The sequence below is a fragment of the Coptis chinensis genome, chromosome 4, assembly GCF_015680905.1.
Source record: "Coptis chinensis isolate HL-2020 chromosome 4, ASM1568090v1, whole genome shotgun sequence".
NCBI classification, from domain to species: domain Eukaryota; kingdom Viridiplantae; phylum Streptophyta; class Magnoliopsida; order Ranunculales; family Ranunculaceae; genus Coptis; species Coptis chinensis.
In genome coordinates, this window is record NC_141459.1 from 14,194,358 (window position 1) to 14,338,536 (window position 144,179).

General features: G+C 37.9%; 8 protein-coding genes, 1 long non-coding RNA gene and 4 pseudogenes across 14 annotated transcripts; 3 read left to right on the forward strand and 10 right to left on the reverse strand.

Moving 5' to 3' along the window:
- The first annotated feature begins 6,314 nt into the window (after window positions 1-6,314).
- On the forward strand, window positions 6,315-7,538 carry LOC147502059 (uncharacterized). Its single transcript, XM_086604438.1, has one exon. It carries the CDS (start codon window positions 6,315-6,317, stop codon window positions 7,536-7,538), a length of 1,224 nt encoding a protein of 407 aa, XP_086460564.1.
- Window positions 7,539-13,040: 5,502 nt separating this feature from the next.
- On the forward strand, window positions 13,041-13,679 carry LOC147502060 (uncharacterized). Its single transcript, XM_086607025.1, has 2 exons — window positions 13,041-13,277; window positions 13,400-13,679. The coding sequence occupies exons 1-2, from the start codon at window positions 13,056-13,058 to the stop codon at window positions 13,517-13,519; spliced, it is 342 nt and encodes a 113-aa protein (XP_086463151.1). The 5' UTR covers window positions 13,041-13,055; the 3' UTR covers window positions 13,520-13,679.
- Window positions 13,680-20,802: 7,123 nt separating this feature from the next.
- On the reverse strand, window positions 20,803-21,282 carry LOC147502061 (uncharacterized). The gene has a single exon (XM_086604439.1). The coding sequence runs from the start codon at window positions 21,280-21,282 to the stop codon at window positions 20,803-20,805; it is 480 nt and encodes a 159-aa protein (XP_086460565.1).
- A 14-nt stretch (window positions 21,283-21,296) lies between these two features.
- LOC147502062 (uncharacterized) lies at window positions 21,297-23,234 on the reverse strand. The gene is made up of 3 exons (XM_086604440.1): window positions 23,141-23,234; window positions 22,099-23,056; window positions 21,297-22,007 (listed from the first exon to the last, which is right to left on the reverse strand). Exons 1-3 carry the CDS (start codon window positions 23,218-23,220, stop codon window positions 21,297-21,299), a joined length of 1,749 nt encoding a protein of 582 aa, XP_086460566.1. The 5' UTR covers window positions 23,221-23,234.
- Window positions 23,235-24,162: 928 nt separating this feature from the next.
- Window positions 24,163-24,611, reverse strand: LOC147502063 (uncharacterized). Its single transcript, XR_015221773.1, has 3 exons — window positions 24,571-24,611; window positions 24,288-24,356; window positions 24,163-24,189 (listed from the first exon to the last, which is right to left on the reverse strand). It is a non-coding gene; the product is annotated as an uncharacterized LOC147502063 (long non-coding RNA).
- A 2,444-nt stretch (window positions 24,612-27,055) lies between these two features.
- On the reverse strand, window positions 27,056-31,708 carry LOC147502064 (uncharacterized). Its single transcript, XM_086603851.1, has 15 exons — window positions 31,638-31,708; window positions 31,324-31,445; window positions 30,963-31,022; window positions 30,775-30,894; window positions 30,557-30,676; window positions 30,050-30,191; window positions 29,600-29,770; window positions 29,364-29,519; window positions 29,148-29,254; window positions 28,962-29,052; window positions 28,520-28,661; window positions 28,253-28,409; window positions 27,932-28,048; window positions 27,629-27,755; window positions 27,056-27,486 (listed from the first exon to the last, which is right to left on the reverse strand). Exons 1-15 carry the CDS (start codon window positions 31,677-31,679, stop codon window positions 27,244-27,246), a joined length of 1,917 nt encoding a protein of 638 aa, XP_086459977.1. The 5' UTR covers window positions 31,680-31,708; the 3' UTR covers window positions 27,056-27,243.
- Window positions 31,709-33,189: 1,481 nt separating this feature from the next.
- On the reverse strand, window positions 33,190-35,650 carry LOC147502065 (L-type lectin-domain containing receptor kinase IX.1 pseudogene; annotated as a pseudogene). The gene has a single exon (XR_015221564.1). The product of XR_015221564.1 is annotated as an L-type lectin-domain containing receptor kinase IX.1 pseudogene (transcript).
- A 1,993-nt stretch (window positions 35,651-37,643) lies between these two features.
- Window positions 37,644-39,972, reverse strand: LOC147502066 (L-type lectin-domain containing receptor kinase IX.1 pseudogene; annotated as a pseudogene). Its single transcript, XR_015221566.1, has one exon. The product of XR_015221566.1 is annotated as an L-type lectin-domain containing receptor kinase IX.1 pseudogene (transcript).
- A 1,418-nt stretch (window positions 39,973-41,390) lies between these two features.
- On the reverse strand, window positions 41,391-43,998 carry LOC147502067 (L-type lectin-domain containing receptor kinase IX.1 pseudogene; annotated as a pseudogene). Its single transcript, XR_015221565.1, has one exon. The product of XR_015221565.1 is annotated as an L-type lectin-domain containing receptor kinase IX.1 pseudogene (transcript).
- Window positions 43,999-71,805: 27,807 nt separating this feature from the next.
- Window positions 71,806-74,638, reverse strand: LOC147502068 (L-type lectin-domain containing receptor kinase IX.1 pseudogene; annotated as a pseudogene). The gene has a single exon (XR_015221570.1). The product of XR_015221570.1 is annotated as an L-type lectin-domain containing receptor kinase IX.1 pseudogene (transcript).
- A 46,782-nt stretch (window positions 74,639-121,420) lies between these two features.
- On the forward strand, window positions 121,421-122,515 carry LOC147502069 (uncharacterized). Its single transcript, XM_086604441.1, has 2 exons — window positions 121,421-121,481; window positions 121,974-122,515. Exons 1-2 carry the CDS (start codon window positions 121,421-121,423, stop codon window positions 122,513-122,515), a joined length of 603 nt encoding a protein of 200 aa, XP_086460567.1.
- Window positions 122,516-131,769: 9,254 nt separating this feature from the next.
- LOC147502070 (L-type lectin-domain containing receptor kinase IX.1-like) lies at window positions 131,770-134,206 on the reverse strand. The gene is given in 2 exon segments (XM_086607026.1): window positions 131,770-132,031; window positions 132,034-134,206. Coding segments are annotated over 2 exon segments (2,067 nt in total). The 5' UTR covers window positions 133,979-134,206; the 3' UTR covers window positions 131,770-131,909.
- A 962-nt stretch (window positions 134,207-135,168) lies between these two features.
- LOC147502071 (uncharacterized) lies at window positions 135,169-138,904 on the reverse strand. 2 transcript variants are annotated; one of them, XM_086607027.1, is made up of 6 exons: window positions 138,452-138,904; window positions 138,250-138,318; window positions 137,959-138,094; window positions 136,736-136,873; window positions 136,515-136,636; window positions 135,169-135,512 (listed from the first exon to the last, which is right to left on the reverse strand). In XM_086607027.1, exons 2-6 carry the CDS (start codon window positions 138,291-138,293, stop codon window positions 135,350-135,352), a joined length of 603 nt encoding a protein of 200 aa, XP_086463153.1. In that variant the 5' UTR covers window positions 138,294-138,318; window positions 138,452-138,904; the 3' UTR covers window positions 135,169-135,349. The 2 variants fall into 2 exon arrangements, with proteins under 2 accessions (XP_086463153.1, XP_086463154.1); XM_086607028.1 differs by having other exon boundaries at window positions 138,434-138,534.
- Window positions 138,905-144,179: the final 5,275 nt, after the last annotated feature.

Sequence of the window (144,179 nt, forward strand, 5' to 3'; positions counted from 1 at the left end):
GCTCAAACCCGCACAAATACATTCACAACCAAAAATTTCTCAATAATGCAGTAATTAATTAAATAGATAAAAACGTATTTTTAAAATACGGGCGTTACATAGTTCCTCCACCGAGGCGCCTTAACTTTCCACGACTAATACAACATCCTTAAGTTCAATAACTAAGGCGGGTAGTTCCTCCATCGAGGCCTTTAACTTCCCCTAACCACACAACAAACTATATGCGATAATAAAAGGCATTTAGTTTCCACCACGCTGTTTTAGGTTCTAACTAAACTATAACCACCAAGCATATACAATCATCTATCATTAACCAACATATTACCATAATTATATTAATTAAGGCTTTCTTTGTGTCCCTAAAATCATGTCGTCATTATCTATGTCTTACCTAGTTTCCCGGCTACCACAATCGCTACCCGGCCGAACATGTACATCAACATGCCTCCCCTTACATAATGTACCACTCCATGCATAACTACCGGCGGGATGCCGCGACACGAGGTAAAGCCTTACGGAAGCCATTATGTAAATCGCCGATATTCGGCATAAAGTATCGCGTCTCGTTCCAATATTTGAGAACGGAATAATCAAGTCACTATTGGCTCGATTGCCCAACACATGGGTCAATCAACATCTTATATATACACCTACACAAGGGCCAATCATATCACATCGCCAATACGGGGCAAATCACATGAGTTGTGGTAGTCGGGTTCTAGGATTTTCGTTCGTAATTTATTCGGGTGTCATACATTTATGACTCATAATCATTCCACTATATCGCGTGCATGGTCAATTACCTTATTGCACTACACAATATTTAGAAATATCTCAATTATATCTCATAACCACTTTCATTCTTTCACGTGCAATATATTATTGCACTACCACAATCCCGTAGGAAATAACCACAAATACTCTACTAGCATCTCACAGATAAAATAATGGAGTGTCTATACATTTATTTCTCCAAAACTATTGCATTTAATATATATATACCAACATATGATATAATGTTACAATATCAACGTCAAATCTTAATTAGATAATGACCACCAAATTTATACAAGCTTCCACAGCATTTTAGCATTTGATTTGTCCATACAATTTACAACATAAAATGTAGCACAATTAAACAGTCTACAGTCCACAATCAAAGCCCAATATATATATATATATATATATATATATATATGTTTTACACACAACTCACGTCAAATCTTAATTAGATATTGACAAACAACGTTATATAATTTTTGATAATATTTTATTATTGCAATAGTCCATAAAATCAAATATGTGAAAAACTAGAAAAAGTCAACGGTCAAAGTCAAAGTCAAAGTCAACACGTCATGGTCAAAGTCAACACATCATGGTCGAAGTCAAACTGTCATTGTCAAAGTCAAACTGTCGTTCCATGTTCAACAGGTTCAGGGTCATAGCCATGGTTCATGGCTAAGGTCAAAGGTGCATGGCTCATGGGCTCATGACCAAGGTAATAGTTCGGACCCAACCGGCCAAGCCCAAACCTTAGAACCCGAATGTTTAAAACCAACTTATTTATTCCACCTGACCCAAATGGGGACATAAGGACCAGCCCACATAAATTAGAAACCGGCCCAAAGAAAACTAATTAAATTGGTCCAAAACACAAATGGGTTCGCCCAACGAATTGGTAAAAAAGGCCAATCAAAACAAAATAGAATCGGGCCCAACAACAAATGAAACTGGCCCATAGACTAAGCCAAATTGGTCTGGCCCAAACAAAACAAGCTAGGGCCCAAGAACTTAAACCGACCCAGGCCCAAGCCCAAGCCCAAGCCGTCATCTTCTCCAACTGCCACCACCAAAACCGGCCACCACTCCTCCACACACCACCCATTTTTAACCAGGCGGTTTTAATCCCTGCAAAAACCCTTACCTCTTTAATTAAGGCAAAAACCTCAAATCCTAAAATCCACACTTCACCAAAACTAGATCTAAAAATCATTCCTGCCGCCATTAACGCTTATACAACCTCCGACAGCCCCCACCCAATCCAGTAAATCGTTGGGTTTTGATCCCCATTAACAACTAAAGCTTTAGGGCATACTAAAAAAAATCCCAATCACAACTCACTGCTCACCAATGGCGTTCGGCACCATTGCGCGCCTTCTCAAGCTTTCTCCAAACTTCAATGACCCAAACATAAATCCCAAACAATCCGATTTCTATCCTCTTCCTCTATCTGGCGAAAAGACGTTATGATGGGTAATCATCTTGAAATTAGACATATCATCAGCATGCGTGTGTGTTGGGGGATGTATGTCTCGAGGATAATTAGGTGCTCATATGTATTACAAGCTTACATACATTTCATGTGGTGGCGGCGTCCATGTAATACGGACAAGTTATATGCCATAGGTCCCCAACGCAACAACATCCTAACCAACAATACACCATCGATTTTGAACCTGGCAGTTTAACCACCGATCCCCCAACCCGACGGTACCAACAACTCACCCTCAACCCCAAAACGCGAAAACGCATTTTGAATAACTAGATCTACATTGGATAATGAATAACTAGATCTACATAAATCCTTAGTCGATTGATTTCTCGATCTTTATCATTGGATCCGGACAAGTTCTCCGGAGACAGCTCGGTTCTTAAAACAATAATCAATATGGTAATGGCAGTTAACCTGAAATAATATACAATACTAAAATTGAACCATAACACACCCAAAACAGAATCACAATCCAGTATGTCAACAGAAAAAACTCGACAGTAACAAGAATTTTATAAAAATAAAAAAATCTATAAAACATCTACTCACAATAATGAACAGCTCGACGAAATTCCTCCGAATTCGAGTCGTTGCGCTCCACGCTCTAGCAAACGAGTTTCTAGCTCTGCCTCCATTTTTATTATTTTTTTTTCTCCAAGAACCCTATTCTCTAGAACAATGTGATTATATACTTGGGTTTGAAACCCAAGCCCAACACAGACTCGGGCCCAGAAACCAGGCCCACATATCCAAATCCAATCAAGCCGATTTTTAAATAAATAATTTAATTAATTAATAAATAGAAAAAATATGTATTTTAAATACGGGCATTACAAATGGAGTTTTATTTTTCAGATAATGAAGAGGAGCTGGAAAAAGAAGGGGGAAATCAGAATCAAAGGGGTAGGCATGGACATGAGGCAGATGAGGAAGAGCTAGTAATCCAACCAGCACCGTTGGCTATCGATGACTCAACTGTGGATAGAAATGATGTCCAAGGAACACAAAGGACACAGAGGGAACAAAGATATGCTGGGGTGAGCAAGACATGTTCAGAACAGAGGTTGGAGGAAGAGCAAAGCATGGGGAACTCTTACAGTGGGGGTCTGGATACTCCTCCAGGGTTCGCGGCGGCTGTCCCATCACAGCTGCCTTGGTATCAATGACGATCCACGCCTGGAACTGCCGGGGGATAGGTACTACCACGGCGGTTCAACAACTAAAAGACCTGATGGGTAGGCACAATGTAGATATAGTGTGTTTGGCAGAAACTAAAGCTAGTAAATAGGGTATTGGTAGGCTAAGTAAGAAGCTCAAGCTTAGTGGACATTTTGCGGTTCCTGCACAAGGTCTAAGTGGAGGTCTGGCAATTCTATGGAAAGAAGGAGTGGACATGGAGATTCTGGGGGCATCTCGCAATCAAGTCACAGGTAAAATTTCAAATTATTTTAGTCCTGCTGACTGGTTATTTTCTTTTGTATATGGGGAACCAGCTGCCCACAATAGGAAAAAGGTTTGGGATGAGTTGAGGGGACTAGCCCCTCTGATTCCTGGTCCTTGGTTTTGTTTGGTGACTTTAATGCCATAACTCAGTTGAATGAGAAGGTGGGGGGAGGAGAAGTATCTTTACTAAGAGTATGCATGAGTTCAACAGCTCTTAATCAATGATCTTGGCTTGGTGGACTTGGGATTTAAGGGACCCAAGTTCACCTGGAGCAATAATCGAAGACCAGGAGCCCATGTTCTTGAAGGCTGGATAAAGCTCTGGCCTCTCCTGAGTGGCTAACTTTGTTCCTTCATGCCCTTGTCCAGACTGTGGCTAATGCCTCCTCTGACCATATTTCTCTTATTATTAAGATGGTTAACAAGGAAGAGTATAATCCTAGACCTTTCAATTTTTTTAATATGTGGCTCACTAATGATATGTGTAGACCTGTGATAGAGAAAGCTTGGGATGCTATAACTCATGACCTACCTGATAGCAACTTGATACATAAGCTTAACAAGACTAGGGTGGATCTGTCTGTGTGGAATAAAGTTGTGTTTGGTAACATCTTCTCGAATATCAAGGCTACTCAAAAGGAACTGGACAAGGTCTTGGCTAAGACTTTCTCTATTGAGAATTATAATAAAGCTAAAGAGTTGAAAGAGACTCTGCTGGACTAGTATGATAAGGAGGAGGATTTTTGGAAACAAAAGTCCTCCACTGACTGGATTAAGAATGGGGGGAAAACTACCAAATTCTACCATCTTTCAACAATATATAGAAGGAGGAAAAATAAAATTGAGAAAATAAAAAATGAAGATGGGATTTGGCAGGAAGGGAGAACTGCTGTGGGAAACTCTCTCAACCACTATTTTTCTGAGATTTTTCATTCTGATCAACCTGAAAGGGATGATCAGATTATGAATCTGTTCCACAGAATAGTGAGTGAGAGAGAGAATGAGATTCTCATCAGTACCCCTAGTAAGGAAGACATTTGGAAGGTGGTGAATAAAATGGGCAGCCTTAAAGCCCCTGGTCCTGATGGTTTTCAAGGTGTTTTTTATAAAAAGTGTTGGGGCATTGTTGGTCCAGTTGTGGTGGCTTTTGTGCAAGACTTCTTTACCAATGGGCATCTTAATCCTAGTTTCAACGAGACCTACATTGCCTTGATACCTAAGATGGCGAATCCTGATCATGCCTCCAAATTTCGTCCTATCAGCCTATGCAACTTTGGGTACAAGATTGTATCAAAAGTTCTTGCCAATAGGCTGAAAGGGCTGTTGAACAGGATTGTGTCTCCTTTCCAAGGGGCCTTCATCAAAGGAAGGAGCATTGGGGACAATGTAGGTCTTGCCTGTGAGGTGTTCCATAATATGAAAAACATGAAACATAAGGGAGAGGGATGGTGTACCCTTAAACTAGACATGGCTAAGGCCTACAATAGGGTGGAATGGACCTTTGTAGATAACATCTTTGAACAACTTGGGTTTACAAACAAGTGGAGAAGCATGATTCACCAGTGCTTATCCACTGTTTCATTCCAAGTTATGCTTAATGGCTCTCCTTTGGAGAAGGTGATTCCTGAGAGAGGGCTGAGACAAGGGGACCCCCTATCCCCATATATCTTCATCTTGATCTCGGAGGCCCTCTCTAGGATGATTGCTAGAGCTGAGGTCAACAATGAGCTTCATGGTGTTCGGATAAGGAGAAATTCTCCGGCCCTAACACACTTGCTCTATGCTGATGACTTAATCTTATTCATTATGGCTAATCTTGCTGAAAGTGGACACCTCAAAAAGATCCTTGAGGATTACTGTCATGCCTCTGGGCAGAAGATTAACTTTGAAAAATCCAGTGTTTTCTTTAGCAGAAATGTCAATTATAGACAAAAGATTAAGCTTAAACGCTTCTGGAAAATGAGGAACTTTGACCCAAAAGAGAAATACCTTAGTGTTCCCATTATGCTTTATAGGAAAAAAGCTGAGGACTTTGACTTTCTTGTGGATAGAATACATAGGAAAGTCAAAGGTTGGAAAGCCAGAGTGTTGTCTCAAGCTGGGAGAACTACACTCATCCAAGCTGTTATCCAAGCCACCCCCCTATATGTTATGTCTACTTACTTGTTGCCTGTCTCAACATGTAACAAGATAGACAAAGCTTGTAGGGATTTCTGGTGGAATGGAACAGAACTATCAAAAAGTGTTCACACCATAGGGTGGGATCAGATTTGTAAGAGCAAACTTGAAAGGGGCCTGGGGCTCAGGAAAACAAGAGATATGAATGTGGCTATGTTAGCCAAACTACCCTGGAAAGCAGCCACAGACATTCACTCTCTGTGGACTAGAACTATGTTCAGTATTTATGGAAAGAAATAGATAGGAGATGTGGAGAAACCTCCTGACCAAGCCTCCAACTTCTGGAAGGGCATACATCAAACCTTTAATTCCATAAGTGGGGCAGATATGGAGAATAGGACAGGGATCTACCACTTCCATTCTGAAGGATCCATAGCTAAAGTGTCTTGATAAGCCTGTGACTCTAGAAGAATTGGGAGTAATGGATGATTCTCTGTCCAATTTGCATGTGTCTGACCTCTTTTTGTCAGATAATAGTGGCTGGGACTCAGCCAAACTTAATAAGCACTTCCACCCTTTCATATGCCAGCTGATTCAAGAGATTGTTGTCAGATCTGAGGGGGCAACAGCTGATAAAATGATATGGGCTATGGAAAGGTTTGGGAAACTCACTGTTAAGTCTGTCTATGATTTTTTGAGGAGAAAAAAAAACTCTGAGGTGGGGCAAAGTTCTGGTATGAACTGCATAGCTCTTAAACAAATATGGAAAACCCCTTTGCCTGCCTATATCCAGATGTTTGTCTGGAAAGTTTATATGAATGTGCTCCCTCTAGGAGACAGGCTGGCTGAAAAGAATATGAAAGGGGACTTCACATGTCCTTTTTGTTATAAAGAGCTTGAGACAGCTGAGCACTTATTCTTCAACTGTGACTGGACTAGAGCATTATGGTTTAGCTCACAAGTGGGATTGAGAATCAATCACTTCCAGCAACATCAAAACTTGAGGGAAAGAATTGATATGTTCCTGTCCTGGTGCCATAGTAAAAACAGTGAGATAGCCTTGGCTGGGACACACATCATGTACCTGATCCAACATATTTGGAAAGCTAGAAATGAGGCCAAATTTGATAACAGGAAGGCAAATAGGGATCGCATCATCAGACTGAGCAAAGGATTGGCAGACAAGTGCTTCGAGGCTTTCAGAGAAGCTCCTCTAAACCCTCGAGAACCTTCTCTCTCTGAATATGATTTGAATAATATGTTTCCTATTATACCAAATGATTGTATTATGATGAGATTTGATGCATCTTTCTGCAGGAACACGGGATGGGCAGGGGCTGGAGCAATCGCCAGTAACAGTGAAGGGGGTATAGTTGGAGCTGCAGTCAGGAGATTCAAGGCTAGGGAGTCAGGGGAAGCAGAGATGGTTGTAGCTGAAGTGGCAGCTCTGTTGGCTAAACAACTGGGACATAGCAATTACGTTTTGGAAGGTGACAATCGGGAAGTGATCAAAGCGCTTCAAGGAGATGACTGCCCTTGGTTCCTAGAGACGCTGAAGACTTCTATCTCATATAACATTTTGGGTTTGAATTCATGTACTTTTGTTTGGAGAATTACGACTTTTAATGGGGATGCAGACACCCTAGCAAAATGGGATAACCATCAGCTGGGTGGGTCTGATCTTCTGAAGTGTATGCTTGATTAGAATTGTGTTCCAGTTCACCTTTAGGTGGTTTTATCTAATCCAAGTAGGCTTATATCGAAAAAAAAAAAAAACAAGTGGCAACATGTGAAGCAAGTGGCATGAGGTGAGAGCATGTGCAACAGGTGGTATGGAGCAAGCTAGGTGTATATATGACAAATATTGAAGTTGTACGGTGCTGAGAGATTAGTCGAATGTGGTAGGTCGTGTGTTACCAATGATAGCAATGATGGACTTAGCATGTGATACTGTCATGTAGTATGAGGATACTAGAAGTCGTAGGTCTAATGTTTGGAGTCATTATGAGTTGGTAGAGTCGATATGATCGAGCTGAAGTTTCTGGTGAGTGCAATGTAGGAGGTCCCTTACCGGAGCTTTCTTGAGCGCAATGGTATTTGCGATGAATCCAAAATTAGAACTTAAATCAATGTGTTTCCTGTTGCAAAAGGCCTACAACTTCGCATCATTAGTAAGTAATTAACTATTTTTTTAGGGTCCCTACGAAATGAAAACGTCAAGTCACAAAGATACCAACCATCGACGTGCGTGTTGTATTTGCTTGGCAACCAGCGCAGATAGGCATTAGGAAGGATACTGGATTCAAATATTCAAACACAAAATCCTTTGACCTACTAAATTGAACGAGTTTGTTGAAAGTAAGGTGAATACATGAACTTTTTCTGTGGACGGCTTCACAAAGAGAGGCCTGTCTATTAATAATGCATGCTGAGAAAAGAGCTCACGAATAGGGGAATTCACACTTCGAAGTTCTAACAACTTTCTTTTTTGGTGATGATGTTCTCACTTACCAATCAAAATTCCGCCTACTTAATTTGCTTGACTATATATCTCGATTCAGTCGATTGTAATATCAAATGTTATGAGTTTAGCTCTATAGAAGCATAAAAGGATGACCGGCATATTAATGAAAACAATTGGCATTTGACACATTTAATTGTGAAGGGAGCTGAGTATTCGAGAGCATAAGTAAAATGGAAGGGACATAACTCGGTGAAGATTTCATCTTTGGTGTGTAGACTTGGAAATTCTTGTATGGGACAAAATGACAAATAGCAGTTGCAATCAGTCATCAAGACTTTCGTGATCTAATCTTACTATTCTAAAGAGAATGATTTTGTGAACAATGTCACGTCATTTTCCGATTATACTCCTAAATGGGTTCATTATTACGATCCCGGTCAAAAGAGTATTATGTAATACATAGGTGAGGGAGGGGTAAAACTGTCAATTTCTACAGTGAAATTTAGACGTTTCTCCCTCATTTTAGCACATTGCCTTCAATTTTATAATAAATTGTGATAATGCCACTGACCGAATTTTAACTTTTTGTTCTGCCCGGCTGACGTAGCCACGTGCCAGGAAGCTATTGAGCACCAAGATGAACCCATTTTTGGTGCAATTGTCAAATACTTAGTTTGTTTCTGGCCAAATAAAAAACTGCCATATGTTAATTGTGGTCATTGATAACGGAACTAAGAGTTTTACTTAGTTCCTCGTGATAGTGACCAAAATTTAACTTTGTCAGTCTATATAGTTGTCAGCTCAACTACATACCACTAGCTCACCATAAAACAATTATTATTTAATTGTTTTGATATAAAAAATTATTATGGAAGGAAATAAAATGGTGCCCCCTCCTATCCCCCCGTGGGAGCATTTTGCAAATTATGACTAAACATTTTTTAACTTATTTTTGTTGATAAAACCACAAATTCACTAATCAATATAAATGGAAAATAGAAACTTCCAAAACCAAAACGTACAAATTTTAGTAATACGTTTTTTAAGACCATTGAATTTGAATTTGTATTATCGACATAAGAGCATCTATAGGTGGTAGTATAACCTGCATTTTTATTCATATTTGAAGAAAAAGTTTGAAATTTCTCGGAATTCCATCTCTAGGTGGCCTCAAATCCGGTCACATCACCTGCTTGTTCGCATTCTTGTTCGCAAATTTGACAATTTGGATGCGGATGCGGAGTGACATTGGTAATGTCGCGTGCCATTGCAAATGTCACCCCAATTTTTTTTTTTTACTTTGACCAGCACCACGCGCCAGTGGTACTGTCGCGCGACACTCCTAATATCGTGTGATTTTTTTTTTTTTTTTTCTTGCGCGCCACTCCTAATGTCGCGTGGGTTGTTTTGGAATTGTACATGGGCGACACTCCAATTGTCGCGCGACAGTGGTAATGTCGTGTGAGTTGTTTTTTGGTAATCGAATTTGCGACCACCTAGAGTTGGTCGAAATTTGCGACCAGCTTCTTCAAAAAATTTCTTCAAATTTGAAGAGTATGCTACCACCATCTAGAGATGCTCTAAGTTCACTAATTAAAATTTTAAATATACAGTTAAGGTGTGTGTGATTGATAATGATGTTTTGACACGAAGAGTGTCTTTAAAAAAAAACACAATAAAATTCCATACACTATACTCAATTTCCACCATTTGTTTCATTTTATCCCTCGCAACAATACTACCAAATTTCATCCATTATATATAAGTGATACTACAAGAAAAATATCATAATAATTAAGTATTGAAAATTGAAAATGGAGGCATATGACTAGTCTCAAACTTTGACTCTAAATTAGGGTTGGTCAGTTGGACTAAGACCAATATTAACAAAAGTTGTATAAACTTTGACTCTAAATTAGGGTTGGTCAGTTGGACTAAGACCAATATTAACAAAAGTTGTATATGGTTGATCGGGGAATTTTTGGGTTTGGTTTGACCATTCATTGATTTGGTTTGACCTATTTAACATTTTTTTACTTGAATTAATTTTAATTGATACATAATCAAATTACAATGAGAGAGGCGACAACCGCGCTAGAATATGCACCCACGATACCATGCTTAATGGTTTAAACAATTTTATCACTTATATTATAAGAAAAAAATAATGAACTTATTATTTATAGGGATAATCAATTAATTAATACAAAACAAAAAACAATAAATATGTCCAAAAACATGTAACACTTGGTTATGCAAGTAGTGTTCTTAAAAGTAGTCTCGGCGGCAGTCTATACGATATGATGCCCAACCGACTTACCTAGGCCTAAATCGATTCAAAAAGTGGTGGACCGATTAGGCTGATATAGTCATGCTCGATAGACAAATCTGCCTCTAGGCTGGCTATTATTATTATTTAATTTATTATTATAATTATTCTAAAAAATGATTAAATGTCGAAAATAAAAGAGCCCATGAAGGCTTAAGATTTGAATCCAATATAAATTTTATGCCTATATAAGAAAGAGAATGAGTTTTTATATGAAGTCACTCTTTGGACACATTATTCAATTAGAACAGATCACTTGCTTTCTTCCATTGTTACGTTTTTTTTAACAAATATATATTTGGAAAAAAAAAAAAAAAGGCCTAGCACCTAGCCTGCTAGCACTCTCTCATCGCCTAACTACCACATAGTGGTTTCCAAAACATTATCTACATCCAATCACTCTTTGGAAATGGGAATGGGTAAAAAGGATTGGGCATGACATTCAAAATGTGATAAACACGAGACGCATATAATACTTATTATTATTATATATTTATGTGATTTTTAAAAATATATTACAAAGTAATCAACAATTAGAAGTAAGTTATTTACATTTTAAACTTATTTATTATCACTATTATTAGTATTATTATATTGGTTATACCTAGTTTATAACTTAATATTTTATTATTGAAAAATATTTTAGTCATGATTTGGAGAAATTTGCAAAATGGCCGTAGGACAAATTTGGGGCTTGAGAGGTGCCCAAATGCATACATTTTGTTTCCTTCAAAGCTTTACGGCGGCCTGGTGTTATAGAAAAGGTAACTTACAACAATACAATGGAGCTCATTTTTTATGCAATATTTGCATCCTTAGTTTGCTTATGTACTAATCAGAAAGCATCACGTGCACATTCAACAAAACAAAGTGCAAAAGCAAAAACCGATATTGTTCTATTATTATTCTTCTTCTTCTACCTCCACCTTAAAACCCAACCATCATTTACCACCACCCATTTCCTCATTCTATCTCCAATCATCAAATCAAACCCATTTATTAAATTACATCATCAATTTTAACATACCAAAAGCCCCAAATAACGGTTAGTCCAACTTGATGGCAACCCAATTATCCATTGGTTTTATGAAATTAAGATTTTTCTTATTATCTTGTCAATTTGAATATGGGTGTGTTTGAAGCTTCAAATTTTTCTTATATTCGATTTAGAGATGGGTGTGTCTCGAACAACTTATATTTTTTCGTACCGGCGAAAAAAGAAGAGGTGGTGGTGGTGGGAGGCAGTGGAGGTGGAAAGCAAAGGCAAAATAGAGTCTATAAATTCAAAACTCAAATTTTTTCGATTAAAATTCTGGAAATGAAATAGTGGGTTGTTTTTTCTTGTTGGCAAACAGAGCTGACGGAAAAGAAAAAAGAAAAAAATAAGAAGAGGTGGTGGTGGACTAGTTGGTAGTGGTGGTGGGAGAGGTGGATATGTTGGAGTTATCCCTCACATGAGGAGAGAAAGAAGTTCAGTTCTCGTGGAAAAGGCTGAGCGCGCACGCGCTCAGTTTGGTTTTGCCCAAGGCGCGACCTGCGTTCATGCCGTGAACAACTTACAGTACTTTGAGGGCGCCACGCTCGACATTTGCCTTGCCGAGAGTGCGCCCGCACCCATGCCTATTTTTAGCATAATTCTATTTTTGTGAAACTACGAGTTTGCAATATATGTTAGGGTTTTTGACAAAACCTAACACACGAACCAAGACAACATAAGAGAGAGAAAACCCAATTTTGAAAACAATCAAGATTGAGAGATAATCTTTATAGAGAAACAAGCCTATAAAGAGAGAGGAATGATCTAGTAAGGTGAGAGACTGAAATGAGTGATTTTAATCTTTTTTTCCACTTTATAAAAAGATTAGCTCTTGTGGAAATAGGTACCATTGACCAAACCACGGTATATCTTTGTGTTGTGGTATGTTTGTTTTTATCCTTATATTATTATATGTTGTTAATAGTTGTTTAAAGAGTTTGACATGTTAGCTAGGTGGTAGTTGATATTTAGATTGTTGTGTGATTGTTGTTGGTCCTACTACAAATTATCTGTGTAGTGGGGCATAAAAATACTAGTTTCCTAACTTAGTTTTGAGTTGTTAGGCATACGAGTGTCATGTTTTGGTTGTGCCCGAAGCAAACTAGGCATTTCAATTGTGGCAAAAACGAATAAGGGGTTGACGAAGTTAAATTTGTCTTTTACTCACTGTCCAGAATCCAGAGAAACGAATTTAATTATTTGTTCCATTATCAATGACCACGCGGCAGTTTTTAATTTGGCAAGAAACAAACTGAGCATTTGCGAAAATTGCAGCAAAAATTTTTCGTAAAGAGCCGACACCAAAGGAAGTCCAAGTGGGAACGTCACATCACAACACCTGTGATTGTGATGCCAACCAAAACGTGTCACTCTTATCGTTTACTTAAAAGAGATGAGATCAAACATACTGATCAAGAGATTATTAATCAAATCAAAGAACAGCATGAGCGATTTGAACAAAGTGAGTTCACCATCACCCACCACCAACAGTAGGAATGAAGAAAATACACAAGAATCGTCTTCTTTGCTTTCTCGAATAAGAAAAGAGTGTTTATATTATGCCACCTCTTTGCAAGAAGGTTTTCGTCATGTAAAAGCCTCTTTTGTTGGCCAGGTACTGTACTAGCACTACAGTACTACTACAGCCTTACTTTTGCTTAATTACATACTTTCTTTGCATTTTATGTCTTGTTGGAAGATTGATTGTTTAAGTTTTGTTTTGAAAAATTGGAGCAGGCAAAGAAAGTAACAGCAAAAAATGAGAAAGAAGCTAGTGAAGCAGATCTACAAACTGCCAAGATGCAAGTTGAAGCTACAGAAGCTGCTGAAGAAACAAAAAAGAGACTGGAGATGTAAATTAGATATTATACTAATATAATTAACGTTTTGCAAACTGTAGCAGTGTAGCTCTGTGCTCATCATATTTCTAGTTAAATCACCTTTTCATGCAATCATACTTGATATATGTTGATTACACAATTGTTGAACATAAATAAATAAATTGTGACTTGATGTATGGCTCAGAGCATCTCTAGATACAAATTTGGCTGCAAATTCAAGTTTGCAGATACAGTGCTATACTCAACCTGCCGTGTGTTATTTCAACTGGATTTTTTTTTTCAACGCTATGCGCGCCACTGCAACTAGTGCTTTAACTGTGCATCACTTCAACTGGTGCGTGTGTAGGGCTCGGGCTCTCAGAACATATGCGATCAGGGATTGCTACCACTAGAGTTCGCACTATTTTGTTCACAAATTTTGTCAAACTTGTTCACAGATTTTGCCAAATTGGCACCACCACCTAGATGCTCTAATGTCGATTAATCGTTTTAGCTCGGCTCCAAGCAACTTGGATTGGGATCGGGCTCGGCTTGTTTAAGCTCGATTCGGCTCGTTGAGCCAAGTTTGAGCCTATATTGAAGTTTGTTTAATGAACGAGCGAGCCTTAGCGTAATCATAGTGAAGCTCGGCACCCGTACTGGACTGGATGCCACTGGGCACCAGCACTGAACATTCAAATTTTTTTGCTCCCTTTGAACCAGATTTTGCAAAATAATGTGTTCTTTACATTGTTTATTTTGTTCGGTGGATTATATTTTCTGGTGCAATCACAATGTCACAGCCCGAATTTCTAAATAATTAAAAAGTGAATATTTGAAATATAAATATTTGAAATATCTCTATGTTCAATTGTCTAAAAATCCAGGCTATGACGGGGTGGATACAACATATGCAAAAACCGAAAACCCACGTTATAAAAAATCAACTTAACAACAATAATCTCCAAAATTTCTCAACCATCACTTTATTAAAAGACTATCTTCCGTCCAAAAACCATCAAAACAAACTCTATAAGAATAAAAGGTCTTCAACATCGTATTCTCATTTCATGATGAATATGAAACTACGTTATTACATACTTCCAAAAAGATCGGACCTAATAAAATAAACTCCGGACCGCCTTAAAAACATCCAAATCAAACGCCGTGGTTTCACTACCTTCCACCTATGTTCCCAAGAACACACCCACATTGCCAAAACAAATCAAACATGGGTCAGCAAAATAGAATTTGCTGGTATGAGTAGACTAACCACATATAAATAATGTCATACTTTAATTATCCAAACAATCACTTTATATTTTTCCATAACTTAATCATTCTCAGCTTGGAAGACAGGTAGTTCCGTCATTTCAATCGGCATAGTTTCTTTCCAAGCAAGACTTCCATTTTATTAACTCATTATAATAACTCATCTTAATAATTTAGTAATTGAATTAAATCTTTTTCGATATCCACTTATGTATAAGGGTAGGACAACGTCTCTGCACAAAATATTATTAAGTCCTACCCTCCTGTAAACGGAAGTTAGAAATTCTAAATAAACATATGTAAATATCCTATCAGTATGCAAATGCAAGTCCAAACACACCCGTACAATCAAGGAATACAATTAACCCGCAAAATACCTTAGTTCCTCTATAGGGCATTCAAAACAATCTAGTCATTCATGACACAGTCAATGAATACCCAATTATAACGCTAACGGGCCATTTATAACACATTTAATAAATGCCCACCTATCACATGACATCTTCAGTCATAAGTCTAATTTCCAAAACTTGATGCATTGAGAGATCTAAAAGGGTGCGGTAAATTTGTTTACTCATTATTGAATTTTATTGCATATATTATTTCAGAGAACGAAGGAGTATCTTGTTTCATATATTTTTGGTTTACGTGTTATTAATATAGATAAATGTCTAAGTGTCATAGCGTCGTATATTATAAAATGTTGAAATATCACATAGTAGTTAATACACATACACCTGTATATATATAGAAAGGTCTTAGCCTAAAGCCAAACACGCTAACAGCCCTAGACTTATTCTAATAGACCGAATCATAATCCGAGTTAAAAGTCAAACTGGGTTAATTGGTCAAAGTCAACCCTAGTCAATAGTCAAAGTCAACCAGCCAGGTCAACAACAGTCAACCAGACCTAAACTCCTTTAACCCAAAAGCCCAAATACTAAGGCCCAAAGTCTAACACCTAAGTCCAAAAATGAAAAAGAAAGAAAAACCCACAAGCCCACATACTAGCTCGGCCCAAGCCCAACAAAACCCAAAACCTCATTGTTCATCTTCCTCTTCCTCACATCACCTCTCCTCCACCTCCAGCCACCACCGGCCATCTAACAAGACTCGTGGTTTGGCCCAAACAACAATAGGAATGGTTCGGCCCAATCTCAAGCCCAACCAAGGGTCGTCTCCCTCACCAGCGCCATCAACTCTCTCCACCGATCAGCCACCACCGGATTAGCCACTCGCCAGCCCTCCCCACCTAACCGAAAATACTCCCCTTCAAAATCCCTATAACATTAACAAAAGGAAGAACCTCAATTCTTGAACTCGAAATCCTTCAACCAAACCTGGATCTGGAATTTCTCGCCACCATTAATGCTCCTCCGGAGCTTCAACAACACACCCAATTTCAACCCAACAGCACCCAATCAAACATTAACAATCACAATTAAACTAATAGTATAACATCACAACAAAATTTCAACAAAACAATTCATTCAACCAAAACAAAACAGGACGATTTGTTCTTTTGGCGAAAATGCGTAGCCAATACATAAATCGACCAAATTGGTTTACAGCAACCATGATCGATTTATTATCCTCGTTTTATCCACTTCTGTATATGGACAAGTTTCCGGAGACAGACGGTTCTTCAAAGTTGTATACGTAGTTAACACTAAATAGTATTTAGTATAAATCAGAATCATACAACAGTATGTGAATAGTAAAAATCATATTTGTTCTATCCTCATGTAATCTACAGTAAACGAGAACTAAAAACGTAAAATATATACTCACTGTTTGTAAACCGAATAGCTAGATTTCCGAAAACAGAAAAACCCTGAAAGACCGAAGTCGGCTGTCACGCGAACAAGACGGTCTTCCGTTTTATTTTATTTTATTTTATTTTCTGGGTAAAACTCTCTGTGTTTTTAAAAACTCCATGAACTCCTTTTTGTTTTCAAACTCCTATAAAAACAAGGAATGGAAGTTTATCTCTTAACACTACTGAGTTTTCTATCCTTAATAATATATATCCTATATTTTGTTTTATCTATTATTATTATTAAAAAATAAAAGATAAAACACGGGGTGTTATGCACAACTTCGAAAATTGTTCTGTTATAGGATTAGTTATTCGCAATTTCACAAAATGAGCGTGTTAGCTACTTTCTGCACACACACACATATATATCCATTAAGCATTATTTCTTATCTATTTAAGTTTTTCGATTAGAATATTCTTGAGATGTTTTGTCGATAAAATATCGGCGTTGTAATTGTTTGATGTGTACTAGGGGTGGGAATTTGGCCCTAACGATCCTAACCCGGCCCTGACCGACCCGACCCTAAGCCCTATAAAGCCCTCACAACTAAAGCCCTCACAGAGTTTAGGGCCGGGCCGGGCCGGCCCTAATGCCTTCTAGGGCAGGGCTAGGGCTAAGATTCTAAAACATAGGCCCGACCCTAATTCAGCCCTCATTAGCCCAACCCTAACCAAGCCCTAACCGGCTCTGTTTCACACTTTCACTATAAATACACATACCATAATTGTCCAACTCTTTGTTAAATATTTTCAATTAAAATAACATTGTCCTTTGTAATTTATCACTTACACCCAAGGGTACTTCCAATAACTTGTCTTATATAACAAAAACTTGTCAACTTAACAGCCATGAAGAGCAATGAGCACTAGCCTAATAAAAAATAAGATTTTATTCCTTTGATCACCAAGTCAAAGTCCATAATTTATTATTCTCAATTTATTTTCTTACTTATTTCTTATAAATTATATTTTTATTCACATCCAAGCCAAGTCTAAAACTAAAGATTTCCTTCCACACCATTAAAGCAAAATACAGAGCAGACATTTGTAACATAGAAACCAAAAAACAACCTTTGTCAGAAAAATAACATTTGTAATCTCAAACCTTTCTCCATCACTTGTTCAAAAGCCAATATTTTCATTTCCATATACAAAGCTTGAATCACTTTTAAATTAGAAGAAAGGTAATATTATATTTGTTTGAATCTATTATAGAAACTAGTGAATGCCCGTGCCAGTCGGCACTCTAGACACATTGCTTTTGAACAACACCCCAAGAGAAACCATCTCTATGGTAGCATTGGATCGATGATATAACCATTTCCAACAGTTTTATACTTCATAACCATTTCATACGCATACTCAAGTGAGTTTAATTATTGCAATTCTATGTATTTCATTTCTCACAAACCAACTCATTACACATACCCTTATACATTCATTAATTCAGTACATATCAAAATGAGAATGATGAAAATAAAGGAAGAGAGTCTTCAATTAAGAGCATCATCATTTTTTTTTTTAAAAAATAAAAAAATTCAGCAGAGTCTCCTTTGTATTTTCAACATTTCAAAAACCTAAATCCTGTCATAACCTGAAAATCAAACAATACAATTCTCATAGATCAACCATACCAAAATATATAACTTCATATTTATACATAACACAAATTACTTCTAAAACTAAAAGACAACTCATTAAATATTAAAGAAGACTTTGCATAATTTTTCACCTGGGGCTAATTCTAGTAATGAAATAGAAAAATAAAATAAAATAAATACTCCACGCCCACTTATCGAGTTCCTCATTTCTCTCATTCTCCCCTCTATGCATACTTTTCACACCATTCTGCTACCATATGGATAAATCGCCATGGAGCAAAAAGACTACAATCATGTTGCTGAAAAATTATGGCAATTTAACTTTGTACCTGCAAACAAACCACATACACATGATTTTTTTAGACTTGATACATTTAGCATATTGTTTACAAAAGAGATGGTTCTCAAAATAAAATAATCTCTATTCTTATTTTTAAGTATCCACGCTATCATAAAAAAAACCACCTATCATAAAAACTTACATAGCATATATATGGATACAACATATTCTTTAATTTATAAACCAATAAAAGTAACATTCTTTAATTTCTCACTCACCTTTTCTCATTGGTATCGATGTTCTTAGAGAAGAACTTCTGGGTATACGACATTTGTGGTACAATTTCTTGCATTAGGTGGAAGAAAAACGGATATTCTTTTTGAAGAAGTACATCTGGACATGGCCACATAGAGTTGCCCATGACTGAAAACTGGTGTCCTCAAATCAATGCCAACATATTTCACTGACTGACCTTGCGACTTATTAATTGTCATGGCATAAGCTAGTCGAACAGGGAATTGTCGTCTTGATAGTTTGAAAGGCAACTCTGAATTTGAGGGAGCGGAGATATTCTTGGGATGAGTACGGATTTCCGGCTTTCTCTTGGTCAAAATTTTGGCTTGAAGGACTTTACTCGCACATTGAAGCACCATAAGTCGCGGTCCCATTGCAAAGGCCATCTTTAGGTGCTATGTTCTGAAAGCAACATTATAGGGCATCCAGGTTTTAACTTGAGATTGAAAGGTGGTAAGCTAGAAGGGTCGAGGGAGTTGAGAAACTTCGGTGGGATAGTGAGCCCCACTTGGATTATCAATATCATCTTCGATAATTTTATCTGCTGACCAAATACTCGGCTTCACCGGGGAACAAATTGATTGCAACCTCATTAATTGCACTCACATCATCATTACGGGCAGCAAGAATAAATACGATCGGTTAAGAAATTTGAGAGCGGTGTGTCCATAACATCCAATTGGGGATAGAGAGAATATGAGTTCTTGGATATTGGTACACTTGCAGATTCCATTCGCAATTTATGCGCATTCTTTGGGATTGAACCAATCTAAATGAATCAAAGCAAAAATGAATTCATTAGTTTCTAAAATAGTTCGTTTATATATGGAACTAATAGAGAAAACCATTATAATTAGAAGACATTAATAACACACCTCCAACAAAAATCGGGCGAATTCGACATTCTCGGACTCCGCCATTTCAAGCCGCATGTTACGTACCAAGTGCAAAACTTCTAAATAACTCCAAAGGAAAGAGCCGTAGTGATGCACCAACAAATTGCTCTCTCGGCCTAACGGTATAGCGGTAGTGTTTTGTCGAAAATCACCACCAAGAAGCTGTAGTGATACCACCAAATATCTTCTTGTTTCCGCAAATATCTTGAAGTGTTCTATCTACAACCTCAACCACGGTATCTATGTTGCATGGGCACCTCGTCCCCAAACAATTAGTTTTGTTTCTTTAAATAGGTCGGCAAAGGTCGGAATGTTTAGCAAAGCCATAAAAAGTGGTATCCATCACATCAATTGGAATCTTAAATGTAGAATGGCGGTCGTCCACCGGACAATAACAAAGATGCAATTCGATGATGCCACCATGTTAACAATAAGGCCCATCTTTGCGGCAGCCTTTGCAATTGTATTATACAAAAAGTTTTTCTGTACCCATTTGCTCCATTCAAAAGAAAAGTTTGCCCTTGTCACCATATCTTGAATCGAGTCTGGCGCGGTGTAAGCATGAAGTTGTTCGTCATTAAGGCGACTCACATCAACTGCGACCTCTTCTCCTATGCCTTCATCTTTGAAGTTGGCGTTGCTCCCAAATGAGCCTATTGCCAACAATTTTGCTCAATCCTCCTTTTTGCTTTGGCATGGAAATCTTCCAATGTCTTCCCAGATTCTAAAAGGATTTGTTCCACCAAATATAAGCCGTAATCTGTTATTTGCTCATCGGTTGGATGCGGGATGCCATGTTTTGTTGAAGCCGGTGTCCAAGATCATCACATATACTTCGATGCAAATTTGCTCCAAAGTAGATCCGGTAAGTAACGGATGACACTCTAAAAGAATTACACAAAACAACCTCCGCAGGTTGATATCCGGTTTTCATTATCGCCGCCTCTTCTAGGCATTGTATCCACTCATCATCGACTTCCAACAGCCCGCGGGCAATACATGCTTCTTTGTATGTGTTGTACGGTATCACCAACTTTATAAAGATATGCAAAGGAGGTAGGCCCTTTTACAAAAGATGAAAGTAGCAAAGCGTAGATAAAACCTCTCCCGGCATTAGGGCTTGCAAAATACATCCTACCAATGGAAGGTCCACGAGTCCTAGGAGTCCACTCTTGAGAGTCTTTGTGGAAAACATAGTGTCGTGGAAATTCTTGATAGGTATATGCTTTCGTGCATCCGGATCTTCATCACAACGTTTAAAGAAAGTCGGTGTTGAAGTTTGGTCTCGGCTCGGGCAAGAATTGCATCCATAGGATCTTTGCTATTGAAAACAACCCTATGCATACCTTCCAAATGAAGCGCCAATCGTTGGACACTTGGAAACTCTTTATGCATTGGATTCGAAATAGATGCCATGCTTACGTTGGTCCAATGTACCTTGCATCGATATATTCTTTGAATCTCATCATTTGTTCCCTTCGCCACCATCGTTGCTTTGTCATAGCCTTTGTAGATGTACTTGTTAATATATTTAACAGCTTGACACGATGCACAAACTTCAACATTGATATGGCAGTCAAACATTTCAGACAGATATGCATTATAGGGAACAACATCTCCATTATCAACTTTAACCATTTTATTCTTCCTCTTCACAAAATATTTCTTGCCGATTCATCCGCCCGGTAAATGGAGTACCCTTTTTTATCCATAATTGTTTCCTCCACAAACTCTTTTGGATAGCCTTTGGTGCATCGACCATTTTCCATACATGAAGCACTCGGATCTCGATCACCACAGGGGCCATGAACCATGCACTTCTTCACTGTTTCAAACAATGCAGGGTGGGTGTCGGGGTCTGGGAATTCAGCACATACAAATTTATCCACTTGCTCACTGTTTCGAATCTTATCATCATGCGCGAGAAATAAAAGGCAATGCATGTGTGGAAGACCGCGCTTCTGAAATTCAATGGTATAAACATATGCAACCACCCGACCGAAGATATCATTCTTCAAGATTTCTTTCATAATTGCTTTTCGTTTCAGCTCGAATACCCGTGCAACTATTTCAGGCCGAAGTGTTGAAGTTTGGTGTTCCTTGAGCGCATCTTTAATTTCCTGCCAATTAGGGTTTGCAGTCACCGTAAGAAAAATATCTGGGTGCTTATAGTGTCGGGTGATAGCCATTGAATCCTGAAAAATCTCGTACATGTGCCTTGGACTTCCAACATGCGAGGAAGGCAAAATGAACCGTTGGCCAATTTGATCAGGACTTAATCCCTCAAGTGCAACATCTGTCAAATACTTGTACACATCCGAACGGATGGTGTCTTGATTTAGTCTAATATATCGCAGACGGTTCTGTTCATATGCAGCCCAAGCATCAACCAAAAATTCATGCAACAATTTACACCCCAAATAAGATGGATGAGTACTCGTGGGTCGTTCAAACAAAGCGGTAGGCGTAATACAATAATTGGGTGAGTCTTGCATTGCTTGGAGCATTTCTCTTGACGTCCCACAACTTTAAATCAGGTGACCAACCCAAATCCCCATAAGGAAACAGAAGAACATAATGCAAAGGCAAATAAGCGGGATGACATTCGCTTATCCGTTCCAACTCATGCCCTCCTCTCAAGCGAAGTACAATATCACGCATGACATCAACCTTACTCCCATCTCCAGGCAATATCACTGCGATCTCATCAGTTGTCGGAAGATTGTACCTTCGTCTATCCGAACGCGGATCATAGTGTAGATGGACCGGAACATTGTTATTCTCAGAAGCATTTTCAATTAAAACCTCAAATGCTTGCTTATAGATATCACAAAACTTGTGGGTCTGCAGAAGAGTTTCTTGTATAGTTTTCAACACTTCCCTTGACAAATTCGGGTTGCGATTGTGGCGGTGATCCAAAGCAGCTAGGGGATCATAAATATAAAGTTGCGAAAACTTAGGTTCCATCCCCGGATCAGGCAACAATGAACCGATTTGGTGCCGCAACTCCCCATGGACAGTGAATGAGGTTGGACCACGCCCATGTAACACACGATCGTTAAATTTGCAACCAAGACTGGTAAAGGCATTACACACATTGTATTGCCGAATCTGCTCACGGAATAATCTTGCACGTTTATTAGATCCTTCGAATAAAGATTTAAGTGCCGGAGGCAGTGGAGAAAGAAGCGGTAGCTTAACTTTTCCTTGTAAACAGCAAGTTCCAAATAAAGGTCGGTTGCGCCTTGATTTCGATAACTGTTCATCTTTCCAATGAAGGGCCGAACAAAATGGACAAAGAACATCCATCTTTCCCAAAAAGTGACGGCGATTTGGAACTGGAAGCGCATGACCTCTATTAGAATTAAGAATTTCTTCTTCACTTTCGTCAAATCTAGTCATATCATGATCACTGCAAAAATAGACCTATGATATATCACGTTTTACGATATGTTGAAACCTAACATAAGAGTGAGAATTTAAGCGCTTAACTTACATAGTGTTATCCTCACAACTTTGCATTGTTACATCTTTTGTGACTGGAGGCTGGCTTTCTCTGTAAGAGATATCATACATTGATGAAGATGACCCAACTTAGATGACGTTGACCTTGTCTTCTTAAAGGAATCGCAATGTAATCGGACATAACATCTTTTTTCTCTCGTCTCGATTTTGTTGTGCTATAGTCATTTGATCGTGATTTAGAGGCACTTGCATTTCCCTTTCTCTTGAAGGCGTTGTGCAACAGATCTCCGATTAGGAGGTGCAATAGATCTTTGACTGGGAGGCACAACAGATAACATATTGGGAACCGCAATAAAACTTCGATTAGGAGGCATAACATATAGCCTAGTGAGAACTGCAGTGGATCTTCGATTAGGAGGCACAACAGATAGCCTATTGGGAGCTGCAGTAAATTTTCGATTAGGAGGCACAACAGATAGTCTATTGGGAGCTGCATTAGATCTTCGATTATGAGGCACAACCGATGGAGAAGGAGTAGATCTTCGATTATGAGGCACAACAGATGGAGAAGGAGTAGATCTTCGATTATGAGGCACAACAGATGGAGAAGGAGTAGATCTTCGATTATGAGGCACAACCGATGGAGAAGGAGTATATCTTCGATTATGAGGCACATCAGATGGAGAAGGAGTAGATCTTCGATTAGGAGGCACATATACTAAATTGGGGGGCGTAGCATATCTTCGATGGGGAGGCACATATATCGGATTGGGAGGCGTAACAGGATGTCGTGTTGTGGAATTGACTGTGTGAATTAACGACTCCTTTCCCCTCTCTTTCATTTCTCCAGTTTGTGGTAATGAAGTCGCGACCTAAGATACACCCGTTAATATGTTGATATAGTTGTACTCGTAAATAACAAACAATCAATATAATGATAGATATGTAATCGGACAAATATATATGTGTGAACAAATATATGTGTGTGATAGACAAAGTGAAATCACATATAATAGTATTTCATCTTTGTTGCAATTAAGCTCTTGCACGCCTTTGAATTCGCTCTTTCACCATGATTGCCTAGGAAGGAAATTATGCAGAAAGTTAAATGGTATAATAATTGAAATGATGGTTTAATAAGGGGAGTTCTGAAAACAAAAGCGGGTGAAATATTATACCTGAAATATTGGTTTAGGAGATTTCTAACCAACTTATGTGAAACTCAAGAGAAGCTCATGAATATCCTCCTGAACAAAAAATCAAATTAAGTTCAAACAATGTTGTAATAGACTGATTGTTAGACAATATTCAAATGACATTTCGATTCCCGTAAATAACAAACAATCAATATAATGATAGATATGTAACTGGACAAAAGCGGGTGAAATATTATACCTGGAATATTTTTGTGATGAATGAATTAGAAACAAAATTGAGTCGAAAGGGATTATGACTACTTACGTTAAAACCACACTAACCGGAGGTGTTTTTGGCACTTTTTGGTAGATTTCTTGATCATCTTGATGATATCATCGTGCCATTAAAAGAGAAAAAATATATTATGCTTTGCAATTTCCAAAGAGCAAATGCAAGTGCCAAAGAGTCGAACAGAGTGGTAGGACAATAAACCCTCAAATTCACCCAAAATTGGTCTTGCTGCGAGATTGACAATTGAAATTGAATTCTCTCAAAAATCCTAGTAGGCTCTCCAAGTGTTTACAATGCCAACCAATATGAGGCACTAAAGGAATAAAAGAAGTGTGAATAAATTTAGACTGCAACCATCTAAAATGCTAAAGATTTTATTTCTATACTGACAACCTAAGCACCACAAAATGACATGAAAATTAGATAAAATTAAATGGAAAACAATAAGAATATATTATGTATTGATACTTTTATTTAGAACTAAACAAATATAGCTGGGGAAGACAATAATGATATCAAGAATTAACATAACTTAACTTTGTCAACCATTTGTTTTGAATATGATCCCACGGCCTTGCCCAATGCATCAACACTGTTCGCTATTGGTCCATGGTGACTACGCACAAATTAGAATAACAACATTCAAAACAACAAATGCCTATGTACCTACTACCTATCTCATACGACTTACACGTACTTATTTGTACGCCTATGTACCTACTACCTATCTCATACAACTTACACGTACTTATTTGTACGAAGACAATAATTTTGTTCAAGGGCATGGAATGAGTTCCTAATATCACATATATATAGCAGCATTAAAACGCAATGAACAAAACCACGTACATCAGTATACTTCAAAACACTAACTCCTAAGTAACCCATGAACCCTAAAACAAATCAAAATCAGCTCAAAATGCCCTAATTGAAAAGCTCCATTAGATACATTCACATAATTATATGCAAATTATTCAAAAGCCCAATCATAGCAAAGAAAAGCTCCATTAGATACATTCACATTAATAGCATACCCTACCAATATTGAAGAATCTTATCAAAACTACAATCATGCGTACCCTACAAATTTATACGAAGAAACAATAGTAATACCCTACCAATATTATCTCAAGGAACCAAATCAATTAGAATACCCTACCACTATTATCTTAAGAGTACCCACAATGATTAACTCCGCCCCACTACAATCAATTGTCTCCCATTCAAACACAACAGTCAACAGTGCTACGAAGACTTATGAAGGGTAGATCAAAACAACAAATGAAGGGGATTGAACCATCAAATTTCCCCAAGTTTGCCTCCTTAAGTAGGCTCTGTGTTTCTCAGTGGAACTTGGAGTGTTAAAAAAATCGAATTGGAGAAAAAAATCATTGAATTGGGTATGTACCTCGAGTAGATTTGTAAGTAGCGGTCTCTAAACAAAACTCTAACAATAACCACCGGAGTCGGGGCTTTTTGGGCTCGAACCGCGAGTAGATTTGTTGAAGGTAAAACCATCAAATTTCCCCAAGTTTGCCTCCTTAAGTAGGCTCTGTGTTTCTCAAGTGGAACTTGGAGTGTTAAAAGAATCGACCTCGAGTAGATTTGTTGAAGGTAAAGTAGCGGTCTCTAAACAAAACTCTAACAATAACCACCGAAAGTCGGGGCTTTTTTGGGCTCGAACCCATGAGTAGATTTGTTGAAGGTAAAGTAACGGTCTTAAACAAAACTCTAACAATAACCCGCGACACGGAATGAAGAAAAACCCAACAACACCAAGTGAGTTTACAGCTGACCGATTCGATGGTGCTATAAACCGATCTTGACCGTCCTTTGTTTATTATTTTTGTCTGTGAAGCCAAATAAAACCTTAGCTTATTATATAGATAATTTATGATATTACAAATAGTTTAACAACTTCCATGACCCTTAACCAAAACTATTATGTTTCTTCTTTATATATATTATTTCTTCCTTTAAAATGATAATATAATTATTTGTCTATGTATTTCAATTTAAAATATAATTTTAGTGAGGTTTGAGTACAAGGAAGAACAAATTCGAACTCTCGATGTACTTGAGTTCATTAGATTGTGGATGTGCATTTTAAATTTTGGACTTATCTGGGATTATTACTTAGATTGGTTGGACTTTGAGTTTGTAGATTATTATACATTTTTGTAATATAAATGAGTTTTAAAACTGATGTAGTAAAAAAAAAAAAATATATATATATATATAGGCCCGGCCCTAAAGCCTTTAAAGAGGGCTTAGGGTAGGATAAGGGTTTGAGGTTTAGACTTGTGACCCGGCCCGACCCAACCCTATGTTGATTTTAGGGCCGGGTTAGCCCGGCCCTAATATTTGAAGAGCTTTAAATGTTTAGGGCCGGGCTAGCCCGACCCGGCCCATTGCCCACCCCTAAATGTGTACCATAATCGATTTTTCGGGTACATTATAAAAAGAAAAAAAATAAAGGAAAAGAACCTCGAGTTATAGACATCAGCTTCACACAGTAGCATGAAATAGAGGACTTCACTGACCGGGACAAAATGCTTGCTTGCCCAGCTAGACACTAACGGCATAACTTAATTACTGCAATCGAGATTAGTTCGGACTTAGTTGAAGTGCGGAACTACATTTTGAAATCAGCCTTTGGTACATGGATGATGGATACTAATCTTATACATACATTTTGTTTGATTTTTAACCGGAACTTGGGGGCCCTTCTAGGCGGATATAGTCGTACATTATTTCCTGCCAAGAAGTTTGTGCTCGGGGTTGAGTTAGATATATGGTATTCTTTCCTTCCCCAAGTTGAGCTCCCGGTATATCTGCATTGAACAACCAGTATAGCCCATGGATCCCGTGCCTTGCAATCGAGTTGTCTTTACCTATAAGCCCTGAAGAGAAGAGAGGGGGGTTTGCTTTTGGGTCGTTGACTCGAACCTGGAACAATGACACACTGAAATCAGATTTATAATGCAAGTGAAATTCGAGGGCTACTTATGACTAGACCTATAGCCTACACAATTTTTGTGTAATTTCCAAACAATGCGAGGGAAGCAAACAGCAATTTTGATAAACATACTTGCAATTCAGCCACAGTTGCGGATGCAAGTGCTACTCGCAATTTGTATGTTTGGTTCTGTTCGACCTTGTCAAGATTGAAAACAATCTGCCAAGTAGTTGCTTGAAATGCTTTACCTTCTTTCCTCCTGCATTATAAGTTAATAGTCACAATTTAAATAAATGAAGTGCACGCTTCCTTCATCTTGATCAAGCAATCAACTGCACCAAAAGAAGCGAAACAAACATTGCAGGATATAGAAGTGACCGTGTTGAAAGACCAGTACCGTTGATGCAAAACATTGCAGGAATGACTTGTACATACCTGTTTACCTGCGCAAAGAACCAGTCTTTACGATAGTCGCTAACACCCACCGTGTAGACAAGATCATTATCAGGATATAATTCCGCATATCTCTCCCACAGTCCGTATTGCCTAAACCTTCATATCAGCATAAGTGCAAGGTTATGGTTCAGTGAGAATAATAATACTTGAGAAAAACCATTCCATGCCATTTGCAACAAGATTAAGTACAGTAATGTGGTTTGTAATTCACAAAAAAAATTATTTATAAATCTGAAAGTACAGTACAGAACAAATCTGTTTTTTGTACATATTATGGGATTACACGAGAACTTTGATTACCTGTCTGGGTGATCGACAAAAAGTTTGTTGATGTATTTGGGATTAGGATCAGGAACATAGAATTCTGCTGCAGAGCGATCTGGAATGCCTATTTCCCACAATGTAGGACCATTTCTTGGAGGTTCATAAGCAATATCACCTAAATCAATATCACATCCTGCTTGTACATGCATGTAGAAATTAGTGTAAGAACTAACTAAGCAAATAATGGAATTACCAACAAGTTATGCCATGGCACAGACTTTTTGGATACAGATTAAGACGAACCTGGGGTGATACTAATATTAACGTCATACTTATAGTCTCCAATAAAACCAGGTACCCATGCATAAAGAATATAATCTCCTGGTCGAACATCACTAATGGCGAAATTCCCATCAGAGTCGGCTCTCATCCAAAACTGGTAACCCTGAAAGTAATATCGATCATACGTCAGGGTTAAAGTTGTTTAGAACCTACTTCGGACGGATTGTTTTCCAAAACGGGGATCAAGTGATCACAGGTCTCGAATGTGGAAAGTCCTTTTCAGATCAGCAACAATGGAAAGCAGCGATGTATATGTTCTCAATGCAAAATGGTAAGCTTTTCGTTGACATGGTTGGTGTGAAAATGGACTGTCTACTTTTGGACGATGCAACATCACTGATCCATGTTTTTCATTTTAAGATAGATATTGCAGTGGGCTACACAAATGGTTACTAATGCGCACCTTGGATTCTCTTTGCCACGATCCAGCATCTCCAGGCAGAGCCAATCCAACATAAGCAGAATCCGCCGATATGTAATCTTCTTCAATGTACCTAAACCCATAAAATGTTTTTCAAAACTTCTTGAGAACTTTGAAGTTAGAATATAATGAAATTTAAAATCACATATGGAACGAGAGTGATCGTACTTGTCTTTGACTAATAATGTACCACTAACTGAACCTCTTTGATCTGAAGAAGGAAAATCTTCTGAAGCTGGGAAAGTATATGGCCAACTCTCTACTTCTATTAACATCTGCAGAAACGATTAGAAGTGAGTTTTGTTCACATTGGCAGCAGAATGTAGAGGACTATAGTGCCACATGCCATATAACAGATCGTTAGTAGTTGAGAATATAGCAAACCTGCGCTTTTGCATCCTCCCAAAGTGAAAGTGGATCGTCGCCATCCATTGCCGAGTTGAGATATATAAAAACAGGCCCAAACACTTTTTTCCAAGGTTCTTTGTCTTGGATTTTAGGTACTAAATCTTCTCCTGAATAATGGGCACTCACAAACATCTGAACAACATCATATACTTCATCACACTACTAAAACTGCAGGAACCATATCGAGGAAGAAACGATAGATGTTTACTTACAGCAAGTGTAGTTGGACCAACATGGGAAGTGAGATTCTGCTTGACAGGGCCACCAGTTCTGAATTCATCACTTGGTGTGATCTTCCAAAATCCAACTGGTGGATCAGAGCATATCCATCCATGGACCCTATTGTCTTTGTTCTCGCAAGAGTACTGGTATTTATCATCCACCTGTTCAACGTAATAGCTAGAAACTAGGAATTGCATATGGTAAAGAAAAGGATAAGAACTATGAAATACATCAGGTCTCATTGCTTAAGCCACTGAACTTATAATGGTTTTTTAGATGTGCAGACGTAGGATGATTTCTCATGTATATTGAGACCATTTGGAATACAACGGTTCAGGCATTCATAAATGAGCCTCAATTATATTCCATCTGGTCTGCTTGACCAAGTATGAAATAAAAAGTTGTAAACAATTTGGGTAGATATGCCAGAAAAAGAGTACCTCTCCTTTAAGGTCAGGATTGATGGGATTAGTCAAGAGAACAGCTTCAGGGTACGCAAGTGGTTCACCACGCCCTGGTAAACGGTCGTCTGGCATGGGCATTATTCTCTGCCTGTTATCTGCCATGGCCATGTAATGGAACCTATCCATTTTAAACAATACTGCAATTTCATCATACAAGTTTCCAAGATTGGGGCCCTTAAATCAAAGAGTAAAACATTCCCGACTTTAGAACACTTTGTTCCTTATCTTGCCAATTTTCGATGAAGAGAATACAATATTCCTATTTTGCCCAATTTTGTTTGCAATGAAATGGCTGAACCCGAGACCATTCATCGTGCTTATGAACGATCCGTTTTAACACTGTTCAAGCGTCAAGCATGTTTTTGGGAACCCACACAAGCTCGTACATCTTGTGGAAATGCTTTTAAGTGTTAAAATGGCTCGAGTAAGGTTACTACTACCCTGCACCAATAGAGTAAGGTAATAAGGCAGGTAAAGACGTACTTGTCTTTTCGAAGCTTGAAAGCAATTCTTGTTTCATCCATGTGAAAACCAGGCCAGTCTTGCAAGTGATCGTAAATGGCATACGAGTAGAAGCCAGAGGTACCACGCAGCATTATAAACCTGCATTTCGACCAATGTTATACAGACAATTAGTAGACCCCTTAATAGTTTTGAGTTCATTGCAATAACATGAGAAGGCTTCAGACATGTGGAAGGACCTTTTGTCTATGTTTAAGGGTACTTGTTTGCCCTTTAAAGAGGGATCCCATAATCTTGTGAATGAAATCTCCACCTGATCCTCATTTTCCTCTATAACCTTAAACGCCGTACCTTTTATCCTGCATGAATGTCGAGTAGTTCTAATTCTCATCTGATAATCCAAATGAAGTAGTTGTTAAAGCCTTACACATCAAATCTCCCTGTCGTTCCAGTACTTTCAGGATCGCTCCAGACAAGGTCCCAGTAACTACAGTGTATAAAAAGTAAGATTAATCAAAAACTTTAAAATTGTCAAAATTTCATGCTATTGTAGCGTTATATTTCACGATATAAGTCTGAGCTTGGTTATGTTCTTGAGATACTTCCACTGAAATTGGGGGGAATCCCTGACCTCTTATCAACATGCACTCCACCTTCATCCTCTCTAATTTACACGAATACCTATCTATTGAAGTCCTGTGTTACTGTAACATTGCAAATGTTCTGTTGGAGAACATTTTTTCTTTGTTGGAGGACAAATTCTAATTAGAGATTAAGAAACTACGTACCCTCTATTAACTTCCTCATTACGAACTTCTAGTAGATTATCAATGCCATTGAATCGTATACCAGTAACAATTCCATCTGGATTCGATAATGTTACTTGGACAAGACCATTATCCAACATCACCTGCAAAAAATTGTACTACATGAAACGCATATCAAATGCAGCATTTAAACAATTGAGCATTATCAAATGCATTTTAAACATATTGGATTAGTCTTTCGTAAAGTGCACGTGATTAAAATTTCAAGAGGTAAAATTGAAAAAAAAAAAAAAAAAAAAAAAATCAGCAATGGAGAAACAGAGAAACAAAAATACATGTCCATCTTGTGTTTGCAGCGTAACCCCCACAGGCGCCATCCCTTTTACGCCTTCTATGTCTATATTCTGCTTGTTTGAGATGATAAATTTGAAAATATAAATAGGCCATGTCTGATGTCTCACCTACTTAATCAAATCCGAAATGAATAGGTCTATGAAAAATTCTGACTGCACGCTTCTTTCCTTGCAGTGGAGATCAAGCATCTCTTTAGACTTTATGTTTCTCATCCCTTTTTCTGTATAAAATAATAAAGTTTATACATTCTGCGTGAACAGTTGTAACAATCGGAGAGGATTGTTTCATGACTTTAAAGCCAAAGAATTCCTAACGTAGCCGCAATTCATCCTCCACTACTGCGCTGTGAACCAATATTTCCGTGTAAGGTTCGTTAGGCTGCCCATGATTTTGATTACCGACTACCGAGCAAACTTAAATTATTTTACGTTATCTAAATCCTTGTTCTGTTCTGCTCAGTAGGTCTTTAGGGTATTAGCCTATAGGGACTCTTCAATTCTCAATTTTGCTCCACAGTTTTCCTTCAGTACAACAATATCGGCCACAAATGAAGTTATACTTTGTCAAAAATAGGAGTGATTTTTTTCTCCCAGCGTTGGTTTCTCCAAGTACTCCGAGGGAATTATCAGCCACACACACATTTTTTTTTTCTACAAAAAAAGGGTAGGTACACTCGCACAAAATCCTCAAAATTTCCAATTTTACTAGTTTGTCCCTCAGTCATAATTACAAAGGAAATTAAAAAGAAACAGAAACAAAACAAAAAATAGGAATCAAAATATGAAAAAACACGATGGATGTATTAAGAACAAACTAACAAGAAAATGATATTATTGTTATTAATACGTTTTTTCGGGAAGAAAATAAAAAAGAAATACACACATTTGTTGGTTTATTCTACTTTATATATATTTTTTTATTTCTTTTTTATTTATTTTATTTATTTTTTTTTATTTCCTTTATGAAGGACAAACTAGTAAATTAGAAATTTTGAAGATTTTGTGATGGTTGTAATTTTCCACTTTTTTGTGGAAAAGATGAGACGTGTATACGGCTTACAATTCTCTTGGAGCGATTGGAGGAACCAACGCTGGGAGCAAAAAATCACTCGAAAAATAGCAAAATTTACAAAAGTTTGACAAGAAATTTCGTTGAGCATTAATTATCAAAATGCCTAAAAATGCACGATATTGCGTAGAGCATTTCGGTGTTTGACTCGTAGGAAATTCTGAAATATCAAAATTGTTGAAATTATATTTGCATCCGCGGTTGGCGCGCTCTCTCTGTCTCTCTGGCAGTCTGGCCTAAAAAAAATCTTGATCGAAACTCTAACCCTAGAAATCTTCGGTCAGAACAAACGAGTAAGAATGTTTCCTATCTCCTCTTTCATTCCATTTTTTTTGTTATATTTTGCCTTTCGATATTTATTTTGCGAATATGCTATTTATTAGTGTCTAGAGAAGTAGAGATTGTCATCCAAGGGAGTGCATGCTAAAAAACATAAGAAAGAACACGAAAAAATTACATGGACAATTTTCATCATTCATATGTAACGATAATGAAACAATACCATTGACAAAACAACAAAAAATTAGATGAACAAAATGAGCATAAGATGAATAAATATACAAATTCACTCTATTTTTTTCTCTCTCCACAATAATAACAAAAACATTTTTACATTTTCAAACTAACTCGACGTTGGGAGGCTCCTTGTGTATATTCAATAGGGACCTCGTAGACGAAGCTCTAGATGAGGTCGTAGATGTGGCGCGGCTGCAATTAGGACACCAACAACGTGTTTTGTCTTTGACGCATTGATTCACTTCCTCAGTTGTATATGAGAGATCACAGATGTTCAATGGTGACGCAAAGTACATAGGCACAGGCATGTTCCCTGGGAGACTTGGTAATGTCGCTTCGAGATTTAGGACTTGAATAGCTTGCCTTATTGAAGGCCTTACTTTGTGATCAGGGTGAGCACACCATAGTCCAACAATCATTAACCGCTCCATTTGTTTGTCGTTAAAGTCTTTGTTCAGTCTTTCATCAACTGCGTCTAGAAGTCTTCCTCTCCCGTAAAGCCCCCACACATATTCCACTAATCTCTTCTTGGATTCTTCAGCTTTAGGTTCAACGGGCATTCTTCCACATGCAATTTCTAAGGCCACAACTCCAAAGCTAAAAACATCCGATTCTTTGCTAGACTTACCAGTCATGACGCATTCGGGTGCCAAGTAGCCCATAGTCCCAGCCAACATAGTTGTCTGGGAGCCTAGCTCGTGATCGACAAATCTAGCAAGACCAAAATCTCCAAGTTTTGCATTGAAAGCCGAATCTAACATTACATTGCTCGATTTGATATCTCTATGTACCACACACTGCTCCCACTCTTCATGTAAGTAGAGCAAAGCAGAGGCCAGGCCAAGAGCTATCTTGTACCTTACTGGCCATTCAAGCGAGCTTTTCTTTCCAAAGAGGTGAGTATCAAGACTCCCGTTAGGCATGCACTCATAAACCAAAAGGAACTCGCCATATTCATGACACCATCCAATCAATTTGACCAGATTTCGGTGACGCAAACGACTTATTACTGTGACTTCTGAGACGTATTCTTTCTTACCCTGGGTAGATCCTCTAGAGATCTTCTTAACGGCTATAGTCTCATTGTCAGTGTTGTCATTCAGAACACCTTTATAAACTCCACCAAATCCTCCTTGGCCCAGCTTCCCATCCTCGGTAAAATCATGAGTTGCATGAACCAATTCCTTGTAGGTGAACCTCCGAGGTCCTGTTCCTTTGACAAATTTATCTTCAATGGATATATCTATCGCCATCACATCTTTCTCCCCTTCCTTCCCTCCTTTCCTCCTTTTCCTTACTCTTCTCAAGAAGAAAATTACATAGCCCAATACAGCTATTAGAAATGCACCAATAGTGACGGGTACAACCACCAACGTCGTAGTACTCTTCTTCTGGGGATTGATTTGGACAGTCTCACTTATATTTGAGACGAAATTCCAGGATACAATTTTGTGGAGTTCAGTTGAACTACCTGTTGAAGCTGAAAACCCGACCACCACCATTTCAGGAAGAACTGTTGTTAAGTCCAAATTGTATGATAGGTTCGGAACACCGTTGTATACTTGTTGGTCATATGTCAAGTATACAAAAAGGTTTTTTAACGTGGAATTATAACCTATCCAAGCTGAACCCGTTCGACCATCTCTCATACTAGTGTCCCAACTGACATTGGTAACTGAAACTATGGAATTTACATCAATACCCACGTGATTGTCATCAGGATCCCAATCGTTCTTGAAAGTGTCAAATTCAACTGCAACAATCTTGGTGGAAGATGAGTTGTTGGTGGTTAAGTTGAAGAGGCCCAACCATTCTCCAGTTGAATTGTCAGGCAACACAGATCCAACTGGCGCAATGAAGAAGGCCAAACCATCACCAAAATACAGTGCGTCTACTCCTTGTATGATGAACTCGAAATGGGTGATAAAGTCTGGCACAATGCGGGTAGTGGGATCATAGAGTTGGATAGGTCTTGCATAGATTGCACGGCCCGAACTTTCTTTTAAGTTGCCATCAGCTTGGTTTCTGGTAAGTTGTAGGACTTTATCGCCTGAAGTGAAGGCATCTCCAGAGAAGGTGATATTAGGGCTGTTAGGAGGAAAAGATGTAAAGTTGAAGATTGTGGAAGGGGTGGCTATAGAAAAAGGAATAATAGAGATGAAGACTATGAAATGGAAAATAGATTGTATGGCTGGAAACTCAAGAGCCATTTTACTGGAGCTGAGGGGACATATGCTATTGTGTTATGCTTCCTAGGTTTGATTGTTGAATTTTGGGATATAGAGTTGGAAGAGGGGGTGCATGTGAAGACAGATGGATTCAGAGGAGAGATTTGTTTTGTAGTTGTTGATAGTTTCAAATCATCCCTAGGAACTATGCTTGTTTAAGATTTATGAATGAATTTGGCTGGCCGGCAACCCAATATGCCATCTGTATCATAGTTCTGAACGAATGAGTCAAATATAAAACAATCACATCTATATTATCCAGGCATTTGATGCCGGCCTTTTAGTGAGTTAAATCTCACAGTTGATTTCCAACAACAGAGGCAAGACTTGCTTTCTAATTATTATAGGACTTCGTAATAAATAGCAGCCTCAAGGTTGACATTCCTCAAAAGTATGCAACACTTCTTCGTTTGCCAAGACTTAAATTATCTATTCTTGTAATTAGCTACTGTATGAGGAAAAGGCCATTTCTCGATAACTACTGTTAACTTACGCGCGATGATTGGTAAGACATAGAGGACCACAATGCATTGCCTTGCAGCCTAGCTACACAGCATTTTTGTGTCCAAGAACCTGGGTTTGTGGTCTTAGCTTAGAAAAAATATCTTTACTGTTACTTTAGTTAAGAAATATGTGCCCGCTATTTGCATAAATGGAGGATCACCAGTTTAGAGATGATAAACCTCATTTTGCATGTGCATGAATGGAGCATCTGTTGGAGTTATCCCTCACATGAGGGAGAGAAGCGTGAATATGATTCTGGCGCTTTCGAATATGAAATATGTTATAGTGCACCTGGAAGCATTCGGAGGAGGCGCGCTTAGGGGTGTAAAATGTAGGCGTCTTGACCGTGAAATCATTCCGGTGTTTTGGGTCGGGACTGTGAGGGGCCAACACTTGAATTGCCGTGGAAGCATTACGAAGGTGTTTTCACAATTGTTCAATTATTCAAAACTCTTGAATACAACTTGTTTTAGACTTCATTAACATATTTGGTTTTATCGATTTTTCGTTAACATATTCATTACAAAAATTCTTTAAAACCTATCAAAAATTTGGTTTTGATATAAAAACAAAATCAAGGTTTTGGAAAACCTAAGACTAAAACCGGACAAAAACAAAATCTAAGAAACCAATCTTTAAAAGCTATCAAGATTGAGAGATAACATTTCTGAGAGATACAAACCTCAGTAAAGAGATAAGAGTGATCTAGTAAGGTGAGAGACCGAAAGGAGAGATTGTAATCTTTCTTCCCACTTTATAAAGAAAACCTAAGACTCTTGTGGAAGTAGGCATCATTGGCCGAACCACGGTAAATCTCTGTGTTGTGGTTTGCCTTTACTGCTTTGCATTCTTATTTGTTGTTGATAGTTGTTTAGCGAGTTAGGCATGTTAGTATAGGCTGTAGTTGATATTTAGATTTTGTCCGGAGTTGAATTGTTTCCATATACGAGTTATCTGTGTAGTGAGGGAATCGATTGGTATTGGTATAAACCCTAACAACATCTTCATACGTATTGGGGTATGCATCTAGGAATATTATAACTCCGTGAGAGAATAAGCGTGAGGTTTGTGCTGTGTGAACATGTTCGATCAGTTCTTCCTAGAGTGTCAATGCAGCACTTGTGATCATGATAGTGCCGAGTCACATATAACTATATAAGTATATTTTCATTCCCTCTAATTCTAGTTACATATAGGTGTGAGAATGGATAGTGTATACAGAGCATGTCAAAATTTTAAGCTAGAGAGAGAGGACATACATCTGTAATGAAAAAGTCATGTATGTTTCTTTTCCAGTACGTAAACTCAAGGATACACCAGCTTTTAAATGATGTGGTCCTCAGCCTAAATTACAGGAATATCTGGTTGAATAATTTATACGTTAAAAACTATGGCTTACTTGCTTGGTGACAAAAATTTGAAAAGTAGCTCTATGGTGTTCCTGAAATCTGAAAACGCTATATACCTAATTGATTCATTATTTCGAGTAAATCATCATAGCTACCGTGTTCATGTTGCAGCCATCTCTTTCCTCCCGTTTCTTTCTCTGAACTTGGAATGAGTCAAACTGTATGGATTATAAGTTGGAAAATTGAAACAGAGAATCCCAGGAGCGTGATTCAGATTGTTAACACAAGAAAATACTAATACATAAAAAATAGAACATAAATATCTATAAGCATAAGATTTATTCAAGCTCAATGCATAACAGCTTTACGCGAATTCAGCAGAGATTTAGAAGGAGAAGAAGTTGAGGAAGACGTGTACAATTTCGATGAGTTAGTGCTGCAGCTGCTGCAGGAACATTCGCTACGATCTTTCTGTGAATCTGTAAGACCATCTGATGATGTATAGTAGAACTTGCACAGATGCATGGGAGGTGCAAAATATATGGGGGTAGGCAACTTGGATGGCAGATTGGGCAATGGAGACTCAAAGTTAAGAACATTGATCACCTGTCTTATGGAAGGTCGGATATCTTGATCAGGATGAGCACACCATAAACCAACAACCATCAAACATTCCATTTGTTGCACATTAAAATCCATACATAGTCTTTCATCGACTGCTTCAAGAAGCTTTCCCCTTCCATACAACTCCCAGACCCACTGTACCAGATTAGCTTTACCGAGTTCAACAGGTCTTCTCCCACAAGCAATTTCAAGTGAAACTATTCCAAAGCTATAGACATCAGATTCCTTACTAGCCTTGCCAGTAGTAACACATTCAGGTGCTAAGTAGCCCATTGTTCCAGCTAACACAGTTGTTTGTGAACCTAATCCATGGTCTACAAGCCTTGCCAAACCAAAATCACCAAGTTTAGCGTTGAAACTTGAATCTAACATCACATTGCTTGATTTAACGTCTCTATGAACTACGCATTGCTCCCACTCTTCATGAAGATAGAGCAGTGCAGATGCCAAGCCAAGAGCTATCTTGTACCTTACCACCCAGGCAAGCATGTTCTTTGTTCCGAACAAATGGAAATCAAGGCTTCCGTTGGGCATCAGTTCATAAACAAGTAGCAATTCACCTTGCTCGTGGCACCAACCAATGAGTTGAACCAAATTTTTATGTCTTAATCGACTAATGATTTTAACTTCTGAGACATACTCTTTTTTCCCCTGTTTCGATCCTCTTGAAACTCTTTTTACTGCTACATTCAGGCTTGGTTCACTTAAGACTCCTTTGTAAACTCCTCCAAATCCTCCCTCGCCAAGCTTCCCTTCCTCTGAGAAATTTCCAGTTGCACGAACCAGTTCATTGTAAGAGAACCTTTTAGGTCCGGTTCCTTTTTCAAATTCATCGTCCATTGACACATCACGAATAATGTCGGCCTTTTTCAAATTCATCTGTGAAGTTCTCCTCTTCCTCAAAACGAACCAAACTAAACCGAAAATACAACACAAGACACCTGCACCCATAACCAGACCAACCACCAATCCAACATTTTGCTTGTTTCCTCCTTTACTGATCTCTAAACTGGACTGAAACTCCCATGATAGAATGTTATGTATTTCAATCCAGTCCCCTGTGGAAGCTGAAAACCCGACGCTAACCTGTTCTGGTAATACATCCCTCAAGTCAATCACATAAGAAAGGGTGGAATTTGTACTAAAAACAGGATTGTCAGCATAAGTTAAGAAGACAGTTAAGTTTCTTGTACTAGAATTGTAATTTACCCAAGCATTAGCTTTTTTCCCTTTCTTGATGCTACTACCCCATGTTACATTGGTGACAGAAACAATGGAGTTTATGTTAATACCTACATGATCAGAACTTGGATCCCATGTGTTTTCAAGACTATCGAACTCGACTGCCACAACTTGATTTCCATTAGAACTGAAAGCAGACTGTTCATTGAATAGACCAAGGAATCCACCAGACGAGTTGTCGGGGACAACAGATGGGAACGGGGCAAGGAAAAAACATAGCCCATCACCATACTTGGAATTATTGACTGCGCTAATGTTAAAGGAGAAGTGAGTCTTAAAATCTGTCAGTCTTCCAGTGTTAGAATCCCATAGTTGCACTGGTTCAGAATAGGTAGCATGGCCGACACTCATAGTAAGAGAATCGTCGACTTGATTTTTGGTCAGCTGAATGACTCCATTTGACGAAAAAGCATCACCGTTATATGTAATATGTGGTGTGTTTGGATCAAAACGGGAGAAATTGAAAGACGCTGGATATACATAGGGAAGAAGCAATAACAAAACAATGGAGATCAGAGAAGCTTTTGATCTATAGATAGTCATGGTTAGAAGGTGCGAGGCAGTATGCAAGTAGAATAGGCCGCAGTGTACGTGGTTAAGGCATCAGTTGGCCCTTCGAAACAAATTACATTTCTCAATTCAATGTTGGGTGACATGTTATTCATTAATTTAGGAACTTGTTCAAATCGTCTATTTTTAATGCCTTAGTGGTTTGTAGTAGGTGCTTTAATACTATCTATATATCGTAATTAGAGGTTGGATTACATGATGTCAACCATTATATCAAGGAGATAAATAAGCATTATTATTATTCCAGTTGAGTTGACAAGGGATTGGTCCGTTTTGGTTTCGTTACTCTGGAAAGAGTTCTTTATTATGCAGGCCAGAAGTTTTTTTTTTTTTTTTTTTTGGAAAAAGGTTATGGGGTTGAGGCAAACTCCTACCTGTTGATTAAACTTCAAAGAGTTACATATCTTCCTAAGAGTATGATCATTAGAGGGAGAATCATCACTACAACAATACTAGGCTCTAAGCCTTACAATTATGAGAAACTCATGAATATAGCCCACTCTTTGGTTCACACACAAAGAATTAACAACATAAAATCATTTAATGTCTCCCACCAAACAAAAGTTTATCCCTTAAGACCAGACGATCATTCCTTAGATGTTTCTGTGCATACTCGAAGTTATAGAAAAAAGTCCCACATTCACCGCAAGTGTATGTTAAACCAAGAGTATCATCTGAAATCTCCTTAATGTATCAATCAAGATTTTTACCTTTATATCTTGCCTTGGAAGATTTCTTAATCATAGCTAAGGTAGGACTAATTTCACCGACTAAGCGCCCCTTGACCACAGTTGGAGAGGGTTATTTTCTAGTTCTCTTTGACCTAACCGTAGTCCATTCCTCATCAGCTTGAGTTTCCCTCTGAACTCTCGACCTTGTACCAAGTGGAGAGATAGGTTGTACTTTATATCTCGTCTGCAGGCTAGATGTTAATCACATCGTTACTCGTTTTCGGGTTCTTGAACTTGTCTTACTTTGTGGAAAGTTCACCCACTCCAAAATATATTTTTAAAACCACTTTTTCTGTTTGGAGATATCAAAGTATGGCATCTTGGATGTAGCTTTAAAATTTATCTGTTTTTTATATATATATTTTTGATAATATTTACCTGTTTTATATATGCATATAGAATACCAAGACATAGCAGATTGCCGTTTAGAAGATATTACCACCCCAGGCCACTTTGTCCATGAATTGCAAAACTTGTTCCTAGATTCATCTCAATATGTTGTTATTTTGTTATGGTGAAAATCAAGTAAGACACTAGCTTTTCGGGTTCCAATTATGTAAATAAATCTGAAACATTCTTGCCTATTGATCTCAAACATTAGGTAAAACGTTCTTGAAAAAATTTCACATATGATCCTCAATGTTTCCCTTGGAGTCCATTGCATTGTAGGTACAATCGATCTACTCTGCTACACCTTAGATTGTGCCAGAAACTGGCAGAGGCGATTCCCTTTTTCTTCAGTGTAAACAAAGTTTTACATGGTAGGCATTGTCTTCAATCAACTAGATGATTAATATTATAGCTGATTGTAGAAAATCCTATGTGAGTATGTAGGACATTACTTCTCCATTAGACATCACTTTCTTTTTTGTAAAGATCAAAACCAATCTAACAAACTCCCGAAGGAATGGCAAAACGATACAAGTTGAATCTCAAACAAAATTTACACAAAGTGGTTTTCAAATGACAAAATAAACAGATCCTTGGACCCAGAATATACATGAAATTTAAGAACAAAACACAAAATGAAATACATGAAGTAAACCAGCTAATCATACAGTGGCATTTAACTGCATAGCCTAAACAATGAAATATCTCTAGTTGTAAAATGAATGTAATCTTACCAACTATATGGGTAGTTTTACATGTTATCATCTCGGTGCGGATTTCAGAAGAGATGCTGAAGCTGAATAATTGCTTACAATTGAGGAATTTGAGCTGAAACTCCTACCAGAAGCTTGACTTTGATTTCCTTGAGTGTCTGTAGCGCAGCTAGATGACGCATAAGAGAATTCAAGATCTTGCGTGGAAGGTGTGAAATAAGTTGGTACTGACATCTTGGAAGGAAGATCAGGTAACGGAGCTTCGAAATTTAGAACACTAATTGCTTGTTTCATAGAAGGTCTGAGATTGTGATCTAAGCTAGCACACCATAATCCAACAATCATCAATCTCTGTATTTCTTCCTCGTCGAAATCCATGCGAAGTTTTGTGTCTGCGGCTTCAAGAAGTCTTCCACTTCCATAAAGCACCCAGACCCAAGCTACCAATCCCACCTTACTCTCTTCCTCCTTAGGTTCCACAACTCTTCTCCCGCAAGCAATTTCCAACGCAACAACACCAAAGCTATAAACGTCTGACTCCTTTCCAGCCTTACCTGTTACCACGCATTCAGGAGCCAGGTAGCCCATTGTCCCCGCCAGCATGGTTGTTTTTACTCCTAGTTGATGGTCAACAAACCTTGCCAAACCAAAATCGCCAAGTTTTGCATTAAAACTAGAATCCAGCATGACATTGCTTGATTTAATATCCCTATGCACCACACATTGTTCCCACTCCTCATGCAAATACAGGAGCGCCGAGGCCAAGCCAAGGGCTATCTTGTACCTCAAAACCCAAGTTAACATTGTTCTTCCTCCAAAGAGATGAAAATCAAGGCTACCATTAGGCATGAACTCATATACAAGAATGAATTCCCCTCGTTCGTGACACCAACCACTCAATTGTACTAAATTTCGGTGTCTCAGTTGACTAATGATCTTTACTTCTGACACAAACTCCTTCTTCCCTTGGCTAGATCCTCTTGAAACTCTCTTAACAGCCACATCAGCATTGGAATCACTCAATATACCTCTATATACACCGCCAAACCCTCCCTCTCCAAGCTTACCTTCCTCGGTGAAATTTCTTGTTGCACGGGCTAATTCACCATAGGTGAACCTCTTAGGCCCTGTTCCTTTTTCATAGTCCTCGTCGGTGAGTATGTCAAGGACTTCATCTTCCTCTTTCTTTTGATTGCTCCTCTTCCTCCAAACAAACAATATTGAAGCCAACCCAATAACCAAAACAGAAGCACCAACAACTAAGCCAACCACCAGTCTAATGGTACTCTTGTCTTCCCCTCCACCAGTCCCATTTCCTCCACCGTTCCCTGGACTAGATGGAAATTCTGTTGAATTGAACTCCCATGAAAGAATAGTGTGTAGCTGGGATTGTTGCCCAGTGGCTGCTGAGAAACCAACAGTTATCCATTCAGGTAAAATATTCTTCAGATCGACAACATGGGATAGAATTGAGCTTCCATTAAAAGCAGGATTTGAATCAAAAGTCAAGTAAACACTCAAGTTTTTTGTGCTGGAGGTATAACTGACCCAAACATTAGCTGTGGGACGATCCTTCAACTGAGTAGCATTCCATATAACTGTTGAATTGATTGAATTAATGTCGATACCGACATGATCATCCCAGATATCCCATTGATTAGGAAAAGTGTCGAACTCAACCGCAACAAGTGGATAATCTGATGAAGAATTTCGGCTATATAGACCTAGAAGCTCACCATATCCATTAGAACCAGGGGGGATGTCAGAACCATTGGGAGCAAGGAAGAAAGCTAAACCATCTGCACCATAATCTGAAGAGAGCCTTTTGATGACAAATGAGAAGTGAGTAGTGAAGTCAGCTACTTCTCCACTAACCGAATCCCATAGATGCACTGCCTCCGCATATACAGCTCGACCAACACTGTCAGTAGATACTGCATCACGTCGGTTTGTAGTGAGTTGGATGTGTCCAGACGCCGATGACGCATTACCTTGTAAGATTAAGTTCTTTGGGACTGATTCAAAACTGGGATAGTTGAAGGTAGTTGCTTTCATTGAGGGAATAAAGACTAACAGCATGAAGAGTTGTAACAAGGAGAAGATAGTTTTAGTTGCAGGAGTACGAAATTTTCTTGACTTGAAGAAAGCCATGGTATGTGAAAGAAGGTCGACACTGGTAGATATGAAGACCTTACGGATCAATTCATGTACACGTTTTAGGAGACTTATTTCGACTACAGTATACCAAGTTACCAACCTTGAAGGAGTTAAACCCCCGGAAGCCTCAAAGCTTTCATTATTTAGAAATAGGCAGTTGAGACTCGTGACCCTTTCAGTCTTCATTGAGTCTCTTTCTCTTACTATGAATGAATAGGATTTTAAAATTAATTTAAAGACGTGACCATTGGACTTTCCATCTGTTCTTCTGATACTTTTCATCGAATTCACACTCACGCATTTGGATTTAAAAACCTTGCTATTTTGCGTGTCGGGCATTTCAGAAACGACAGTAACGGATTTTATTAGTATTCAGTACTGATGTAAAGTGAACAAAATAAAGATGATCATATTAACTGTCTAGTGATTACAGTGATTAGTATTGTACTATTGTTTAAGCCGTGATGCTGAAGCATCAGCAACTCCTTTGAAATATAGTTAGGTATTTGTTTAAATAGAAAGATAAGTGCAGTTTTGATCAATACTTAAGATGACTACAGATAAAACAGAATCATGGCATCGCCGGCACAAATCGTTTGTAAGGGCAACCATTAAGATTATGATATGTTACTGGCTTTAGCATTAATATAAGTTCGTTTCAAAACTCATTCATAGTGGAACCAAAGCGATCTGTAGTTTATTAACAATTGGGCTTTTTAGACATAGACCCCCAATTTATCAAATATTTGTTTTGCACCCCCAATCTCACTGGTTGATTGGGGAAAAACCGGAACCGGTGTATATTCCAAAAAAAATTGGGTCCTATTATTGACAGACTCCATTTTGTATTGGGCAGACCCTGACCCAATTTGTCTGTATTTACGTTGGACACAACATTGAGTTTTGGGCAGACTCCATCACCAAAGCCCGCACAAACATAAACTTAAGTAAAAGAAATCCCAGCCTTTGTCTCCGTCTCCGGTCCATTTTTTCCTCGTCAGTGGCTGTATATTGTCTAATTTGAGCAGTACAAATAGTTCAGCATGAATTCAAACCCATGATTTTGAAATTAGCTTCAAACATGAAAAACTGAAAAGCAAGAAATACTCAAACAACTGTAAATCTTGGACGGGTTATTAGAAAAGTCTAGGATGAGATGAACCCGGGAAGAAAAAGCAAGAAGAAAAACAACTGTAAATGGGTGGAATAGATATTACATGGGTGAGCAAGAAAGATGTGTCCACGAGTGATATCCTTAATGCACAGAATAGGCTATAAATACCTAGAGAAATTGAACAAGTTTTGACTGAATCTGAAAAGAGTTATTTGAAGATAGGTCTTGAGAGTGAAATTGAAGTGTTGATTGTAGACATGCTTGGTACTGATCAATACAACTTCCCAAGGTTAACATTCAAGTATTGGGGTAGTATATCTCGATATATTGTTATTAGGCAATGGAATACATTTGTCGAAAGACATGGGCTTCAAGCAAATATTCATCAACTTGATATTTGGTCTTTTCGACGGCCTAGGCATGATGATCAGCAGGGAAAGCTTTGTTTTGCTATCAATGTGAGACGGAAGAATGACAAGCAGAACAATTTGCAAGCGTCTTCTAGCAAGAATTGGGACAATGAGGCTAGCACGAGTGGTGGCGATGTCAGTTTTGCAGATTAGGCATGAACTTCTAATTCATGTGCATTGTATTCTCTTAGTTCCAGGGTATCATACTTTTTGATTATTTGTTGTTTGGTTGAGATCGACTATATACAGTTAGTAACACTTGTTCTTTACTTGAGTCCAGAAGAGCTAGGATTTGATTTTCTTTTCTAGTAGTTGTGACTGTTTCCATGTAAAATCTCTTTATACAGTTTGGAGACAGTTCAGTGATGGAGATAAGGTATTCTTCATAGATGTTCATATTGTCCTGTTTCTGTATTATTTTATCTTACAAGAAAAGGAAGCAGATTTTTATTAATGTTTTGTTGATTCTTGGGATTTCAAATCGTTCTTCTTAACAATTTATCAAGAGCTCCAAGAGTGCTAGTTTTCTAAAAGGAGCTTGGTTCCTTAGTAACCCCATTGATGTGGTGAAGTCGGTGGTAAGTGATTCCTGCGATGTGGCTGGCCCAGCCAAAACTCTCAAGTGGCCAACCGTCATATCATTCGTGTAAAGGAGTGTTTTGGGTTTCCTGTTGGGACCGAGTTCGCTTCTGAGCGAACTGCCTATGTATCCTCTTGTTGGTTTCTCTTCTTTTTCTAGGGAGAGAGGAATCAGGCCCGACGTAGTTCAATCAGGTGGTATTTATAGGCTTAGGGAAATGTCAATCTGGAAGGCACGTGTGTCTCTGGTACACGTGTAAGGTGGAGATCATGAATGAGTGTTGAATTTGGTTATATTATAAGTCGTGTCTTTGATTGGGTGTTGGCGAGGTTACCCCTATTTCCGGTGGTGGGAAATACAATCAAGATTTTGGTAATGATTACCCCTGGTGGTGATCATTACCCGAGGCGTTCTGCCTTTAGCCATGTGCTCGTACCGAGACATCTTCGTTCGTACCACCTACCAGAAATGAACTATTCGTAGGTCGTTCTTGGAGGTCGATGCATTGAGTTCGCTGCACCTGTGTGTTCTCGAGGGAGTTGCTCACGCGATTCGGTCTTGGAGGTCGATGTCCCGAAGTTCGCTTTTACGTTAGAGCGTGCATGATAGGATATCGCTCCCTACACCCCCTCTTAGTAGAATGTTTATGCCACAGAAACGCTCACGAGAAAAACGGAAGAACGTGTGGAACGTGAGCGAGCTGTGGTGGATGCTTCGACCAGGACGGCGTAACTTTTGAAGTCATGTAACGTGATGATTTGGCGGGAAAGGGAAGTTGTGTCGTATATGCACGTGACAGAATCGTTGCAGTTGAGGAAGGAACATGTTGCCGCATTATACGGACTGCTGAAAAGACAGTACCTTGGAACACGTGTGCGGGCTAGAGCCTAGGCTGTAATCATAACTTCTTGGTAACCGAACGGAGCGAGGCGGTTTATACAAAATCAAATTTGGGACATCGAAAAAGGCATGCGTGTTTTCATCTTACGCAAAAACATAAAGCTGGGTTCCTCGGTGAGTGCTTCACTGGCTGGCTTTATTTACCTTTCCATTTTCAATTTACTTTCCTCTCTGTCCAGTGCGCTTTGTTAAGTCGGTAGGTCATCATAAGGTTATAGGGTTTAAGCTTGAGTAATTGATAGAAAAGATTTGCTATAATATCTGATTCGGATGATACTCGATCGGAGGAGGTCCGAGAGATATCCTTGAGTTGTGGAGAGTATGAGGATGAAGAAGCAGTGAGTGTTGGCGTTGAGGTTGAGGTGGATGAAGAGGATAGGATAGATGAGGGTAATACCCGATCTAGGTCGAGAAGGCGAATAGCAAGACGCCAGTCGAGGGGAGATGTCGCCATCGCGATGTGCCCCTTAGAAGTGTAAACCGTCGTCTTTGCTAGCTCGTTCCCAACCGAGGGCAGCGTATGGGATTAATGTCCCCGACACGGGAGATATCTGAACCACGGTTGAGTGAAAATGTTAGAGTAGAGGAGTACAACCCCCGAATGGTGGAATAATAATCTGTGAGGGCACCGAGAGCGATATGCAAATACCGTTCTCGAAATTGGTATGTGATTTCTTGGCCCATTGTTGGAAGTCTCCTTGTCAGTTCGTTGGTAACACCTGGAGATTGTTTAAGGTGTTTGACTTGTTAAATGCGAGTGGGGAATACGACATAGGGGTATCGGACATAGTGGAGCACTATGTGGTAAGGCGATCTGGGAACCTGAACTTTAGCTTGCAAACCATGACAACGCGTTCTGCTGTGATCGATGGAGTAAGCAATGAGGTCTAGACCAAGAGGCCGTTGTTGCTAGTTGGCAACTACTGTGTGAACGGGTGTAGATTGCGAACTAGGATTTGTAACATATCCGGTGGGTAGGAACATTTTTCTGTTGTTGCTTTACATAACGATTGATAGTTGTTCTAACAGGCCCTTGTTTTGCTTTGATTACGAGTTTTTCGTGAAGGTTTAACCGATCGTGGGGAGATAGAGAGGTTCGCGGTTGACTCGTGTAGAAAAGCAAGTTTAAGGCGCCTGAAGTTGCACACTTCTTTGTGGAGAAGGGTGGTCCCGCGATCGGGAAAAAGGAAGGCAAAAAAGACCGAGCTCGAGGTCGGACAAGGGAAGGCGTGATGGAGACACTAACAGTGACTTAGTAACGCGAGAAGATAGGCAACGGGTGCACGGCGGTCGCGAGGCGAATTCGCTAGAGGTGGCGCGGGGTTTTGTAGGATCGAGCCCCGAAGGAGGTTCGATCGATGCGCTGTGGAGTTAGAAACGGTGGTTTTCAATCCTCGGTAGGAGCAGGTCGGAGAAGAGGCGTGCGACTTTCGGAGCAAGACGGTCCGAAAGTTACGAAAAGTAGCGCCGCACTCTTGGGAGAGCTCCAGCCACGGGCGGTTCGATGGTGGCCCGGCTGGGGCTATGGTTTCGCTATTTGGAGTGGAGCCACGACGAAAGCAGGTCATGGACTTGGCCCGCGTTAAGGCGGAGTTCTAGTCGCCCGGGGCGTGAACCCGATACCGGGCTAAAGCTCAGCGCAAAGCGAAAGTCCTATTATGGTGGCCGACGACCTAGAGGGGCGGTTGTGTTCCCTGGATGAGCATGGGTCAAACGAATCCGGAAGCGAAGTGGATCATGAAGTTTCAGATCGAGTAAGATATCGGGTTGCCTATTGAAGCGGATAATATTTGGATGGCAATGCAGGAGCTAGATGAGAAAGGGCTGGCTGATAACCTGAGGCGAATGGAAATTGCACAATGTCTCGTACGCGTGTCTATCTTCATTTGATGTACTTGTCTTTGTATAGACGCTGTTGTTTTGTGGCTATTAACCATGCGTGTGTATTTGTAGCTGGTAAGTGGGTTTCTGAAATTGAAGGAGATTGCCGGTCAGCGAGGGGCGATAGAGAAATGGTGGTGAAGCCGCCCGATGGTGAAGAACGCCCGTGAGGCCTCGAAGATAGAACGCGAGGAACCGGAAGATCTGAAGAAAGCTCATCAAGCTACCGAAGTTTGGCCAAGATGTTGAAAGACACCGGTCAAGATTTGAGGCAAAAACTACAGGAGTCAAGAGAACGCCCCGGCAAATTGTGGAAATCAGTTGAACGATTATGCCTTACACTGCAAGAAGGTTGCTCAGGACGCTACCAAAGCCTATGATGTTCTGGATGCAGACTTCATTGAACTGGAGGTGGACTACAATGCTTTGAAGACAGATCATGCACGCTGCACATCGCACATCGGGGTAGACCAGGTATTGGGAGGAATGAGTAGTGCTCCTGGCCGGAGGGTCGTTCGCGATCGCGCGCATCATTAACCGACCGATGCCGCTGCGTCGATGTCTTCTTGAGTTTAGACTTGGATGGAGTATCTGTTATAGTGGGTGGGAGGGAGGCTGAGATTGATGAATCACTTGTGCCCGGAGGGTTAATTGTTGAGCCCAGAGATGGCGAATTGTAAATTTGTTATGTTAAGTCGTCGCCTTTATATGCTTGCGGATACATTTGAATTTGGTTTCCTGAGGTAACCTGGGCAGTTCGTCTTTTTATTTGTATGCGTAAGTACGATGAACGACCTGGTGCTCCGTTCTATGTTGGGGTATTCATGTGAGAACGAATATTGTTTAGCCGGGTTGGATTTCCTTAGTAGTCTCAGCGACTTGGCTAACTTATTATGTGTCTATCTTGCTAAGACAGATCATTGATTGTGTGTATGCCACCCTTGTCGCTGGTTCCCCTATTATGTATGAACTGCTTGTTGAACTATAGTTGTGTGTGATCGTGGTGCGTATAACAAAGGATGGCAGGGACGTTGCAGTGACAACTTCTCTGCGCCTGGCTGGTAAGTTTGCATGCGCGTCTTGCTATTAAATTACCTGCAGCTCTGAGGTGGTTTTCGTAATGAGGCCACCAGGTCGCTGGCCTAGGGTTTGTGAAGCAGGTCGAGTCGTTTCGTGTTCAGTGTCATTAACGGTAGTGTTCCCTCGCGTGCCTGACACGTGGAGGGATACGAGCGGTTCAAGGAACGTAATGATGGCAGGCAGATGGCGTTTGGCGTCTCAAGGTAATTAAGAGGCGCTTAGGAAAAGACGTTTCCTATTGAATAAAAACGGCTCATCGAATACCAAAACAAGTATTTGCTTGTCTTCGTGCCAAAGCTTCAGTCTGCTTTCTTGCTCTGTTCGTTGGTTGTGCATTTCCTCCATTGCTGCTTATTCAGGTATGTTCACTCTCTTCTGTGAGTATTCTTTCGTTGAGAAAAGTTGGGGATAAAACTGTAGCTCATGTGACAGTACGTTTCATTCCTAGGTTTTATTATGGCGAGATGTCATCCTTACACGAGAGGAAAGGACAACATGAGGGAAACTTCTCCGCTGATGAGGGAAAGGATGGAGTTCCAACTGCACGTGCATGGTGATCGCGGGAAGAGGAAAGCTGAGGTTGTAGAGGCGAAGAGCCATAAGCGTCCTAGGAGGGCTGGACGTCCAACTGGCGACATTGTCTTTAGGTCGCCGCAGCGGGTAGGCGACACTGATCGTCATGCTGCGGAGTGTAGCGACTTGGGGCAAGGTCGCCCAGTCGCTGCTGAGAGTTCGTCCCCACGCTGTGGTGACGTGGGGAACGAGTTCTACTACGTGGGGAAGACTAGGAAGAAACGTATGGTGAAACGCCAGATCAGAAGCTTCCACTTCGGCCCCATAGCGACCGGCGCTCGGGCGGATCGTCTTTGGATGGCGACAAAAGGTGAAGGATGAGGACATGGAGACGTTGTTGGGGACGATGGATATGGCCGCTTGTTTGGTAAGTTCATGATGCACGAGGCTGTTATGTCAGTTACCGAGGTAAACTGATTCTTGGGCTTCGTTCGTGCAGTTTCTTGCAGGATATGATAAGTTGAAAGAAGTCGTACAAAACACCGAGGCTGATGATAACCCTCACGTCGAGCTGGGGTGTATGCGAGCGGCGTGGGGGGCTGACAAGAGAAAGCTGGAGGTGATGACTACCAAGTACCGTAACGCTACTGGCGAGAGAATCGCGGTTAGTGATCGACGGACGGAGTTAGAAAGGGAATTAGCTGTGGTGACGGCTTATGCTAAGAAGTGTTAGAAGGTGGCGCTTAAGAAGGCGATAATCGAAGCCCTCAGATTTCGCCGCCTCTGGACGAATAATGCGATCTTGAAGAAAAACGAAACGGCATTTAACGAGGGGCATGAGATGCGTGTGATGCTGAGGTCAGCTCGGCATACTGCTTCGACTAGCGCAGCGCTAGAAGATAAGCATGTCATAATTTAGATTTGATAAGATGGTCTTCATTTGGCTCTGTCAGCCTTTAGTTGTAAGTTCTGTTTACATTTCCCTCTCTTATACGAGAGTTAACAATAGAGCTGTGTTTTCAGGCTTGCCTGAGCAATTCGCCTTTTTCCTACAGAGAACTGGTTTCCACGAAAGTGGCAGTTCGATACTTGGTTAATTTTTGTAGTGATTACCGATCTGGATTTCCTGGGTAATCCCAGCAGATCGGTGGATGTAGTTGTTGTTACGAATGGTCATATAATTTTATTGGCGATGTTCCGTATGCATGTTGCCGTGTACTTGTGTGTAACTAGCGTTCTGCTTAGTATTCTAGAAATATGCGTCCCGCCTTGTGGTCAACCCTAGAAGTATAGGTCGTTGACGTGACACATATTGGAGAGGGTATGTAGCCTGGGAGCTCCGGAGAACTGTCTGCTCACGGAGAGCGTTTTCGTTTAGTCGATCCTAGAAATATAGGTCCTCGACGTAACAAGAATTGGAGAGGCGATGTAGCCTGTGAGCTCCAGAGAGCTGTTTGCTCACGGAGAGCGTTCTCGTGTAGTCGATCCTAGAAATATAGGTCCTCGACGTAACAAGAGTTGGAGAGGCGATGTAGCCTGTGAGCTCCAGAGAGCTGTTTGCTCACGGAGAGCGTTCTCGTGTAGTCGATCCTAGAAATATAGGTCCTCGACGTTACAAGAATTGGAGAGGCGATGTAGCCTGTGAGCTCCAGAGAGCTGTTTGCTCTCACGAGAGCGTTCTCGTGTAGTCGATCCTAGAAATATAGGTCCCTCGACGTAACAAGAATTGGAGAGGCGATGTAGCCTGTGAGCTCCTGAGAGCTGTCTGCTCGCGGAGAGCGTTCTCGTGTAGTCGATCCTAGAAATATAGGTCCTCGACGTAACAAGAGTTGGAGAGGCGATGTAGCCTGTGAGCTCCAGAGAGCTGTTTGCTCACGGAGAGCGTTCTCGTGTAGTCGATCCTAGAAATATAGGTCCTCGACGTAACAAGAGTTGGAGAGGCGATGTAGCTGTGAGCTCTCCAGAGTCAGTTTTGCTTTACGGAGAGCGTTCTCGTGTAGTCGATCCTAGAAATATAGGTCCTCGACGTTACAAGAATTGGAGAGCGATGTAGCTGTGAGCTCAGAGTCTGTTGGCTCCGCGGAGCGCTCGTGTAGTCGATCCTAGAAATATAGGTCATCGACGTAACAAGAGTTGGAGAGGCGATGTAGCCTGTGAGCTCCAGAGAGCTGTTTGCTCACGGAGAGCGTTCTCGGGAACGAGAGTTTATGGCGCGTTAAGCGTGAAAGTATACTGGTTGTTCATCGGATGCGAGCTGTAATATGTGCTGATGCCGATAAATGGAATAACCTTTCACTAGGTAGCATAAAAAATTGAACCTTACATGTACAATGCGTAAAAGAAAATCTACAACAACAAATGTTTTATTGATAAAATCTTTTCAGCAGATAGGTATTCCATGGGCGAGGTAACAATTTCCTTTCTTGAGTTTTTATCCAGTATGCTCCATTGCCGACAACACGTTCTACAATGTACGGACCTTCCCAAGTAGGGGCAAGCTTGGAGTCGTCTTGCGTCTTTTTTAGCACTAGATCGCCAGGCTGGAAAGATCGAGGATGCACTCGTTTATTGTAGGAGTTCTTCAGGGTTTGCTGATAAGATGCGACTCGGATTGTGGCTAGGTCCCGCCGTTCTTCGAGCAAATCGACCTCTCGTGCTAAGACAGAATTATTGTGTCCGGTCTCAACGAGCTCGGACCGGGTCGTAGTGATTTGTCGGTCGGGTGGGAATGGCGACTTCGCGCTGCCATAACACAAGGAAAATGGAGATTCACGCCCATCGACCGAAGTGGTGCGATGAGCCCACAAGATGTTTTCCAATTGGTTCGGCCATTGGCTCTTGTTCTTTGCAATCTTTTTCTTCAAATTTTCTAAGATGGCCTTGTTGCTTGCTTCACGACCATTACTCGACGGCGCATCGTGGAGTAGAAAATGCATGAACTATCTTCCACTTTGCGAGAAATTCTTTAATGGTTCGTCCTCTGAATTGGGGTCCATTGTCCATGACGAGTGTGTGTGGCAGCCCAAATCTGGTGATGATATGAGTCCAGATGAAATTTCGGACATGCGATTCTTTGACATGGGCTAAAGGAATGGCCTCGACCCACTTGGTGAAATAGTCGGTTGCCGCTAAGACGAACCGAAAACCAGTGCTTTTCTGGGGGACGAATGGTCCCATAATGTCCATGCCCCACATGTGAAATGGCCATGGGCTGGCGATATTGATCAGCTCGCGTGCGGGCTGAATGATGTTGTGGCCGAATGTTTGACATTTTAAGCACTTGAGAACGTATGCTTTGGCGTCGGTCTGCATACGGGGCCAGAAGTAGCCTTGGGAAATTGCCTTATGGGCTAAAGAGCGACCTCCGGCATGGTTTCCGCATTCGCCTTCATGGATTTCGGCAAATATCCATTGTCCCTGCTCTGGAGTAATACATCGCAAATGCGGTCCACCAGCAGATTTCCTAAATAACTTATCATGTAACATGTAATAACGACGCGCTTGATATTGGATTTGTCTGGCTTTGGCACGCTCTGCAGGGAGCGTGCCCTGTTGGATGTAGTCCATAATGGGCTGCATCCAGGTCTGGCGCAGCTGATCGTCAGAGAGAGGAAATAGATCGGTTATGACTAGGGCATGTTCAACCTGGTATGCAAGTCGATCGACGACCTCTATGAGGAGTTGTCGTGGAGCACAACTCGGTGTTTGAGTGGCTAGGTAAGCCAGGCTATCTGCGTGACGATTCTCATCACGCAAAAAATGATGTACGGTAGCTTTCTTAAAAGAAGGTAACAAATGATGAACGACCTGAAGATATTTCGAAAGGTTACCTTTCTGAGTAGTGTACTCCTTAGCAATCGGGCTTAACGACCGGTTCATGAGTCACTAAAAACTTGGAGACTTTGAAAAGCGCCATCACGAAGACCCATGATCGGTCGCCGTGATTACGCCCTCGTTATTGGAAGATGCGAAGTCGAGTCGCACTGATTTTTCGACCATAACTCCTTCGGGAGACACTAAAACGACCCCAATGCCACTCCCTCCGGGGTTGCTAGAGCCATCAACAAAGAGGGACCAGACTGATTTGACACGCTCTTTGACAACGGCGAGCTCCAGGTCGGGTTCCCAGTGGGGGTCCTTAACAGGGAAATCAGCGAGGAAATCGGCAACGACTTGACCCTTCTGAAAGATACGAGGTACAAACTCCATGTGGTGTTCACCGAGCTCCTCGGCCCAGACGGCCATACGAGTAGTTTTGTGTTCTTTGTGGATGAGTTTTTTCAGTGGAAGGTCGGTCAGTACGTTGATCGGATGGGCTTGAAAGTACGGCCTGAATTTTCTTGCCGAATACACCAAAGCAAGGACGGCTCGTTCAAGGAAAGAATAATTCTTCTCAGCTGGCATGAGCATCTTACTTGTGAAGTATATTGGCTTTTCTGAGTTGTTCTCCTCCTTGAAGAGAACTGAATCGATCGCGGAAATCTAATGCGCTGTGTATAGCCCGGTGTCTCTCCATCTACTGGTGTGGTTAAGACGGGAGGCGTGGTGAGGTATTTTTTGAGAGTGGCGAATGCGTGATGGCATTGGTCATTCCATGAGAACTGCTCGCCTTTCTTGAGGAGTTGTAGGAACGGACGACACTTGTCTGACGCTCTGGATATGAATCGATTAAGTGCAGCAACCATGCCTGACAACTTCGTAGATTCCGCTTGGTGCGTGGATCGGGGCATGTCTAAGAACGCCTCGATTTGGTCGATTTGCTTCGAAGCGTTGTTGTGACACTTGATAACGAGAAACTTACCGAGGACGCTCCAAAAGGCATTTCTCTGGGTTCAACTTCATTCGAGTGTGGCACAATCTGGAGAACGCTTGCTCCAAGTGAGTAATATGGTCGACTGCTTTTTTGCTCTTGACGACCATGTCGTCGATGTAAACTTCCATGGTTTCTCCTAACATGTCCCCGAACATGTCGATTTAGACGCCGATATGTCGCCCAAGCGTTTTAAGACCGAACGGAGGACGTTATAACAATAAATTCCTTGTTCAAGAATGAACGAGGTCTTCTTGATCTTCCTCCGCGCGAGTGGGATTTGATTGTATCCGCTTATATGCATCCATAAAGGAAAGCAGTTCATGTCCAGAAGTCCGATCGACCGGTCGGTCAATGCGTGGTAAGGGGAAAACTATCTTCGGCGTTTCTTGATTGACATTCGCGGAAATCGACGATAAGTTAACTGTTCCATTCTTTTTGGGGACCGCCACGATGTTAGCTTAACTAATCGGGTAGTCCACCTTCGATGAACCCGACTTGCTTGAGTTTGTCGACCTCGTCATTAATGGCTTTTTGAAAACGCAGAGATAATCGACGAGGTCGCTGGCGCTTAACCGAACTGGCTTAGCATTAGGACGTACATTTAACCGATGACATGCTACACTAGGGTCTATACCGGGCACATCGATATACCACTGCGAAAACATCTTTATTCATTTTAAAATTTACAAGTTGAGCTTTGAGTGTAGGGTCAAGGTTTGCCCCTACATATACAAACTTGGGGTCACTATCAGTTCCTAAGTTCACTCGCTCTCTGTCGACCTGTTGAGATGCTGACTTAGGCGGCAACGCTTCTTCGCGTGTTGGCACTTCAACGACCTAAGGGAGAGTGCATTTGTGCGTCTGAACTGGATCGGCAGCTGTGGTGACGAGACCAGGAAATGGAATAGTTTCTGTGGTCATACTCAGAGGGGCTGGAGTGACCGTCGGTAGGAAGACTTGTGATGTAACACGGGCCTGTGACAACAATAGCAGAGGGGTCTTCTGGGATCGTGACTGCGGCATGAATACCAACTGAGGCGACTTTGGGAATTCGTTCTGATGAAACGGCAACGGCTGGATTGACCTCTGGGGTGTAAGTGGCCGACTTCCTCTTCTTACTGGAGCCCCCAGCGTGTTGTTTTGATGCGTTGGCTCTGACCTCTGCAACCAGGTCGTTGGCCATTGTATAATTGATGGGTTCACTACCTGTGTGGAGTGGTGTACTGTCGGTCGTTCCTGCTGACAAGATTTGGTTACAATGATATGCTTCCAGCTGATTGCTTCTCAGCTCCATGAGTCCTCTGGGGCCCGGGAAATGGAGAACTTGATGCAACGTCGATGGTACAGCTTGCATTTGGTAGATCCATCGTCGTCCTAAGATGGCATTATAGGATGACGGGATGTCCAGGACGCTGAAGCGCGTATTGCAGCTGACTTTGTCCTCTTTAGATCCCACTGAAACTGGAAGGATGATATCACCGACTGGGTTAGCTCTGGAACCATTGAACCCATAAAGGGGGGCAATCGGGTCTATCAGAACTGACTTGGGTAAACTCATTTCTTGGAGAGTATGATAAAATAAAATGTCGCAGGAACTCCCCGGGTCGATCAAGACGCGCTTGACGGTCCAGTCGCTGATCTTGACGTGGACGACTAACGCATCATTGTGAGGAAGACAGACCTTGTTGAGGTCAGTCTCTGTGAAAATGATATCACCTGAATGGCGACCTGAGTGACGCGGAGCATGTGCTGCTTGGGAAGTAAAATGATATACTTCTTGAAGAGCGCCAACACGACGTCTTTTCTCTCTGGATGAAGTAACTGAATCGTCGGGGAAAGTAATCATGTGAATTGTTCGGGCATTGTCACGATCGGAGGAGTGTTGTCTTCGCTCGTGACGAGAACGATCTTGGGGATGATCTCTATTGCGGGGGCGAACTTGAAAGTCTTGATGGTGGCGGCGATGTGGAGATCGAGTATGTCCTCGGCGAGGTGGAGAGCGACTGCGCACTCGGCGAGGTGGGGATCGACTGTGCACTCGGCGAGCCATGAGCTTATGACGCAAATCACCGTCAGAAATGTTGGTGTAATGCTTAATGTTACCAGCTTCGACAAGATCTTGAAGATAGTGCTTAAGCCCCCAGCATGCATTGGTTTCATGACATTTGGCTTTGTGGAATGCGCAATATGGCTTGTCAGGCCGATCGACTGGCTGCTTCACATCGGGGCGGAAGTACGAGGCTCGCTGGATCTTGTCTAGGATGTAACTAGGAGAGCGTGTCAAGACAGCGAACTTTCTATTGTTATCTTGTCGGGTTCTTGCCTTTGGTACCTGCGACCTGGATCGCTGTTTGGCACGCGGGGAATTATCAGAGATCGCTGCTACCTCTTGGTTTTCGGCTAACCCATTAGATTGTAAACTTTCTTGCAACTTGATATATTTGTCAACCCGGGCGTACAGTTCGGATAGCGTTTCGGGGCCTTCCTTCATCAGCGATCTGGAGAGGTCGGTATTGCGCACTCGACAGGCGTTTGAAAATGCCAATGTGGCAAAAGACTCTTTCAGTCCGCTTTCCATACACAACAGTTCGGCCTTGAAGCGCCCTAAGAATTGGCGAATGGTCTCGTCTTCTTTGAATGATAGCCGAACAAATAATCAAGATTCGCCTTTCTTCATATTTATTCACATCTACCGGCCGGCAAACAGTCGGTAAAAGCTGCTTCAAAAGTTTTAATAGAATTCGAGAGAGAAGAACCAATCAAGCGCGCCATCCTTGAAATGGGGAAATAATCGACAAATTGAAGATGATCATACTCGTAAGAACCGTAGAGGGCCAAACTCTGAATGTATCGAGCCACATGTTGACCGGGATAGGTGCTGCCATCATACATGGGGAAACGTGGCTGGATGAAATCTTGAGGAGAAGATTTACTGAGAACGTCGGCACTTAACGGGGACGCGCGGTATGTCTTGAGCATCTTTTGCACAATGTGGGTGGCATCTTTTTTTACTGCACTCTGGCCTATCCTGTGTGACAATTCGTTAATCTGCTGATTAACCTTGTTGATGCCGTTTTCAGCAACATTACCGACTTGGTTCTGTTGGTAAGTGTCAACTTGAGCCCGTAAAGTAGCATTTTCTTGCCGGAGCAAAGAAATGCTTTCGTTTGTTACACCTAGTTGTTCGGCAAGGTTTTGAACCTGAGCTTCGAGGCTGACCATGCTTCGTGGGCTTGAGAATTGCAAATTTTTAGGTTAGGATAACGTGATTTCTCAGGTAATCGAAACCACGACGGCGGCCAATGTAAAGGAGTGTTTGGGTTTCTGTTGGGACCGAAGTTCGCTTCGGTTTTAACCGCCACGATCCTCTTATTGGTTTTCTCTTTTTCCGGGAGAGAGGAATCGGGCCCGACGAAGTTCAATTAGGTGGTATTTATAGGCTTAGGGAAATGTCATCCGAAGGCACGCGGTGTCTCCGGTACACGGTAAGGTGGAGATCATGAATGAGTGTCGATTTGGGTTATATTATAAGTCGGTGGTCGATTGGGTGTTGGCGAGGTTATCCCTATTTCCGGTGGTGGGAAATACAATCAAGATTTTGGTAATGATTACCCCCGGTGGTGATCATTACCCGGTATGCTCGGGCTTTAGCCATGTGCTCGCATCGAGACATCTTCGCTCGTACTCACCTACCGTAAAGGAGCTATTCAGAGGTCGTTGGAGGTCGATGCATTGAGTTAAGCTGCACTGTGTGTTCTCGAGGGAGCTGCTCACAGTTCGGTCTTGGAGGTTGATGTCCTGAGTTCGCTTACGTTGCACGCGTGCATGATAGGATATCGCTCCCCTACAATTCGGGCTTAGCTTCTGCGACCGAGCCAGGTCGTTTGGGAATTGGATGTCCCAACGATTTAGCAGTGTCATTTGGGCTTAGCTTCTACGACCTAGCAGGGTCGTTTGGGAATTGGATCCCAACCATTTAGCAGTGTCGTTTGGGCTTAGCTTCTACGACCCAGCCGGGTCGTTTGGGAATTGGATTCAATACTTGACGGTGTCCCAACGATTTAGCAGTGTCGCTCTAGCTTCCCCTGGATGACTTCACTAGGTCGATTGAGCGAACTACATAGCGGAATTTATGGTCGTATATATATATAGGAAATGGGGTCTTTTAGGGTAAGGGCATTAGGAGGTTGCAATAAGTTACTTTGACATTTTGGGGAGGAGAACACAAATTACCATTTTTTTTGTAAATTTGTAAAATAATCTTTTTTGGGGTCCGCCCAACACAAAATGGGTTGTGCCCATAGCGAGTATCTTAAAATTTGGAACAACTCATCATCTTCCCCAAGTGAAACCCAAAAACATCCACCATTAGTGGGGTGATCAAAACACCCATATAGGCGATTATAGCTTCAACATCACCATGTATGCCAAAATCCACAACTTTTAACAATCAAATCGACATCAAACAACACCGTTTACTATCAAATCGCCAAAAAAATAGATGTAAAGTTATGGGTTTAAGAAACCCATGATATCACCATTAATCATCTAGTCTCTCTCCTAGTGAATTCATCAACGATTCAATGAGCACTTGCAACTCCAAGAACTGAATAGTTTCATACAATTTCACTTATGCTCTTAGTCTTCACAACAATGGAGGTTGAGTATAACATGTAGAGAATCTTTTGAAGAAACTTCATTTGTTTGGTGCTTTTGCATTGGAGTTGTGTCTTAGAGTTGCAGGGTCTCTAAATTGTTGCTGATAGCTGATGCGGTGGGGCAAACTATAGGCTGGGCATTTTCGGTATTAAAACATAATAAAGGCACTATTTTGGTCACCAAATAAAATGACCTAGTCAACCGGTTATATTGGGGGTGCAAAACAAATGTTTAAAAATTCAGGTGTTATATCAAATGACTACCCCAATTGGAAGTCTATGTCTAAAAAGCCCTTAACAATTTAACATTCCAATCTGGGTCAATCTTTTTTCCTGTGTGCAAGCTCTTCCCATTTAAGTAAGCTTCCACCCTGACTATTGATAACAAATGGATTTGAGGATGACAAAAAAATGACTTAATATATTTGTGGTGGTCAAATATCTTACATGCCGATATTCACTATTATTTCACTAATTTTCTAATATAATATTGACAAAAGAGCCGATATATATTTATATAAGTTGTAGATAGAAGAGAATGGAACAATAATGGACACATGACATAAAACTATTGGATGAAGTCCATGAGGAGCTAAAAGGAGAAAGGGTGTTAGAGAAGAAGAAAGGGGTGACAACAAGTCAAATAATTATATAAGTCGGTAAAATCTTTGGGTGATGATACTAGAAGTCCGGGAACCGCCAACATCAAAAGAGTGATTGATCTAATTTAAAAACAAGCTTACCAATAAAATAAAATTAAAAAAAAATCATTCTACAATATTTTGTTCACTTTTATTTTTTTTCATGTAACCAGATAGAAAAGAAAAGGAGTAAGAGATTGTAAAACCACCATTAATTACATTATTCATCAATAAAACTCAATTGAAGAAGATTTATTTTTGCATCTGACATTGGTGTTGACATTGGTGTCGTCCGTTCTTCAAGAAACCGATGAATGACAGATTCAAGTTTTTCTTGTGGAGCAAATCTGGATTAAGATGAGATTGTTGATTTTCAATTGAGTTTTTCTTATTCTCTACCATTAATTAAACCTTCATGGAAAACCTTCAAACATCGATTTCAAAGATAGAATGAAAAGAAAAAGTGCTCAATCTTCCAAACAACCGAACAATTCAAGAAAGCGTTGAACAACCAAGAGATCGAACTATCGAGATAAGTTTCTTGAACTCATTCTTTAATTAGTTTTGTTTTCAATAGAGTTTTCATTTTCAACATTTTCCATCATATGGATCTATGATATTTGATGATTGTTTCTTTAAATGTTTATAATGTTTTGTTATTAAAGAGTGATGTGAATTCGAATTTTTGTTTCTAATACTATGATGATGATTCTTGGTTGAGAAGATATATGGGTATTGAAATATCCGATTGGTTACATGATTATTGGTTGTGAAGATGGGTATATGATTGTGATTGTAGTAGATAAAATTCATGTGTCGTTGGTATGAATGATGTTTGTGGTTGCCATTTGATTGATATTAAATTTTGAGGAGTCTTTGATGCCATACGGCCTAAGATTTCTAAAAGAAAAAATGAACTACAGATGAGCTTTTGAGGAAGATAAGCATATTGGTGAGATAAACTTTGGCATCGGATTCAAAAAGAGGAAAGCCGATATGAATAAGGATTTGGTGAAAACCAGTTTATGTTAAAATGAATTTTAAGAGGTTTTTGGTTTGAGGTAGGGGTGTAATGAGGGGAAGCGGGTCAATGGTTTAGTAATTGATCGGGTCGGGTCTAGGGGATACAAACCCAATGGTTCTTGAGGAACAAAGAAGATCAAGACCCATATAAAAGTCAATCACGGGTTTGGGGGATCCGGTGTGGAAATTATCATTTTAAATTTCGAGAAAAAATCTAATTACTTGGTAATATATTTAAACAACATGTAAAAAAATATAATTAATCAATTAAAAATAAACAAAAATAAAAAAACTTGAACTAAAACCCAAAACCATATATCAGTAAATTTGAAACTTTTTTCTCGTGATTTATCATTCAGGAATTGATTATTTTCATAAAACGTGATTGAAGATGAAAGAATGATCTACAGACAAAAACAATAAAATATAAACTAAAAGAATCTGATAAATTAATACAAAGATTGAATGATTAATATTCTCCAAAATTCGAAAATTGAATTTAAACTTTTGATATTTGGAGTGATGTTCAAATTTGAATATTTGAAATTGATGTTAATGCCCAAAATACTAAATTTCTACAAAAGTTAAAATATAAACAAAATACAAAAAATTGGAGTTTTAACCAATGGGAACGGGGGTTTGGTCAACGACTTTTTGTCGGGGACAAGTCGGGTCATTTTTTTGGGTCGGTGCGGGTTTGGGTGGCGGGTGAAGACCGGATACCTTACCGGATGATGGGTCAACGGTTTTTTTTTACACCCCTAGTTTGAGGTATGGTTTTGTTGATTTATCAGCTTTCTTGAGGAACAAAGAAGATAGCCGATATAAAGTCAATCACTTGGGACAGACGATATATAAAGTTAATCACTTGGGATTATTAAAGGGTACTAGTAAGATGCACGTGCATACACGTGTTTTTAAGCCAAACATTTGTATAAGACAGTGAGTATTCTTATAACTGTACATCTCCATCATAGTAGAATTGTATTGAACTTTTGAACCATAATACAGAAGCTATTAAGTTACAGAGACGAAAGTCAGAAAAGATTGTCTAAGAAAAGATTAAAGTCAATGCACATACATATACAGATATAAAACAGTCACATAGTGTTGACCCAAGTCTTGTTGTAGTGAGACTCCCAGGTTGCCGCCAAGATTACTCCAAAAACTTATTAAATCTATAACTCCAAACAAAAATTTGATAAGGGAGGTCCAATGATATGGACTCTATTTTCTTGTCACCAATCCAGCTCCCCTGCCTTTATTTTTCAGCTTTCTTATCACTTCCAAGTTATCTCACATGATAATTACTTTGTCTAGCTGCAAATTTTCATAAGAACTACAACTATATCTGCACCTAGCCTCTTAGGCATTCAGTTTCAAAAGTACCTTCTCACTCATCATTTGTCTGCAGTATCAGAACCCTTAATATAGCTATCAGAACCCTTAATATAGCTACAGCCGTTCTGTTGCAACAATCCAATAAAGTTAGTACAAAGATTACATTTACAAACAAAAAATTTCCTAAAAGAACGTAACGTACGGATGAATGAGATGCATTAACATATAAGCCAAATTTGATTTATTGAAAGATTTGATTGCTAAACCAGTGGATTTTCATGACAATTAACGACAGTATGACCCTATTGACATGTTGTCAAGCTTCAATTCCAAGACCAAGTTTGATGCTTACTATCAAGACACGATTAATTTCTCCATGCTTGGCAGTAGACTAAAGCTTAGCTTTTTTTTTTTTTTTTTTTTTTTTAGGGTTCGGTATATACTATAGTTATCATGGAACATGAGATGACATGCTAGTAATGAAAAGTGATGTATCGACTAAGTGCAACTCTATTTGGTCATCATAGAATCAAAACTCTTACTGTGACGTTATGTCAACAAATATTTAAAATCCAATAAAATATTTCTAACAAATATTTTCTTATATCCTTACTGATAGCATCCTATACAAAATATATGACAATTTCACCTGAGAAGCTTCTAAAATTTAAGTGAAACACTGAGAAGAGAAAATGTAACAAATGCAAAAGAAAGCTTTAAATCTCACCCCCAGTCTATAATGGCCTTATGTCTCCATTTCATAACTCCTCTCCATTTATATTATAGAAATATAAACAGGCCCAAGAGGATAAAAAACTTAGTAGAACAGAGGTCATAAAACATCTGAAGAAGGGACTAACTCACTACTATGTTAGTTTCAGGTAGCTAGTTAAGTGGACCAGTGCATGAAGATTTAGGAAGCGTACAACACTCTTACCGAATACGTGTTGGTTCTAATAGATTGGGAAGTAGAGTTGGAAGTAATATGGAATTTCTATCTTCATTGAGTAACTGTATCAACTTAGAAGTCTTAAGTGTATGTGGAAATATTCCTAGAGGTTCAATACCCAAGTCCATGGGAATTTTTTTCTCTACAGTTGAAAATATTGACATAGAAAATAATACAATATTTAGGCAACCTCATAGGTTTGAAATATTTTGGTGTTGCATATAACCTTATTACAGGCAACATACCAAACATTTTGGGTAGACTTCGGATATAGAAACAGTTTGACAATTACAAATATCATCTTCTATTGGGAAATTAATGTTACTAAATATATTATTTTTAGCTTTCAACAACATATATGGAATTATACATTCAAATCTTGCAAAGTGCCAAAACTGGTTACATAGAATACAAATGAGTTTACCTGTTGAAGTCAGAGAATTGAGGACTACCAATTTTGTAGTTGATGTTCGGGAGACTTGTATGCAGTAGATATCCCGAAATACTTGAGTATAATGAGCAATTTTACTCAAGAAAGGTTAGCTGCTAAACAGAGAATAAGACATCAATCAGGTGGTAAAAAAAAATTATAATAACAGCAATAGGTAGGACTTAGAGATTACCATTTTATATAAAAAAAAACGTAGTGATTTTCAGCAAGATACTTGTAGTACTTCTTTGTATACCACGTTCCTTGTATGAACACCCGAGTGATCATTGAGAGAACCATTTTTTACTAAAATCCTTGATGTCTGCCTTGATATACCCCTTAACAGCACAACATATAGTTGTCCATGATCCGGCAAGTATACACCGACGTGAGGTAAGGTTTGGCCCTGTGATTTGTTTATAGTAAGTGCAAAACTTAGAAGTTTGATGCACCAATAAAAGTGCAACGCAAAACTATCTCAAATTTTAAAATCGCGCATTATGTCTATTGTAAGAAGAGTGGAGGTTGATGCTAAAACTTTCTGCAATGGCCTGATCGAAAATACATACATAATCACAATTATATAATTGATCTAAAAAAGCTTTAAAAATGACATTCTTAATACATTCTATTTTCACTATGGATTAAAAGGCTGCATGAAAAGAGTTTTGAGGAAGATTTGATTGTATCGCTCTCCAAATATGAAAGTTGGAGACTCGATAGAAATTAAATTGCGAGCTTACAATGTTAATTAGTGGACAATATGCAGAAATTGGTTTTATCCAATTCTCAAACAAAACGATTTTACAAAGTTGAATCATCCATCAATCTGCTAGAGTGTCCTAAGGTCCCAGAGGTCAATATACCTCTCTGTAGCCCCTCTTTGAGAATTTCAATACTGAATGTTGAAATCTTAGTTGTAGCTTGTCTCTTCAAGTGAGTTAACAGGGACATCTTACCCTTAAGCGTTAAGACTTTAAGACGAAAAGGGTATGAAGCCAACCATAACCCACAAACTTCACATTGTAACAGGTATATATTGGAAAGGGGTTGCTACCCAGTTCTAAAAATAAAGACTTCCAACAAACAACATGACTGGTAGTTTACTCTACCTAAGTTCAAGGCGGCAGCAAGAGAGTCACATTTAACATGCAAGTCAATATTAAAATACGGGCTAGTCATTTTTTTTCTATTGCCTACCTAAGCTTTATGATGTTTTCATAATCAAGCATCGCATCACCTCCTCGACTTGTGAATACATAGCATCAAATTTCCTCTAAGATTCTTGAATTAGAAATTCTTCGACGACAATAGAATGTAGGTGTTCTTGAAAATGACTGGCTCCTAAAGTGGGTATTACGCAAACAGACACCCAAAGTAAATCTCCTGATGATCATAGTTGGAGAAAAAAAAAATAACTGCAAAAATGAAAACCAATAGATTTCATAGCTTGACATAAACTTTTGGGTGGAATAATTATTCTTATATATCAGCATGTCATATACACAATTCGGGCAGCAGTCGAATTTATAGTGATGAATTTGATTTAAAAGTTGTAATTATTTAAACCCTCAATCACACAACCCTCAAGACTAAATGGGAGCCCAATCTTTAGTAGAGTTGAAAGTTTCGAAATCCCACAATGACTTTGAGATTATTAAAAAATCTAGCCGCAGCTAACCATATTACTAATCATCATAACTATAAACTAATGGGTGGAGAAAACATATAATTTACCATTGATGCACAGGGTCCAAATGAGTTAATTTGTTTATAATACTCTTTGATAGCAGTGAACTTATTTAATTTTATTATTATATATAGTTATAGCTGTCAAGTAGGGTGCTTCGTGTGTAACCAACGAATACCGTTTGTAAATAACTATGTAGACATAAACTCGAGCTAGCCAAACAAAAATACCATTGAAATATTAACTAAGTCCAATAACACCTATTATTCCCAAATTGAAACCTGCAAGTCAAAGTTAAACGACGTTGGATCTTTTTTGCATGATGGTATAGTAAATAAGCAAACCTGGTCATGCCCCAATCAACCAAAGAAACTAGAGGCACCCGTTACGTGTGATTGTATTGAGCAAAACTATAGTAGTGTTTGTGTAAACTCCTATGGGTGTGTTGACAAAACGACATCATCTAGCTGGACATGTATTAAAATATGTTGTGGCAATTAAACTCTAACCTTAGGTAGAACTAACTAAGAACAAACAACAGTAAAACATATGAAGCCTAATATGGCAAACAGACGTTGTAATTTGTAGTTAACGTTATCTCAATTGAAACATATAACGGAAAACGGGTACATATAAGTCAACAATGAGCGTAACAACATTTGTCAACCATAGTGACATACACATTGGATACCATATAAAAAAAACATCAGATCGAAATCTGGTTATAAGGCCAAAGTCGAGCATGGTATTATCTTGGGTCCATATACCTAGTATAAACCGAGTCCTTAAATGGTGATCATGGGTGGTTAGAGGTGAAACACCATCATATTAATATTTAAACAAACGATGGTTTGATACTAATCAATAAAAAAAACATAATGAACAATCAAAAAAAAAAACCATGATAACACTGTAAAGTGGTACATTGAAAATTTACCTACAAATAGGAAATTATTGATGAAAGTTGCATCAAGAAATTTGAGCTGGAGCAGTCAGACGAAATCCTCTACTATCATCCCTTTCCTTTTACACCTAAAAAAACCATAAAAAATAAATCAACATTAGTCTGGGGTACACATGTAAACACCTTCGTACACGTTACACTAATTTCATCACATATTTTTATAGAAAATAAAATTATAAGCATTGTTTCAATGTCACGTATCTCACAGAAATAACTACCATTAACATTTGAAAAGGTGTATATTAAAGCAGCCTATAATGCATCTTCAACAAATTATATTTGATGAATGAACAAAAATTTAGCATGCGAACAACAAAAATAGAAATGTAGAGCTATCATTTGAATGAACTGAATAGATTTCGTGAAGGATAAGAGCCTTAGAGTTACTCCTAACCGGGAAATTCGTAACAAAAATGAAATAATGCAAATGGAAGCACATAAATCATGCCTGATCATCAGTTATCCGTCGAAGAGGAGAACCACCGCCTATAGAAGCATAGCCTTCTTTACTCTTGGTTGCCCTGAACACATATATGAATTGCGCCAAGGGACTCTGAAGAAATTGAAACAATCTTGGCAACCGAATAATATCCTATCAACCATAACAAAATAGAGCTTGACAAAGAGATTCAATCCGATGGTGGAACATGTACACATATAGTAGGCAAAATAACAAAAGCTTGATAATATTAAAAAAAAATGTAAGGTAATAGGCTTATGGTTTATACAGGAGAAAAATTCCTTCTCAACATTTTCTTGCATTAACATCCATAATTAAAATAGAACTCCGCTCCTTCAAAGATTTGACTGCCAAAACTTGGGGATCTTCGGGAGTGTCTCATAATTCATGGAGAATAGCACTTTTGATAGATACATAGTTATATACTTGAAGCAACTTTAGAAGAAATAATACACCTAACTCTCTTTCTATACGTTTTGTGTGCGAGATGCTTGAAACTTTTGAAATTACATCGAGTTTTGGGTGGATTTGTACTTACACACATCTCCTTTACAAAAAGCTTAGCATCCATAATTATAATAGAATTCCACGCCTTCCAAGAAATTACTGCCAAAATTTGGGGATCTTCGGGAGTGTCTCATAATTCATGGAGAAGAGCACTTTTGATAGATACATAGTTATATACTTGAAGCAACTTCAAAAGAAATAATACACCTAACTCTCTCTATACGTTTTGTGTGTGAGATGTTTAAAACTTTTGAAATTACATCGAGTTTTGGGTGGATATGTACTTAACACACATCTCCTTACAAAACACATTTATGTTGTTTTCTTTTTGCTAGAAGGGGCAAGTCATTAGGGTCTTTGTGATCTAAAGATCAGAGTGTGGAGAATTTGTTTTGGCCCTTCGATTTTCAAGAGACTTAATTTCTTTTTTGATCAGCAGACAACTTCAACTTTAAGTTGACAAATATATACCAATAAAGGTTGAGAGACTCTGATCGAATTATACAGAGAACAAACTCTATTCTTGTTTTTATTCAACACATAAAAAGAGTGAGTGAGACCCTAAATGTCACACCCCATCTAAAATTTATGAAGGCAAAAGCCTGAGATATACTTTATCTTTTTCCTACGCTAACCCTAAACCCAACTCAATTTTTAAAAAAATCAGGGGAAAAAAATGGCATTCCCAATTGACAAACATGAAAGAATCAATCAAATAAGAATAAATAATTAAAGAAGCAATCTTCTTACCACTTATTAATTGTTTTCTTCTTCTTCTTCTTCTTAGTGATTCAAAAATGAGAAATTGGTAGGATGAAAAACACAGACGTTAAACAATTGATTGGGGGTTTATTTTTTCTGTTGAGAAGACAAAAAGATCTTCTTTCTGACTCTTGTTTTGATTGGGTGAAGCAGGCGGTGGAAGCTAAGGATGATGGCTCGGAGTTGAGCAGCTATGAGAACGTAGGTGTTGACTGGTGGTTGGAGGGCAAACCTAGACGGACGCCGGATAGGCTTAGGTAGCTAAAAAGGACAGATGGGGAATGGGGTGAGGAGAAAAAGCGTGGTGCACGGCTAGCTCGCCCACACCTATATGTGTTGGTGGCTCAAGCTACATCGACTAAGTCGGGCACGCTCTCTTAAAGGTGTTTAGATGGGTGGCCGATCGTTCGATACCACTCACTTGAGGCATTTTAGGCAGATATATGGATAATAAACTTTAAGGCCGATATGATATGATATAGAAAAATTATTTGGAGCCCGATATCATTTAATTGCTTAGAACTGAGCCAATATAGAAAAATCACTTGGGGCTAAAACAAATATACCACTTGTGATCGATATACACAAATAACTTAGGGGAGACTATAAAATAGCCGACATATACTTGATCACTTGGGGGCGATATTTAATACCGATATCCGATATTAAATTAATCATTTGGAGCCAATATATAAAACAAGAAATAAACCAAAAGGCCCAATTTCCAATTTTAATCATAGTCTAGGACAATTGGGTTTTGAAACCATTGATAATGACTTTTTTTGGCTTATAATTACTAGAAAAACCAGATTTCACGTTTTAATTATTAATAAGGACATACTTGATTTTTTTTATTTTTTATTCTTTCCAATTTTACCTTCTATGTTTGGTATGCACTGACGTCTATCCATACTTCGCATACCAAGAAGTGGTATGCATTGACACTTGTGCATACAATTTTCTTTGTGATGTTTGGTATACACTAACGTCTGTGCATACCTCGCATACCAAGAGGTAGTATGCACTGATACTTGTATATACCATTTTTTTTGTGATGTTTGGTATGCACTGACATTTGTGCATATCTTGCATACCAAGAGGTAATATGCACTGACACTTGTGCATAACATTTTCTTTGTGATGTTTGGTATATCGACGACGCGTACCATAAGGTAGCATACCTATTAAGGTGGTATACTAAGGTGGTATGGGTATTATTGTCTTTTTCGGACAAAAGTCAACTATTGTCCTTGAGAGTGTTTTTGAAATGCAGGTGAATTTTTTAGTTCATTATTTCGGAATTTTGTCATTTTTAGTTTTGTCTCAAAACTATAAATTTCAATTGAGGTAGATGTTGAAAAATCATATATAGAAGAAACACTTGGGGCGCCAAGTCAATTACGATATAAAGTAATCACTTGAAGCCGACTTTATTTTTATTTAGCTCAATTTGGATACAAAAATTTTTCATCATATTTGAAAATTTGTGTTATAAAAAACCAACCTCAGATTCAAAATTCTCAAATATCAAAATTAGAGTTCGAATTCAAAATTTTCAAATACCAAAATTCTATTTCGAGTTCAAAAATTTAAAATTACAAAATTCTACTTCTAATTCAAAAAATTCCTTTTATCAAATTTCTAATTCAGATTCAAAAATTTCAATTTCCAATAACCATTTAAAAAAAAATGAAATTGAGTTGTGGAGAATTCTTATGAGTGCTCTACGCATCGTCTCCTCTACTAAGCAAGAGCAATATATGGCCAAAGGCAAAATTTTAATTCGATTTAAATTTTTTTGAGTTGTGGAGAATCCTTGTGAGTGCTCTACGTGGCATCTCCTCTGCTAATCAAGAGCGATGTATGGCCATAGACAAAATCCTAGCTTAGAAACTTACAAAAGTCCTACTTCGGATTTCAAAAAATTCATTTACAAAAGTCCAACTTCGGATTTTGAAAAATTTACTTACAAAAATTATATTTCATATTTCAAAAATTTACTTGCAAAAATCCTACTTCGGATTTCGAAAATTTTACTTGTAGAAATCCTACTTTGGATTTCAAAAAATTCACTTACAAAACCCTCGTATAAGATGAACAACGTCATTATTGGATGAACAGTGTCGGATGAATAGTATGTGATGAACAATATTAGATGAATAGTATGGAATGAAAAATACCAATGTACAATATCGGATGAATATTATTTGGAATCAAATTTCTATTTAAAAAATAAAAATAAAAAACGAATTTCAAGTTTGTTTTATATGAAATTTGAAAATTTCAAAATGAATGATGTGGTGGCCAAATATCGTACATACCGATATTTTTTATTATTTCACTAATTTCTAATATAATATCGGCAAGAGTGACCTTCTATTATTTATAGGACAATAATAAACACGTGGTATAAAAATATTGGATGAAACTCATGTGGAGCAGGTATAAAAGGAGAAAACGTGAAAGAGAAAAAGACAAATCACATTCATCAATAAAACTAGATTGAAGAAGACTTATTCTTGTATCTCACAATAGAGACCTCCTCACAATATTCATGCTTGGAAATTAAATGGTGCATGTGTTGAGTACTGTCTACTTTAATTTTGCATCAACTAATAATTCTGCCTGTCTGCGGAAAGTTCGTTGATGTTAATTATTAAGAAGATGCGCGGATGTGCTTTGTAATTTGGTTTTTGGTATCACTTGCATTATAAATCTGAATCACTACTTAAGAGTTAAGACTTCATCACATAATTATCAGTCTGCGTAATAGAAACAGAGACGTTATTGTGAAATTTTTCGTTAAGTAAGAATTCACAATACAAATTTTCAACTAACAGTTCTGATCTATGCTTGAATATGTAAATTCTTAGCTGAGTTGCTCCAGTCCTGTTCCATCTTTCTTTACAAATCCGCCAATAAATGAGCTGAAGTCCATTATTTTTTTTGCAGGCATAATGTGAATATATTATATATAATAATAAGATTACAAACTAGGGGTTAAGCACCACCCGGGTTGGATTAAGTTCCCACTTTTAAACCAAAATATAAATTCCATGAAGGTGCTAAATCCTTCATTCTATTGTCTAAACCATGTGTAATTCCAGTAAAAGTAATTCATTGTGGGGCTGTGGGCACTATCTACTCTGCTAAATATTAGATCGGTGCCAGGCCAAAATCCAGCAGACTCCATTCCCTTTTTGTTCGTTGTAAACTAGGCGTTGTCTTTGATTACACGGGACTTTCCTTGACCGTGGGACATTATATTTTTTCAGTAACAAAACCAATCAAAACAAATAAACACCCTAAGGAAAGACAAAAAAAGTGAGAAAAGTTGAATCTGGAAAAAATCGATATATATAGTGTGGTTGTCAATTAACAACACTAACAGATCCTTCTACAAAGACTGGTTTTATTTAGGATTATATCTCTATCCAATAGGCATTATAAAGCTAAAACGTACAGAAAAGAAACCAAACCAGCAAACAGTGGCATCGATCGCGGATCCTAAACAATTTGATGCCTGTGTTCCAAAATGAATATTACCGTACCAAGTATTTTGGGTAGTTTTACATCTTTATCTCGGTGCTGATTTCAGAAGAGATGCAGAAGCTGAAAAATTGTTAACATTTGACGAATTTATGCTGAAATTGCTACCTGAAGCTTGACTATAATTTCCTTGAGTGTCTGTAGCACTGCTAGATGATGTGTAAGAGATTTGAAGATCTTGCATGGAAGGTGTGAAATAAGTTGGTACTGACATCTTGAAAGGAAGATTTGGTAACGGAGCTTCGAAATTGAGAACACTAATTGCTTGTTTCATAGAAGGTCTGAGATTGTGATCTAAGTTAGCACACCATAATCCAACAACCATCAATCGGTGTATTTGTTCCTCGTTGAAATCCATGCATAGTTTCGTGTCAGCGGCTTCAAGAAGTCTTCCACTTCCATAAAGCACCCAGACCCAAGTTACCAATCCCACCTTACTTTCTTCCTCCTTAGGTTCCACAACTCTTCTCCCGCAAGCAATTTCCAATGCAACAACACCGAAGCTATAAACGTCTGATTCCTTTCCAGCCTTACCTGTTACAACGCATTCAGGAGCCAAATAGCCCATTGTTCCTGCTAGCATGGTTGTTTTTAACCCCAGTTGATGGTCGACAAACCTTGCCAAACCAAAGTCACCAAGTTTAGCGTTAAAACTCGAATCCAGCATGACATTGCTTGATTTAATATCCCTATGCACCACACATTGTTCCCACTCCTCGTGCAGATATAGCAGCGTCGCCGAGGCCAGGCCAAGAGCAATCTTGTACCTCAAAACCCAAGTTAACACAGTTCTGCCTCCAAAGAGATGAAAGTCAAGGCTACCATTAGGCATGAACTCATATACAAGAAGGAAGTTCCCTCGTTCATGGCACCAACCAATCAACTGTACTAAATTTCGGTGTCTCAGTTGACTAATGATTTTCACTTCTGAAACAAACTCCTTCTTCCCCTGTCTAGACCCTCTTGATATTTTCTTAACAGCCACAGCTGCGTTCGAATCACTCAATGTACCTCTATAAACACCGCCAAACCCTCCCTCTCCAAGCTTCCCTTCCTCGGTGAAGTTCCCTGTTGCACGGGCTAGTTCACCATAGGCGAACCTCTTAGGCCCTGTTCCCTTTTCATAGTCCTCGTCGGTGGATATGTCATTGACGTCTTCTTCATATTTCTTTTTATTACTCCTCTTCCTCCAAACAAACAATATTGAACCCAACCCAACAACCAAAGATGCACCACCAACAGCTAAGCCAATCACCAGTCTAATAGTACTCTTGTCTTCCCCTCCACCACTCCCCCTGGCACCATTCCCTGCTGCTCCTCCACCAGTAGTTCCTTCCCCTCCACCAGTCCCATTTCCTCCACCAGTCCCATTTCCTGGACTAGACAGAAATTCTGTTGAATTGAACTCCCATGAAAGAATATTGTGTAGCTGGGATTCTGCCCCAGTTGCTGCTGAGAAACCAACAGTTATCCATTCAGGTAAAATATTCTTCAGATCGACAACATGGGATAGAATTGAGCTTCCATTAAAAACAGGATTTGAATCAAAAGTCAAGTAAACACTCAAGTTTTTTGTGCTGGAGGTATAACTGACCCAAACATTAGCTGTGGAACGATTCTTCAACATTGTAGCATTCCACACAACTGTTGACCTGATTGAATTAATGTCGATACCGACATGATCAGGCCGGATATCCCATTCGTTAGGAAAAGTGTCGAACTCAACGGCAACAAGTGGATAATTTGATGAAGAATTTCGGCTATATAAACCAAGAAGCTCACCAGAAGAACCAGGGGGGATGTCAGAACCATTGGAAGCAAGGAAGAAGGCTAAACCATCTGCACCATAATCTGGGGTAAGCATTTTGATGACAAATGAGAAGTGAGTTGTGAAGTCAGCTACTTTGCCACTAACTGAGTCCCATAGACGCACTGGCTCCGCATATACAGCTCGACCAACATTGTTAGTAGATTCTGCATCAAGTTGGTCTGTAGTGAGTTGGATGTATCCATGAGACGTCGGTGACGCATTACCTTGAAAGATTAAGTTCTTTGGGACTGATTCAAACCTGGGATAGTTGAAGGTAGTTGCTTTCACTGAGGGAATAAAGATTAACAACATGAAGAGTTGTAACAAGGTGAAGATGGTTTTGGTAGGAGTACGGAATTTTCTTGACTTGAAGAAAGCCATGGTATGTGAAAGAAGGTCGACACTGGTAGATATGGAGATCGACTTTATGGATCTATTCATAATTTCATATACACGTTTTAGGATATTTCTTTCTATTATAGCACACCACTCTTGAAAAAGTTAAACCCCTGGAAGAAGTTGAACCTCAGGAAGCTTTCATTATTTAATTTAGAGAGCAACTCTTGACAAATCGGAGGAAAAAGTCACTCTCAAGTCTCAACACTACTTTTTTTTAATGACTCAGAAGGACCACCGGGCAGACGAAAGGTGAAGTATACCTTGACGGAGAAATAAAACGACTTGGGTAGATGAAAGGTAAGTATTATAGCATTCCCAATGGAATGCAAGCGAGAGTTTTTCACCTCCATGTAGGCTCAATTTCCCTTGTTTTCTACTGTTATGATGAAAATCAAGGTGAGACTGTCCAATTCAAATGTGAAAAAACGAGTCGGACAGAATGAAACAACTCATCTGAAGTTAAAAAAACCGAAAAAACACGCGAGACGGAAATGAAAAAAATGAAAAAAAAACCGAAAAAATTAAAAAAAACACACACACAAGACGGAATAAAACATTCCGTCCGAAGTTCACAACTCAGCTACTTTCTCGGTAGTAACTCTCATTTTTACTACTCTCAACTGACCGACTTTGTCACTCTTGCATTGAGCAAGGGTTTTTTCCCTAAAAACGGTGAAAATTGTCAATTTCCCTCTATAGTGACTGTGATTGGGAATGCTCTTAGTAATGCTTAGTTTGCTTCTGGCCTAATCATAATACGCCACGCACAAGTAAATTCAAACAAGACAAAAAGTCAAGCAAAACTGTATACTCTTCTCAATTTCTATTTTTCCTATTTTGCCCTGTCTTTCTTCCACCTCAAAACCCACCGATCCACCACCACCACCACCCATTTCCTATTCCAAAATGTTTAACAAAACCAGAAAAAGAAACAACCCCAATTTCCAAACCTATACTCATTTTTTGTATTAAAATATTTTTTTTTTCATATCAATGGGTTGTGTTCAAAAACTCAAAATTGTAAAAGCCCAAATTTGTTTTCTATGTTTTAAAAATTGATGCTAGTTGATGGACAATACTTGATAGTGATTGGAAAATTTGTACTTGCTTCAATTAATTGGATTGGATAATTGGAGAGAGTTGTAGGAAATGGGTGGTGCAAGATTGGTGGGTTTTGAGGTGAAGGTTGAAGAATGGGGCATAATAGAAAATATATAATTGAAAACAAGACTCATATTTGGTTGACTTTTTGTGTTTGTTGAATATATACGTGGTGTGTTCTGATTGGGCTAGAAGCAAACTACGCATTACAAAGATTGTAGCAAAAATGAGCCCCTATGGAAGGCTCAAAGCTTTTATTATTTAATTTAGAGAGTAACACTTGACGAAAAAGTCACAAGTCTCAACACCACTCATTTTTTTTAATGACTAACCAGGACCACCGGGCAGATGAAAGGTCAAGTATACTATTGATGCGAAATAAAAAACGACTTGGGTAGATGAAAGGTCAAGTATACCCCTGATGTGAAATAATAAACAGCCATGCCCAATCGAAATGACCCGGTGTATATAGTATGAACAATCAATGTTCATACCTATTTGAGTTATGATCAATCATTGTTTATACATCAACATAATGTATGATCAGTAAGAACACATACTGGAGTATGAACAATCATTGTTCATATCTATTTGGGGTATGAACAATCATTGTTTATACTTCAACACGAATTATGAACAATCAATAATGTTCATACCTCAACAAGAACTATGAACAATCACTATTCGTATGAACAATACCTGGGGTATGAGCAATCACTATTCATACCTCAACATGAGCAATGAACAATCATTATTCATGCCTCAACATAATGTATGATTAGTAAAAACACCTACTGGAGTATGAACAATCATTGTTCATACATCAATATAATGTATGAGGTATATTCACCTATTTGGGTATGAACAATTACTAAATTTCTCTGCTTTATAAATATAACACAGAGGGGGTGAAACTGGTATTAAAAAAAAAATCTATGTTTTATATCTATAACTAGGTGTAACCCATGCCTTCGGCATGGAATGCTTTTGAAAATTTTAATTGATATATATTTGGAAATTCTTGATTTCGTGCATATGCAACTTTTCTTATCAACAATCAAAATAGCTTAGGTTCAACTATAAATGAAAAACAAATTTAAACAATAAATTAAGATGGTAAAATATCACGCCATGATGTAGTCACATGTAAACAACCTCTCAAAATAATAAGATAAAGTTTATTGTGCCATAAATGTGAAATAGATTCTAATTAGCCAAACAATGCACACAGTTGAACATACCAAAATAATACGCACACATCAATAAAACTTCATAACAAAAAACGTTTTAACTTCGAAAACTTTAATAATATACAACAATTTTTTTGTATTCTAACCCATGCACACCATAAGATTCATATACTCCCACACACCTATTCTAGAATTTTCAGGGTTGTACCAACTATCCTTGTACTTCAAGGAAGACATTAGATTTCGAACCCGTCCTATGAACGGGTGCCATTACATGATATTAATTTAAAAATATTAATTAGAAAACCTTCATTCATTAAGAAATATAAACCCTAATCCTCCAGGATTTACTACTATAGTTGATGGATCGTCAATGAATTGAACTGCTACAAACACAGACACACGACAACACTACATGTACGCTTTTATGGTCTTTGTAGACTTCATTTGGGCAATATATTCTAGCATAGGAATCATGCTTCTTGTCACAATCATATACTTGAGACTTTTGAGAATGAGAGAGTGTTTTAGACTATTTATGTTGAACTTTTGGTAACAAATCCTATTCTAAATTCCATATGTATATTGTTTTAGAGACATGCCATTAAAAGAAAGTCATGATACAATTGGAATGTGTTTTAGTGAATTCAAAGAAGAACGAAGATTCAAAGACCATAATTAGCACCTCATGGGTGTACAATCGAATCATTCACTAATGTTCTTCATGAAACATGCTAAAATCTTGAGAAAACAAATGCATTTGTAGTGAAGTCTGCTAAAAAACTTGACATAGACAATGTGTATTAACAAAAACAATATAATAATTCAATAAATGATCTTAGAGAACTTGGTATTTACTTACAGGACAACCCCAAACAATTCTTCAACCACATAGTCAAAAGCCTTAAAAAATGAAACAAATTCAATCTCAAGAATACACAAAATAGAACAAAATTTAGTCCCAAGATTACACTAAACATGATGAGGTTACATTATGAATTCCTCCATTTCCTACTTCAAGCTTCTGGTGCCTGCATAGTCAATGTCTAAACTTCGAAAAAAACTGAAACATAACATCAAAACATCAATACCTATTAAAATAAAAATTATACAAAAAAAAAAAAAAAAAAAAAAAAAAAAAAAGAGTGAGTAGCCACTGATAAATGAAATAAAAAGAGATGATTATTAAAGAGCGGAATATTAATGAAATGTGCAAATTAGTTATCAAACTTCTCAACTGGCGATCTCCATGACACTGTTGTCACTGCTTAAATTGATTTCTACATGATATACAAATACAAATTAAATTAAAGGTCTTATAGAACAGATTCCTCATAGAAGCAAATTGATAAGAGCCCAAAACTGTAGTTTTAACCCTTTAATATCATTATATTTAGACCAATTATATTTATAATAAATAAGAGTTAGTACTGTTTACGTGCTTTTGTGTATTTAAGACATTGGAGTCCAATATATGAAGAAATATGTCACTTTTGCGAGATAAAGGAGCAAAGGTTGGTTGTTAAGAAGTTCTATGATTAAAGGCCAAGATTCAAGGAGAAAAAATATTTTTAAAGCCCGGTCACAGATGAAAAGTCAAAGTCAACGTGGGCAGAAATGGAGAAAAGTCAATAGAACTTTTATAGGTCGTATCTTTGGACTCGAACCTCGGAATTAGGCCTACTACATGTCAAAACAACCGGATCGAAAAGAGCTTTCTAATGGTTTAGGCCTTGACCCAATCAGAGGAGTATAAGTGGACAAAAAGGCTGTTGTAATAATTTATAGCAAAGAAATCTTTTTGGACTTAAGTAATTAGGTTTTGGGCTTGATTTAAGGGCCCAAAACATGGCTCCAAAGCCCATGCATGAAATTGTAAACCTAGCCCTCTCTTATATAAAGAGGATTAAGGCATAACTCTCAATTACTTAGTTATTATTTAGTTTAGACATAGGTTTTAATTCATATAACTCTTTCATTAGTTTTAAGTTAGTTGTTTGTTCTTCATTATTCCATTAGATTAATAAAATCCAAGTTATTATTCTTTATTATGTTTTCTTCTTATTTATATATTAATGATAGTCTAATGACTTCTAGCTAAACCTCCATTAGAAGGGTTTGATGAAGCTTGAATGAAGACTTGATGTGTTAGTTAGAATTATTGATTTAAGAGTTTCACTCTAGTAGGTTAGTTGATTCTCCATGAAAATGGGTTGAACTTTCTCACATGCTAATTATTAGTTGGTAAAGATTGCCATGAATAATTAGGAATCAATTACTTAATCTTATTGGTTAGGATTGCAATAATCGACACTAGCATATTAGGAATTCATCTAAGTGGAATCAAATCCCCCTAATCCCTTCTCCATATTCACATCTTAGTATCAATTTGCCATAGTATAATCTATTTATCATAATTACAATCACCGTATTAGTATAATTAAATACATTGTTAGTATTGATTAAACCATTGAAACTTATGTTTAAACAACTAGGAGTGGAACGAATTCTCTTCTCCACATATTTTACTAAAACCGAAAGTAGAATCTTTGATCAATTAATATAAATTCACGTGTTTACTTATTCATAACATAATTAGTTAAGAGTAGGTAAAACGATGTCTTTTTACATTTATCAAATGGCGTTATTGCCGTCTTAGTTCTATTTAAATTCGTTTCATTTAGTATTTTCAATCTTCCCAAAACCCATTATAACCCACCCACCCTTGTTTGGTTCTAACTGTGTTTGTTTTGTTCAGAAAATTATTTTTTCAGAATTCTACATTGAGCACGCCCGCGCCCGAAGTACTATATTTCTGAAGCGCGCCCGCCCTCGAAGTACTAGAAGTTGTGTTAAGCAAGAAGCAAGCCTTCTACGCCTGTTTCCAAGCGGCCGCCCCCCTGATACATATCTGATATATTCCGGTTAGTTCAAACTTTTGTTTGTTCAAAGTTGTTCAGTGTTTTCATCTTCTTAAATACACTGAAATTGCATATACAAGACGCTATTCAAACGCGTAGTAAGGAGGCATTCAGGTACTCCTTCTTCCACTCCTCGCCTCTTCTGTCAGAGGAGTTTTTAATTCTAGCATATCAAGGTTGTTTTGATTGTTGTTTGTGGTTCCTATTTATATTGGCCTTAGCCTTGCATGAGATTAAGGTCCGATAATAGTAAACCATCTTCTGTTCTTTATCATAAATGTCAATGCACACGCCTATTTAGAATATCACCCACTACACCTGCATTAATGGCTGATGAAACAGAGACTCCTTTCTCGATTTTTACAAGGCCCTTAACGATAGCCCTAAGTTTTGCATCGCTCTTTCAAACCCAGTGGGGGATTTTTGAATCCCCCCAAATATATTTAATTTGTTACCAATTTTTCATAGGTTGGACCATGAGAATACTTATCAGCATATGCGTAGGATAGAACAAGTTCTTACCACATTTCATCATCCTACCATAGGTTCAGAACAAATTAAATTGAGGGTGTTTCCTTTCACCCTAGCCGATAAGGCGACATCTTAGTTAACTGCCCAAGCGCCTAATTCTATGGACTCATGGGCCAAACTTGTCTAATTATTCATGGAACAGTTTTACCCACTTTTGAAGACATATGAAATGATATATAAGATTCATTTCTTCTGCCAGAACCCTCATGAATCCTTTTCAAAGGCCTGGAATCATTTCACTGATCTTTTCATCGAGTGTCCACATCATAACCTTGTGAAAGACACGCTTGTTCGTGCCTTTTTCAAAGGGCTTTTACATCACCATAAGGAGGTTCTTGATATAATGAATGGGGGTAGTTTCCTTAGTAAAGGAGCCTTAGAGGCTTATAAGTTTTTGGAGGATCAATCTAAGCATAATAATAACTGGGGGGGTAATGACATCCCCTGCTCCGCTAAATCTTCTTCCATAGTTAAGGCTGCTAGTATGTTTTAGGTTAAATATGATCCTGAGCTTAAAACTTTAATCGAATCTCTCACTAAAAAGGTAGAAGCTATTTCTTTTCAACAAAAGCCTACTCCTGTCATGAACGTCAACTCTATTCCTTGTAATTTTTGTTTGAGTCCTGATCATCCCGACTCCTATTGTCCTCTAGTCTATGAACAACCATCCGCGCAACCGGACAATGTTTGTTCCATTAATAGCGAACCTAACACACCTTGGAGACAACATCCCAACTTCAGTTGGAGAAATAATCAATAATTTACACCTCCAGGGTTTAATAATCAAAATATTAGGCCAGCAAACAACTACAACCAAGCTCCACCGAGACAAGGACAAGGACAAGATAATTATAATAATTATAATAATAATTATAATGCTATTAGAGGTATCGTTCAGGTTAATAATAACTATTGCAACCTGCCCGTTAATAATCAATGTGAGATAGTTTCAGTCACACCACCTGTGGCCATTACACCTTCACAACCGGATCGTTTCGAAGCCTACATGTAGGCTAACCAACATATTTTACAATCTATTAATCATTCTAACCAATAACTTTTACAATCCATTAATTATTCCATCCAACAGTTAGCCCAAGGGAAAATCCAACCCAAAGGTGTGTTTTTAGGTCAAGCCATACCTAATCCTAAAATGCCAAACACAGCCTTTGAAGTAACCGGTACTATTAGTAATAAACATTTAAACGTAGGTGAGTTAAATGTCATCCTCACTCTCCGTTCTGGCAGGGTGGTGGATAACGTCGTAACTATGCCTATTGTTACCCCACCTGTGGTCATTGCACCTGATAATTTACTAGATACCGATGTAGTAACTGACGATCCTACTCTTGTAGAGGTACCAGTTAAACCTCAACCCAAGAGGAAAGCAGCCAAGGTTAAAACTCCTATTGATCCATATGCTAAATATAAAGAGAACCCACTGTTTTTCCAGAAACTAGCCATGTTACACAAGGATACAAACTTTGATGAGATTAGGAAAGTTTTTAAAAATCTAACGATAAACCTACCTTTTCTTGACGCTATTAAAAAGTTACCACAACATGCTAAGTTTCTAAAAAAGTTGTGAACTACTAGACGGAAGACCAATTTACTAAAAGATGCCTTTTTAACTGAACAGTTTCTAACTCTATCTTAACATAATGGAATTGTTAAGTACAAGGACCCTGGTTGTCCTATTGTACAATACATCTTGGGGGATACCCACATGATGACTGTACTATTAGACCTGGGGGCGAGTGTTAACTTACTCCCTTATTATCTATATAAGCAAATAGATCTACAATAGATGTAACCAACTAAAATGACATTGCAATTAGCTGATCGTTCTATTAAGTATCTTAAGGGTGTTGTTGAAAACGTGTTGGTTAAGGTTTAAGATTTTTACTACCTAGCAGACTTCGTTATCCTAGACACAGAAGTCACTAACGACACTATTCCTATTATTTTAGGGTGTCCTTTCTTGGCAACTGCCAACGCGCTCATAAATTGCCGCGATGGTTTGATATATGTCTATGTCCTTTGGCCATCTTTCTGTTGAGGTAAATGTTTTCAAAATGATGAAACAGTTACCCGATTCATCTATAGATGGAGAAGTTAGCATGATCGAGAGCTTAGCTTAAGATTATTTCAACAATACGCTTCCAGAAAATCAGATGCACCAATTTCTTTCTTTCGTAAGTTTCGACTCCGACGCTTTCGTCCCTACACTAGTAAATACCCCTCTTATGGATGAGGATGAAAATCACAATTTTGACTCCTTGGACGAGATTGATGACTTTCTCCAAGATGCAGAGGTATACCATAATCATGTGGATGCGACCAAGCTAGATGAGGAATTACGACAAGTATCTTAGAGCCTGTGATGATCCACCCTATCAAGAACTACCTAGCGCACCACCCGCCTCGATTCCCCACCCTCCACCTTTTCAAAGGACCCTTGAGTTTGCACTTGACCCTCTTGTTTCTCTTATGCTTCATGATTTTCTAAACTCCCGTAGTAAGAAAATACTACCTAAAAACCACTTGATACTTTTATTTTCAGTTGTGTGATTATTCCAACCCACTCCACCACTGAATTTTTGATAAACCCACACTCTCATTTCTTCCATTCCTTACTTCTAACATTCATCCATATCCACCATATCTTCCACAACCATCCATTTTCTCACAATCATTCACTTGGCCACCCTTTCGTTGGAGGAAAAAAAAGACTTTGCATGCTAGGTTAGGTTATATAAACATCAGTATTCACTCTCATTCCGCTAGGTCACGTCATAGGAAATCATGGTACTTGATTGTGTTTGGGTGTGTTTTTTGTGATAATTATTTATGGCAAGATCCACAACTATTTCGGTTGTTGATATATGGTAAACTGCAGGTTATTTATATATATATTTATTAGATAAAATCTCAAGTATCTAACTATAAAAGACTCATTTTATTCTTTGGTGTACTCCATTCCACTCTTATATTTTGGTAGTGCACCATTCAGGTAACCGGGCTCTCCCTTTGGAGTGTGTGGTTGTAAGTATCGGATCTTAAGTCCACGTTTAACATAATTCACATTTTCCACTCTTGCATGTTTTCTCAGTTTTTGAGTCATGTGTCTCTATGGTGTGTATTATGTCTTTATTGCTTTATTGTTTTTCTTTATATTAAATCTTATTCATAAAAAGTAAAAAAATTATGAAAACTGCAGGTTATTTATATATATATTTATTAGATAAAATCTCAAGTATCTACCTATAAAAGACTCATTTTATTCTTTGACTCCATTTTTATATTTTGGTAGTGCATTTTAAAAACAAGTTTCTAAACCATGTTTTAACATAAACGCTTTCCATTTGCATGTTTTTGGTTTTGAATCATGTGTCTCTAGCAAGCTAATGTTTAAAAGTCGTTTTAAAAAACAAATTTTCTAAACCATGTTTTCAAAAATTTGTTTGGGGGTGGGATGTTTGGTCTTTCCATTCTTGATCACTCAACTTCCTATTCTTATCCCATCTTCGTCGCGTGGCTAGCTTTATTGTATTATTATTATGTTAAGACTATTTTTCTTGTTTTTAGTAGATTTTGATTCCGAATTGTTTAATTAAGTAGTTAATATTGAATTCTGTCTTTGTTATTTTATATTTGAAGTTGTTTTAAATTCCGGCATATGCTATGTTTTGTATCATGAATCTTGCCCTTCCAACTTGTTTGGGGGTGGACTTATTTATTTTAGCAATGCCTCTAATCATATCCACATGTTTTTTGTCGAAATATTATTGCCTGCTTGATAATGATTGAATTATGTGAGAATGTTGCTAATTTGGTGTAGCTAGAATTAGCTAGTGTTGTTTGGTGCAACTTCAAGGAGTAGTGATTAGATGATTGCTATTGTAATTCCAACCAAAAAGCTATTGGTTTGGTTTTGGAGTTTGTATTCTGGTCTATTTCTATTTTGGATTTAGAAATTTTTTTTTCCATCTTGTTGCCTTAACTATTTGGGCAACTTGTGAAACTTAGAAACTAGTCCTCTATAAATATAGGGTTCACTCTCAACTTAACATCACACCTTTCACCTTGCACCTCTCACTTTTCCTTTCACTTTCACTTCATAACATTTCTATTACACGGAGCGCGCACGCCCCCACCCTCAAAACACTGGACCTCTCGTCAAGCAAGAGCGTGCACGTGCCCTTCCATAGGCAAGTTTGAGCGCACCCGCCCTCAAAATACTGGACCTTTCGTCTAGTAAGCGGCGCCAGCGCCTTACCGCAGCCGAGCAATCTTGAAGCTGGCGTGCTCTTCACCTCATGACCACTTCCAATTCTGATTTTTTGTGGGTTCTTCCGAGGTTGTTTCAAGCAGTTCTAGAGTGTGTTTGTTTGATATGAAGTCACCTCGGATCATACAAGAGCAGTCCTTTGAAGATTTGTTCGCAAGTGACACGTATGGGTCTTGGTTCCGCGACTTGATTATAAAGGTGAAATGGCAGCCTCTAATGGTGAGTTCTAATGAACTTTATTCTCCTGCACTTACTTCGTATTTCTATGACCATTCTCCGTCACCATTGAGGATGAAACAATGGATATAACCAAGTTCTTATTGGCATTTGCTATTGGACTTTCTATGCTTGCTGAAATCCAAGACTCATGGGGCTATTTGGTTGATAATATATATGCCTACAACTATGAGTTTTTACATGAGATCTATAGGGAAGGAATTTTCCGTGTCAAGGACAAAGGGCAATATAACGTAGCCCTTGGTAGCTTGTCCCTTAACGTATGCACTACCATGTTCTTTATCATAGTGAATATCTTAGGGGAGTGGCGGTTTTTGTCTGCGAGTAATGCCGCTGGTGACGTTTTCCTTGCTTTAGCTGAGAGATGTTTCTTATATGACATTCCCCAGGTTTTAGTGGCTAGTCTACCAAGAGCTCATAGTATGAGGCATAAGTACCTTCTTATGTCTGTTTTGGTTTGCCGCATCATGCGTTTCTTTTTTCCTGATTTTTGTGCCCGTTTCACGGATTTGGTTGGGGTTGAAATTATGAGACCCACCAACTGCATTATACGCTCTTTCCATGCAATGACTTGGTCAGGGTGGAGGCTACAACCTAATTGGGTTGCCCCTTACACCCCTTCCGACCAATTGGCGCTTAACATGTTAGCAATTGTAGATGATAGATGGCGTGAGGTCTGGCAAATTATCATGGCATGGCAGGATGCCAAGGAACCTCAATTCTTCATAGATGAGGAGGACAACGTGTAAATGCTGGATATAAGGTAAGTTTTAATTTTTGTTTGTGTCTGCTTATGTCCCAAGCAATGTAATTTTTGTTATCCCCATAATGGGTGGAACTCCTATAGAGTTGCGTTTGTTTTTATTTATCTATATTAGTATGTTCTAAATTTGTTTTACAGGTGTTCTTCAATTTTCACGCGTTTCCATGACATTTCCTACCCTTCTTATTTTAATACTTTGAAGACAAAGCATGTTCTTGTTTGGGGGTGGCATAGAAACACACGTAAATTAAGGCACCTATTAGGATATAATACATGTATAATATGCACTTGTTTTATAGTAAAAAAAAAATTCAAAAATTCAAAAAAAATATAAATAAAAAGTTTATGCTATACACTTAGGAATATTGGTATTGTTTCTTTCTCTATGATGATAATAGTCTAGATATTTCACGTTAGCTCTTATATTAGAATAGTTTTTAGAAATTTAGGTTAATATGTAGGTAATAATCATTGCATCTTTCTATAAATATATTACATGAGTATCTATGATTGTTTGGCAGTAATTTTCTTAAATCTAGGCTAGAGTACTTATTCTACAAATCCTATGAGAATATACCCTAAAGCCTTATATGAGTGAAATATTTGAGAAATGACACAAGGGAGAAGTAAATTCCGAATAGAGAAATCACACGTTCACTTGTTTGATCACTATACCATGTCCTAAGCAAGAATTTAGGCCCTTTTTGGATCGATATAGCCAGAAATTCAAACCTTATGAAATTATTTTCCGCTAGTTGCCTCTTTGAGCCTTTCTTTAGCCTTTCATAAACCGTAAATCCTTTACCCTTTTATACAAAACAAAATAAAAATAAAAATCAGCCTACCCATTTTTGAATAAGTATGAGATTAGAGATGAAATGAAGAATAGAAAAGAGAAAGACCTGTGAAACCAAGAATTTGTTAGTTGCTTCAAATAAGAAAAGAAAGTTTCCATCGATAGAAAAGAAATAAATAAATAAATAAAATAAAAAGTTAGAACTCCAAAAACAGAATCAAAGGAGTCAAAAGCCAAAAGAAAAAGAAAAAGAATGGTTAAGGATGGAAACAAAGTGTAGAAGCAAAGTAAGAACAAGGTTTTCTCTAGTTACATAATATGAAGACTCTATTATCTCAAACTTGTCTTTTTGAATATCCATTTTTTTCCTTCTTAAACCATCTCCTAATCCCCGCAACACCTAATAAAGACCTCTAGCTCAATTAGGAATAGGTTAGTGTGATAGTAAGTGGCAAATGTGTTTGATCGACTTCGGCTTCCTTGTGTGTCATTGAGATTGTAAGGTAAAAGTGTCCCTTGCAAGTGCCTTTGGAGTGAAGCAAAACTTGAGTGGAAAAATCAAAGTGTTTTTGTCTTGACATATATGTGAGGACCTACTTAAGGATGCTATTCCAAAGTTTCATAAACGGACCTGTTATTGCATTTCATAGCATAATTCATTATATATATATATTTATCCATAGATGATTGATTATTATGCACGTATTAGCTTAGACTTTGAATTGATTATTCTGTATTCATTGTTAGTAAGATGTATAGATATCTGAGAATAAAGTATGAAATAATAATTTCATTTCTTAGTCGTTGTAGTATAGATGAAGTTTGTCAGTACCTTCTCTGGAAAACTCTCACGAGGCTATAACTCGTCCACTAGGAAATTCCTAGTGGTTTAAGGCCTTATTGCATATGGTCAATGCAATCGCACTCGGTGAAAAGATATTAGTTATAACTCCATTTTTGGTCACTTATATTAATTTCTCATATTTGCTTGAGGACAAGCAAAATGCTGTTTGGGGGTGGTTTGATAAAAGCCAAAAACTGTAGTTTTAACCCCTTAATATCATTACATTTAGACCAATTATGTTTATAATAAATAAGAGTTAGTATTGTTTACGTGCTTTTGTGTATTTTAGGCATTGGAGTCCAATATGTGAAGAAATATGTCACTTTTACGAGATAAATGAGCAAAGGTTGGTTGCTAAGAAGTTCTATGATTAAAAGTCAAGATTCAAGGAGAAAACGCCTTTTTAAAGCCCGATCAAAGATAAAAAAAGTCAAACTCAACGCGGGTAGAAATAGAGCAGAAAAGTCAACAGAACTTTCGCAAGCCGTATATTTGGACTCAGACCTCGGAATTGGGCCTACTACATGTCAAAACGACCGGGTCTGAAAGAGATTTCTAATGGTCTTAGCCTTGACTCATGTAGAGGAGTAAAAGTAGACAAAAAGGCTGTTTCAGTAATTTCTAGCAGAGAAACCCTTTTTGGACTTAAGTAATTAGGTTTTGGGCTTGATTTAAGGGCCCAAAATATGGCTCCAAAGCCCATGCACGAAATGTAAATCTAGCACTCTCTTATATAAAGAGGACTAAGACATAACTCTCAATTACTTAGTTATTATTTAGTTTAGACCTAGGTTTTAATTCATATAGCTCTTTCATTGTTTTAAGTTAGTTGTTTGTTCTTTATTATTCCATTAGATTAATAAAATCTAAGTTATTGTTCTTCATTATGTCTTATTCTTATTTATATATTAATGATAGTCTAATGACTTCTAGCTAAACCTCCATTAGAGGGGTTTGATGAAGCTTGAATGAAGACTTGATGTGTTAGTTAGAATTATTGCATTTAAGAGTTTCACTCTAGTAGGTTAGTTGATTCGCTATGAGAATGGGTTGAACTTCCTCACATGTTAATTATTAGTTGGTAGATATTGCCATGAATAATTAGGAATCAATTACTTAATCTTATTGGTTAGGATTGCAATAATCGACACTAGCATATTAGGAATTCATCTAAGTGGAATCAAATCCCCCTAATCCCTTCTCCATATTCACATCTTAGTATCAATTTGCCATAGTATAATCTATTTATCATAATTTCAATCATCGTATTAGTATAATTAAATCCATTACTCTCATTCATTTTGTTAGTATCGATTAAACCATTGAAACTTATGTTTAAACAACTAGGAGTGGAACGAATTCTCTACTCCACATATTTCACGATAACCGAGAGTAGAATCTTTGATCAATTAGTATAAATTCACGTGTTTTACTTATTCATAGCATAATTAGTTAAGAGTAGGTAAAACGATGTCTTTTTACATTTATCACAAATTAAACCACAATCACAGCCGACCCTTCCAGATGAAAAATGGTGATATGTTCAGATCGATTTCTTGGTATCTACAGTAAATGAAATAAAGAACTTATCACTTGTGAATTACCATTCACAGTTAGTAGTTGATTAAACATCATCTCTCTATGGTATCTAAATAAGAAAGTAGATTCATATGTCAAAGTCCATAGTGCGAGGTTAGAATGAATATTGTAGCATATATACTTCATGACACGTTGTAAGTTACACGTATATAATTATAATGTGTTGGTTTAACAAATGTCATCACTAAACAACAAGTGGCTTACAATATTAAATAGTCATATTTACCTTAGATTGAAAAGAGAAAAATGGGTAAAATACCTTGTGATTGATTGAACACTGTCCATTTGGCTAACAAAGCTTCTCTCTAGAGGGCAAAGAATGACAGAGTTCACTCTTGATTTAATTACCATGTAGGAATTCAGAATCCTTGTACCATTATTGACATAATACTAACAAAAAAACATCCTAAGAAATCGATCACTTCAACTTTTTTTAAGAAGAAACAATGCCAAACTGTTTCTAGGTAAATATTCCTTCTCATTATGAATAACAACTGTATGGCCAATCATATACTGCGGGTGTAACTGTAGATCCCCAAGACCAAGTTACCATTGTACCGTTTTCTGTCCTCATGTTGAGCCTTGCAAATTTTTCCAATAATATTAGCTACAAAAGGGTTTTGTCTTACTCCTGTTAATAAACGTGTTACAACTAATTAATCACATGATTCAATTGGTAATTGAAAATAAAATAACTCAAAGATATCATAACTTAAACAACAAAATCCAATCACAACGTACGTGTATTTGGCTAAAGGTGTGGCAAAAATTCATAGGGATTGATAAGAACCCAAAAGTGTAGTCTAAACCCCTTAATAGTATTCTATATAGGCCAATTATGTTTATAATAAATATGAGTTAGTAATGTTTTTGTGCTTTTGTATATTCCAGGTCTTGAAGTTGTTTCTGTGCTTAAAGACGTTATTTTGCATGGAAAACGAGTTAAGATGATTACTGAGGAAGTTTACGTTTAAAGACCAAGAATCATGAATAAAAGCCTTTTTCAAGCCCAGTAAAAGCTGGGAAGTCAAAGTCAATTCGGGTAGAAAAAGAATAGAAAAGTCAATAGAACTTCAAATGGGCGTGTTTTTTTACTCAGGCCTTGGAATTGGGCATATTTTATGTCAAAACAACCGTCTCGGAATAAGCTTTCCAATGGACTTGTTCTTGCCCCAATCAGAGCTGTAAAAGTGGACGAAAAGGGTACTGTAGTAATTTCTAGCATAATTGGCCTCTTTATACTTAACCTAATGGACTTTGGGCTCACATTAGAGGCCAAAAGTCCCCCTTTTTGGCACATGCACGAAAATGTAACCCTAACCCTCTCTTATATAAAAAGGGTTAAGGCTAAACTTATTCTCTCCTTCCTCCCCTTAGTCTCTAATTAGTTTAGTGTAGTTATAGTTTAGTTTAGGGTTAGTTAATTAGTTTAGTTTGTAGCCACCATTAAAACCATCAATAAAAGCTTAGTTTATTCAATTCTTCTTTACATTATTATGTCTTTCCAATATTATTTTAGTATAATGATTCTAATTACACAAGGCTAAACCTCCATTAGAGGGGGTTTATGAAGCCATGTGAGGATGATTGATTAATTAGAATGGTTGTTATTTAGAATAGAAGTAGTTCAAGTTTGATTCTCATGGTTGTTTAGAGATAAAAACCATAAGAGTTGAACTTGAGTTTAGAACCACCATCAAAGAGATTTGTGGTAGAGCTAAACTCTCATGCTAGTAGAACCTTGATTCGAGAGGACTTGGTGTTTGTCACACTCTGAATTTCGACAGAATTCGGAAAAATAATATTTGTTCCCGACTCTTCGATTTTCGAGGTGTGATGCACTCTCAACTTCCAAAAACCCATAAACAGTTTAAATATGCGGATAATTAAAAACCAATAAAAATTTTAAATTAAACAAAAGTCCTCTTCATTACAAAAATTCACAAATAAGATTAGGTTACAAATCTCTTTTCAATAACTCTTTATTTAAAATTACAAATGAAAATACAAATAACATTGTCTCAACTGAAAATCTATTTCACCTAAAGGGAAAACAAAACCTATCTTGAAATGCGACGCTAACGCAAACCACAAGTAGCAACCAACCTTCTTCAACACTAAACCTGTCAAGACTTATCAATGTTCATTTAATGAACACACCCGATAAGCAAACATGCAAATCGGGTCAGCATTATAAAAATGTTGGTGTGAGTAGCTCTAAAATACAACATATACTTATACATATACATACACAATCCATAGGGCAGTTAGTTCCTCCACCGAGGCGCCTTAACTTCCAACAACTAATACGACATTCTTAACTACAATAACTAAGGCAAGTAGTTCCTCCACTGAGGCGTCTTAACTTCCAACAACTAATATGACATTCTTAACTGCAATAAGTAAGGCAGGTAGTTCCTCTACTGAGGCGCCTTAACTTCTCACTAACCACACAACAAACCATACGCATAATAAAAAGGCATTTAGTTCCTCCACGAGGCACCTTAGGTTCTAAGTTCTAACTAAACTAATAACCAGCTAAGCATATTCTATACTTACCGCATTTCATGCTCAATTACAGAGTGGGTCGTCTCTGCCCAAGTAATTAGTTTGACCCATCCTTCTACAAAACCATATACAATCATCTATCTAAAGATATATCATTAACCAACATATTACCATAATTATATTAATTAAGGCTTTCTTTGCGTGTCCCTAAAATCACGTCGTATCTATGTCTTACCTAGTTTCCCTGGCTACCACAATCGCTTCCCAATGCCGAACATGTACATCCACATGCCTCCCCTCACATAATGAATCACTCTGTGCGTAACTACCCTGAGCGGGATGCCGCACACCAGGTAACCCTCACACGAAAGTCATTATGTAAGTACTGCCACTATTCGGCATAAAATATCGCGCGTCTCGTTCTAATTTTTTGCGAATGGAATAATTAAGCCACCATTCGGCTATGCCAGAAGGGCCAATCACATTACTTACGCTATAAGGGCCATTCAGATTCACTGAAACGCCCGAAGGGCCAATCATATCACATACGCCCATCACAAGGGCCAAATCACATGAGTTGTGGTAGCTAGGTTCTAGGATTTTCGTTACGTAATTTATTCAAGTGTCATACATTTATACCTCATAATAATTTCACTATATCATGTGCATGTCAAATACCTTATTGCACTAAGCCACAATATTTAGAAATATCTCAATATATCTCATAACGACTTTCATTCTTTCACGTGCCAATATATTATTGCACTAAGCCACAATCCCGTGGGAAATATCCACAAATACTCTACTATCTCCTAGTAGCATCTCACAGATAAAATAATGGAGCGTTTATACATTTATTTCTCCAAAACTATTGCATTTAATATATATATCCCAACATATTATATACTGTCACAATTGCTTCAAACGTATCGCATAACATTTTTATAGCGTTTTAGGAATATTATGTCTCCTAACATTTCAATCTCGTCACGTGTCAAAAATACACAACCTCTACGTCAAATCTTTCTTAGATAATGACTAACCAATTATGCAGGCTTCCGCACCATTTTAACATTTGACTCGTCCATACAATTTACAACGTAAAACGTAGCACAATTAAACAGTCAAAAGTACGTCAAAGAGCCAAACCCAACAATCACCAGTTCGGCATTCATCCAAACAGGTCCTAACGCAAACTCGTAGGTAAAACACTTCAACCCATGGTCCTAATCCAACTAACCAAAATAAAGTCCAAAACCGGGGCCCGAAACCAAGGCCCAAAAGTCTAAACCCTTAAAGACTCACCTTGACCCATTTTAAGTCAAATGGGTCGGCCCAGAATAAAAATAGAAACTAGCCCCAAACCAAAAAGAAATGAACTGGCCCAACACAACTTAAAATGAAATGGGCCCAAAGAATACTAATAGGTTTCGGCCCAACTAACAAAACCAAAAGGCTTTGGCCCAAAGCCCAACCCTAACAGGTCGTCTTCTCCAGCTTCTTCTCCACCACCAGCCCAAATTTTCCGGCCACCAACTCTCCTCCTCCCCCTTTTTCAACCCAGCGGTTTTGACCCTCGTCAAAAACCAACCAACTTTAATACACCCACCACTCCCTTTCATCCACTGTCGAGATCACTCCCAAATCTAGATCTCGACCGCCATTAACACTCACCTCAAGCTTCAACAACACTCTCCATCAATACCCACACACACCCACGACCACCAACCGTAAATTAACCAACACCTAACACAAATATAACAATTCAATTAATCTACCACCACCACCACCATAGTATCGCAGTATCACACTCGCGCCCCCATTAATAGCTTCTCGAAGCTTCGACAGAACCCAACCAAACCTCCATTCACATACCCAACCCTTTACAATAACAACCCAACACTCTTCAATCATACCACAACACTACAAGTTCCAACCACAGCAAAGAGTTCAAACAAAAATAGACAAGACGATTCTTGGGCTCGTGCCGCCATTGTTGCGTCCTTGAAGCTTTCAACCACACCCAAACTCGATTTCCTACATTGCTAGCCCTCCCTTTAAATGGGATATGGGTCGTCCGCCATTAACAGCTTGTTTCAAGCTTTGACAGAGCTTCAACGGCCCCGACATCAACAACTCGATACAAAGCCAAACAAAACAAAGAGTTCAAACCACCCAAAAGATAGGAGGATTCCATTATCTCGGGCTCGCGACGCCATTAACGGCCTCCGGAGTTCGAGCAGTCTAACAGAGTTTCAAAAGATAGTTTAACCAATTTTAACAACGACATGACGAATAATAATAACAGAATAATGAACCGAAAACATGAGTAGAAACCTTTAACAATAAAGTTAGACGTGAAATAGAAAACTAATCTACTCACATTAATCCAAAGCTACACGAATCCTTATCGTCCGAATCGTCGCACTCCAACACTTTAGCAAGCGAGCTTTTATCTCCGCCTCCATTTTTTTTATTTTATTTTTATCTCCAAAACCCTATTCTCAAGAAAAATATGAATATATACTTGGGTTTGAAACCTAAGCCCAACACAGACTCAGGCCCAGAAATCAGGCCCACGTATCCCAAATTCAATCCAGCAAATTTTAAATAAATTAATTAATTAATAAATAAATAAATACGTATTTTAAATACGGGCGTTATAATGTTCACTAGGCAATTCGATAATCAACCTAATGATCAATTGAATTGCATAGTGGATTAACCCTCTCTAATATCTTTCTCTCATTTAATTCTACTATTTCGTATCTATTATTTACTGTTTTCATATCATTATTACTCTCTCATTAGTTAATAGTTTGATCAGTCTAGATTCGTTACAAGTACGTACAAGCAAGAGTGGAGAACACGATTACTCCTCTTGATCACATAATATTTTAGAGTATTATTATAACTTGATTAGAATGATTTTAGCATGTTAGAATTACTATTTTCACATCTACTTTTCTTATTTTGTCAAATGGCGCCGCTTCCCATCCTGTTTGCCTACGTATCACGTGTTTAGGTAGAAAAACTATTTCACTATTCATGATTTTCCGATTTATTTCTGCTACTGTTTCAGTGCATACGATTTAAGAAACCAACTCCGTGACCTGACCCTAAAAAGTTCACCCTACTGTTTCTACTTGGGAGCTCGCACGCGCCCTCATTTTGCCCTTACATAGCGCCCCACGCAATACACCCTAGGAGCGACCCGCCAATTTGACCTATTCTGAAGCATGCCCATGCTCCTTTAAATTTATAGGGGGGGGGGGGGGTACCAAAACGCGACCCACGCCCAATTTAGACTATTTTGGAGCGCTTGTGCGTGCTAAGTTAAGTAGAATAAATTTATTTTTTTATATTAATTGCAATATTAAGTACTCGTATACCCAACCAGTTCAATAATTGCATAAATATTTTTTCATACTTTACGGTGTCTAGAAAACTCAAAGAATTGGGGTTATCTAATTAAAGAACGTGCACGCACGGACAACCTCCCTCAATTCTTAAGTGGCTTGGTCGTTAGTTTGAAAAGTTTTTAGTAGACGTGCTTCAAGGCTGTTGAAGACATTATTTATACGTGTAGTAAGGACGCTCTAGGTAACACCTCTATACATCCTCGAATCTACTGTCAGAGGATTATATTTCTAGTAATAATCAAGCTATTTTTGCATGCTCATTAGGAATTACCTATTAGACTTAAAACTTGCATGAGATTAAGATCTAGTACGCATAAACCTGCCTTATTAGTTTATCATAGACGCAAAAATAATCGCCTATCTAGAAATTCACACATCACCACACACACACCACCTACACCCACCCCAACTACATCTGTAGCAATGGGTGAAGAAATAGCAGAGAGACCCCTCTCTGATTTTTATAAGACTTTAAACGATGGACCTAAATCCTGCATCATTCTTGCAGATACTACAGGAGATTTTAGAATCCCCCCTAATATATTTAATCTATTATCTGTTTTCCATGGCTTAGACCATGAGAAACCTTTTCAACACTTATGTAGGATACAACAAGTAATTACTATATTTCATCATCCTAACGTAAGACCTAAACAAATAAAGCTAAGGGTGTTTCCTTTCATCCTATCTAACAAAGCAGCTGCTTGGCTATAACAACACAAAAGCCAAACTCTGTCGACACATAAGAAAAACTACTTAAATTATTTATGGAACAATTCTACCCACCACAGAAGACTGACGAAAGCTTCAAAATATTCACTTTTTTCGCCAAAAGCCTCAAGAATCTTTTTCTGAGGCTTGTAATCGTTTCACTGATCTTCTTGTAGAATGTCCCCATCATAATCTCGGTAAAGACACACTAGTTTGTGCCTTCTTCAAAGGCCTATCCCAACACCATAAGGAGACTTTAGACATCATGAATGAAGGAAATTTCTTAAGTAAAGGAGCCACAGATGTTTATAACTTTTTAGATACTCAATTCAAGAAAAGCAACAACTGGGGAGGTAACAATTACTCCCGCTCCAATACTTCTTTTTCAACAGTTAAGGCAACCAGTACGTTTGAGGTAAAACAAGATCCTGAACTTAGAACTTTAATTGAATCCCTCACTTGTAAGGTCCTCTCTGTCAATAAACAAGAAGCGAAACCCACTCCTGTCAAGAACATAAACTCTTCTCGTTGTAATTTCTGTTTTAGTTTTGAGCATTCCGACTTCTATTGTCCTATTGTCTATGAACAACCACCACCATAGCCAGACAATGTCTGCACTTTTAATAACAACCCTAACACACAATGGAGGTAAACACTAATTATAATCCACAACAACAAGCTACACCTCTAGGTTTTAATAATCAAAATGTTATGCCCACTACAAACTTCCACCAATTTAACCAACATCTAGGACAAGGATAATTAGGTGACTGAAGCTTTAATATTGTAGTGAGTATACTTCAAAAGAATTAGATTAAGAGTTGAGATTCATCCTAAATTGTTTAGAGTTTGAGTGAGGGAGATATGAAGAAGAAAGGTAGACTCTTATAGTATTAAAATGGTTCTAAGCTAATGAACTTGAAAGCTTGATTGTTTGATTAAAATGACTTGAAAACATGAAAGGAAGATTGATTAAAATATTGAAATGAAAGCAACAAACAAGATTGAAGATTAAAACAAAGAACAAGTAACAAGTTTGATTAAAATAAATAAAAGGAAATAACAAGTTGATTGAAATAAAATAAAACAACAAGAAATTAAAAACATGAATTGAAAAACAAGACAAGAAAATAAACAAACCAAATGGTTTGGATCCTAAGACAATGGATGAGTTCTCTCTCCCTTGTTTTTTGTTTATATACCCATACTTTTGATCCTAAGACAATGGATGAGTTCTCTCTCCCTTGTTTTTTGTTTATATACTCCTATTTTTGCCATTTATAGATTTGCCCTTCTCCATTACAAACTAGACACCTCACCCCTTTCACTTTTGCTTTTTGGTGCCTTTTTGACCAAGGTAGGTTTAGGGAGAAGTCTTTATAATTTGAAATAAGGGCCTCCATCTTTGGTCTTCTGATTTGAGGACTTTGATTGTTGACTTTGACCGGTTGACTTTGCCTTTTTTAGCACTTTTCCACAGCAGGTACTGGTCTTCATAATAAGCGTGATTAAGACTCTTTTTGGTGCTAAGACGTAGCTTTTATGATAAGTGGTTTGAAATGCTCCTTAACTTGAAAAAGGCAGTAAAATCTATGAGTTGTCTTTTCGTTAAGCGTAAGAGGGACTGTAATGCAGTAATATACGGGTAATAAAATGCACATTTGGGAGCTGATCAGTGACCAGAATAGAAGTTTAGTGCCCATGATCCAGAACTATCAACATCGAAACATTATCGCTCAACAAGCCTTAGTTCCAGTCACTTCTCCTATGACCACTCCACTAGTTAAACCATCTATAGAGGACGTAGTAGTGACCTTGCTGGAAAAATAAAATCAAATTATGCAACAAAACTCCAACTTGATGAAAGATCAGCATGATCAAAACGCTAACATGCTACAATAAACGATGCAAATGATGCAGTCTTTGTGCCAAAAGGTTATTTACATGTCTCCTAACCAAAATAATAACAAACAAGGCGTGTTTTCAGGTCAAGTTGTGCCCAATCCTAAGTCAACAAACACTGCCTTCGAAGTAAAGAGTATTCAATATAATGGTAATATAAACCAAGGGGACCTACAGGCAGTCACTACCCTTCATTTAGGTAAAGTAGTTGATAACCAAGTGACTATGCCTAAAGATCACCCACAAACTAAGAATGAAACCATACCAAATACTGTCATAGAAACTGAAAACCCTACAACTGCAAAAGTTCCAGTCTAACCACAACCAAAAGAGAAAACCTTACAAGACCTCATAATAGAAATTGATGATCCTACGCCTATAGAGGTTCCAATATGGAAACCTAGCTGGAAAATGGCAAAAGATAAAAATAAGGTTAATAATATTGTTGACCCTTATGCTAAGTATAGAGAAAAACCAATGTTTCCCCAGAGACTGGTTATGTCTAAAAAGGACGAGAATTTTGATGAGATTAGGAAAGTGTTTAAAAATCTGACTATAAGCCTACCTTTTCTAGATGCTATAAAAAGTCTACCTGGACACGCTAAGTTTCTAAAAAAGTTGTGCACCACGAAAAGAAAAACCAACATACCCAAAGAAGCCTTCTTAACTGATCTGAACATAACGGAATTGTTAAGTACAAGGACCCTGGCCGTCCAACTGTACAATGCACCTTAGGCGATAACTTCATAACTGTACTATTAGACCTAGGGGTGAGTATTAACTTATTCCCTTTTTATTTATATAAATAATTAGGTCTTTATCAACTTAAACCAACCAAAATGACTTTACAGTTAGCCGATCATTCTATTAAGTATCCCAAAGGCATAGTTGAAAACATTCTAGTTAAAGTTTAGGATTTTTACTACCCAGTTGATTTCGCTATTCTTGACACCGAAGTTGCTCATGATTCTATTCTCATCATCTTAGGGCGTCCTTTCTTGGCAACCGCCAATGCCAAAATAAATTGTCGGGATGGATCAATGACTCTTTCCTTTGGAAATATGTCTGTGGAGGTTACCATGTTTAGACTCAAGCAGGGACAACTAGGTTTGCCTGTAGAAGGAGAAGTAAAATCCATTGAGAGTTTTGTATATCATATTAGTACTTCTGACTCTTTCCTTCCCACACTAGTATATACCCCTCTTATGGAAGAAGACAAAGATCATAATTTCGATTCCTTGAACATAACTGAAATAGAGGAAGAATTTTCCACCTTGCCTTCCGACTCTATGATAGATAGAGTCAATCTCACAATGGACGAGATAGATGAATTCCTCAAAGATGCGGATGAATACCATAATTATGTGGATGTAAACAACCTAGATGAGGAATTTGACGAGTTTCTAAGAGCCTGTGATGATCCACCCTCTCAAGAACTACCTAAAGTACCACCCGACCATCATCCACCTGAGTTAATCCCTAATAAATACCAATCATTTACCACCACCTCGATTCCCTGCCCTCCACCTTTCCAAAGGAACCTTGAGTTTGCACTAAACCTTCTTGTTTCTTCTATGTTTTATGACTTTTTAAACCCATCTAGTAAGGAAATAATACCTAAGGACAAGCCACCCGATCCCTTCATTTTCCGATGTGAGACAATATAACCATACCCTTTCAAAACTTATCCATATTCCAAGTATCTGCCTCAACCATCCATTTTCTCACGCTCACTTACTTTGACACCCTTTTGTTCAAGGAAAAATAAGAAATTGCATGCTAGGCTACGTTCTAGGTCCATCAGATTTCACTCTCATTCCGTTAAGCCATGTCATAGGAAATCTTGGTGCCTAATTCTGTTTGGGGGTGCTTTATATGTTAATTATTTATGGAAAGATCCACAACTTTTTAGATTGTTGATATATGGTAAACTGAATGTTAATATATATTAGATAAAATCTCGAGCATCTAACTATAAAAGACTTATAGTATTTTTCGGTGTACTCCATTCCAATCTTATATTACGGGAGTACATCATGAGTTCCATTTTTATTTCTTCATCGTAATTTTGTTTTTCAAAAAAATCAAACATATTAAAATTTAGAAAATTAAAAACATAAATATATATTAGTAAGTCTAGGGAATCTGACTTTAAAAGACCCAAGTTTTTGTAAAATACCACATTTCTGGAGTATAGGCCAAACAAAAAAATTCAAACTTAAAAAAAGTTTTCAAAAATTGTTTGGGGGTGGCGTATTTTGGTCTTTCATTTCAAAACTTTTTGCCACCCTTTGCCTGTCATATTTACTCCAAGAGAGTCTAGGTTAGTTAGTTAAGTAATTTAATTGTGTTATTGAATTATTTCATGAACCCCCTTCTCCCAAATTGTTTGGGGATAGTATATTTAATTTTAGCATATTGTACGTTCACATATTAAAATTGCATGTATAAATATCGAAATATTAATGCATAATGTAATTAGGTACCTTAATTTCGTGAAATTTCACTATTTTTGCTGACTTTCGAAAGCTAATCCTATAGGAGTCATGAAATGTACATGCTTGATTTGTGAACGTATGATATTATTTTATTTATCTTAGAGTCCGCTTATGTCCCAAGCACTATTTATTATTTCATGTTATCCCATAATGGGAGGAACTCATATAGGAGTTTCGTATATTTTTATTTCTTTATATTAGTATAGATTAACCTTAATTTCCAGGTGCTCCCATTTACAAGCACATTTCTATGGTACTCTCTATCTTTTATTTTCATTTCATACTTTGGGGACAAAGCATGATTTTGTTTGGGGGTGGTATAGAAACATGTTGTAAATGCTTAAGCACATATTAGGTTGTATATTATGCATTTTTCTTTATAAAAATGTTAAAATCATAAATATAGTTTATACTATGCACTTAGTGATAATGGTATTATTCTTTTCTCCATGATGATACTAGTCTATAAATCTCACATAGTACTTGAATTAAGATTTAATTTTTGAAACTTAGATTAATATGTAGGTAATAGTCATTGCATCTTTTCATGAATATCTTGCATGAGCATCTAAGATTATACTTTGCAGTTTTTTTTTCTGAGACCTAGGTTAAAGTACTTAATACATATCCTGTGAGTATCTAGCCTAAAAGCCTCATATGAATGAAATATCTGAGTGATGACACAAGGGAGAAGTAAAATCCGAATAGAGAAATTACACTTAGCTTCCACTTGCTTGATCGCCATATCATATCCTAAGCGAGAATTTAGGCCCTTTTTGGATCGATATAGCCAGAAATTCTGACCTAAGTATATTTTTCCGCTAGTCACCCCACTGAGCCTTTTCATTAGCTTTTTCACAAACCACAAATCCTTTACCCAATAAAACAAAATAAAAAATAAAATCAGCCTACCTATCTGGATAAGTCTGAGAAATAGGATGAGTGAAGAAAAGAGAAGAGAAAAACCTGTGTAAACAAAAATTAGTTAGTTGTTTCAAAAGAAAAAGAAAATAAGTTTCCATCCAAAGAAAAGAAAAAATAGAAATAGAAATAAAATAAAAACTCAAAAAAAAAAAAAAAAATGAGTCAAAAAGCCAAAATAAAAAGGCTAATGATGGAAACTATGTGTAGAAGCAAAGTAAGAACTTAACAAGGTTTTCTCTAAGTTATATATTTTGAAGACCCTATTATCTCAAACTTGTCTGTTTGAATATCTATTTCCTTCCTTCTTTAACCAACACCTGTGCCCCGTATCACCTAATAAAGACATCTAGCTCAATTAGGATTAATTTAATGTGATAGTAAGTGGTAGATGTGTTTGATCGACCTCGACTTCCTTGGATTGTCATTGAGATTGTGAGAAAACGTGTGCCCACTGCACACTAGAGTTAGCAAACTTGAGTGGAAAAATCAGAGTGTTATGTGTCTTGACACATTCCTTGTGAGAACCTACTTAAGACGTTATTCCAAAAGTTTTATAAACGGACCTACCATTGCATTTCATAGCATAGTTCATTGTATAGTTGTGTATCTTAAGATAATTTGATTATTATGCATGTATTAATTTAGGAGTTAGATTTATGATCCTTGTTTAAATGCTAGAGAGATGTATAGATATCTAAGATAAAATTAGGGGACAATTACTTTTATTTCTTAGTCGTTGTAGTATAAATGAAGTTTGTGAATATCTTCTTTGGAAAACTCTCATGATGCTATAACTCGTCCACTAGGGAATTCCTAGTGGTTTAAGGCTTTATTGCATATAGTCAATGCAATCGCACTCTATGAAACGAGATTAGTTATGACCACATTTTTGGCCACTTATCTGTTTTTATTTCTCATCTTTGCTTGAGGACAAGCAAAATACTATTTGGGGGTGGCGTGATAAGCACTCAAAAGTGTAGTTTAAACTCTTTAATAGTATTCTATTTAGACCAATTATATTTATAATAAATAAGAGTTAGTAATGTTTACGTGTTTTTGTGTATTCCAGGTCTTGAGGCTGTTTATGTGCTTAAAGACGTCATTTTGCATGGAAAATGAGTCAAAATGATTACTGAGGAAGTTCTACGTTTAAAGCCCAAGAATCATGAAGAAAAGCTTTTTTTCAAGCTCAGTCAAAGCTGGGAAGTCAAAGTCAATTCGGGTATAAAAAGAACAGAAAAGCCAATAGAACTTCAAATGGGCGTATCTTTGGACTCGGGCCTCGGAATTGGGCCTACTTTATGTCAAAACGATCAGCTCGGAATATAATACGCTTTCCAATAAACCCAAATAGCATAATTGGCCTCTTTAGACTTAACCTAATGGACTTTGGGCTCACATTAGAGGCTTAAAATCCCCCTTTTTGGCCCATGCATGAAAATGTAATCCTAACCCTCTCCTATATAAAGAGGGTTAAGGCTAACTTATTCTCTCCTTCCTCCCCTTAGTCTCTAATTAGTTTAATGTAGTTATAGTTTAGTTTAGGGTTAGTTAATTAGTTTAGTTTGTAGCCACCATTAAAACCATCAATAAAAGCTTAGTTTAGTCAATTCTTCTTTACATTATTGCTTTAGTATAATGATTTTGATGACACAAGGCTAAACCTCCATTAGAGGGGGTTTATGAAGCCATGTGAGAATGATTGATTAATTAGAATGGTTGTTGTATAGAATAGAAGTTTGATTCTCATGGTTGTTTAGAGATAAAAACCATAAGAGTTGAAATAGAGTTTAGAGCCACCATCAAAGAGATTTGTGGTTGAGCTAAACTCTCATGCTAGTGGAACCTTGATCCGAGAAGATTGGTGTTCACTAGGGATCAATAGAAAATTCAATAATCAACCTAATGATCAATCGAATTGCGTGGTGGATTAACTTTCTCTAATATCTTTCTTTCATTTAATTCTACTATTTTGTATCTATTATTTACTGTTTTCATATCATTATTACTCTCTCATTAGTTAATAGTTTGATTAGTCTAGATTCGTTACAAGTAAGAGTAGAGAACATGATTACTCCTCTTTATCACATGATATTTGAGAATATTATTATAACTTGATTAGAATGATTTTAGAATGTTAGAACTACTGTTTTCACATCTAATTTAATTATCTTGTCAGGGATCGTGATAGTTAGAACCAAGCTTTAGAGACTAATACAATCACACTATTCAAAGAGAAGGTCTACCACCATCAAGAACTTGTACGTACTCAACTGGAGCGGACCATTTGCTTCCTACTTTCATCTTCTAACCAATATTATAAGATACATGGCGTACTATATATACGAAGAAAATAAAAAAGCGTGCATGCACAATGGCAATCTGAACTATTTTATTTTGGTAACTAATGGAAATCTAAGCTATTTTCCATTCGTGGGCATCCTACGACTTCCATTAATTTTACCAGACACATACATGAATGAAGTGATCCAAAACAACCACTCAAATTAAAAGCAAACCCCCATCATCGTCGTACATCAACTCCAAGGTAGGAGGACCTATTCAAAATTAAGAAAAAAAAAAGTAAATAATTAGGACGAATTAAAGTACATGTTTTCTCCTATATCAAACTATCAATATTATTAATGAGTTGTTGAGGGGACATTAGGATATAAGAAACCTAATTGATTAAACAATGAGACACTGACTTGAATAATCATAGTATAGATATTGCTTGATGTCCCTTCTTAATCCCTCAGTTAAAACTTTAATTAGCTCCATCTCATCTTCTACACCCATTTTCCATTTTTGTTGTTCAAAATGACATGCTCTATGTTTTAGGCGTGATTGCAATTGCCTCAAACATCAAAGAGCACTTTCCTCAGATTGGTGATATCTCAACCCCTCGATCGCCTTAATTGCATTTTCCTCTTCTTCCCCATGACTACATGCAAAATTACCTACAACATAATGGGTAATCCCTATTATTAGCTGATTTGAGTTACACAATTCAATAATACCATCATTTTATTAAGATTCATCTCACCTGAATATTTCCCATCTTATAGACTAAAGAATAACAATCCACGTCATTGAGGTGAGTATGATAATAAAACTGAATATTATCCCCTACCAATGACTTGTTGGTTTCACCAAATTAAAGTGGTGCGATAGAAAATAGAATAGCACCTAATAATTAGTTTACGAATACATAGAGTAGAGGCATAGTTGTATGAAAGAGCATCAATGTCATGATTACAAAAGAACAACTACATAAATATTTAAATCTAAAATTAGTAGTAGTAGGATTTAATGGTCTTCTTTATTATTTGAAGTCAAAAGTTCTTATATGGTCAAGTTCTTTAATTAGTAGATGGTGAAGAAATCCTTCCTAGCATGGTACACCATGCAAAGGAGAAATTCAGCTTGCATCTTGGTAGGCTAATAGAGTGGGACCTGATTTTATGAGCAATAGTTGGTCATGGGCAGGATCCATTTCATATTTTAATTCCCATCCAATTTCAATTTAAAGTTGAGCTCAACTCAAAATGCATCAATTCAAGTTTTACCTGCTGTAAAGATGAAGGCTTAATTTGATCTCCGTGTTTAAGCATGTAGTACCGATGGCTCTAGAGTTAATCCATGCCCACTGTCAACCCACTACAAAAGTTATATATGCCTACATAAAAATGGCAGTGTACAAAAGTCTTTGAGAAGTGAAGGAAAATAGAAGGAACCTTACCTAACAGTTATTATACTCCTAAAAATATGGTAGAGGACCTTAACAACAACGGAATAGCTACAAACCACGTGTGTGAAGTGCCCACTGCTAGACCCCTTAGCTTACAACTTTATGCACTTCTTTCCGACATATTATTCCTTACTTTTTACTAAGGTAATACAAAAAAGTCGTTGAATTATATCTAATGAAGGTTGATTACACACTTGATCTGAGTTTATAACAGGATATTTTCTTATACTGTAGTATGGACCCAATATTAGCCTTTTTTTATCGTTTCTCTGTTGATTCTAGAAAAAATACACCTCTATAAGACCAATGTTGGAGCAGCTACACTGAAAAATTACAACTTTTTTACTCGTGAGACACCTCTTTTTACCTGAGTTTCATAAAGATCTGAGCCCTAACATGATACTTTCTTATACCGTTAATGTGGTTAAGTTATAACCGGACCATGTGTGTCACACCCCGAATTTCGACAGAATTCGGAAAAACAATATTTGTTCCCGACTCTTCGATTTCCGAGGTGTGACACACTTTCCACTTCTAAAAACCCATAAACAGTTTAAATATGCGGATAATTAAAAACCAATAAAAATTTTAACTTAAACAAAAGTCCTCTTCATTACAAAAATTAACAAATGAAAATGCAAATAACCTTATCTCAACTGAAAATCTATATCACCTCAAAGAAAAACAAAACCTATCTTGAAATGCGACGCTAACGCAAACCACGAGCAGCAACCAACCTTCTTCAACATGAAACCTGTCAAGACCTACCAACTATGTTCATTTCCGAGGTGGGACGCACTTTCCACTTCTAAAAACCCATAAACAGTTTAAATATGCGGATAATTAAAAACCAATAAAAATTTTAACTTAAACAAAAGTCCTCTTCATTACAAAAATTAACAAATGAAAATGCAAATAACCTTATCTCAACTGAAAATCTATATCACCTCAAAGGAAAACAAAGCCTATCTTGAAATGCGACGCTAACGCAAACCACGAGCAGCAACCAACCTTCTTCAACATGAAACCTGTCAAGACCTACCAACTATGTTCATTTAATGAACACACCCGATAAGCAAACATGCAAATCGGGTAAGCATTATAAAAATGCTGGTGTGAGTAGCTCTAAAATACAACATATACTTATACCAAATATATACACAATCCATATGGCAGTTAGTTCCTCTACCGAGGCGCCTTAACTTTCCACGACTAATACAACATCCTTAAGTTCAATAACGAAGGCAGGTAGTTCCTCCACTGAGGCGCCTTAACTTCTCACTAACCACACAACAAACTATACGCATAATAAATAAGGCAGGTAGTTCCTCCATCGAGGCGCCTTAGGTTCTAACTAAACAAATAACCAACCATGCATATTATATCCGTACCGCATTTCATGCTCAATTACAGAGTGGGTCGTCTCTGCCCAAGTAATTAGTTTGACTCACACTTCTGGAAAACCATATACAATCATCTATCTAAAGATACATCATTAACCAACACATTACCATAATTATATTAATTAAAGCTTTCTTTGCGTGTCCCTAAAATCACGTCGTATCTATGTCTTACCTAGTTTCCCTGGCTATCACAATCGCTTCCCAACACCGAACATGTACATCTACATGCCTCCATTTACATAATGAACCACTCCGTGCGTAACTACCCTGAGCGGGATGCCGCACACCAGGTAACCCTCACACGAAAGCCATTATGCAAGTACTGCCACTATTCGGCATAAAATATCGCGCGTCTCGTTCTATTTTGCGAACGGAATAATCAAGCCACTATTCGGCTACGCCAGAAGGGTCATTCAGCTTTACTGAAATGCCAGAAGGGTCAATCACATTACTTACGCCCGAAGGGCATTCAGAGTCACTGAAACGCCATAAGGGTCAATCAAATTGCACACGCCCACACAGGACAAATCACATGAGTTGTGGTAGCTAGGTTCTAGGATTTTCGTTACGTAATTTATTCAAGTGTCATACATTTATGACTCATAACAATTCCATTATATCACGTGCAGGTCAAATACCTTATTGCACTAAGCCACAATATTTAGAAATATCTCAATTATATCTCATAACCACTTTCATTCTTTCACGTGCCAATATATTATTGCACTACGCCACAATCCCATGGGAAATATCCACGAATACTATACTACCTCATAGTAGCATCTCACATATATAATAATGGAGTGTTTATACATTTATTTCTCCAAAACTATTGCATTTAATATATATATATATATATATATATATATATATATATATATCCCAACATATTATATAATGTCACAATATCAACGTCAAATCTTAATTAGATAATGACAACCAAATTTATACAAGCTTCCACAGTATTTTAGCATTTGATTTGTCCATACAATTTAATATATAAAAACGTAACACAATTAAACAGTCAACAGTCCACAATCAAAGTCCATGAATCTAAGTCCGTATATAATTTAATACTCGTAAAAACGTATATATCTACGTCCTATAAAAATTCCCCGCTTGTTACGTGCCAATATATTATAGGTTTTACACACTACTCACGTCAAATCTTAATTAGATAAAGACAAACAAAATTATACAATTTCCTACAATATTTTATTACTATATTTGTCCATATTCTTAAAGATGTGAAAACGGGAAAAACAACATTCCACAGTCAACGGTCAAAGGTCAAAGTCAGCGGTCAAAGTTAAAGTCAACACGTCATGGTCAAGGTCAAAGGTCAAAGTCAACATGTCATGGTCGAAGTCAAACTGTCGTCTCCATGTTTGACAGGTTCAGGGTCATAGCCATGGTTCATGGCTAAGGGCAAAGGTGCATGGCTCAAGGGCTCATGACTAAGGAAATGGTTCAGACCCAACTGGCCAAGCCCAAACCTTAAAACCCGGCCCCAAAAGTTTAAACATTTAGAGACCCAATCAGATATATTTTAAGTTATATGACCAGCCCAAAAACCAAAATTAGAAACCGCTCAAAACACCCAATGGGTTCGCCCGAGAATTTAACTGAAACCGGCCCCACACTTAAACTAAAACTGGTCCACAACTTAAACTAAACTAGTCTGAAACAAAGGATTAATCCGACCCAATAACTAACTAGTGTTTAGGCCCAAAAACTTCAACTGAACTGGCCAGAAACACAAATGGGTTCGGCCTAAAAATTTAACTGAAACCGGCCCAAAACAACTTAAAATGAAATGGCCCCAAACACTTAAACTAGCTAAGGCCCAACCACTTAACCTAGCTAAGCCCAAGGCCCAAGAGAAACCGACCCAGGCCCAAGCCCAGCCGGTCATCTTCTTGCACTAATAAAAATAAAACCCAAAACTGTATTTGACTTAACTAATGTTCGAACTTACTCCATTCTTGAATTTAAAATCTTCAACCCAAAACTGGATCTGGAAGCTTCTCGCCGCCATTAATGGCTTCTCTCCGAGCTTTGACCACCCTCCTTCAACAGCCCCACCCACTACAATCAACTATACACTAGTCTAGGTAAAAGCCCCACACTCCAATTAAACAAAAAAAACAGCCCAACCACCGGTTCGGCCACCGCCAGTTCCAATCGCCCACCCAAACACCAATAACCAACATCCAACACATAACCCCCCGACATCAAACAATCACCCAAAACCAAACATCAAACCCACCAACCTCAATCAATACAACAAGAGGAATACACAAATAGTTTCAAATAATATACGAACAGTACCAAACCATACACAGGACAACCGTTTGGTTTTGGCTCGCCGCCATTGACGGCCTCCAAGCTTCAACAGTTATATATTTTGACAAAAGATAAATTAACATTATCTAGCCGAATAACCATAGCCGAACAAACAGAAAATGAACGAAAACATTTGACAGTAGAATTTTGTCTGTATACCAGTAAAACTCTGGATTTTGTGAAATAGAAAAACTATCTACTCACCTGTATTAACAGCTTCACGAATCCCTCGTAGTCTGAACCGTTGGTTCCCACTCTCTAGCAAACCAGCTTCTCTCTCTGCCTCCATTTTTATTATTTTTTTTATTCTCTAAAAACCCTATTCTCTATAACAATGTGATTATATACTTGGGTTTGAAACCCAAGCCCAAAACAGACTCGGGCCCAAAAATCAGGCCCGCGTATCTCAAATCCAATCCATCCGATTTTTAAATAAATAATTTAATTAATTAATAGATAAATTACGTATTTTAAATACGGGCGTTACAATGTGTGTCTTACCATCTACTTTATCATTTGTGGCACAAAAGCTACTTTAAGCTACAAATGGAAGTATTTTAGAGTCACAGTTTACCTGCATGTCATAGTCATAATTTGAAAATAGATCGATTGCAGAATCATAGAGACCAACTGATTCGATTTTCCAGAGTTTAGTCCGTTGAGCAAGCGTCTTACTTCCTAATAAACAATATTGGTGTTTCGACCAAATATAATCAAAACACTAAGTAGTGACAAAAGAGATGAAGAACGTAGAAAAGTAGTTAGAAAAGTGGTGGTGATCGGGAGAATGATGAGATTGTACCTTGCGGTTGCCTACGTACCCAAATTATCGATGGGATCAAGTCTCAAGAACGTAGTTCTGTATGAAAAATAGTTTGGTATATATATAGGTAGAGTAAAGACTCCTTGTAGCTTAAGTAATTGTAATTGAATATAACTCTCAACTGATAATTATCTCTTGATAAGAAACGAATCTTGACATAAATCAATGTACGTTAGTGGCAAGCCATGTGGCTAAGGTTCAGTCTTAGACACATGAATTAATGGGCATGTACATTAATCCATGGTATTGCAAATTGGACTTTAGCCCTGTCGATTAAACGAATAAAAATTGAGACCCCTACTAATGGACGTTTGCCACGTAAGTTGGGGTTGAAACACTGCCCCCTCTTTGGCATGCAAACAAAGTTCATATGGCAAAGAAGAGAAGAAAAATCGAGAAAAAAATGGAATAAGAAAAGAGTGAGCGGAATGTATATCAAAGTGTAATGGATTGTCGGGAAAAAATCGTGAATTATTGTGAACGAAATAATGTCAAACTAACTAATATGGGATGCAATGTAGTTAATGAAAGATGGCTAAAGTAAGAATTGAAATGGGTGGCACAGAAAAAAAATGCAAAAGAAATTGAAGGCAAAAAGCTGTACCGAAATAATTACGTAATAATAATAAAATTGATTTTGATGACTCATGCCAGTGGGAGATTTATATTAGGATTAGACAGTTAAAATTAAATATAAGGGCAATTTAGTAATAATCGAAAGAAAAAGAAGTTAAAGATGACTTGGATTTGAAGGTGAAGACTTTAGCGATTAAAACTGGATGCCAACTTCGGATTAGATAAGAATTCTGACTAGATAAGAATTTGGATTAAATAAAAATTTGAATTAGATAAAAGTTTGGATTAGATAAGAATTTGGATTAGATAAGAGTTCAGATTAGATAAGAATTTGAATTAAATAAGAATTCGGATTAGATAAGAGTTTGGATTAGATAAGAATTTGGATTAGATAAGAATTTAACTAGTAATGTAAAACTAGATCGACGAAATATTATATAAGTGCTGGCGAAGCTCCATATACAAAACAGTAGACGGAAAAAAAAAAACAAAAACAAAAACAAATAGAGAAATAGATACAAGAGTGAGGAAATCAAGTTTCGAATCGGTAGAGACGTTTATGCACAGACAACGAAAAGGAAAAGGAAAAGATTAGTAGAACAATATGATCGATTGAGTTTGAGTACAGCGTTATTGCAAGTTTGAATAATTATTAGTGACGGTAGACTGTGAGGATAGTTAACCAAATTTAGTGGATAGCTTTTCTTGTGGAACAGATGGAATATCATTCACTTAATTCTTCTTAAAAATCTAAGGTTCATTAGAGAATCACCTAGAACTCACAGCCCCTCCTTTTACGGTCCGATGTCGATCCGTGGCGAGTAAATAAATTACACTTCAATATTGTGAATTTCAAAGCCACAATTCCACATGCACAGGGTGATGTCATTAAAAAAGGGCAGATAATTGGCTATTTGGATCAGTTCGGCACCGAACTTCTTGTGAAGGTGATATTCCAATATTCCTTATCCTCAAGTGTAGGCTGTGTAGTAGCTCTTCTTTGAATTATGCAATTTCTTACACCTATTTCTTCTTGACATTTATCATGCAGTCGGATGTTGCTGGAGAAGTCCTAAAGCTGATGTCCAAGAGACAAACATGTGCCAAAATCATAGCTAAAATGTAAACATACAGAACGTGATCGAGGGTGTTGAATAAGAACCACAGACGGCACCAATTATGTTTCGACCAAATATAATGTCACAGCCCGAATTTCTAAACAATTAAAAAAAATGAATATTTGAAATATAAATATCTCAAACATCACTCGGTTCAATTGTCTAAAAACCCAGGCTATGATGGGGTGGATACAACACATGTCAAAACCTAAAACCTACATCATAAAAGAATCTTAACAACAAAAATAATCTCCAAAATTCTCTTTATTACTTTATAAAAAGGCTATCTTCTGTCCCAATAAAACATCAAATAAACTCTCTGAATAACCTTCTTAAATATCTTATTCTCATGTCATGCTAAAAATGTAAACTACGTTATTACATCATTTCAATAAGAATCAGACCTAATAAAGAACTAACGGACTGCTCCAGGCATGAATCTCAATTACACGCCGCGGTTCCATTGCCTTCCACCAATGTTCCCAAGAACACACCCACGTTGCCAAAACAAAGCAAACATGGGTCAGCAAAATGGAATTTGCTGGTATGAGTAGACTAACCACATATAAACTTTATCATACTTTAATTATCCAAACAATCACGTTATATTTTCCCATAACTTAATCATTCTCAGCTTGGAAGACAGGTAGTTCTGTCATTTCAACCGGCATAGTTTCTTCCCAATGCAAGCAAAACTTTCATTATATTAACTCATTATAATAACTCGTTTTAATATCTAAATCATTGAATTAAAACTTACCGATATCCACTGTTGTATAAAGGTAGGACCGCGTCTCTACACAAAATGTTATTAAGTCCTACCCTCCTGCAAAAGAAAGTTAGAACTTCTATATAACATATGTAGATATTATAATAGGTATTCAAAAGTAAGCCCAAACACACTCGCATAATCAAATCAATACCAATACCTTAGTTCCTCTCTAGGGCAGTCAAAACAATCTGGTCATTCATGGCACATTCAATGAATACCTGGGTCATTCATGGCACATTCAATAAATACCCATATTTTAACGCTAATGGGCCATTTATGGCACATTCAATAAATGTCCACCTAACATATGATATCAACAGTCATAAAACTCAAATTCCAAAACTTGAGGCGTGGAGAGTTCTAAAAGAGTGCAGTAAATTTTGTTTACGCATTATAGAACTTTATTGCATATATTATTTCAGAGAACGAAAAAGTATCTTGATTCATGTATTTGGTTTACGCGTTATTAATTAGATTAATGTCTAAGTGTAATAACGTTGCATATTATAAAAACTGAAATATCACATAGTAGTTAATACACATACACACGTATATATAACGGTCTTAGCCTAAAGCCAAGCATGCTAATAGCCCTAGACCTATCCTAATAACCCAAATCATAATCCGAGTTAAAAGGTCAAATTGGGTTAACTGGTCAAAGTCAACCCTAGTCAAAAGTCAACTCTAGTCAAAGTCAACTCTGGTCAAAGTCAAAGTCGACCTGCCAAGGGTCAACAACAGTCAACCAACCCCAAACTCCTCCAACCCAAAAGCCCAAAGCCTAAGGCCCAAAGTTTAAACTTAAGGCCAAAATGAAAATATCCAAAAAAACACTCAAGCCCACTTGCCCTCGATTCGCCCAAGCCCAATCTAAACTTCTTCGTGTTCATAAATTATAACGACCCACTTGGATTTATAAAACCAGCCCACAAAATAACTTAAAACCGCCCAACTCAAAACTAAAACTTGGCCTAAAGCCCAAAACTGAAACCGCCCAAACTAAATGATTTCGCCCAAGGCCCAACCGAAATTCCTTTGTTCATCTTCTCCACTAGTTACCACCACCACCACATTTCGCCACCAATTCCGATCTTCTTTCCACCCTCATCCCAAGCGGTTTGAACTCTTGTTAAAACCATATAACATTAATAAAAGCAAAAGCTCAATTCATTTAATCGATAACCCATCATCAAAACTAGATCCGTTCAATCCGCCATTAACAACTGTTTTAAGCTTCCACCACCACCATTAGCAGCCCTCACACACACTACACTAGCCACCAAACATAACCTAACCCATAACCACCACATCATAACATTTAAAGATTCAAAATCGCATAACGATCGATTTCTATGGGCTGGCGCCTCCATTAACGCCGGTTCAAGCTTCCACAACACTCAAACAACCAAACCGACATCAACACTAACTAACAGTATACATCACAACCAAAATTTCTAACAAATCTATCAGTCAAACACCACAAAGAATAAGGCGTCTTGAGTTCTGAGGTTGACGCCATTAACAACCGGCGTCAAGGCTTCGACAGTTTAAGTTCAGAGTTCAAAACCACAAACAAAAATAGTCTAAACGAAACACAAGCCGAAATCTTGCTGTGGGGCTTGCGCCGCCATTAACAAATTTTGTTTCAAGCCGGCGGTTCTTTAACGGTAAGATCACGATTCGACGGTTCTATATCAAATTTTATAGTTTTAAGTTTTAACAACACTACATATTTCAACCGAAAAAAGAAATCGACGAGAACGAGGATTTAATAAAATAAATCCATAAAATATCTACTCACCGCGGCTCTCCGATTATCGACCAACTACAAGAAAAAACTTTTTTTTCTTCTTTCAGAAAAATCCGTTTTACGCCTAAAAACTCATTGTGTTTTTCCCCAAAAACTTTACGTGAGAAAACTTCCCAAAAAACAAGGACAACCCTTATCTATTACTTACGGGACTTTTATCCTTAACTGATAGTTATCATCTATCCATTATCTATTTTCATTATTATTATTTATTATTATTATTATTATTATTATTTATACTAGGAAAACAAAAGAAAAAGCCGGGGTGTTATAATATACACACCTTAAAAGGATCTCGTCCCGAGATTCAAGGTAGAGTGTAGATTAACCAAACAAACAATACGTCAACCAATAAAAATGAGACATACGTGTATACACAAGTATACACACCTTAAAAGGAATAAACATAATTAGTTTTCTTCAATTGCCAACACTTAATTAAAATCATTCTTTCACAGTTCAACAAATTCATATCATCAATGACTTATACTATGTCCACTATCACATAGGATCAAACACCTACAATGTGATGCATGCACACTGGCTCCCACACCAACGATATGCAAGTATACACTGGTTCACACACCAACGATGCATACTAACTCTCTACCATCACATAGGATCAAACACCAACAATGTATGGTATGCACACTGGATCACACTCTAACGGTGTACATGTATATACTGGATCAAACTCCAACGATGCATACAGAGAGATGTTATGTATATTGGATCACACACCAACGATATACATAACTTGGACAATATATAAAAATTCAAATCCAACCTCTATCAAAAGGGTTTCTTTATTCCTTGGATAATTCCAATTTACTCAAATATGAAATTTTAAAATAACAATTTCTTCTTTAACCAATACTTACTTAAAATCGAAACTCTGTTATGAAAACAACAATATAACATGTTGAACAATTTCAATTATAAATTTCATAAGAAACTAACTATTAAAACAACCAGCATTTTATTTTCATAATCATACGATAATTTCTTACATGCTAAGTACCAATAAAGGAACTAGTAAACAACAAATTCAAACATACCTAACATTAACCAAGGGTTCTTCTTAGACGTTGTCCCGGTATCCACATTTATAACACTTGCCTACTAGTTCATTTGGTTTAGAACATCTTCGAATAGTATGCCCAACTTCCCCGCAGTTCAAACAATTACCATCAAATCTCTTTAGCGAAGCACTCATGTCCTTATCCACATGCTTACTTGTTTGCCTATTATATGGGTGTGACGACTTTTTTTTCTCGCCCTTGGCGGGTGACTAGAAATAAAGTGTAAGCTTGCTTGTTTTGGGGCATTCTCTTTAATCTTCTCATCTCTGGGTTTATTATCCAATTGTTCATATCTTAATGCCACATCTAACACGCGATCGAAAGTTTCTGAATCAAAGGGTATCAAATAACTCGATAGATATGGCTCTAGTCCACGAATGAACTTCTGGTTCTTCTTTACTTGGGTATCCACTAGATAAGGAGCATACCTCGATAGGTCATTGAACTTAGTCACGTACTCCGTAACAGTTTTTCCTCCTTGGGTCAGATGAAAGAATTCCTCAGTTAATTGCTCCTTAACAGCATTAGGAACAAACATTCCCTCAAATCTTACCTGAAAATCCTCCCAAGTCATAGTTCCCACATCCACATTATCTTTGATAGACCTCCACCAAAATAAAGTTGACCCCTCCAACTGGTGAGAAGCCAACTCCTGCTTCTGCACCTCAGTGAGTTGCATCTTAGCAAAGACGGACTCACACATAGTAACCCATTTCTCAGCATCAATGGCCCCTTTCTCTCCCTTTGAACTTCCGGCCTCCTAAAGTAACAAAATCCTTGTTTCTCCTAGCAAAAGGATCTCCTAGATTAGCATGTTGACCCCTTTGAATAGTTTGCACCAAACGAAGTTAATATTGATCCCAAATCAGCCAGATATGGTATTACTTCGAAAGCATCGGTAATGTCATTTTCATCATGACCATCACCTTAAAACAAAACGGACTTCTATTAGTACTCCAAACATCTTAAACTCAAACACACCTAATCACCACATTCGGAGGATCACCTAGACCTTCCAAATCTAGGCTAACCTAAGCTCGATACAAAATGTCACATCCCGAATTTCTAAACAATTAAAAAAAATGAATATTTGAAATATAAATATCTCAAACATCACTCGGTTCAATTGTCTAAAAACCCAGGCTATGACGGGGTGGATACAATACATGTCAAAACCTAAAACCCACATCATAAAAGAATCTTAACAACAAAAATAATCTCCAAAATTCTCTTTATTACTTTATAAAAAGACTATCTTCTGTCCCAATAAAACATCAAATAAACTCTCTGAATAACCTTCTTAAATATCTTATTCTCATGTCATGCTAAAAATGTAAACTACGTTATTACATCATTTCAATAAGAATCGGACCTAATAAAGAACTAACGGATCGCTTCGGTGCATGAATCCTAATTACACTGCAGTGTGGTTCCATTGCCTTCCACCTATGTTCCCAAGAACACACCCACGCTTGCCAAAACAAAGCAAACATGGGTCGACAAAAATGGAAATTGCTGGTATGAGTAGACTAACCACATATAAACATTATCATACTTTAATTATCCAAACAATCAAGTTATATTTTCCCATAACTTAATCATTCTCAGCTTGGAAGACAGGTAGTTCCGTCATTTCAACCGGCATAGTTTCTTCCCAAGCAAAACTTTCATTATATTAACTCATTATAATAACTCGTTTTAATATCTAAATCATTGAATTAAAACTTACCGATATCCACTGCTGTATAAGGGTAGGACCGCGTCCCTACACAAAATGTTATTAAGTCCTACCCTCCTGCAAAAGAAAGTTAGAACTTCTATATAACATATGTAGATATTATAATAGGTATTCAAAAGTAAGCCCAAACACACTCGCATAATCAAATCAATACCACTAACCCGCAAGGCAAATACCTTAGTTCCTCTGCTAGTACGTTCAAACAACACGGTCATTCATGGCACATTCAATGAATACCCATATTTTAACGCTAACGGGCCATTTATGGCACATTCAATAAATGCCCACCTAACATATGACATCAACAGTCATAAAACTCAAATTCCAAAACTTGAGGCGTGGAGAGTTCTAAAAGAGTGCAGTAAATTTTGTTTACGCATTATAGAACTTTATTGCATATATTATTTCAGAGAACGAAAAAGTATCTTGATTCATGTATTTGGTTTACGCGTTATTAATTAGATTAATGTCTAAGTGTAATAACGTTGCATATCATAAAAACTGAAATATCACATAGTAGTTAATACACATACACACGTATATATAACGGTCTTAGCCAAAAGCCAAGCATGCTAATAGCCCTAGACCTATCCTAATAACCCAAATCATAATCCAAGTTAAAAGGTTAAATTGGGTTAACTGGTCAAAGTCAACCCTAGTCAAAAGTCAACTCTAGTCAAAGTCACCTCTGGTCAAAGTCAACCTGCCAAGGGTCAACAATAGTCAACCAACCCTAAACTCCTCCAACCCAAAAGCCCAAAGCCTAAGGCCCAAAGTTTAAACTTAAGGCCAAAATGAAAATATCCAAAAAAACACTCAAGCCCACTTGCCTGATTCGGCCCAAGCCCAATCTAAACTTACTGTTCATAAATTATAACCTGACCCACTTGGATTTATAAAACCAGCCCACAAAATAACTTAAAACCGCCCAACTCAAAACTAAAACTTGGCCTAAAGCCCAAACTGAAACCGCCCAAACCAAACAGATTTCTCGCCCAAGGCCCAACCGAAATTCACTTTGTTTCATCTTCCACTAGTTACCACCACCACCAGCTCGCCACCAATTCCGATCTTCTTCCACCCTCATCCCAGCGGTTTGAACCCTTGTTAAAAACCATATAACATTAATAAAAGCAAAAGCTCAATTCATTTAATCGATAACCCATCATCAAAACAAGATCTGGTTCATTCTGCCATTAACAACCTGTTTCAAGCTTCCACCACCACCATTAGTAGCCCTCACACACACTACAGTAGCCACCAAACATAACCTAACCCATAACCACCACATCATAACATTTAAAGATTCAAAATCGTTAACAGTACCGATTTCTATGGGCTGGCGCCTCCATTAACGCCGGTTCAAGCTTCCACAACACTCAAACAACCAAACCGACATCAACACTAACTAACAATATACATCACAACCAAAATTTCTAACAAAACTATCAGTCAAACACCACAAAGAATAAAGCGTCTTGAGTTCTGAGGTTGACGCCAGTAACAACCGGCGTCAAGGCTTCGACGATTTAAGTTCGTGAGTTCAAAACCACAAACAAAAAGAGTCTAAACGAAACACAAGCCCGAAATCTTCTTTGTGGGGATTAGCGCCATTAACGGCTTTGTTTCAAGCTTCGACAGTTTAACGACAATATCACAAGATATACCGATTCGACGGTTCTATATCAAATTTTATAGTTTTAAGTTTTAACAACACTACATATTTCAACCTAAAAAAAGAAATCGACAAGAACGATGATTTAATAAAATAAATCCATAAAATATCTACTCACCTGCAGCGCTCTCCGATTATCAGCCAGCTACAAGAAAAAACTTCCTTTTCTTCTTTCAGAAAAATCCCATTTTTCTGTCTAAAACTCTCACTGTGTTTTTTCCCAAAAACTTTACGTGAGAAAACTTCCCAAAAAACAAGGACAACCCTTATTTATTACTTACGGGACTTTTATCCTTAACTGATAGTTATCATCTATCCATTATCTATTTTCATTATTATTATTATTTATTATTATTATTATTATTATTATTTATACTAGGAAAACAAAAGAAAAAGCCGGGGTGTTATATATAATCAAAACACTAAGTAGTGGCGAAAGAGGTGAAGAATGTAAAAAAGTAGTTAGAAAAATGATGGTGATCGGGAGAATGATGAGATTGTACCTTGTGTTTGCTTACGTACCCAAATTATCGATGGGATCAAGTCTCAAGAACATAGTTCTGTATGAAAAATAGTTTGGTATTTATATAGGTAGAGTAGAGACTCCTTGTAGCTCAAGTATTCTTGTAGCTTAAGTAATTGTAATTGAATATAACTCTCAACTGATAATTATCTCTTGATAAGAAACGGATATTGACATAAATCAATGTACGTTAGTTGATATCGTACTTTTACTACGTTAGAGATTGTCTCTCTAATTTGGCGAAAGAGCGAATTCAAAGTTTCCTTACTCATAAAATTTCGTGTTCATATAGTTGGAGTAAAGATTCGATCTAACCTAAAGTCTAGGACAACTACAATTTGGTTTTTACTCTTAGGGAACTAGTGAGTAAGTTAATACAAATACTAAGTTTCTTTCCTACACAAACATTAAAGAAAAACATTAAGATTAGAAATCATGAAACTAAGACAAAATACAAACTGCTAAAGAAAAAGGTGGAGAGCCAATCCTCCTCATGTGAAACTAACTTTTTGATGTTGATTTGAACAGGTTCATTTGATTCTTCCTAGACTCATAGACAAGCCATAATGGAAGAAAACTTGATCCCTAGCATATATGGCTTATCTCTAAGCTCATACATGTTAGCAAGTGGAACCAAGCAATGACTTATCTCTAAGCTCATCACTTTGATTCCTAACTAGACACTACACCAACTATCATTTTGGGATAGGATGTAGGTCTAGTTGTTCTTCCTAAACAACTTACCAACCCAACAATAAATATTTTCCCTCACATGAGTTGGATTAACTCCCCGAAAGGGAAGTTGGCTCATGATCCTTAGGACAAAGGATTACTAGTTAGAAATACAAAAAGAGAGAGAGAAAGAGGAAAAAGAAAACTAACTATCTAAACTCACTTGATTTTTATTTATTTCCAACTAGAAGAAAACCAAAGTTTCCTCCATTAAAAACTATTACAAGCTTTCTTATAAAACTAAAAACTAAATAATAAAAATGGCTAAGGAACTAAAATAATACAAGGTAAGGAAAAGAAGTCAAGGGAGTAAATGGAGTGTCCCCCCCCCCTTGTTTTGTTTTCTTCTCCATTTGAGAGACATCTCATTTCCTCCCATATGAAACATCAAGCCACATTTACTTCATTTTTGTCCACCACATTAAAACAAAGTGACACCTTGCCTTTTTTTCACTATTAACACCTAATCTAATTAATTACATATAATGTGTCAACTTTGCACCAATAATTTGTCATTTTTGTCTTGACATGCTCCATGATTGATGACTCATCGAATCTTGTGGGCCCAAGATAGTGGGTCCTATGTGTAGTAAAAGTCGATGGCGGTCCGGTCTTTGGGCAATTTTACAACTTCCGCCTATATGTAGAGTTCATCGCCTCGATTGTCCGAGCAGCTCACTTGTCGCGTTCGAGTCCCGGGTTCAAGAGGTAGGAGCTTCGGAAGTTTGATGCTTCTGTGCGGATTTGGAAGAATTCATATATATGTCGTTCCTCGTATTTTATCGCAGGTTTAAACCATATTTCTATATTTACTGCGAATACCTACAAAAGTATGAAAACATATTTATTTCATGATTATTAAACACATAGTTAACCAAATTTATATGTCTCAACGGGGTTTCATAATACACTTTTGGGTGCTTATCATTAGTGGCAAGTCATGTGGCTAAGGTTCAGCCTTAGACATATGATTTAATGGGCCTGTACATTGATCCATGGTATTGCAAATTGGGCTTTAGCCCTATCGATTAAACGAATAAAAATGGAGACCCCTACTAATAGACGTTTGCCACGTAGGTAGGGGTTGAAACAATTGGCTAAAGATTAGGTGTGTATCTCAATCAGTAAAAAAAATAAGAAAGTCCAACTGAATATGCTAATTAAGAAGAAAACGTGTGGAATATATAATTTGGACAGAGAAAAATTAAAGTTAGAAAACCACATCTCATAATTCTATGAACACAATGAATAGTAGACATATGCAAAAAAACCAATTTTGGAGTTTTATAGAAACTACTTAAAAATTCATTTGCACATATACACAATAGGGATAAAAATAATTGCTCATGATCAGTGAAATAGATGGTGGTAGAATAAATGCTACCATTAGGCATGAACTCATATACAAGGAGGAATTTCCCTTGTTCTTAGCACCAACCAATTAACTATACTAAATTCCGGTGTCTCAGTTGACTAATGATTTTCACTTCTGAAACAAACTCCTTCTTCCCCTGTCTAGATCCTCTTGATATTTTCTTGACAGCCACAGCTTCGTTTGAATCACTCAATATACCTCTATAAACACCGCCAAACCCTCCTTCTCCAAGCTTACCTTCCTCTGTGAAGTTACTTGTTGCACGGGCTAGTTCACCATAGTTGAACCTTTTAGGCCCCGTTCCCTTTTCGTAGTCCTCGTTGGTGGATATATCGAGGACATCTTCTTCATCTTTCTTTTGAATACTCCTCTCCCTCCAAACAAAAAATACCAAACCCAACCCAGCAGCCAAAACGGACCCACCAACAACTAAACCGATCACCAGTTTGATAGTACATTTGTCCTCCCTTCCACCAGTCTGTTGCCCGCCACCATTCCCTGTTCCTCGATTAGTCACTGCTGGACTAGAAAGGAGTTCTGGGGAATTGAAATCCCATGAAAGAATATTGTGAAATTCGTAGGATTCCCCGGTGGCTGCCGAAAAACCAACATTAATCCATTCAAGTAAAATATTCTTCAAATCCACAGCATAGGAAAGGATATAATATTAGAATATGTCAGTATTAGAATATGTTCTATATGTAAAGTCCCACGTTTCTATAAATGTGGACATCCATATCTAGTAGTTTCTATTATCATGTTTTAGGTTAGTATAAATATGTAACTCTGGGTAGATAACAAAAAACCAATAACTCTTTAACCCTAATCAATCTCTCTCTCTCAATCAATCTATATTATTTTCTATTGTTCTTCTTCTTGGTTTCTCTCAATATATCAATGTCATAATATAACTCTCTTAACATCACCACTAACATGCAATTTAACATGGTATCAGAGCGTCAGATTCAAATCAAATCAAAGTTTAGTGGTATGTTAGAAGAGGAATATCTCAAAATCAATATCTATAAAAAAAAAATCAATTTTTTTTCAATTTTCAATATTCAATTCAAGTCAAGTTTCAATCTTTCTCACAAAAAGAAGTTTTTCTATCTCGATTCAAGTTTCAATCTTTCTCAGGATGGATTTACTATTCACCAATACTATTCACCAAAACTGTTTCACTTGGTTCATCATCCTTTGTTTCATGAATCGCATTCACCGGTACTATTCATCGTCATGTTCAAGGTACTTTTCAAGGTTCCGCAATCTCTCGTCTCATTATTCTCCATGGTTCGAAGTCAGTATTCAAGTTCCGCAATCTCTCTGACTCCGTAATCTCTCTATTTTGAAATTAGTATATAGGGCGCGCACGCGCTCAAGATTGCCTTCATCAAGGCGCACCCGCCCCCTTCTCTCTATATCACGCGACTGCTTATCGCTAGCCAAGCCCGCCAAGATTGCCTTCGTCAAAGGCAGCCGCCTCCCTCTTTTGTATCTCACACTAGCTGTTCAGTTTTGTTGCATGGGGTGCACGCACTCAATTTAGTCTTGCTCAAGGCGCGCCCGCGCCCTTGCCTAAATATATCATGTCCAGTTTTTCGTATTCTTCAGAAGTTTCTCCTCGTCTCAACTAATATGATTTGGTAGAATTCCTGATTATTGGTTGGTTGATAAGTTCTTTTCTTTATAAGGGTTTGACTCCCTTTCATGTCATGTTTCAAAGTTCTATGGTGTTTCACCGGATTTCTATTTTAGCCTTCTTATTGCACCAATAATGACTCTCCTCCAGGTTCTGATGATCCTTTCTTTGTCCACCACTCAGATAGCCCCACGGCTATTCTCGTATCTCCTCTGTTATCCGGTGACAATTATCCGACTTGGTTACGGTCTATCTCTAGAGCCCTTCGAGCAAAGAATAAGTTTGGTTTTGTCGATGGCTCATTACACTTCCCAAAGACTCCCAAAGAAAAATCCAAGTGGTCGCGATGTGATGACCTCGTTGCTTCATGGATTGTCCATTCTGTTACTCCAGATATCCGTGGAAGCATCCTCTATGCCGACTCTGCATCCGAAATCTGGAAAGATCTAGGTGATCATTTTTCACAAACTAATGCACCCAAGGTTTTTCAACTGAAGGATTCCGTCACTCTTCTCAAGCAAGACAATCGTCCGGTATCTGTTTATTTCACTTTGCTTAAATCTTTCTGGGATGAATTAAGTTCTTTGTCTACTATGCCTGCTTGTACTTGTGGTCATGCATCTATTTTTGCCAAAGAGGTTGAAGACGGTCGTTCTATGAAATTCATGCAAGGCCTAGATGCTCGTTTTTAATCCATCCGCAGTCAAATTCTCTTAATGGATCCTTTTCATCGTATGTCCAAGATTTATTCTTTAATCCGACAGGAAGAGAAGCAACAAGAGATTCATGCACTCTCTATTCCTTCTGCTCCAGACGTTGTTGCCCTGCGTACTCACTTTCAAAAGACTAATTGGGCTTCTTCTTCGAAATCAGGCCCGTCTAAACCTCCGCAGCACAACACTGGCTCGCCTCAACCTAGAGCATGCGACCCTCCGATACAAGGCAACCAGTTAGCGCACGTGCTCGTCTATTCTGCAACCACTGTAACTGAGTTGGACATCATATTGGTACATGTTACAAACTACACGGTTATCCACCCAAGCCTGCTCAAGCCAATTTGCCCTATTTTCTCCACAGAACAATACAACCAACTTCGCAGTTTGTTTGATTCAAGTAGTACCACTTCACAAGCAAATCTGACAGGTATATCTCTCTCGTGTTTTTCTAAATTCATATGGATCATTAACTCTGGTGCTACCAATCATGTATGTTCATCATTACATCTATTTTTTCATTATCATACTTGTTTAACACATTCAACTCTTAAACTCCCGGATGGAACAGACTATTTAATTACCCATGTTGGTAGTGTTATTCTCTCTCCTCTTTTGCATCTTGACAATGTTTTGTTTGTTCCCACTTTTCATTTTAACTTGCTTTCCATTAGTGAACTAGTTAAATCTCACCCTATCTCTGTCACATTCACTAATAATTCTTGCCTTTTTCAGGACCAGTTATCGAAGAAGAAGATTGGATTAGGACGGCTTAATGGGGGGGCTCTACCATCTCCAACTAGCTTCCGTTTGCTCATCCTACAACTCCACCAATAATTTATGGCATTATCGCTTAAGACATCTCTCTTCCATGCCTTTGCAGATTTTAGCTAAGCAGTTTTCTTTCATTTCTAGTTCCAATAATGCTACTTGCGATGTATGTCCGCAAGCTAAGCAAACACGTTTATCTTTTTCTCATAGTTCAATAAAAACTATTCGACCTTTTTAAATGATTCATTGTGACATTTGGGGTCCTTTTCATTTACTATCATATTACAATGCTCATTTTTTCTTAACTATTGTCGATGATTTTAGTTGTGCTACATGGATTTATCTTATGACTGTCAAATCTAAAGCTGTCATGCATTAACTATTATCTTATGACTGTCAAATCTACAATACATTCGCTCATATCTAGTCATAGCAACATTGATGACCATTTTCATGAAATCCAAGTTCTTCGATCCGACAATGGATCCAAATTTATATTTTAATAATATGCAGCAATTTTTTTCCAAACATGGGGTTATCCACCTACGTAGTTGCGTTGCTACTCCCCAACAAAATGTCGTTGTTGAAAGAAAACATCGTCACTTACTAAACGTTGCACGAGCATTACTTTTTCAAGTTCATCTCCTGTTATCTTTCTGTGGTGAATGCATTCTCACCGCAGGCTATCTCATTAACAAAATTCCTAGCACCTTGTTAAATGATAAATCACCTCATGAGTTTTTGTTTACAACACCTCCCACTCTTGCCCATCTTCGTGTTTTTGGTTGTTTATGTTTTGCTCACAACACTTCCATTAAAAATAAGTTTGATCCCCGCGGAAAACCTAACATCTTCATTGGTTATCCTTATGCTTAGAAAGGCTATCGCATTTATGATTTATCTTCCAAGAAAATTTATACTTCCCGTGACGTCATTTTCCATGAGATTGATGGTTCAGGTTTTAATTCCTTTTATGCCGCAGTGATGTCAGGTACTCAGTATTAATCTCTCAGGTTGTAGTCACATCATCACTACACTATTCAGATTCATCTCTTAGGTTTGTACCATCACACGCGGTGTGTTTCGCTTTGTGCACGTGGTACAACTTCAGTTTTCAGGTTAGGCCATTATTTTCACCGACAGTTTCACTTTCTAGAACGTCTCGTCTCAACAGTTGTTTGATTTCTTCAACTAATTAAAGGTAGTTCTATGCGAAAGGAGGAGCTGTATTCTTATCTTTTCTTTCTATCATTCAAGCTGTAATTTGCAAGTTTGCGGCATTACAGCTTGAGGGGGAGTATTAGAATATGTCAGTATTAGAATATGTCATATATGTAAAGTCTCACATCTCTATAAGTGTGGACATCCATATCTAGTAGTTTCTATTATCATGTTTTAGGTTAGTATAAATATGTAACTCTGGGTAGAGAACAAAAAACCAAAAACTCTTTGACCCTAATCAATCTCTCTCTCAATCAATCTATATTATTTTTCATTGTTCTTCTTTTTGGTTTCTCTCAATATATTAATGTCACAACTCTCCTAGCATCACCACTAATATGTAATTTAACATATAATGTTCACCAAAAATAGGATTTTGAGCAAAAGTCAAGTAAACACTCAAATTAGTTGTACTTGAGTTATAACCGACCAAAACATAAGCTCTGGAACCATTTTTCAGACCAGTATTATCTGTAGCATTCCATGTTGCTACTGACTCGATAGAATTAATGTCAATGCCGACGTGATCAGCCCAGGGATCCCAGGTGTTCTGATAAGTATCGAACTCAATGGCGACAACTGGCTTATCGGATGAGTTGAACTTAGAGTTCTGGCTGTATAGACCAAGACAGTTGCCACCTGAATCAGGAGGGATGGTAGAACCCTTGGGAGCAAGAAAGAAAGCTAGACCATCTCCACCATCGTTATTATCAGGGGGGATGTTAGAACCATTGGGATTAAGCATTGAGATCGTAAATGAGAAGTGAGTAGTGAAGTCAGTGTTGGGGATTACACCAATGCCAATCGGTTCCCCCACTACACAGATAACTTGTATGAACACACTTCAACTCTAGATAAATCTCAAATATCACAAACTACCTATACTAACATGCCCAACTCGCTAAACAACTATCAACAACAAATAATAATGTAAAGCAGTTAAACAACAAACCACAACACAAAGATTTACCGTGGTTCGGCCAATGATGCCTACTTCCACAAGAGCCAGTTCTTAATAAAATGGGAAGGAAGATTACAATCTCTCCTTTCAGTCTCTCACCTTACTAGATCACTCTTATCTCTTTACAGGGTTGTATCTCTGTAAAGGTTCTCTCTTTGTTTTAGTCTGGATTCCAATCCTTCCCGACTAGTTTGGTTCTCATTAGGTTAGGTTTTTCAAAACCTTGATTTTTGGTTTTATCTCCAAAACCAAATTCGCGGTATCTTGAAGCAAAGCCCACGAAAAATAGAGACCCAGCGGGGGGCGCTTCACTCGAGGCGAAGTCGCTACCAAGACTGATCGAGCGCTGGCGCTGGCCACTTTGCTGGCTGGTCGCCTCTATGTTCTTCGAGCTGGCGCTGGCGCCTTCTGGCTACTCGACTTCGGATGTCGAGTTTGCCCGTTTTCGTCCGGTTCGGTTTCTCTCCTGTGAGGGATAACTCCAACACCTCCCTCCCGAACGGTGGGGGCTACCTCCATGCAATTGCCAAATCAGCGGAGGAGGAGTGTGCGCCATTCCGCAATAGCACAACAAACATCAAACTTACCTTTCGGTAAGACTTTGGTCATCATATCCGACCCGTTCTTGTCGGTATGGATCTTCTCGATACAAATGCTTGTCTTCGAAAGTACTTCTAATCCAATGATAACGCGCGTGTATGTGCTTGGATCTAGAATGAAAACTTCGGATTCTTGCTCAAGTGGATGGCGCACGGTATCACATAGAACTACAAACCTGTTTTACGCTTTTTAGCCCTAGTTCGTCGAAGAACCTCTTCATCCATAGCAACTCTTTTGCAACACTCGGTGGCTGCAATATACTTTCGGCTCAGAGTGGAGAGGGCAACACACTTTTGCAACTTAGATTGCCAAGAAACTGCTCCCCCGCAAAAGTAACCGGATAACCGGAGGTGGACTTCATCGAAGTCAACATCACCGCCATATTCCGCATCGGTGTAGCCTTCAAGTAAGGGCTTACTTCCACCAAAGCACAAACATGATTTGGAAGTGCCTTTGAGATATCTCAATATCCACTTAACACCTTCCCAATGCTCTTTACCCGATTTGATGAAATCGCTTACAACCCCAACGGCGAAAAGCAATATCCGGTCTAGTACACACCATGGCATACATCAAACCGCCCATCGCGGATGCATAAGGAATCTTTTCCATCGACTCGCTTCATGCTCACCTTAGGACATCTCTTTTCACGGAACCGCCACCAAGCCGATAACCGACCGGTTTCCCTTGATCCATGTTGAATCTCTTCAACACCTTCTCAATGTAGCTTTCTTGAAAGCCACAACTTTCCACTCTTTTTCATCACGGTGATCCGTGATCCCAAGTATCCGCTTTGCTTGACCCAAATCCTTCATCTCAAAGGACTTTACTCAAGTCTTTCTTCAGCTTGGATATCTTGTTGATGTTTGGGGCCAACTATCAACATATCATCCACATACAAAGACTAGCACAATGAAATCTCCATCCGAAATCTCTCAACAAACGACAATGATCGGAAGCAGACTTCTTGTATCCTTGCTTCACCATAAAGGAATCAAACTTTATGTACCACCTGTCTCGGTGCTTGCTTTCAACCCATACAAGCTCTTTTATCACCTTGCATACTAGGTGCTCCTTGCCTTTGACCTCAAACCCCTCCGGTCGGGTCCATGTAGACATCTTCTTCAAGGTCTCCATGAAGAAAAGTCGTCTTTAACATCTAGTCGCTTTCAACCTCTAGGTTCATACTTGCGGCCATACCCAATACCACCCCGGATAGAAGTCATCTTCACTACAGGAGAGAAAATCTCATCAAAGTCTATCCCTTTCCTTTGACCGAATCCCTTCACAACAAGGCGAGCTTTGTGCCTTGGGTGAGGATTGTTCTCCTCATGCTTGACTTTGTATATCCACTTATTCTTGAGAACTTTTCTCCCTGTGGGTTTCTCAACTAACTCATAAGTGTGATTCTTATGCAAAGAATCCATCTCGTCATGCATGGCCTTCAACCATTTTTCTTTGTGCGTACCTTCAAGTGCCTCTTGATAGTACATAGGTTCTCCACCATCCGATAGTAGCGCGTGCATTATGTGGTGGATACTGGTTGAAACTAGTCTCTCGTCGGACCTCCTTGCCCCATCTCGCGGTGCCTCGGGAGGATGCACTTCGCTTGCTCACGGTGGTGGTTCATGCATCTCATCTGCATCTTCTATACCAATAGGTTCTATCGTCATGAGCAAAGGATTCTCATCGCGAGCTTCAAACTCATGGTTCTCTCAGATTCTCAATGCCTTACGCGACGTTCCATGTAGGAACTTCGGTTCAATCAACAAGATCATTGGTGAAAGCCCAGCGGCTTTCACCCTCCTCAAAGTCTGCTATGGTTTGGTCTTCTAAGAACACAACATCTCGACTTCGGATTACCTTCTTGTTAATCGGATCATAGAGTTTGTAACCAAACTTTTCATCTCCATAACCCGGAAAAATGCACCGCTTGGCTTTGTCATCAAGCTTGGATCTCTCATCCTTTGGAATATGCACAAATGCCCCGCACCCAAATACCCTCAAGTATCCATAATCAACATCTCGCTCGACCATACTCTCTCGGATAATCACTATTGGGAGGCTTTCCGGTGACAGGTTGATCACATGCGGTAACATGCGATTGCTTCTACCCAAGAGCTTCTAGGTAGCTTAGAGTGAGATAGCATGCATCTTATCCTCTCTACAATGGTACGGTTCATTCTACGCTATTCCATTCGTTTGCGGTGTCTTGGGAACGGTCCGCTCATTTCTAATCCCATGACTCGGCAATACTCTTCAAATGGCCCAATGTACTCACCCCCCATTATCGGCGAATACACTTCAACAACTTCCCGGTCTCTCTTTCCACCATCTTTGTGGAATTTCTCAAACACGCCAAGTACTTCATCCTTGGTCTTCGGACTATAGACCCATATCTTTCTTTTGACGCATCATCAATGAATGTCAAGAAGTCTGAAGCTCCACTGGTGGGACTTCACTCTCATAGGACCACATAAGTGCCTGTGTGCACTAGTTCAAGGACGTTGTCCTTTTCGCGGAGGCAGGGAATCTTTGGAAAGACACCCCGTTTTGCTTTCTACCAAACAATGAGTACATGTACTTAAATGTGTACCTTTAATGTCCGGCATGGCCTTTTGCTTAGCAAGAACTTCCATCCCTTTTATGCCCATGTGACCGCGGTCTCTTGTGCCACGTTCGGATGAAGCTTCTTCTTTCGCGCGCGATTCGCCGCTTTACACAAACCAAACTGTTTTGTAAAGAGAGCAAGTTTTTTTCCTTCCGGCCGCTACAATGGAACCTCTCGGGTCGGTTTCCATACCCGTTACCAAACGAAGTTTACAAAGCCATCGTCATCTAATTTCCCGGCCCGAAATTAGGCTTAACCGTATGTCGGGGACATGTCTTACATCCTCGAGTGTCAAGGTGTAGCCGACATTGGTTTTACATGAACATCTCCAATGCCTATAATCTTGAGACTCCATCATTTTGCCCATCTTCACCTCACCAAAATCACCGGATTTGTAGGTAGTGAAGAAACTCTTTGTGGGGTGTGGCGTGGTAAAAGCACTGTATCTACCACCCACTCGTACCACGGCATGAAGTGCTCAAGCATAACTTCGTCACCTTCGACACAATTCCTACTTCACCATGTGAAGCGATATCGTATGCGTCTCTACAGGTGGTGCTTTCTTTCAACTCTAACTTGTCTTCATATGCGGTGCTAGTCTTTCATCCCTCTTCAATTCTATGCATTCATATTTGAAGTGGCCATGGATACCGCAATAATTGCACGACAAGTCTTTCTTAGGAGGTCTGCGCAAGGCTCCTAGATTTTCTTTTTGTCATCATCTACAGAGTGAGATGGTTTTACGCTTTGCCTCTCTCTTGCTTTTCAGAATAAGGATCTCTCGGTGGCCGGGGAGCTATTTCATCGCGCCCCTTTCTTGTCTTCGTTGAGGTCTTCTAAAATCTTCCACGGTGAAAGTTGTGGTCTCTTGGGATACAAGGCGGATTACATTGTTGTCAATCCGTTGTCTAATGCACCCAATCGCTTTTCATCAAGCGTCTTCCAATCGGCATCGGATCGTGTATCCGGTTTTACTCCCCATTCTCGATGGGTTGTGCAGTCCTCCATGATAAAGCAAGTCTTCCATCCTGACTTTCCAGATAGTGTAGTTCTTCCTATTCAGACTCATCATGCGAGTGTTCACTGAATGGTCCATCTCTACAAGTTATTTAACCTCAAATCTTCTCTCAGGAATTTCGTCAAACACCACGCCCGACCAAGATTCGGATAACACCCAAATTTATTCCAAACCAAGGCTCGATACCACTTGTTGGGGATTACACCAATGCCAATCGGTTCCCCACTACACAGATAACTTGTATGAACACACTTCAACTCTAGATAAATCTCAAATATCACAAACTACCTATACTAACATGCCCAACTCGCTAAAACAACTATCAACAACAAATAATAATGTAAAGCGGTTAAACAACAAACCACAACACAAAGATTTACCGTGGTTCCGGCCCTAATGATGCCTACTTCCACAAGAGAGCCGAGTTCTTAATAAAATGGGAAGGAAGATTACAATCTCTCCTTTCGGTCTCTCACCTTACTAGATCACTTTATCTCTTTTCTGAGGGTTGTATCTCGCAAAGGTTCTCTCTTTGTTTTAGTGCGGATTCCAATCCTTCCGACTAGTTTGGTTTGTTAGGTTAGGTTTTCCAAAACCTTGATTTTTTTTGGTTTTATCTCCAAAAAAACCAAATTCGGCGGTAATCTTGAAGCAAAGCCCCGAAAAATAGACTGCGCTGGGCTGGCGCTCTCTTCGCTCTGAGCTGAAGACTGGACACTGGAAGGCGGCGCTCTTCACTTTGAGCTGGTCGCCCTATGTTATTGGAGCTCGGCTGGCTGGCGCCTTCCCGAGCGCTGGCGGCGCTCGACTTCTGGATGTCGAGTTTGCCCGTTTCTGTCCAGTTCCAGTTTCTCTCCTCATGTGAGGGATAACTCCAACAGTCAGCTACTTCGCCACTATCCGAATCCCATAGACGCACTGCCTCCGCAAAAATAACTCGACTAATACTGTCAGTAACATCTGCATCACGTCGGTTTGTGGTGACTGGTGAGTTGGATGAATCCAGACGTCGATGACGCATTACCTTGTAAGATTAAGTTCTTTGGGACTGAGTCAAAACTGGGATACTTGAAGGTAGTTGCTTTCACTGATGGAATAAAGGCTAACAGCATGAAGAGTTGTAACAAGGAGAAGATGGTTTTGGTTGAAGGAGTAACAAATTTTCTTGACTCGAAGAAAGCCATGGTATGGAAAAGGAGGTCAGAGACACTGGTAGATATAAGATATGGAGAGCTTATGGATCTATTCACATACACGTTTTAGGAGACTTCTTTCCATTATACTACACCAATTAACCTTGAAGGAGTTAAATCCCACAGTACAGGAAGGCTCAATAATTAAAGCTTTCATTATTTACCCTTTTGCTTTTCCTTCTTTACAAATATGACCTGAGACTCTTTCAGTCTTTCGTCCTATTCCTTTTATAATACCCATTAATACTGAATTGAAACATGTATTAATTCATTTCATTTTTGTAATTATATAATTTATTAAAATTTTTGGTAAATAAGCATCAATAGGTCCAAACGAGTCGAACTATAGTTGAACCTGATTGAACCATTTCAACAAAAACATGTTTGATTACCGGTTCGGTTTTCAAAACATTGCTTCTAACTTACCCTGCCACATCAGTGGAAAGTTCTTTGCAATTACACCACAATCCAACAGAATCCACCTTTTCATTTTTTGCAGTTATCGATATGATGTTGCGCTTACTGAGAGAGCCAGATAGACACGATTGACTTCAAATGAAGCCTCGTCAACTTCTGTTCTTGCCTTCTTGGTATCACTATCATAAATCTTATACACTGGCCAGCGGCTTAAAGACTTCCTACTGTTTAAATCGTTAGAAATAAACATTCCAGACATACTTCATAGTCCATACTGTACGATACTGTTATAACTTATAACCAGTCTTCAACCTAAGCAAAGAACTGTCTTGTAACAGTTCTGATCTATGCTGCTTAATTATGTTAGGACGTAAAGTTGATAGCAGATCTGTACCCAGTCATTGGCTCCTGCTAATACAACAATGAACAAATAAATTGGCTCCAACAAGAAAATAAAACTATACTATCAATTGCCAGACAGTTATTAAACATGAAATCTATTATTAGTTTTACACTTTTACTTAATTTTTTACAAGGCGCGCGGAGTCTTACATGCTAATACGCAATAATGGACGACCGGCTTAACGTCCAATCTGAAGGCTTGTGCTTGTTATTGACGGTTCACTTGAGCTAAGTAGTGCCCCAGGTACATGATATAAAGGAACGGGCATCTTAGGTGGAAGATCTGGCAGCTTCGATTGAAATGAAGAACCTGAATCGCTTGCCTTACAGAAGGCCTTCTACTGTGGTCAGGGTGTGCGCACCACAATCCAACAGTCATCAAACACTCCACCTGGTTCACATCAAAATCCAACAACAATTTCTCATCGACAGCAGAAACAAGATTTCCTCTGCCATAGATATCCCAAACCCATTCCACCAGTCCGATTTGAGACTCCTCTTCCATGGGGTTAGCTGATTTTTTCCCACAAGCAATTTCCAAGGCCACCACACCAAAGCTAAACACATCCGATTCTTTACTAGCCTTTCCAGTCCTAATGTATTCTGGTGCCAAGTACCCTAAAGTCCCTGCTAAGCCAGTGGTTTGAGGACCTAGCTCATGGTCCATAAGCCGTGCCAGGCCAAAATCACCGAGCTTAGCATTGAAACCTGAATCCAACATTACGTTGCTTGATTTTATATCGCGATGAATCACACATTTTTCCCATTCTTCGTGAAGGTATAACAGTGCTGTAGCTATGCCAAGAGCTATCTTGTACCTTACTGCCCAAGTGAGATGATTGCTTTTGCTGAAAAGGTGAGCATCAAGGCTCCCGTTGGGCATGAATTCGTAGACAAGTAGGAACTCACCTCGTTCATGGCACCATCCCATTAGTTGCACCAGATTCCTGTGCCTTAACTGACTAATGGTCCTCACTTCTGTAATGTACTCCTTTTTTCCTTGTCTGGAGGTTTTAGAGATTTTCTTCACTGCGACAGCCAAGTCTAAATCACTCAAGAACCCTTTATAAACACAGCCAAATCCACCTTCCCCCAACTTCCTGTCATTGGAGAAGTTGTTTGTAGCTGAGACTAGCTCTCTATAGATGAACCTCTTAGGTCCAGCTCCCCTCTCAAAATCACCAGTTATAGATCCATGGCCTTCCGTATACATTGCTCTTTGCGCTCTTCGTCTCCTCCACAGGATTCCTGATGCTATACCAACTAAACCTAACAAAATGGCTGCTGAAACAACCAAGCCTACCGCCAACCTAGTCCTTCCCTCATTCTTCCCCTTCATCACCTTTATATTCAACCTTGAATTGAACTCCCAAGATTGGAGACTATGTCGCTCCCCATACATACCGGTAGCAGCTGAGAACCCAATCATCACCCACTCAGGAAGAACTCTCATTAAATCGACCTGGTAAGACAGAAGAGATTCCCCTTGAAATACCGGATTAAACTCGTAAGTCCAATACACGCTCAAGTTCTTTGAAGAAGCATTATACGTAATCCAAACATTGGCTGTATCCCCACTGTGCAAGCTAGCATTCCAGCTGACATATTTCGCTGAAGCAATTGAATTGTTGTTAATTCCCACATGTTCCACTGGAGGATCCCATTCAGGGTTCGGAAAGGAATCGAACTCAATGATTATAATTTGGTTTTGAGACATTGCATCAGTTGTAGTGGTATTAAAAAGGCCTAGAAACCCACCAGCAGAGTTTGGTGGGATTTGAAAGCCAACAGGAGCTAGAAAGAATGCAAGTCCATGACCATACGAGGTAGAACCTTGAGTGTCAATGAAGAAGGAGAAATGAGTAGTGAAGTCTGTCAACGTTCCGCTCTTAGAGTCCCAAATCTGCACTTTTTCGGCATAGGTAGCTCTACCTACGCGGCATAAGTAGTTGACTCTGTTAAATTCAATGGCTCCTACAGTGGGTATAGCGTCGCCTTCATATAGAATGTCTTTAGAGTTTGGATCAAAGCGAGGTAACTTGAAATTAAGGGAGTGAGAAGGTTGTAGAATTAGGAGAATTATAAAGAGAACGAAAGTATTCATGATCAGAATGGAAAATATATAGTATGTTGAAGAATGGAATGCTTTTGAGGATAGAAGGAGAGACTTATATACTTGTGAAACAAGAAACACAGAAGGTGGAACATGGGAACTCAAACTACATTCTCTGTAAACTGTCGTTAACATTGCATGCTAAAGGCCGGCTTGATGCTGAAGCATCAACAACTCTTTTGACTTAATAACTAGGGGCATTGAATAATTTGGAGATTAATGCATTGCGACAATAAAGAAAAACCTGAAACAGAATAATCGCCGGAATAACAGAGTATTAACATATTGTACGGTTTTAGCAGTCAACTACATATGATTTGGATTAAGGTGACAAATGACATATTAAACACCTTAATCTAATAATAAGTTAATCAAAACCCAAACTGATTGGATCATCATCTTCACACGAAAATGCATTTGATCATGGAGTAAAACTTAAGAAAATTCTTTATCAGAAAGTCCACATGATTCAGATTTCTCGACCACGGTTGTGAAGGGGCAGAGTTTTGTTGGAAACAAAAGAATAAAGGGTTAACTAGTATTACCCCCACTAAATGAGCCAATTAGGATTTTCCCCACCCCACTAGATGGGAAATTAAAGTCTCCTCTCCAAATACACACAAAAAAAACACGGGTCAACCCAGAAGAGACCCTAATTTCCCATTTAGTGGGGAAGGGAAATCCTAATTGACTCATCTAGTGGGGAGGGGGGTAATATTCGTTAACTCAAAAAGAAAAAGGGGGTTAAGTATGATCTTCCTGGGATTTTATCAAGACCAGCCGTGCTAATGAGGTCAGAATCACTTCATGTGCCATAATGGGATCTAAAATATGCCAGAATCTAAAATATTTGATTTTTCAGGTGTAAGTTTCAATGTTTAATTACATTAATAGAGTCAACATTAAAATTTAACGATTTGCAAAGTTGCATTTCCAAGAAAAGTACAACATTTCAGCTTACTTGGTGTCATCAAATCAAATTTTGCATAGACTCACCCAGGAAATGCTCCATGTTCTTCACTAATACACTTAATTCGAGATAACACCACGACAAAACAAACACGCCCACGCACCTTCGATAAGTTGGAAGAGCAAAAGCGGGAGCCAGGGAGTAAGGTTATTTTGTTACTGACAGTTCTTGATGTTTCTCATGTGGTCTTTGAATTAAAACAGACAACACAGAATTGCTTACTCAATTGTGAGCTCGCTGTCTAATCACCGCTCTTGGGCAAAAACCAGCTATCTACAGTTAGGTTCTGTAACAATGGGTGGCAGGTTTGGAGGCTCATCTGCACACAGACATTTATATAACTGAATAAAAATAATTGTGAAAAATTACTTCAATAGAAAGGAGATCTAACTCCATTGTGGAAGCCATTAACATTTTGTTTATATTACAACTGGAACAAGACAGAGACGTTTGAGTAGGGTTTCATATAATAAAAGATCCAAGTAAATGGAACACCTCATCAAGAAAGAGTAACAAATACCCACAAAATTTGCCAACTACTGCAGGTCCCTGGCTTCTGTTTTTCTCTGGAAGAACATTGATCCAAGTAAAACAGCTATGCCTGTGATTGCTATTGTGAAGAGAAGATGTTTCTGCGATACACCATGTCGTCGTCTTCTTTCAGCGCCATGTTCTCTTCTCTCAGGTGCACTGGCATCCCTTCAAATTCCATAAAAAGCCATTCATAAGATGATAAAGCTCAAGATAATAAATTTGACTAGTCAGAATTTCTATGATATGTCAGTAAGCTTAGAAAAAGAATATATTGTAGAAGTAGCTTTATTAATTATTCCTTCTTTTTTATTCTATTATTCTAAAATACAAATTTAAATATAGGGTTAGACGGTTAGTTAGAGTCTTAGGGATAACCCCCACCCCCCACAAATCGGTAATGCTTAATCATGTGAAAAAAAATCGTCTTGTAGCCGCTGTATCCACAACTAACCCTTAAATATATAACAAAATCTCAAAAGAATGATGGAAGATATTGTCTTCAACTCTGAAAATTTGGCAACATAACAGCGAAAATAAATAAATATAATACAACCAACAATTATGACAAGTAAATCAACAATAAGGCCATAAGCCCATAAGAATATGACGCTAAAGAATATGCTAACGTTGTTACTTGCAACAGAATTCTTAGAATCAACTCACATTTACATGTTTAAAATTAGATTACTTCAGTAAAACAAAATCAGGTGACTTCAATAAAACTAAAATCAAAAGCAAAAGTTCACGACTTAAAGCCAATATCACATGGAACTGAAAAAATGTAAGTTACCTGTTCGAGTCTATATAAACTATCTAATATTATATGCGGCACAATTGTAGTTTTTTGTGAAATTTAAGTAATTGTTACGTTCCACAAATTATAAAGAATCTAAAAAGTCGAACATAGTTAACACCCCATTTTATAACACCAGGTGAGCTTCATATGTAGTCTCCCAGTGGCAAATAAAGTTATATCCAGTCTGGTCCAGTGTGCTTCCCAATTGTTTCAGGAAAATCAAAATTTTGAAATAATAAATAAATAAATAAATAATAATGAAAAACCATTCTTTACCATGTCAAAAGTATTCAAAGGTTAAGAATGATACCAATTACTCATCTGAAATGTCAATTTACCATTAAAATATGATAAGATCATTGAATCTCTACCTGGATGGTCCTGCAGTACTGTCTGAGCTACCATGAACCCTCATTTCATGGTCATTACGTTCACGCAACCTGATATATCTACTACAAAGATGACAATATTCTGTACGGTTCCCGCAAACCTCCTTTAGTAAGAAGAGAAAAGAACATTCAAATTAGAAAATGATACCAAAATAACCTACATTAGAGATTATTCCCAATTCAATAGTCACTGAAGTTGGTACCTGGTGCTCAGAAAGATCAACCGCAGGCAATGGGAACTCACAGAATTCACATGTCACAATCCTTTGCGGGCAGTTTTCACCTTTATGGACAGCTAAAATTTCACGCTCCATTGTCTTGCTGCATAGTGAACAAGCTACCTGCTCCCATATAACTTCAATCACCATCAGCACAGATCGTAATGTCATCCCCAACTCATTAGGGAAAAAAAAATCATACTTGTATATCATTATAATTTTATTAGAGCGTACACACTTTTTAGCACTCAGATCCAAGATAATCTCAAGAATATAAAGCAAAATTTGTCTTCTTGCAACATATTTAACTACCAAAGCTTCAGACTTCACAATAAGTTCTATTCAAAGTTTTTTTTATTGAATTTTATACCATTTCCGTCATGTAGGGTATTTCATCAGTTAGTTCAAGACTTCCATCCACCAAAGTCCAACATTATAGACTCTCATACCATCCCAAACATTAACTTATATTTCCACAACATACTTTCATATCATCCCATCCATTTCCAAACCTAATACCACTCTTTTTGTTCTTGGAGTATTCACCAACATTAGCAATTTTAAACAGCTATCATATGTGCAGAGAGCAAAAAACTTTCCTGCTTAAAACTCCCAATTTAAAGTGTCATGTTCATTGTACCAGTCCTTAAAAATGACACAATCTTATGACTTTGAAGTGTGTTCAGTTGCAAAATTATACACAAAACTTTGACGCCTTGATCTGGCCAAAACTGACCTTCACATTTCTCAATGTTCATACCTAAGTCACATTGACACGGATTGGTGTGTCCGTATCCGACACGCATACAAAGTGTCTGACACGGGGAAATATCAAAAAAATAAGGTACATCACATACAATATTTGTTCGAAACGGACACGTGGATATGTATCCGACACAGATTATTTTTTAAAAATGGCGTGTCCATGTAAAATAGGTCCATACACTTCTCAAAATAATCCGTGACTGATAGCACACCATGGTCTCCATGGTATCAACTCCTCACCCCTCCCCACCAAAAAAATGAAATAAGACAGTAAATAATAATAATAATAAAGGTTAACGATAATGTTATGCACTAGCAATAAGCAAAGTAGATATAAATACTTGCGTATATAGAAGAGTTTGTGAGAACAGAAACAGCAACAAAACAAGCGTAAACCAACACATTATCACATGAAATTGAGCTCCAATTTAAAATTTCCATACCGGAGCATGGGTATTTTGGTAGTGTTCCTCAACATGCCTTCTAGGAACCATATCTCCACAAATCTTGCATTTTTCTAGATTACGTGCGCAGTGCGCCGTATGTAAATCAATATTTGGAGTTGGAATAGCTCTATCACTGAAATCATTAAAAGAAAACTATACATCAACTCTAACAGATTCAACCAAATAACCTACCATGTGTTAAATTTATAGTTGACTTGAAACATAAACAAATTTGATCCTAACAATAAAAACACTCAACTGTGAAATTAAAACAATCGAATAAATTACCAGTGATTACAGATGGTTGTAAGTTGTTCAGAAGGAATAGCCATCAAATCAAATGTCCCAATTCCGAATCTGTTATTCACAACAAAAAATAAAATAAAAATAGGAATCAATTAAGATGACATAACAAAGTAATGCATCAGATTTTAGATTCAGTCGAAATCAACGAATCTTGAAAGAAAAAAACCTTTATTTCAGTAGATACCTTGTCTCTCTTCGATTTCTCTTTTCAGATTGGAGAAGATATATTGAAATTTTTTTTCTCTTCTAATGCGAAATATCGACAAAATATCACTTGTTATTATTATTATTATATATATATATGTATCGGATCACCTAACTTTGATGGTTTTATGGGCCGACAAAATAAGGCCCGGATTATTATGGGCCGAGTCAAAAAATGCATGAGACTGAAAAGAGGTGTAGAACAGTAGAAGAGTGAGTTGAGTTTCTTCCGAATATATATAGGATCTGAAACGTGTGCTTCGGCCAGCACTTGAGGAGGAGATTGCCAAATTAGATCAAAGATTTGTAATTCTCAAATTGTAGAATATCATTCTGGAATGCCAATTACAATAGGATTACTTGTCAAAATTAGCATATGATCGATGAATATTGGTTGGATGAGGACAAGAGATTTGAGTAACACAAGTTAGTCAAAAAAACGGGTGGTTCAACAGTTCTGATAAAAAAATAAAAAAATAAACAGTTACACGGAATACACATTTCGATCCATATCATATTAGTCGGTTGTTGGGGCAAGCTAGCTAAGAGAAGTAAGGTTTGCATTATTGATTCCCAATGGGGTACTAAAGAAGAAACATGGTATACTATCGAAAACGACATACTTCATACGGAATCAAGCTTATTAGTTTATTAATAAATGATAAAATGTTAAAAACACAAGCACTACTGAAATTTTAAAATGTCTAAATGAAAGATATGATCCAAACATGTAGATGCCAACATTTGTTCTTAAATCGTGGAAAATTTTAATTAACCTGCTGCGGTCAAATCAAGGCGCATTGTCGCGCTTTACAGCTGTATAATGATGACTTTACATGCATTTTGATATGCTAATTCAAACAGCCGAATATGCATATAAATTTGATGATATGCCGTTAGCTTTAAAAATATGTTTTCGATTAAGTATATATATAAGCTATATCCCGAATGGCTGCAGCGTATTCTATAAGATTTCTGTTTATTCTAGTTCCAAATTTTGCTATTTTTCCTGAAAGATTCATCCTACTATAAGGGGTAATTGCATGCATAGGAATAGAGTGGTTGCTTATTCTAGAGCTATAATTGTCAAAAAAGGGTTTTCAATATCTTACGTTAAAATTGTGGAATGGGAGCCTTTTTCTTTTGGAGTCCTCAGATAACGCCCATAAACACCTTATTAATTAATTCGCTTTCCTGATGTGGGCTTGTGGTAGCTTAAATGTTGACAGAGCACTCCGTCCTGAGAAAGCCGAACCTCTTTTTGGGTGAAGTTGAAAGATAAAGCATTGCTTAATTACTTCTTAATAACACTTGATGGACATAAAACTTCCAAAGAAGTACTTGTTTAAGGAAGATGAGGACACTTCCCTCTGTTGGGATTGTAACTAGTGTAAAATGCGTTTAGCTAGGGAAGGTATTATCCTTCTTACATCTATGATTGGCGATGATTGACACTTGTCTTCGTTAGTTCTAAGTTGGAAGCATGGATAATTTATTATTTTAATCAAACACTTAATTTTTCTTATATTCGATTTAGAGATGGGTGTGTCTAGAACAACTCATATTTTTTCGTACCAACCAAAAAAGAAGAAGTGGTGGTGGTGGGAGACAGTGGAAGCCGAAAGCAAAGGCAAAATAGAGAGTATATAATTTCAAAACTCAAATTTTTTCGATTAAAATTCTGAAAATTGAAGAATGAGCTATTTGTTCTTGCTGACGAATAGAGTCGACAGAAAAGAACAAAAAAATATAAGAAAAAATATTGGTGGTGGACTAATTGGTAGTGGTGGTGGGAGAGGTGGATAGTAAGGGCAAAATGGAAAATTTATTATTACATAACAATACCAATTTTCTGACTTATTAGTTTTGGATTTTGGTTGGCCTAGAAATAAACTATGCATTCCAAAACATTGCAGCAATTCTTGGTCACGTTCTTGGAGTCGTCCTCAATTCTTGGCCCTCATTGGTCACGTTCGAAATAAGATCGAATCTTATTGGTTGACCACATCTCCATCACATGGCCTCGTCCAATCGAAAACAGGGCTTGTGTAGTTAGGAACCGAACCCTACATAGAAACAGGTGATTAGAGAAAAGAAGCTATATATATATATATGTACTTGGAACCAAGGCCCAAAATATCGATATCGATCAATATATCGGTGTACCCAAAAACCGATATATATCGGATATATCGGATATTTCGGATATATTCATTTTTTTGGTAACCAGTCCAAACTATTTAAAATAGCATAAATATCGGATATATCGGAAATATAATATCGGAAATATCGGATATATATCGGAAATATATTGGAAATATCGGATTTATATTTTAAAATGGTCAAAAAGTCAACCGATATATATCGATTATATCGGAAATATCGATTATAAACCTAGCGATATAAAGTTTCATATCGGAAATTCCGATATATATCGGAAAAAAAAGAATTCTATATTCGGTGGATATATGTCGGAAATATCGATGTCGGTGTACCAAAATACCGATATATATCGGCGATATATCGGATATATCGGCGATATTTGGGTCCATGCTTGGAACAAAGATAACAAAACTATAAAGGCATATTTAAACCCAGATGCTGATGTATAGAAACTTGCGCATTCCAACCTAGTTCCCCTTTTGGTCATGAAACAACTCACACACCTCTGCTTCAGCCTTCAGGTGTACGATTGTTTGCCATTCGAGTAAGCTTCATTAAAGCGTGCGAAGCATACCCTCGATTGGTGGAAGAAGGAGTGTGTCCTTCACGTGTGTGTGTCATTACACGTAGGATTATTGGCACGCACAACTATGAGCCAGGGACAGTTGCTATAACAGTACTTGGTCCAAGAGATTGTGTCTACTTTTTTTTTTCGATGAGTTGAGATTGTGTCTACTCAGCTCACCCAAGCAGCATAACTTTGAATGAAAATGGCAAAAACATACTAGAAATTCATGCTTAATTTGTGAAACAACTAAATTGGTTTTTGTGATAGCAAGAAATTTATTAGCCATCTCTTGATCTAGACTAAAATTATCAATGCTGAGGACAACGTCTTATATTTCATCGCCAAGTTTCATCACCAAAATGTGAATGCAAAATGAGCTCATCCCTCACGTTGGACTACTAGTCTACTACTTGATTATTGTTCACTACGGAATATTAAGATTTCTTAAAATGAAAATAAGTGCTCATTCTTTTGTATAATTTCTCCGAAATAACTTGTATTCATTTAAACAAAATAGTGTTCCCAGGCACTGATCTTCTGTCTCAATGAATTGAACCAAAATTTCAACAACATCTCAAGCTTAATTAGTTAATGTACTTGATAGGCTAATTGTCTCTGAGATAAAAGGAACATCTGGTGATGGTCCTATATCGATTTCCTTTAACTAAGCCATGGCCCAAAATATCGCCGAGATATCCGATATCTCGCCGATATATTCGATAAATGGTACTTGATAGAGATCAATATTTCAGATGATATATCCACCGAATATTAAACCCCTTTTTTTCCGAGATATATCGGAATTTCCGATATGAAAGTTTATATCGCCCGATATAATCGGATATAACGATATATATCGGTTGACTTTTTGACCAATTTTTAATAATTTAATATTGAAATGGAAATATCCGATATATCCGATATATCGGCGAGATATCCGAGATATATCGGTGAGATATCCGATATTTTAGAAACTCACAAAAACCGAGATATGATATATCCGATATAGATATATCTCGGTTTTTGGGTACACCGATATATTAAACGATATCGAAATTTTGGGCCTTGAACTAAGCTAGTTGACCGAGCTGAGTCCAAACTCCAACGTAAATAGCAACGAACCTCACACGAACAATTACAAAATTAAAGTATGACTTTTTTAATACCTTCTTTTTTCAGGTGCTCTGGTCCATAATACCTTTTTAATTAGTGCGTGCCATTTTGAATTAAATAATAGTTATATGGTACTTCCTCCAAATATATTCGACTTTATATGGTTTCATTGATTGAGTGCACTGCTTCAGTTACTTTAGTAGTAGTTCCGTTTCAAAACACAACATTCCTATTGCACAAGCAAAAAAAATCACAGGGTTCAACAGACAGCTTGGTCAAGTTTGGCAAAGCATCAAGTGGTTCAACATTGCTTGGTTTTCTATACACATACTCACGTACCTTCCAGTGTTTTGTTTTGATTTAATCAACAATCTATTTGAAGAAAATCAGGTTGGTCCGCACTTGAGTATATGTGTGATGTCAACGCTTTGTGTTTTCAAAGATCTTGCCCCGCTAAAATGGGCTTTATTTAAATTGAAAACTTCTATATAAATGAATCATACTTCCATCTTATAATTTATGTCTTGTATAGTTGCTCCATATTTAATAGCAACAGTGAGCTTGCATTAATATTATTGGCTTATTGCTTTGCAATGCAAGGACATTATTTTAGTTTTAAACTTGAAAATCACATCCATGATATATAATGTATATTTAGTTTAATTATATATATTAGTAATACTTTTTGGAATGATTTAAAGGTAAGAGCTGATCGAAATAGTTTCAAATCCAATACTATTTAAAGCTAATTATATGAATGAATTATAGGTCGGAAAAACTTCAATTCTCGTTTCCTTTTTGTCAATCTTTTGATGTATTTACATTTGTATTTTTACTAAATATATTATTTTTGTGGGCAACACAAAGATTCTCACCTTCCACGGCGCTAGGTGAGGTATGCAATTGTTGTATGATTGTAGCAAATGGTCGGCCCCAGTCATTTCTCAAACGACTATCCTTCCAATAAAAATAATTAAAAAAAAAAAAAATTGGGTTTGCAATTTAAAAGGGACTAGCGGCGCAATTTGTAGTGCGTTTGACACTTTGACCTCTAAATCATTTGTTTAATTTATTTCCTTTATCAATAAATATATTTTTTGATTTTTTTTTAAAAAAAACAATAAAGATACCTCAAGTAGACTGTAGACATGCCAACACAACCATTTATTTACTTTAAAATTTGGCAATAAACGAAAACGTGCATAAATTGGTAAAATTAGACAAAAACATAACGCAGTTTTGTTGTCCCAAACCCAATAAATTGTCCTAGTTGTCTAGCCAATCAAAATTCAGTGTATAAGGACTCTCCAATAATTACAAAAATATTACTCCTTCACATGCCCTTAATTACTATTTTGAATTATCAAGGAGAATTTCCACGTAACTCAATATATTTATACTCAGCATGCTTATTTTACTTACAAATATGTTAAATAGGAACATGTACTTTTATTTTACTTACAAGCTAATATATACACGTAATTGTTTTATCAATCCCTAATTTTAAGAATTGAAAAATAAACTAGTTGTGTCATTTCCTAATTTTAAGAATTGAAAATAGAATGGAAAACAAGAATTATGCTAATATTTTTTGTAGCACACATTGTAGTTGCTATTAATTAATGATAATACTAAATTTCAGTAAAAATATAGGTTATACCTCAGGGACATGACAATGGCAAGAAGGGCAGGCCCTTGTTTTGTTCTACAATTTTATAATAAGTAGGCATGGTTTTTAATAGCTAAAGAGATGCACACAAGCGGCTTTTAGTAATAAGTATTTGCCATTTTAACTAAACATATCTGAATATTTTGTGATTATGTGTAGAGTGTGATGTTTGACAGTTGTGCAGGAAGCAAGGGA

Coding starts and splice junctions, on each gene's coding strand:
- LOC147502059 (XM_086604438.1), top strand. CDS start 6,315: ATGGATGATTCTCTGTCCAATTTGCATGTGTCTGACCTCTTTTTGTCA.
- LOC147502060 (XM_086607025.1), top strand. CDS start 13,056: ATGAGATCAAACATACTGATCAAGAGATTATTAATCAAATCAAAGAAC. Junction 13,278..13,399: donor AAGCCTCTTTTGTTGGCCAG/GTACTGTACTAG, acceptor AAATTGGAGCAG/GCAAAGAAAGTAACAGCAAA.
- LOC147502061 (XM_086604439.1), bottom strand. CDS start 21,282: ATGGTTAAAGTTGATAATGGAGATGTTGTTCCCTATAATGCATATCTG.
- LOC147502062 (XM_086604440.1), bottom strand. CDS start 23,220: ATGTATGATATCTCTTACAGAGAAAGCCAGCCTCCAGTCACAAAAGAT. Junction 23,057..23,140: donor AGTTGTGAGGATAACACTAT/GTAAGTTAAGCG, acceptor CTATTTTTGCAG/TGATCATGATATGACTAGAT. Junction 22,008..22,098: donor TGTATTACGCCTACCGCTTT/GTTTGAACGACC, acceptor GCATATGAACAG/AACCGTCTGCGATATATTAG.
- LOC147502064 (XM_086603851.1), bottom strand. CDS start 31,679: ATGGCGCCTGTGGGGGTTACGCTGCAAACACAAGATGGACAT. Junction 29,255..29,363: donor GGGAGGATGCAAAAGCGCAG/GTTTGCTATATT, acceptor TCGTTTCTGCAG/ATGTTAATAGAAGTAGAGAG. Junction 27,487..27,628: donor CAACTGTGGCTGAATTGCAA/GTATGTTTATCA, acceptor TCATTGTTCCAG/GTTCGAGTCAACGACCCAAA.
- LOC147502069 (XM_086604441.1), top strand. CDS start 121,421: ATGTTCAAGGTACTTTTCAAGGTTCCGCAATCTCTCGTCTCATTATTC. Junction 121,482..121,973: donor ATTATTCTCCATGGTTCGAA/GTCAGTATTCAA, acceptor ACTCTCCTCCAG/GTTCTGATGATCCTTTCTTT.
- LOC147502071 (XM_086607027.1), bottom strand. CDS start 138,293: ATGGCTATTCCTTCTGAACAACTTACAACCATCTGTAATCACTG. Junction 136,874..137,958: donor ACCAAAATACCCATGCTCCG/GTATGGAAATTT, acceptor ATATGGGAGCAG/GTAGCTTGTTCACTATGCAG. Junction 136,637..136,735: donor TTGATCTTTCTGAGCACCAG/GTACCAACTTCA, acceptor TTCTTACTAAAG/GAGGTTTGCGGGAACCGTAC.